We start from the raw sequence: 142,036 nt of genomic DNA, 5'->3' as shown, positions 1-142,036 counted from the left end.
GGGAAGGGTTCTCACTGCGGATATGAGAGGAAGAACAGACACAGCGAGACTAGCAAGGGCAGCTGGGTAGTTAAGAAGGGTGGGTAGCTGGTGGGACGGAAGCCGTGAGCTGGAGGGAGTTTAGGGTAGGAGAGGAGGTGACAAGAGCTAGGATGCTAGCGTGGACTTTTCAGTATGACAGGTACTAGTGAGTCTGAGGGAGCCTGAGGCCTTGCTATGCTGTTAGGCGCCATGTTCCTTCTGCCAGAGGTGAGGGAAACAATGCCTTTTGGTGTATGGGAATTGGCTTCACCCGTTCCCAAGTTTTCATCAAACCACCAGAAATCCCCCTACAGCCCAGGTTGAGCTCATCTCTGGACGTTTGGACCGCCGTCTGCAGTTCGGGGAAACTAGTTTCCTTTGGACCTGACGTAATCGGCTTCTGCAACCTGAAACAGTGCATAGCTGGAACCTTAAATTACGCGCTCTCCCACGGCGCGGACCCAGATAGTGCATGAGGACCATCCGCAGAAAATAGCAGACGCAGAAGTTGAAAGCATCTTTCTAAGATCTACAGTAAAGGTTAAAAGCAACCACATAGGGGTACCGGTTGATTAACAGTGATGTTGGCTGACTGGGTCGGTTGGGATGCCTCGGAGCCACGGACTTAATTCCTTGTCAAACCCTGTCCAGGATTGCGGTGAAGTATCTCACTCCTTCCCGGTGGGATGCTTTCAGGGCAGTTCAGTAATCACGGACAGCATCCCCCGATGAAAGACACGCAGTCACACACAAGTCAGTGCTATGACGAATGCAGTAAAGCCATGTCACGTGACAGATCGCTCGGGGGAGGTTTATTGGGAGGCGGTATACCGAGGCCGCCTCTGTGCAAGGGTGGAGAGAACCAGAGAGCTGGGGCGGGGAACGGCCTTTTATAAGGCGATGTAGCGCATGCATGGAGTGGGAGGGGGCGGCGCCACTTGTGTGGACAGTGGGAAAGTGTCGAACCTTGGCAGCTTGTGATGACGTCTCCTGCTGTTGCTGGGTCCCTGAAACAGGCGGGAAAGACGCGTGATTGCGAACGGTCAGAAAGGCATGTGCAGCTCTTACAACAGGCAGGCACATATAGGGACTGACACAGGGACACAGGGACAGATTCGCCAGGTAGCACAGAGTCAGACTCACGTAGCAGACAGACAGACAGACGACAGAGGACACAGGGAGCATGAAGTAGAGCATTTTAAATCTGGGCTCAATGACGCCAAGGGGAAGTGCGTTTCTTTCCTTAACGTGACACGGATGCATTATTGGTACCTTAGACTTCTTCACTAACGTATTATAACCTCCGAATTGTGGATTTGTCCTTCAGAGAGTGGTTCCCCCGTGCTCACGCTCCTGTTCCCTTGCTTCTGGTTCCTCTCCCACCATGAGCTGAAGCAGCACAAGGCCGCTCAACTCGCCGGCCTGCAGAAACAGGGGCCAAAAATAAGGCTCTGTTCTTTATAAATTACCCACTCTGGTACAGTAGAGAAAATGGAGTAAGGCGCATAGTTTTTTTTGAGTCGTTAGTTTTGTTTTTTTTTCTTCTCCAAATTCCAGAGTGGGATCGCCAACAAAGCGGAAGACCCAGGAAGAACTAGACTTTAAGACTATAGTTAGCGTCTCAAAATTAACGCTGCCTTTTTCTGCCTGTGGGCCTGTAGCTGAGGTCAGAGTTCCACAGAGGAACACGGTAAAGAAGGCCAATAAACTCATTGTTCTCCCGGAGTCAGCTTTGGTGGAATGACACTTTTTGGTTTATCATTTGGACCTTAGAAGGAGGTGTAGACTGTAAGGTCCAAGGGAAGCTGCATTTCTTCAAACTCCCAAAGGCAGTCCAAATGTCCAGAGGGGAGTCAGCCTGGACTATAGCAGGATTTCTGGCAGTTAGGAAAAAAGCCAGCTCCCATCCACTGGAAGGAGCCGATTCCCTTAACTCTGCCAAAAGGGACAAATGGCTCTCCAACTAACACACCTGCGGTGCCTGTCCGCATATCAGGGTTTCCCTGGCTCCCCTACCTGGCCCTGATTGCTGCGGCTTCCAAAGCTCCCACGGCCCCCACGGCAGTCTCCCGGCCCTCCCCTCCCCCAGCTGCTCACTCTTGTTATAACCCAGCTGTCCAGGCTGCTCTTGCTATTCCCGGCTCCTGTCCCTGCTCTCCTCACCAGGCTCTCTTCCCTCTTCTTCCCCTCCCTGCTGGTCTTCCCCGGGGCCCTGGCCGTGTCTTGGAGGTATTTCTCTTACTACAAAACACAAGAGGAAATGAATGAAAAACAGGAAACAGAAGACTTGGAAAGAGGACGCAGGCCTCTTTGGCCATTTTCGGATGCCTCTGGGTGTTCTTCCCCTCATATCTACAATAAAGCTTTCCCCTTAACCATACCGTGGAGAGGGCATGTTGTCAGTCTATACACAGTTGTCCCTTGTGTCTCCCCTAAGGGAGAATTTTAACTAAATTTGGCAAAGTTGGCGAAACAGACAAAACAAGATGAGTTTAGGGAGAACAGTACTGTTGTCCCTGATGTGGGGAATGAGACAAACAACTGAAGCCAATTGTGTGTGTGTGTGAGAGAGAGAGTGTGTATGTGTGAGTGTGTGACTGTGTGTGTGAGGAGTGTGTGTGTGTGTGTGTGAGAATGTGGGAGTGTGTGTGTTTTGTCTATGTGGTGATTTGTTCCTATAGGGCTTGTGGGGGTGGTGACAAGCGTGGACCTCGCAGAGTAATAGGACATGTAACGAAGGTGAGCTCGCCTAGGCGGGGGATTTCCCTGAATAAAATGATCTGGCTGCATCACCGTGATGCACTCTCACGGGGCTCTGTGCACGCCCCCTCCCGTGCTGTGCTGACTCAGTGGGGCTGGCTGGAGCTGTGAGTCACGGGCTGCAATCATAGCTGGTGCTGAGGCCTGCGTCCTCTTTCCAAGTCTTCTGTTTCCTGTTTTTCATTCATTTCCTCTTGTGTTTTGTAGTAAGAGAAATACCTCCAAGACTTGTCAGTGTCCCCAAGGAACGATGAAAAGGTGTGAGGGTTCAGTACTTTGCTGGAACTTAAGATATCTGTGGAAACAAAGATATTTGCTGGAAAGAGATCTCCCTGTTGCCCCCCTCCAAGGCTCAGGGGCCCCTTGCTGAAGAGGGTTTGATAAAGTGTAAGACCTGTGGCCCCGTGCGAACAATCACTCCAGCTGGGCTCCTTGACTGTTCACATCCCCTTTAAAAGGGCTGGGCGGGGCATGGGACTCCCTTCTGAGCCTCCATCCACGCCATACCACCTGTTGTGTGCAGTGCTGCTCTAATTGCGCATGGCCTAGAGGAGGTGTGTGCGGGTGTTTGTGTGGGTGAGTCCACGCGGGGATACTAGTGCACTTGTGCATGTGTGTGCGCATGTGTGTGGACAACCTTCACTCCTGCTTTTCAGAAGCCATCCCAGTCTTTGTCAGTGTGGAGACAGTCTCTCACCAGCCTGGAGCTCACTAAGTAGCCTAGGCTAGCTGGCCAAGGGAGTCCCCCTGAGGATCTGCCTGACTCTGCCTCCCTGGTGCTGGGACTTGGCTCAGCCATGCTCAGAAAACAGTGGGGAAGCCCATGGTGTCAGGGAAGTATGCTCACAACAGAAAGAAAAGGAAGAGTCCTTTCTTTTCTCCTGAGCAATTCAGAAAAACAACTGCGCTGTCGGCTGGCTTTTGAAGAGACTCGGCTATAGCCCTTTGCGTTACTGTGATGCGGGCTGGAATTCTGGGAAGGAAGAGTCTGCTAGTTCATTAACTATTGAAGGTAACTATTTTGCCTATCTCTACAGGCTGGCGAAAGGCGAGGCTGTCTTCCTGGAGGTGGTCCACCTTCCTGTGGTCCTTTGGCTAGGTGATTGACCAACCCAACCGGAATGTTAGGTCTCCAGGCCCAACAGAGATTTCATCTGCTTAACCAGAAGGAACTGGTTTTCTGTTAATGGCCTTTACTGTTAAGTGTCATCATCCCTTCTGAAGAGGCAACCCCCAAATCGTTTAGGAGGTGGGCTGAAACTGGAGAGTAGATATAATTCATTTTTGCCAGAATCTGGAGACTCAGTCCCAGTGCTGTTCACCAGAAGGGATCGATGTCTGGGCTGGAGATCTAGTTCCACCTTCATGTGTAGCCTCCAAGCAGGGTGCTCATTTAGGGGAGGGGAGAAGCCGGTCTCCTCTCCAGCACTCCTGGCTAAGGATGTCCAAAGGATGCTACTTTGAGTGCTGTCTCGAACAGCCTGTCCTTCTCCTGTTCTCACCAAACACGGTATATCTAAGGGCAGGAAGTTTTACCAGCTACTGTTTGTGCAAATACCCAGAGAACAAAAGAGATGATGTACATATATCATTGTGGAGATCATTTTAATCTCAGGAACCTTATAAAGGCCTCGGGGGTGTCTGTGTTGCCTCTATGGTGGGTTGAGAACCCACAGGTGCAAGCACCTCAGCCCATAGTGGTGTGTCTGCTCCATCTTTCCCTAGGAAGGCTCCTGAGTTTCCACGGGCTGGGTGTCTACTGGCTGAGTGGCTGGCATCTCTGCAATGGAGGTGCTTGTCACAAAGACCTTAGTGGCAAGAGTTGGGGGGGCCTTTGTCTGGAGACTGATTAGTTTGAAGCAGTGGCCAGTATACATATAAATGTGTGTGTGTGTGTGTGTGTGGTGTAGGCCAGAGGATTAGAGTCTCTCACAGAACCTGGAGCTTGTGGACTGGCTGGCCAGAAAGCCACAGGATTCCCGTTTCCACCCTCACCCCGCCACTGAGGTTGTGGTGTGGCCACCACACGTGACCTTTCACATAGGTTCTGGAGATACGAACTCAGACGCTCACACTCGTACAGTGGCACTTTACTGAGCCATCCCCCTAGTCCTGCTTTTTAATATTTTAAAGATTTTTAAAATTCTGCCTCAGGGTGTTGCCTGATATGGGATGAAGGGTTGCTAAGAGGAGAAAGGCAGCCCACCTAAAAGAGACCCACAGCAGTCCATTTCTTCTCCCTGGTTTTTGCTTAAAGTTATGATACAGCCCTTTGGCTTGGACTGTAGGCCCAACATTACATTGGCTGGCAGCTTCCAGGGTCCTCCTGCAGGATAGGCTGGGAAAGACTCAAAAGAGGTGACTGTTAGGGGTCCTGGAAAGCCCTGAGTGCTTTTGGAGCCTTGGATCTACAAGGGGGCTCTCTTCCTAACTAGAAGGGACTGTGGTCTTGGGAGGGAGAACTTCAGAATTTTAACATTCCACAGGGCAACATGCCGGTGAATGCAGCCTTCCAGAATGCAGCTGCTTTTCAGTTGTGTGGTGAGGTTGTATGTAGCCTTTCCTGGGGAGAAGCGGCACACATCTGTTCACCCCAGGAAGGAAACAGAAGGAAGGCCAGAGTAACAGTTGCACCAAAGTCCGGCTTGGTGAGCCAATGAATATATAGAGGTTAATTACAGGAATATAGGTAAGGGGTTACTAATAGGAGCAGGGATGGCTCAAAAGCAGCTCCATCTCTGAAAGGTCCACCCCAAAAGGGTGATCACGCAGGAAGGCTGCAGCCTGGGAGCTTTCTGTGTGACATGCAGATGGCTCAACAGGTCAGCAAGTGTCAGTCTCCTGTAGCTCAGCTGATTAGAGTCTCTCCGTCCCCATCAAGTAACCTTGGGGGAGGGGCCCAGTACGTCTTATAAGTTTCCTTTTCCTAGGATGGAGAAGCATGTGTAGTTCCCGAGTCTCATGAGATAGGTATGTTTCATTTGGTGGGAAATTGCTGCTCTACAAGGTGGGTCTCCTAAGTTCCCCAGAGCCTTCCATCTTGGTCTGTTTTGTGTTACTGTAACAAAATACTAGGAGCTGGATATTTTATAAAGAAAGATTCGTTTGTATCAGAGTTGTAGTGGCTGCTCATGACCACACATCTGGTGAGGTCATCTGCTTCATCCTAGGGAGGTAGAAGAGGAAATGGCTTCCTGCGGACAGAATGGAGCAGCATGATGTCATCCTGCTGCCTGAGTGTTCAACCTTTTGACTCTGAGGCATGCTATTGTCATCCACAAACGTCTTGGTCTGCATTCACAGCCAGCAAGCTACCAACTGAGCTGCATTCCACTCTCAGTGATCCAGTCACATTCGACATAGCCCATTCCTACGAGACAGCACAGATCTCTTCTCGAAGAGCCGTGGAGGTGTCACCGCCCCCTTGAGATCCCACCGCTAGAGTCTCAGCCATCTTCATAGCACCACACTGCTGTCCAAGCTCGCTGCATGAGAGCCCTTTCAGGAACAACTTAGACTCAGCCACGCCTCGGCACCAGCACCCTTTCCTTGGTCTCACTTCTCTTAGCAAGTGGCCACTGCTTCCCTAAAGGTGACTCTAATCTATGCCTGTGTCCTACTCCTCAACGGACCAGCCCTGCCCTGAGACTCTGCCCTCCAATGCCAGGTGGGCTCTCTGTCTGGGTCCTGTGTAGAGAGCCTGGAGCCTACAGGCTTTGATCTGTCACTGAGTCTCTCTCCTGGTGTGCTGCTGTGGCTCTGAGGAAAACGGGAGCATTTCAGATGTGCTTGTGTTTATATGTGCATGTATTTGTGTGTATGTGTGGTGTGGTTGTTGTTGTGTGTGTGCTCTGTGTGGTATTGTGGTTTGTGTGTGTGTGTGTGTGTGTGTGGAGGCCTGGTGATGTCAGGTGTCTTCCTCAGCTGCTCTCCACCTTCTCTTTTGAGGCAGGGTCTCTCACTGAACATGAAGCTCACCACTAAGTCCCGGGGATGCTCCTGTCTCTACCCCCCGGCTCTGAGACTGCAAGCACACTTCACTCTGCCTGCCTTTTTACACAAGCCCTCATGCTTGAATGGCAAGCACGTTACTGACAGCCATCTCCCTACCCATGAAGCTTCATTAGGTTTGCTTAGTACTAACTGTCCCCTGCCCCACAGGGTGAGGACCCAGGTCATTCTAACAAATTTCTAGTGTAAAACCACTGTTGATATTTTGTTTACTCCTTAAATTGACTATTCGGTAGGAATATCAATAATAACATTTGTTAATTATACTATTTTCATTTATTCTTGCAATTTTTAAGGGATGGGTACAGCATATTTTACTCATATCTACCACTTCTAACTCCTCTGCGACTCCCCAACATGTCCCCATATTTCTGCCTTTTTTTTTTTCTTAACTCAAGGATCATATTTTTTTAGCTAGATAGAAATCAGAGGCTACTTGTTCCTACACCCAGGGCAGATATAATCTGGCAGATGAGACAACACATAATTAGAACATTGAAGAGAGCTGTGCCTCTTGGGAGTGGTGGGTGTGAACTCCCAGAATAAACTCAGCCCATCTTTCTAGAGAGCTGATTTTATTCCAAATAATGTAAACCAAGTTGGTTTATATTAGAGCATTTGTATTAGTTACTTTCTTTGTTGTACAAAACAAAACAAAAACAAAAGCAACAACAACAACAAAAACCAGACAAAAGCACCTTGAGGAAGGAAGAGTTTACCCTAGCTCCCAGTTTGAAAGGACAGCCCATCATGGTAGGGATGGCATGACCATGGGGATATCAAACAGCTTGAATCTCCTTCTCAGGAAGCCGAATAAAAGTTGCTGTAGTCTGAGAGTGGTTGAAGAGAGGGAACATGACAGGAGCCTACCATAGATGTCCTCTGAAAGACTCCACCCAGGAAGGGATTAAAGCAGATACTGAGACTCACAGCCAAACTTTGGGCAGAGCGCAGGGAGTTTTGTGGATGAAGGGGGAATAGAAGGACCTGGAGGGGACAGGATCTCCACAAGGAGACCAACAGAGCCAACAAATCTGGGTCCAGGGGGAACTGCAGAGATTGATGCACCTACCACAAGGACCATGGATGGGAAGGACTCAGACCACCTGCTCAGACATATCCAATGGGCAACTCAGTCTCTAAGTGGGTCTCCTAGTATGGGCAGCAGGGGCTGTCTCTGACATGGACTCTGTTGCCTACTCTTTGACCACTTCCCCCCTGGCAGGATGACCTTGCCAGGCCACAGAGGAAGATGATGCAAGCAATCCTGATGAGACTTGATAGACTGGGGTCAGATGGTAGGGGAAGAGGGCTCCTCCTTTCTGCAGACTAGGGGAGGGTGATAGAGGGGAGGAGGGAGGAAGGGGCTACAATTGGGATATAAAGTGAATAAATTATAAAAAATAAATTACAAAAAAGAGTTGCCGTGGTCATGGTATCTCTTCACAGTAATAAAGCCCTAACTGAGACAACCAGTACTCTCAAAATATTAGTTCATAAAAATACTTTTGAAAATTCAAGAATGTAAGAACTAGGACTAGAGAGATGGTCCAATAGTTAGGAACGCTTGCTCTACAACCATGAGTACCTGAGTTTGGATCCTAATATCCACATAACAAGTTGGGTATCTCTGAATATGCCTGTAACCCCTGCTCTGAGGGGAGCCGACAAAGGAAGATTGGTGCTCATCTCACCTTCTCTTTGTTCAGTCCAGGATTCCAATTCATGGGAGGGAAGCACCCACATTTAGTGAGTTTCACCACCTCAACTAGCCTAATCTAGAAACTCCCCCACTGATATATCCAGAGACTTGTTTCCATGGTGAGTCTAAATGCCAACAAGTTGACAGTCAAGACTATTGATTACATTTGGATACATTTTAAGTAGAATGCCAGATGTAAAAGAGACGTGGGTGGAAATGGCAGAGTGAGGACTCTGAGAATTATCTCTATAAAAGCTGTTAGAAAAGGGTGTTGTGCAAGCTTCCAAGATAGGAAGGCAATCAATAGTCCTGGCCCGCTGTGACATCTATGAACCACAACAGTGACCAGCATGGCAAGATATGCTGAAATGTGCTAGAGTGACTCCTAACTTGACACTCATAAATTAAGGTCTGCTCAACAGGAGGGAAATCCTGCCTTATACTAGAAACCTAGCCAAATACCCAGGACTAATGAGGTCATGAATCTTAGAGGAGAATCTACTCCCACCACTTTACTAGACCAGCCAAATTCCTAACTGCATTATAAAGCTTATCTTTATACCTGCAGATAAGTGTAGCTCTCAGCCCTCATCTCAGAAGCTTCTCTTTGCAGCAGATGCAGACCATTATAGAAAACCATAACTGGTCAAAGTGCAGGGAACAGCTGAGTGTGGGGAGCCCAGGCCCATTCAGCTACATCTCTATAACACAACTCCTGTACTTAAGGTGCAGGGAACACCAAGAAAGAGGGGGCAGAAAGACTGTAAGAGCCAGAGGACCAGGAAATCTGTTGTGAGATTGTGTCTCCTAGAAATGACAGAGAAGCTACACCCACAGTACCCCAACAATATAGCTGCCTACACTACACTGAACAATAACACCAATAGACAGGTTGACACAGAAGATGTGTTAATCTCATGGGGTCTTACCTCTAAATAAAGAACTACAGGCAACAAATAACTGCTCACACAGAAAGAAAATTAGTCCCTCCCAGGAATTCACTTCCTAGATTATACGATACAAAGAGGTCAGCCATGAAACCATATATTCACACATAAGCAACACCAAACAGACCCTGAAGGTTGCATTTTATTTCTGACTATAACTTTAGTAAAGAAATGGAAGGAAGGCAATCTTTACCCTCCCTCTCTCATCCAAATCCTGCTGCAGCCTCCCCTTTCTCACTTCCCCAGTTTCAGCAGATCATGTATATCTTCTAAGGCTCCCTCATCCCCAAGCCCGTCCCTTTGTCTCAGCGCCACAGGCATACCCTGGGAATCCACCAGCCATTTTGGGACCAGGAAACTAAGAAGGTAATCTTCAGATCTTCACTGTACCTCCTCTGTAGAAGCTTACCTGCTGTAGCCTCCACTTCCTCTCTGCCCCCATTCCCAGGGAGCTAAGCAGGTCCTGATGACACACCCTCCTTTCCCCCATTTCCATTTTAGGCTAGTTCCATATCTAAGTGTCAGCTCCTAAGATGAAACCTTCTAACTAGAACCTCCAGTGGTTCCACCAGCTAGGCTCTCAGGAGCATTTCATACCAGACAATAACAACCTCAGAACCAGAGAGGGCAAGGAACAGACACTCACCCAACACAGATGGAATCACAGGCATTGAAGACAAGATAGAAGAAACGGATAACTCAGTAAAGGAAAATGTCGAATCTAAGATAAATAAATAAATAAATAAATAAGGCACAAAACATTGTTGAAATCTGGGGCACTATGAAAAGACAAAATCTACAAATATTAGGAATAGAGGAGGGAGAAGAAACCCTGAGAAAAGCACAGAAAATATTTTAACAAGCTCATAGAAGTTTCCCAAACTTAAAGGAGATGTCTATCAAGGTACGAGAAGCATGAGGAACACTGATAGACTGGAGCAGAAAAGAAAGTCTCCTCAACCCATAAAAGTAAAAACTCTACATGTAGAGAACAAACAAAGAATATTAAAAGTTGGTAGGGAAAACGACCAAGTGACATATAAAAACAGACCTATTAGAAAAAAACACTTGAATTTTCAATAGAGACTCTAAAAGCAAAGAAGGGCCTGGACAGATGTTCTACAATCTCTGAGGGACCACTAATCTGCCCAGACTACTATACCCAGCAAAACTTTCAATCACAATAGATAGAGGAAGAAAGACATTCCAATATACAACCAAATTTAATCAGTATCTACTTACAAATCCAGCCCTATAGAAGGCACTAGATGGAAGAATTAAATCTGAAGAGCCTAACCACACCCAAGAAAATACAAGAAATAATGATGTCAGACCAGCAAATAAAAGGAAAATAATGGGAATCAAAAAACAATGCTCATTGATGACTCTCAACATCAATGATCTTAATTCCTCAATAAAAGCACACAGACTAACAGAATAGATTAAAACAAAACAAAACAAAACAAAACCAAGATCAACCCTCCTACTACATCCAAGAAGCACACCTCAACATCAAGGATAGATACCATCTCAGGATAAAAGGGTGGGAAAAGATATTCCTATCAAGCAGACCTAAGAAGCTAGCTGGCATACCCATTTTAATATCTGACAAAATAGACAACTAAAACTAATTAAGAGGCACAGGGAAAGCCACTGTCTACTCATCAAAGGAAAAAAAAATCTACCAAGAGGATATTGCAGTCCTACACACCTGAACACCAAATACAAGGGCTTGCAAGTTCATAAGGAGACCCTACTACAGCTCAAATCACATGCTGACCCTCACACAATGATGGTGGGTGACTTCGGTATCCCAATCTCCCCAGTAGACAGTCATCCAGACAAAAACTAAACAGAGAAATTCTGGAGCTAACTGACATCATAGACCAAGTGGACATAATAGATATTTATAGAACACTATACACCAATACAAAAGAATGTACTTTCTTCTCAGTAGCTCATGGAATTTTTCTCCAAAACTGACCACATACTCAGATGCAAGGCAAGTCTCGACAGATACAAGAAGACTGAGACAACACCCTGCATCCTCTCTGACCACTGTGGATTAAAGCTGGATATTGATAACAACACAACACTCAGAAACTCATGGAAAATGAACAACTCACTACTGAATGAAAAATGGGTCAAGGCAGAAATTAGAAAGAAAATATAAAAACTTTTTAGAACTGAATGAAAATGAAAACACAACATACCCAAACACACACACACACACACACACACACACACACATATATATGGGGTATGGATATAAATAGAATTTTCATACAGGAAATGCTAATGGCCAAGAAGAACTTAAAGAAATATTCAACATCCGTAGTCACCAGAGAAATGCAAATTAAAACTACAGGTGTGAGATTCCGTCTTACACCTGTCACAATGGTTAGGACCAATGGCACAAACGACAGTGCGTGCTGGTGTAGAGTAAACAGACCACACATCCATTGCTGGTGGGAGCGCAAACTTGTACCGAACCTGATGGAAACCAATGTGACGCCTCCTCAAAAAGCTTGAAACAGAGCTAATTCAAGATCAAGCTATTCCGCTCTTGAGCATATGCCCAAAGATGCTTCATCCTACTACAGAGACACTCATTCAACCATGTTCATTGCTGCTCTATTCTTAATAGCTGGAAGTGGGAAACAACTTAAATGACTGTCAATGGATAAATGTGTAAAGAAAATATGGTATATTTACACAATAGACTGTCACTCGGCTATTTAAAAAATAAAATCGTAAAATTCACAGGATTTCATGGATGGAATAATCAGAAAAAAAAATCATTCCATGTGAGGCAAGTCAGTTCTAGAAAGGCAAATATGGTAGGTACTCCTTTGTTATGCCAGGTTCACGGGATCCTCAGAGACCACCAGGAGATGACTTGATGCAATTGCAAGAGAGCTTTATTACGAGAGCGATCGAACTCGGGACCCAAGTCTCACTGGTGCAGCAGTAGAGAAGTGGGACCCCGAGCTGTGAGTGAACAGGATTTTTAAAGGGAAAGTCTGTGAGCAGGGGGTTTCCATGGCAGCAAGCAGGGGGGCACAAGCCTTGGCGTTACAGAATTGGGTGAAGTTTAGCAGGGCGGGGTGACCTTTTCTGAGGCACATAATCACAATGGCTAAGGCATATAATCACAATGGCTATTTTTCTAAACCATATCTGAAACATTGGGGAGAATTTTCCCACCCGATTCTCAACCGATTCCCATTGATTATTGCCAGGGAGTTTGTCTCTATTTTCTATGAAGCATTTATTCTGTTATATTTCCTGGAGGCTGTTGCTAGGAGAGTTAACTTTGTTTTCTGCCAGGTGTACATTCTGTGATATTTCCTGGTACTTGAATTCAGTTCCCAGTCAAAATCTTTATTTCAAAATGGAGTTATATTCTGGCTAAATTAAACTCTTCACCTTATATGTGCATGATAGCTGTTAAGTCATTGACAAGCAAGCTACAATCTGTATAAACATAATGGTTATATAGAGAGCAAGGGATGATGGGAAAGGGGTGGATCTCCCTATGAAGGGGATATAGAATATATAGCAATAAATGGAAATGGCAGGAACTGAAATGGGAGGATCAAACAGGGAGGGACAGGAAGAAGTGGGTGAGGGATAGAATATGGAGAGCTAAGATTAAGTGCCATTTGAGGGGTTGTATGAAAACTGAATAAGTAGAAGCTTCCTAAATATATATGCCTATATGAAGGCTATCTAAATGAAATTGTCAAATAATGGGGAATGCAGAACATGAACTTGACATCTCTCATCACTAAATGAAGCTTCCGGTACTAAGAATGGGCTATCCGATCAAGTTCTTGGCCAAAGGGGTCCTATGGAAACCTCCAAACAAGACAGGCTATTGCTAAGACTATTGATTCTCCACAAATAGAAAGGCCCTAGTGCTGTAGACAACACCTACACAACTCATGGAACACAGAGAGGTCAAGCTGGTGCCTGCCTAGAGCCTTCACCTACAATGGTGACCTGCCTGCAAGATACACTCCTGCAGTAGTGGCCAAAGCTTTGGGACTAACCAACCAATATCTGATTTGAGTTAAGGCCCACTCCATGAGATCGAACGCATACCCGACCTTACTGGGTTGGCCAAGAACATGAGAAAAGATAGTCCAGGGACCAGGATATTACCCAAATACGACTGTTTTGCTAAAGAAATGTAGCAATAAAATGACTTCTAACAACCTTCTGCTGTACTCACAGATCTATGCCTTGATCAGCCATGGTCAGAAAAGCTTCCTCCTACAGCAAATGGGAACAAATGCAGAGACCTGTAGCTAGACAAAACAGACAGAAAGTGAGAGACCTTGGAACACTCAGCTGTAAATGGAATGTTGCCATTGGATCCCTTCCCCCAGGGCTCAGGAAACAGCAGAGGAGGAGACAGAAAGAGTATAAGAGACAGAGGGGTGGAGCACAATAGGGAATCAAGCCCTTTTAGACAACATGGCTGGCACGCATGTGAGCGCACAGAGACTAGGCCTGCACAGGTCCACAGTGGAATGGGGTCCTGGAGCTGAGAGAAATGCACCTATGCTCCCATCTCTAACTCAGAATTCATCTCCAACTGAAAGCCACTTTTAAATGAAAAAGTAATTTTCTCCAAGGAAGTCTCCCTGGGGAAATAGACCACTCTTAAGGGAAGGCAGCCTGGCCAGCAGTAGACGGCCAACAGAAAATGGACTCAACAGCATCTGGTTGTTCTTTGTCTTATAAGATTAATTAATGGCTTAAAAAAAATCTTATCGGTCCTTAGAATGTGTATACAAACATATGTGACTATGTATACATGCATTTCTTGTTCTTTTTTTTTTTGGCTCTTTCTCTTGTTTGGGTGTTTTGCCATACTCCAATTTGTTTTTGTTTTTGTTTACTTGTCTTACTGTATTTTGTCTTATGTTATTATTCCTTAAATGCCTGTTTTATAGCATGAGACAGAAAGGGTGTGGATCTGGATGGGAGGAGAAGTGGAGAGGAAGTGGGAGGCATAGGGGGAAGGGAAACCATAATCAGAATATATTAATTAAAAAAATCTGCTTTCAGTAAAAGGGGATAAAAGGAATGGAGGCCATCAGTTTGAGAGAGAACAAAGAGAAACAGAAGATAGAGGAGCGGCACAGGAAGGGTTGGGAAGATGATAGTGAAGGGGGATGTGATGTGATTATGTTTTAATTAAAACACTTTAAAAGCCTTTAAAATGGGTTAAAGCCATCAAAATCCTTTTTCCCCTTCCAAATATTAGAAATGAACTGAGTTTCACAAGCCTGGGAAGTATATAGTCAAGAAAAGTGGCTGGCTTTTGATTAGAATTGTAAGCCTTAGTTACATCTCCCGAAGTAACCTTTAAAAGTCACAGCCCACACTCACAGTAACATTACCATCTTAGCAACCGCCTAAGGAAGTAGACATGCTCACAAGATATTCAAAGCCCCTTGACCAAATGTCTACCATTATATGCCTGTCAAGCAGTCTACAGAAAACCCTCTCATAAGGATGTCTACCCGTGAACTGTTTCTGTGCTCACACAGAGTGAAAGGCATTTTTGTCACAAGGCATCTGTTGGAAATAGTTACAGGCAACTGAGTAACTTCATAGATGTTTGGGACAGACTAACACACAGCAGGCTGACCAAAATCTTTGAGAGGAAAATCTGGGGAAATGAGATACCATTGGCCATTGGACATCTTGGAAATAACCCTGGTAATTAAGGAGATTTCAGGCTATTCAGAAAAAATAGATTTTATAACCAGCTTTGTAAAGTACAATAAAACAAAAGAGCAAAACCAAAACACTCTGGGGATACAGAGAATTTGGTTTTCAGAGTAGTCGACAATGTATAGTATGAATCATCCCATTTTTAACAAAACAGTATGAACACTGAAAGACAGAAAGTCATGTCTCATTGACAGGAAAATGAAAGTAACCAGTGAATACTGTTTGCAAGAAAGTATAATTGTTAAAATTACTAGACAAGGGCTTTAGAGCAGCTGTTTAAATCCAGTTTGGTTCTCAGAAAGCTGAGGCAGAGGATCTCTTGAACCCAGGAACTTTGAGCTAGCCTGGGCAACACAGTGAGACCATGTCTCTTAAAATTTAAGTATATTTAAATGAAAAAAAAAAACAAACAAAAAACAAAACAGACAAACCAAGAAAATTAGGCTGTACTAACGGAAAGAGCAATATCAGAACAAACAGAAAACATCCATAAAAATATAAAAATGGTCTTTTTCTATGTCCATACAGATAATTTGAAGTGGGCTTGGTAACATATTTGCCATCCCAGCACTGGGGAGCTCAAGCTGGAGGAATGCTAGTTCTGGGCCAGCCTGGGCTATGGAGTGAGACCCAGTCTCTCATTCCTTGATGAAAAAAAATATTTTGGAATTAAAAATATAACAACCAAGATGAAAAATTCATCAGTGCAACTTGACAACAGATGTGAGCAGGCAGAAGACAAAGAAAACCAATGACTTCGAATGGAGGGCCATTGAGACATCACATCTCAGTAACAGAGTGAAAATAAAGATGAGCTGAGCCACAGGCCAGAGTCCAATGGGCACCATCAAGCATGCCAAACTATGCCTAAGTGGGTTTCAAATAGGGGTACTGATAATATAATAGATGAAGGCTTACAGATGAAGGCCTATACTTTCAACTACTCTACACACTTCAAGGAGGGTCAATTCAGAGTGACCCACAACAATGACATCATAACAAAATGTCTAAAGGCAAAGATAACAGACTCTGTTGGTGCAAAGGCGTACCATACAGCGAGGCCTCTGGCTTCTTAGGACCAGTACCAGAAAGTATCAGACGCCTAGGCCTCCAGCCTCTGCAGAATCAGAGATGGACTGGCTCGTTTCATGTCAACTGGACAAAAGCTAGAGTCTTTGGAGAAGAGGGAACCTCATTTGAGAAAATGCCCCCTTCGGATTAGCCTGTGGAAAAGTTCTGTGGGGCATTGCCCTGTTTGATGTTGGATATGGGAGGGCCGGGCTCTCTTTGGATGGAACCACTTCAGTGCTTGTGGTCTCGGGTTCATCTGTTAGAAAGGAGGCTGAGCAAGCCATGAGGAACAAGCCAGTAAACAGCACCCCTCCATGGCCTCCGCATCAGCTCCTCCCTCTAGGTTCCTGCCCTGACTTCCCTCAGTGATAGGCTGTTATCTGGAAGTGTGAGCTGAAGTAAACCCTTTCCTCCCGCCTTGCTTTGGTCATGGTATTTTATAACAGCAATAGAAGCCTGACTAAGATAGAAATTGGTGCCAGACACTGGACTATTGCTACAGACAGATTTGACTATGTTTTGGGGGAAGACTGTGGGAGAACTTTCAACCTTTGGGCTAGAAAAGCCTTTGAGTGTTCACAGCTTAATGAGTCATTGTGGAAACTTGGAAGACAATGCTGAGTACAGTGTGGATGGTGGAAGCCTGGTTTGTGACGTTTCAAAGGAAAGTTTGACAGTCCCTCAAAGACTTAGGGCCACTTTGAATTAAAAATCACAAAAGTGAAACCTTTGCTTTGTGGGGACACATAAAACTGGGGCTGAAAGATCAACTGTGACTAAGGAGAGACCAGCATCACTGAGATGAAATTTCCTGGCAAGTACTTCCTCACTGTCAACACAGAAGCTGTGGTTTAGAAATGACCAACGTGTCACCCAGTGGTGGCAGAAGAACTGGGTTGTAAGTGTTTCCCAGGTGATACTGGTTTTGAGAGTATGATGAAGTCATAGACAAAAGCAGAGGTTGGCTCTGAGAGAAGTCAAGAGAAGCCTTTGGTGAAGGAACAGCCTCAGTTGTAGTAAAAGCCCCAGGTTTGAAGGGGAAATGGAGAGAATCTGAGGCCTGGCACCATGTGGTAGGGTCAGAGTCTCTGAAGAGAGCCCTGGAGGGGACACTGGTGAAGGTATAGCCTCATTGCAGTGGAGACACCAACAGTTTAGAGATGCCGGGACCCTGGGTCAACCCCCAAGGCTAGCATCAGCCCGAGCCTAGGGACTAGCTGTGCTGTGGATGACAGGCATGGAATTGCTGCTTCGGACCCTCTGTCGCCTAGGTGACCATGAGTGAGTCCCAGACGCCAAACACTGAGCTGTTTACACCGTTCAGCTTTGGTTTTGCTTTGATTTGATTGTGACTGTGCCCTGGTTCTTCCATCATGGAGTGAAAAAGCGCTTAACTTGCTTGTGCTACTGGAGCCCACAGAACTTTAAGAGAGACTTTGTAGTTTTAAGGAGATGTCAGAATTAGAGATAAACAGTGTGCCATTACGACGGAGTGCAGTGAAATACAAAACATTACTAGCAAACACTTTGTAACCTTACCCAAGGAAAACCTAGATGAAATAGAAGAGTTCTTAAATGTGTGTCATCTCTCTAAAGCCAGAAGATGGGAATAACTTAAATACACTCGCTGCAACCAGTAAGATTGAAAACATAATCAAAAGTCTTTCATGAAGAAAAGCACAGGATGAGACATATTCACTGCTAAATTCTATTAAATTTATAAGGAAGATTTCAGACCAGTTCTGACTAACCTGTTCCTCAAAATACAATGTGAGATTTCTAGATGAAAACATAGGGCTTACTCTTCAGGACGCTGGAGTAGGCAAGGACATCGACAGCACAGGAACTAGTCCCAACTATCAACAGAAGTGACTACATGAAAATAAAAAGTTTCTATGCAGCAACAAAAACACAGGAGAACGCACACACACAGAATGGTGGACCCTTTCCCAGCTACGCCTCAAACAAAGGGCTAAAGTTTAGAATTTACAAAGAACTGCGGAAATTAAATAACGAGGGGATAAAACTGCCAATCAACAAATGGACGAAGGAACTGAATAGACAGTTTCCAAACAAAAGGTTATAAATGGCCAATAACTACTTTAGAAAGTTTTCAGCATTCCTAGACATCAAGGAAATTAAAACTGCTTTGAGATGCTGCCCCACCTGTCAGAATGGTTGTCCTCGGAGAATCTCCAAGTGTTGGAGGGGACATGCAGGGACAGGAGCTCATATTCACTGTTGTGGTGCAAATTAATACATCTGTTGTGGAAATCAGTCTGGAGGTTTTAAACAATTAAAACCAGAAATACTATATGACCCAGCTATTTCACTCTGGGCATATACCCAGAGAACCCCACAACACAGATATTTGTACCCCATGTTTATTGCTGTTCTAATAGGACCAACCTCGTCCAACAGTAGAGGAGTAGATAATACAAATCTGGTAAGACGTAATATGACTCAGCTCTGAAGAAAAATGAAATCACAACATTTTGGGGAAAATTAATGGACCTAGAATGTATAATATTAATTAAGATCATTCAATCTCAGAAAGAAAAACCACTATGTTCTTTCCCCACGTTGATCCAAGCCTACGGTGTATATAAGTTATATATATATATATATATATATATATATATATATATATGCAAACAAGTGTATGTTTGTAACATTTAGAAGGGAGAACAAGAAAGGGTAATAAAAAAGACAAAATGTTCACTAATAAATTCACATAAATAGTACACCTTATGTAAGTCCTTTGCAGGCTCTCTCAATGTCCTATGTATTTCCAAAACAAAATAGTTTTTAAATGGCAGAGTCTACATATGATTCCATGAAGGGCTGTTACCTTACCATGAGACCTAAATTTTACATTATGTTCTTATTGACTATTTCTATAGGATTTAGTCTTTGAAAGTACTACTAAACCTAGGGTACTTTATTCTTTAAAACAAAAATTTTAGATATTCAAATTATAACATGTGAAGATTGCTAGAAGAATATTTTTTTTTTCAATGCAGTTTATTCAGGAACCTTGAACAATCCTCGGACCCTGGGGAAAGCCAGCCCACAGCTTAAATAGCCTCTGGGTAGCCAACCCCAGCGTGCCACGTGGGCAATGCAGATAGATCCACATACATGGAAGCAAGCCAGATCCTCAGCCTTAGTCAAATGTGGAGTTGTTCGTGGCAGAGAGCACTCACCATCGGGAAGGTGGAAGGTGGAAACCAGCTCCATCTTTAAGTCGCGGCATTACGCAGCTCTCTACAGTTCCCCCTTTTTGTTTTAGACGCATCAGGTAAGAGTAGAGGTCTGATCTCTGATATTAGAAATAAACTGGGACTTTGTACTGATGTTCATTTAGGTGTCATCCACCCAAGGAGCATCAGACTCGTCCGATACCTTTTTCTCAGAGTCAGGACCTGGGGCATCAACCTGCATGCAATCAGACTTGCTCTTCTCTGGGTCAAAAGCAGCTGACCCTGAGTGCAGTGCTTAGCCTCGCATCCTGAGCGTAACATTTTAGCTTTTTATGGTAGCCAACCATGCTTGGGGAGACTGTCCTGCTTCAATGGCTGTAAAGGCCTGAATGGTCATGGCTGCATTACGCTGTTGTGAGACTCTAATCTTGCATATATACCACAGGCAAACCAAGGAGACCAACACCAGAAGGCCTGCTAACGCTCCCATGCCCGCCCATTTCTTCAGATGATTCATGGCTGCAGCAATCCATGGTGATAATCCTGTGGCTAGTCCTGCGTCCACTCTGGTAGAATTTACCGTGATAATGGCCACTCTCAGCTGCTCCATCGTAGTATCAAATTCTCCAGTCCAATTACCTAAAATATAGCTAGACAATTGTTTAGACAGATTTGCAGCACAGGGAAAATTCTCATGTTGTATGCTAGTGACTCAAAGTCCAGCATACTTTCATTGACAGCCAAGTTGAGCAATTTGCCATAGGGTATCAATTTGCTCCTGCACGAGGTCAATCCTCTGATTGAACACCATCAAGCCTCCTTTTAGTTGAGCATTAATTCCTTTTTGTACATCTAAGGCATGAGCTACATTGACTAAAAGGTTATTCAGGGTCTGAGCAGTCTGCCCAGTATGACTCATGGCTAATGCCATGGTGGTAGCTCCAACAGCCGCCAATGAGATGGCAGTAACAATGGCGGCTGTAATTCCAAGATCCCTTTTCTGTCTGAAGAGAGTCATAGCGTGAGGGGCATCAACGGGCACAGGCACCCAGTGAGGCATGCAAGTAACCAGCTAGTAAATTTACTAGCATTCCAGCATTGGGCAAAAAAGCAAGTATCATTACCACAATTACTTGGCTCTATCTGGCTAATAATGAATAAAAATGGGGGATATAGACAAACAGGTGTGGGCTTATAGGAAATATTATGAGAAGCCTTAACCCCCTCGTTGGAACATCCTGCATCAGTTGCTAGAAGAATATTTAACATAAAAATTTGAAAAACACTGAGAATACTTGGGAGTATTGATTTATCACATCAGGAATGTGAGACTACTGAGGAATTCTTTTCCCATCGCTTTGTTTCAATTCTAAATTATGTTACTGTTGGTGAGTCAGCATACTTTTTTAATTGAAAAAAAAAAAAGAAGACAAAACAAAGAGAGAGTCTTGAAGCCTGTGAAGAAAAACGAGTCATGTGTGAGGTGTCTCCAGTGAGTTTAATGGTAGACTTCTCAGCAGAAACAGTAGGAGCCAGGAAGCAAGGGGTGATATATTCAAAATGTTGAAAGGGGAAAAGAGAGAGAGATAATGAGATGACTCAGCAGGGGCTTAGCCCATGGCCTGGTGGCCTGAGCTTGATCTGTGGGACCCATGTGGTGGAAGGAGAGAACCAAGCTTCACAAGTTGACCTCTGACCTCCATATCATACAAGACACACACACACACACACACACACACACACATTCACACACTCACACATACACACATTCACATGCACACACAGGCACACACAGAGCAATTTTAACATCTCTCAAAAATGTAAATCAAAGCACTCAGGTAAATGAACTTTATTGCTAGAAGATCACCCAGAGAGAAAGATACTGAGAGGGATCCATCGGGAAGAAGAAGAAGAAGAAGGAGGAGGAGGAGGAGGAGGAGGAGGAGGAGTAGGTGGAGGAAGAGGAGGAGGAGGAGGAGGAAGAGGAGGAGGAGGAGGAGGAGGAGGAGGAGGAGGAGGAGGAGGAGGAGAAGAAGAAGAAGAAGAAGAAGAAGAAGAAGAAGAAGAAGAAGAAGAAGCAGAAGAAGAAGAAGAAGAAGAAGAAGAAGAAGAAGAAGAAGAAGAAGAAGAAGAAGAAGAAGAAGAAGCAGAAGAAGAAGAAGAAGAAGAAGAAGAAGAAGAAGAAGAAGAAGAAGAAGAAGAAGAAGAAGAAGAAGAAGAAGAAGAAGAAGAAGAAGAAGAAGAAGCCAGAGGCAGTGAGAAGGAAAGTTCTGGAAAAAAGCTGTGTGCAGGGCTCACGGGCTGATCGAGACCTGTGAGTGTGGAGCTTGGAATGGCGCAGTCTCAGAGCCTGATTTACAGTTTATCTTGGGGTCTTTGGTTGATGAAAGAGCCATTCGTCACTTGCTTATCAGATCTAACATTCCAATAAGCAGATAAAAACTTTTGTGATGTATTAAGAAAACGAGTTTATACCAGGTGGAAAGGCCAGGGATGTTGTCAGGGGTGCTGTGTGCAGGGCTGTGGCCTGTTTCTCCAGGGTACCCACCAATATATTCTAAAACTTGATTCGTGGCTTCCTGTTCTCTGCCATATAAGGCCTCCTGAAACTGCTTCTTTGTGGCAACATGGAACTGGGGAAACATAGATCCATGTTTGTTGAACTGTGGTCCCTCAACTTGCACTCCATAATAAACTCTCTTACTTCCCTTTGAGGCAAACGCCAGGTTTTATTTATTTATTTATTTATTTATTTGCTTTACAGGAGTGACTGGAATGTGGGTAAGGAATAAAGAACAATGGCAAGATGAGAACCACAAAAGCAAGCATGGGAGACAGGATGAGTGAATAAAGTTGCAGTCCTTCCCTCCTCTGCTCTGAAAGAGAGCTGCACGGGCATCTGTTCGCAGCCTGAAGTATAGCCACACGAATAAAACTTAGTGTCTATGAAAATAACCCCACAAAGAGAAGGGAGCGGAGCTTCATAACAACAAAGAGCTGTGAACTAATGAAACCAAGAAAGAATTAATAAAAGATAGATTGATGTAAATTTAAGGAGTAAGTGTAAAAATCACAGCAGACACCAAGAAAAAAATCTTGAGAACAGCAGTAAGGACCGTTCTCCACTAAAAACATCTGCTTAGTGCAAAAGAAGACAGTGACTGATGAACAAAAAAGTAAAAATAAGAAATACAGAAAACGAAAAGCAAAACGATAGACACAATCCTAATCATATCTGTGATAATATTTAATATATCTAGGCTAAACAAGTGAAGCAAAAGTCAGAAATTGTCAGACTGGCTTAAAAGCTAAAACTAAAACAACTCCCCCAATTTGCACGTATGAAGCCCTGTAGGACTTACAAGAAAGTGAAACTGTAAGTCAGTAACAAAAATAAATTTGAAAATGCATAAATGTATAAATAGCAAAAGGAGTCACAAGAGAAATACTTGCACAATACTTTGAAGTAAATTAAAAAAAAAAAAAAAGAAGGAACACCCCAAGCCAACATCATCCTGAATGGAGATTAAAATCAAGAAGAGACAAGGCTGCCCAGTGTGACGACTCTTTTTCAGCATAGTGCTGGAAACACTAGCCTAAGCAACAAGCCAAGGGGAAGAAATGAAAGAACTACAAACAGGAAAAGAAGTCACACTACCCCTGCTGGTAGAAGGCATGGTATTATCCATGAAAGGTTCACACGGCAGACAACGGCTCAGCCGTAAGAACACACCGACCAATGAGGGTGACTCTTGAGGACACTGCGCAGGTGTTACATAAAAGTAGCGAACCAAGGGAGGTCACACGGCGCATGACCCCATCTGCAGAGACGGAGAAGAGACGCAGGGTTTGAAGGGATGGGGTCACTGGGCGGTGGCTGAAGGTTCCGGGTTTCTTCTTAGGGTGATGAGCATGTCCTGTCAGGGACTGTGGCAATGGCTGTACGAACATGAGAATGCCCTCAAACCGTGGACTTGTGCACTCTAAGTGACAGAACTGTGTGATGTAGGAACCCTGCCTTAAAAAAGCGCCAGGCACTGAGAGATGGCTCAGTTAGCAAAGACCTTGTCTTGCAAGCGTGAGGACCCAAGTTCAAACCCGAGGGAACACGCTTAAAACAATAACGGTTGTGGTGACATGTACTTGTCAACCGCCACTGAGAAGGTGAGGACAGGTGTGTCACTGGGGCTCGCTAGGTCAGCCAGCCTAGCCTATTTGGTGACGAAAGGTCCCGTCTGGAAATAAGGTGAACAGCACCCGAGGAAGAGCACCCGAGGCTGTCCTTCAGCAGCCACACACAGATGCACACACGTGCACATGTATTCCTTCCACATACACATATTTACACACACAAAATAAAGGTGCTGCAAAGCACCTATGACATATGAATATTTTCAGGAGAAAATCTGGACTTCAAGAAACCTGGATGATGGGCTGGAGAGATGGCTCAGTGGTTAAAAGCACTTAATGCTCTTTCCAAGCATTGAGGTTCAGACCTCAGTACCCACATGGTTTACCTTCCAGCCTGTGCATGGGTACATACATACAGGCAGGCAAAACACATTACAAAGTAAATCTTGGTGTGGGGGGACAAAAATATGGATGCTCTCAGACAATTCAGAACAAAAAATTCGGAACAAAAAATATGGATGCTCTCAGACAATTCAGCAGAGACATCTAGTGTCTTTGCATAGTCTGTGAGGGGAAGGGTGTGTCCCAGAACCCTGGCATCTGACAGAACTTTTGTTGCAGGGCAGTTGCCATGATGAGAGGGGATCTGCACAGCGGGAGGGGGGGGGCTGGGAAGCCTTTTAAAGCCATCTGGAAGCATACACTGGGACCACAGGGCTTTTAAGTGCGTGTTGGCTGGACATACTTCCAACTTGGGCATTGTTGGGACAGGATTCTTGGAGCCCATTCGAGACTTAATCCTCAGCTGCAATGCGAGCTAGGCTCAGATGTTAAGCAGGGCAGCACAGCTGAGGGCCCAGCTCATCTTTCCCTCAAGACGTGTAGCCACAGGGATCCTCAGCCCTTTCCGAGCTCAGCATGCTGCTAAGAATAGGCAGAGTACTGTATGTGTGCTCCAGAGAAGTCACGAGTATTTATAGCTACCCCGAATACAGAGATCTATAGACATGCGGGGCTACTTTGAGAGTGCTCTATGGTGCAGGCCGGCCTTGTGCTCACAATCTTCCTGCCTCATCTTCCTGAGCGCTGGCTGGGGTCACAGGTGCACACCTACCACACCTGGAAGGTATACCATTTGGGTTGCTGATGACAAAGAACAAGAACCGAGCTTGGGCAGTAGTCATGGTGATGAGAGTCGACACTTGGCATCACCAGGGCGTCTTTCCCCTGTGGGCGCTTCCATGTCACTCTGCCTGCTGCACGAGGGGCAGCACAAGGCCACAGGACACTTGCGATTTACCTCATCTGTATTTGACACCTGACCACCTTCCTCCTGGCCTCCTCTCTGATTGGCTCATCCTGGGTCAGACGCTTACTTCTGAGCCTATTACCAAGACCAGAGAGGCTGGGCCAGCCACCTGGTGAGAAAGAGCAAGAGAGCAAGAGAGGAGAAAATCCTCAAGTCCTCTGTAGATGGGGCTACCTCTGTAGATGAGTGAGACAGAAATGAGAATGCCTGATGCCATATACTCCCTGCTGCTTGCTAGATGTTCTGCTGCAGCACCTGCTCAGGATTATAAACTCCTGGCCCAGCAGACCCGGGACAGGGCTCATTATTTGTCATTTGTCCGACATTCCTTTGGTCACAATAATGCTTGCTTCATTTGGGAGACATACTGGTCTTTCAGCCCACGTCTTTGGTTGCCCCACACTCCTAGGCATGGAACAAGATCCGGAGACACTATTCAGAAAAGCCAATGCCTTGCCATCCCAGCAGTGGCTCCTGGCTGACTCAGAGGCTCTCAGGGCAAGGGCTGAGTGTCCCTTGACTCTATATCCTCCATAGCTGTGGTGCCCAGTACTCAAAGACCGACAAAAGACTAGAGGCACTTGGTTAGATGCACTGAGTCAGTTTGTCTGGGCTAGTTCTAGTCGTTTGGTGTGTGTGTGTGTGTGTGTGTGTGTGTGTGTGTGTGTGTTATGTTCAGAGGTAGGTGTTCATATGTAGGCAGGTATATGAGCACATGCTTATGTGTGAGTGGAGGCTTGAAGATGGGACTGGGTGTTATTCTTTAGGCACTGTTCACTTTGTTTTGCTTGTTTGTTTCTTGAGACAGGGTTTATCACTGGCCTGAACTCAGTGATTGGACTAGGAGGCTGGGTTCCAGGATCTGGGTCTCCCTGCTGTGACGGTACCAGCCTTATAAGTTCTTGACATCACACCTGTACTGTTGTTTTGTTTTATTTTCTGAGACAGGGCTTCTCTGTGTAGCCCTGTCTGTCCTGGAACCAACTCTGGAGACCAGGCTGGCCTTGAACACACAATGATCCACCTGCCCCTGCCTCCTGAGTGCTGGGATTAAAGGCTTGCACCACCACCACCACCTGGTGCATACTTTTAAAGATGTGGGGTCCGAAGCTGGGCACAGTGGCACATGCCTTTAATCCCAGCACTCAGGGAGGCAGAGGCAGGTGGATCTCAGTAGCCTGGTCTACAAAGTGAGTCCAGAACAGCCAGGGCTACACAGAAAAACTCTACCTCAAAAACAAAAACAAACAAACAAAAAAGTGGGTTTCAGGAGAATATAACTCAAGACCTTGTCCTTACAAAACAAGTATTTTAACTTAACTACCATCCTAATGCCATATCTGCATTTAATTAAAAAAAATCCTGTGTGAGGAGGCGGGGTGGGGGTGGGATAGACAGGATTACACATGGGACATGGTGTGCATACAGAGGTCAGAGGACAACTTGTGGATATCAGTTTTCTCCTTACACCACGTGAGCCCTGGAGATCCAACTCAGGCCATTAGGCTGGGTGGCAAGCACTTTCACTCACCGGACCATCTCCCTGGTTTAGCATTTGTATTTTTAGTTATTTGTTGAAGGTGGGTGATCAGGTTTGAGACTCTTTTGCAGCACTCTTTACCTACAGTAGGTGGTTCACATTGCTGCCGAATTAGAAAAGCCTGGGGTGGGCGGGCTTTCTGCACCGGTGGTGTTAAGTGACGACATGCACAAAGCTGCTTTAAGGTGGCTTTGCCACTTTGGATGGTAACTGGGGCCCCTCCTGGTAGCCAGATGGTACAGACTAATAGGAACAAGGCCTGGCAATTTCAGGAGCTGGCAGAACCCCAGAGGGCAGGGCACTAGAGAAGACAGTGTTGAAACGGACCTGTGCGGTTAGTTCCAATCAGGCCATATCAGAATGACTCAGAGAGAATGTCAGGGTCTTCTAAAATTAAAGGCAGCGCCCAGCTCACAGGCTTTGGGCCCTTGTGGGGGGAGGAGTGGGGTGGATTGTCTCTGTCTTTCAGCTCTTAGACATCTGTCAGCCTTTAGATCCATTAGCAAGCAGTTTCCCTTCTTCTTCTTCTTTTTTTTTCCTCTGTGACATTCTCTCTGTCTAACTTCAAGCAAAGGCTATTTTTATGAGACCAGGGTTTCATCTCTGAAAAGAAGGATGCAGGAGGTAGGTATTTTAGTACAGTGTCTTGAGATTATTAATAAAACTTGAGGCCAAACTTTATCCCAACTATTTAAGGCTTTCTCCCCCAACCAGATGAGTGTTTAAGCCTTTGATAGGCATGCTACAGCCTGTATAACCATAAACGCTGGGTATAGAGTGAGGAAATGAGGAGGGGAGAGTCTTCAAGGAAGAGAGAACTGAATGTGTATTTGTAGAGAGACAGGGAGGAGATTGGAACAGGAGGATTAAATGGAGAGGGGGAGGGAAAAGGAAGGAGATGTGGGGAGGGACAGCTAACAATATCAGCAATTTGAGGGTCACATGGAAACCTACTACAGTAGAAGCTTCTTAAAATATATGCACAGTAGAACAGAATCTAAATGGAACAGCCAAGTAATTGTGGAGACAAAGACCCAACAAGACGTCTCTTGCCACGAAGTGAAATTTTTAGTGCCAGGAATGGGTTAATTCTAATTAAGTTGTTGGCTAAGGGGGCCCCATGGAAACCCCCTAAACAACTCAGGTGATTGCTAAGGCTATTGGCTCCTATCCACAGATTAATGGTAAAGCCCCATGGCTGAAAACAACATCACACATTTACTGAACGAGGAGAAATTGTGCTGGTGCCAACCTGGAGTCTTCACTCTAATGGCTGGTGGTCATGGTACTCAGAGTTACTCTGCACATCCCTGGAGGAGAAAGGTAAGTGCCAACCCAGCCACAAACCGTATCTACAATGGTGACTTAACTATAAGATGTGCCAGTGCTCCACTCCATGGAACCCATGCCTGACACTGCTCAGGCGGCCAGGAACCCGAGACTAGATGGGCCATTGACACGAGGGAAAGCCAAATACTCTTGTTCTGCTAGAGGAACGTAGCAATAAAATGACTTCTAACAACATTTTGCTATATTCATAGATCAACGTCTTTCTCAGCCATCATCAGAAAAAGTCCTCCTGAAGGAGATGGGACGCTTATACAGAGACCCACAACTGGACAGAGACGGAGAGACCTTGGAACACTCAGTCCTAGATGGAATGTCTTCATCAAACTCCTCCCCTCAGCAGGCCTCAGGACACACTGCAGAAAAGAAGGCAGAAAGATTGTAAGAGGCAGTGGGAGGAAGCAAGGAAGACAGCAAGGAAGCCATGCCCTCTAGACATAAATGCACGTATGAACTCACAAACACGATGGCAGCATGCATAGGGCGTGGACAGGTCCTAGTCAGGTGGGAAGTGAACAGGAGCCCCCATCCCCATCCCTTGCTCAGAAGCCAGCTGTCCACAGGTCAAAAGGAAAAATAGTTTTCTCCAATGGAGTGTCATCGAGTATACAAACTACATACACATAAGGGGAGGTCTCATACCCAATAGATGGCAAACATAGAAATTAACTCAATGGCAATTTTGGAAATATTCTTGTTTCGTGATGCTTTGTTTAGGCATTCTTACCTTAAAGGTCTTTTGTGTATATATTATTGTTTCAGATTTTGTGTTTTTACAGGTTTTGGGTATGCCTGTATATATATATATATATATATATGTGTGTGTGTGTGTGTGTGTGTGTGTGTGTGTGTGTGCATGTCTCTGTATGTGTTTATCCTGCCTTTTCTTTGATTTTTTTTCTTAATCTGTTTGTCTTGTTCTGGTTTGTATTTTAATTGCCTATCTGTTTTCTAAAGGGAGAGAAGAAATTTCACAGAGTTGGATGGGTGGAGTGGTGGGGAAGATCTGGGAGGAGATGAAGGAAGGGAAATGGTTATCAGAATATAGTGTACAAAAAAAATAAATTTATGTTTAATAAAAATGCTCAGTAGTTGGGGTTGAGGGGAGATGGGATAGATCCGTGAGGAGTTAAGGAGAGGTGACTGTGACCAAAAATACATGATATGAAATTCTCAAGTAATTAATAAAAATACTATATTAAAAAATAATGGGGCAGGAAAAGTGGGTCAGTTGGAAGAGTGATTGCTTGGTCAAACATGAGGCCTCCAGTTTGACCCTTAGCACCCACGATGGTGTTTTTGTAATCCCAGCACTAGGAATGTGGAAACAGGTGGACCAAGTCTTGCTGACCAGCTGGTAGCTAAGTCAGCAGGGCCAAGGACAGTGAAAGATCCTGTTTCAAAAATTAAAGTAGATGGTTCCTGAGGGATGGCAGCTGAGGTTGACCTTTGGCCTTCACATGCACGCACACGTAAGTGCATGCAGGCAGATCCCCCTGCAGACACACCCATAGACCTGTGCATGCAATCGTGTGCACACACCTGTGTACAGACACACAAACACACACACACACATTCAGATAATACAGGGAGCTATAGAGAAAAGAGCAGTTTCTGGGAGACCCTCATGCAGAGTGAACAATTACTATCATGTTGATGTGTTTCTTCTCAAGGTTTAAACGACAAACACCCACCATCCTACAGATAGAAAAGAACTCAGCATAATTTGCATATATGGAGATAAATATGAATCCCAGGAAAGTTCTTGGTTTCTTTGCGATAAGGAAGCCATGAAGGGAAGGTCTGGAGAGGTGGCTTGGTGGTAAACTGTTTGTGCAAGGGTGAGGACTAGAGTATGGACTACAGGATCTCACATAAATGCCAGTGGGTGTAGGGGCCTGCCTGAAGTCGCCTCAGCATCCTGAAGGTAGAAACAGAGATTCCCTGAGCAGGTTGGATGAGCTCTGTGTTCATTGAGGGACCCTGCCTCGATATACAACATGGAAAGCCATCAAACAAGATACCTGACGTCTTCCCCTAGCCTCCATCCATCCTCATACATGTCAAAGACACCCCTTTCTGGGCACATAAATGAGTCACCTGTATACACACTGCACAAAAACATTCCCCCAACATACACACATGCACACACACACACACACACACACACACACACACGATAAGCAATTCAAAAAGTGAAAAAAAAAATCAGTTGCTTGTAGCCTCTTTGTCAATGTATTACATTTCTATTGTCTTTCATTCTCATAATCTGGTGGTTATATTATAGATGTTAATCTGGGCAGAGATTTGGACTTAGATATAGGAAAAAAAAAATCAAGCCCATCTTCCCTTTTCCAGAGAAAATGAGGTATCTACCCGAGATCAGTTTTCCACACTGGCGCTGTAACTATTGGTTGTGCAGGACTAGCCTCTGGCTACATCTCCAGGAATTCAGCTGGGTCTCTAACCCACTGCACTGTCAGTAAGCTTAATTAACTCACAGATTCCCCCAGAGTGAACTTTGGTGGCGTCATACTTGGGTCTATCATTGGAACCATAGAAGGACGAGGTAGATATTGTCTATATATCAGCCAGGAAAAGCGTCTTAGCAACACTTGGCATAGTTGGCAGGAGAGACAAAACGGCGAGTTTGGGAAGAGCGATGATGGTGGTGTCTGGTTTTTGGAGAGCAAGACAAACAACTGAAGAAAAATTTTGTGTGTGTGTGTGTGTGTGTGTGTGTGGCAGAGGGTGTTTGCAGAGTAACTTTAGACATGGCAGTTTATCCCTGTAGCACTTGTGAGAGTCGAGACAGAGGCATGGACAGTGCAGAGGTATAAGTAAGGTGAGGCCGCCTGGGTGGGAGTTGTCTGTAGAGGAAATTCCAAGATGGCCGTCTTCTAGGTGATACAGAGTGAACCTGCCTGCCTTATGGGTGGGGCCTACCTGGGAATATGGAGAGGCTCTGAGACAATCTGGAGGTCTAAAGCAGACATTCTGAGCCCTAGGGGTGGTGCATCGGGGCGGAGGTATCAGCGAGCAGCTGCAGAGGCGGCCTGGCCTCCACCATGAGTAAGTAATAAGAGACCTCTCAGAGGCTGAGGCGGCAGCCCAGAGGGAGACTGCAGGGTGCAAGGGTGGAATTGCAGCAGGATAGAGATATGAAGCTGTCAACTTCTGTATCGACTTCCAACCTAGCAGATAGATCGGATAAAAGAGAAGCAGAAACGAAAGTGTTGGCCTGCCATTTCTTCTTATGGCCAGGGGCTAAAAGGGAAGAGGGTCTAAGTTATATGGTAACAAAGAGCCCTTCCTGAGATCCTAAAACCTGGGATCCATGAGAGGATTGTAAAAGAGGAAGATGGTGAAATAGAGGCATCAGAAAGTAGGCCTGGGTCTGCCTCTGATATTGAGAGAGGAAAAATCCATGATTCAGTGACATGGATCTTACAGTCTGGGGTGAGGAATTGCTGGAGATGATGTAAAGACTCTCTCACAGCCGGGCTTGTGAGGCTATGGGATGCAGGGACAGGTACAAATCAGTCTGAGTGCTGCAGACGGTCTGAGGAATATAACCATATAGCCATCCCTGAGACCTGAGCTGCATAGCCTGAGGCAGTGCTCAGGGACTCTGTCCCTGACCGACTGGCTAGTATGAGCTAATTGAGACCCTTGGCTATTGCCAGTGGAGGGCTGGCACACTGAGGGAAGCATGTGATGCTCAGTTCACAGGGCCCGATAGGACAGTGTTCACCATAGACTCAAGGTAGAACTGTTTTCAGCAAGGACCTCAAGACTGGAGATTTAGTAGCTTTGCTGAACCTTTGGTGAGGTAGGAAAGGGTTTGAAGGAGCTAAGTGACTTAGGCCAGCATGGAAAGAGTGCTCATAAACTGCAAGAACAACTTCAGAGAGAAAACGAAGGAGCAGGCATGGGAAAGTACTTCACGACTCGTCCAAGGGGACGCGCACAGCTGTGCACTTCTTGGGAACTTTTTGGTTGGATAAGGCACAGATGTGACCCACCAAGGTGTCAGGGAGAAGTCTGCCGGAGCCTGGGTGTGTAAATGTTAAGAGTAAATGAGGATAGTGTGTGAGGAGAAGGATCAGATATTCCCAGGAGACGCAGGTTATCGAGCGAGATTCAGCAGTGCTAGGGGTGGGTTACTTCTCTAGAGACCGTTGGCTAACGAGGCCCTAGATGTCCCCAAGGACACAGGTTGTTGGCTTTGCTGGTTGTTGCATTCAGCCTTTGGCTGAAGGTATCACAAGCTTTGCTTGCAGGACCTGGAGAAACAAGGCTAGGACTAAGCCAGAGGTGTCACCTCCCTTCCGTCTAGCTCCTGCCATGCCGGAAGTGGCTACTAAAGTTGCTGAGGAGGATTAACACCAAAAGTCTTAGCTCAGCTGTGGATCCCGGTTGCTTCACTGTGGAAGCGCCAGGCACGCCGCACCAGCTAGTGCAATCGTGGTATAAATGGTTACGGACAGAATCAACGTCTTGATTGGATTTAAGGCCCACCTCACAGGGGGAAATTCACATTCGGTTTTGGGAATGTCAGCAAAAGCCCTGGGATGCGGGAACTCAGGCTGCGGTGGAGAAACAGCTGCTGTCGCTCTGTTAAATGATATGCTGGCTAAGGCGCTTCCCCGCATCTGTGTTTATAATCATAGCTTATTTCCATAGTCTGTGTCCGTTTGGTTATTTTTTCATTTCCATTGTTTGTCTTTTCCTCTCTTGTGTTAGGAGAAATATCACTCATAGCGGCCATGAACTGGCCATGGCCAAGGTTTGGTACTTTGCTGAAGCTGGAGAACAATTAGACATGGACTTGGGGACTCATGGACTCCCTGACAAGGCTCAGGGAGCCTTGCTGAAGAGGAAGCCAGAAATAATGTAAGAGCCGAAGGAAGGGCCGGCATGCCGTACAGGACGACCCACGAGTCAGATTCCTCTCCTCTTTGGAGTTTGGCTGGGCCTGCTTGCAAAAGATCTCCAGAGCTAGACTTGCTTTGACCGTTGATGTTCCCTCACAGAAGGATGGGATGCAGAGTATCCGGAACCCTCATCTGGTACCCAGCCACCCCACTCCACATCCTTTCCTGATTGCAAATGTCTAGGGTGTCGAGGTGAGGAAGGCCTGGGGCTCCAGCTACACAGCAATGGGGAGCTGTCATCCGCTCTGGGTGCAGACCTTCCAGAGTAGGCGCTTTAAGGCCGCCCATTCTTACCCATAACCCCTCCCCCATTGCCAAATAAACTCACTGGTTCTCCAGGCTGAGCCGTGGAACCGTGCCTCAGTTACCTGGGAACCTTGAAGGAGACATAGATACTACTTATGTCTCCCCCAGGAAAGGACTTTTAGCAACACACTGAAAGGTGTGTTTCAGAGTACTTTGTAAGCTGAAAGAAACAACGAATAGTTCCATTTTCAAAGTAGCTACGTATGAAAAATAACATCTTTTCCTCCGAGTAAATTAATCATTAGAAAAAAATTCTTTTTCTTTTCTTTCTTTTTTATTTTTTTGGCAGATCAATGAGAACTTTATTTTCTTTTAAAAATTTTTTAAATTTATTACAGTTTATTCACTTTGTATCCCAACTGTAGCTCTCTCCCTCATCCCCTCCCAATCCCGCTCTCTCTCCCTCTTCTCCCAAAACCCTACCCAAGTCCACTGATAGGGGAGGGCCTCCTCCCCTTCCATCTGACCCTAGCCTATCAGGTCTCATCAGGACTGTCTGCATTGTCTTTCTCTGTGGCCTGGTAAGGCTGCTCCCCATCAGGGGGAGGTGATCAAAGAGCCAACCACTGAGTTCATGTCAGAGACAGCCCCTGTTCCCATTACTAGGGAACCCACTTGGACACTGAGGTGCCATGGGCTACATCTGTGCAGGGGTTCTAGGTTATCTCCATGAATGGTACTTGGTTGGAATATCAGTCTCAGAAGAGACCCCTGGATCCAGATTTTTTGGTTCTATTGCTCTCCTTGTGGAGCTCCCATCCCTTCCAGGTCTTTCTATCTCCCCCTTCTTTCATAAGATTCCCTGCACTCTGCCCAAAGTTTGGCTGTGAGTCTCAGCAACTGCTTTAATATCCTGCTGGGTAGAGTCTTTCAGAGGCCCTCTGTGGTAGGCTCCTGTCTTGTTCCTTGTTTTCACTCTCTTCCCATATCTGTCCCATTTGCCTTTCTGAATGAGGATTGATCATCTTACCCAGGGTCCTCCTTCTTACTTAGCTTCTTTAGGTATACAGATTTTAGTATGTTTATCCTATATTATATGTCTAATATCCACTTATAAGTGAGGATATACTGCTTTCTGCTTCTGGGATAGCTCACGCAGAATGATCTTTTCTAGTTCCCACTGTTTGCCTGCAAATTTCATGATTTCCTTGTTTTTAATTCCCGAGTAGTATTCCATTGTGCAAATGTACCATAATTTTTGTATCCCTACCGCAAGATCCAGCTATACCACTCCTAGGCATATATCCAAAATATGCTCAAGTATACAACAAGGATATTTGCTCAAGTATGTTCATAGCAGCTTTATTCGTAATAGACAGAATCTATTAAATAACCCAGATGTCCCTCAAATGAGGAACTGATACAAAAAATTATTTTCAAATCGCATGATTTGAAAATGTCTTTCTTCTTTTGGGGGTGGGGCAATGGTTTAGGCTACTAAGTGCTTTCTTTGTAACTGTGCTTTCTTTGTAACTATGCAAATTTGAGTTTACGCTTTAGAACCCACTACAAAGTCACATCATGGTGATATGAGCTTGTAATCAGTGATGGGGAGGTGGACCCCTAATTCACTGGCCAGCCAGCTTACTCACTGTCCCAGGACAATGAGAGACCCTGTCTCAAAAACCAAGAAGGATGGCTCCAGCAGAATGACAGTTGAGGTTGACTTCTGGCCTCTACATAAACACAGGTACCATTGTGAACATGTACCTGTTCACACACAAGCATCCACCTACTCCATAGCGCACACACACATACACACACACACACGTGTACATACAGGAATAAATTGCTCTCTGTGGCACTGTCATCCAACCCAAGACCTCACCCGTAACTAAGCACACATTATCACTGACAGCGTCTCCCTGGGTTCTTTTTAAAGTTTGCAGTTGAGTGACACTGGGCAGCAGCGTTGGCCACCAGCAGGTGTTGGAATGACGTCTTCACTGTTCTGGAGGATGGCAGCTTGCAGCCTGGAAGACCATTCACTGAAAGTCTGTGTGTGTTGGGCTGGCCATAGTGGCACATGCCTTCAATCCCAGCACTTGACCTCAGAGGCAGGCAGATCTCTGTGAGTTTGAAGCCAGCCTGGTCTACACAGTGAGTTCCAGGACAGCCAGGGTTGTGTAGAACGATCTTGTCTCAAAAAAAAAAAAAAAAAAGTATGTGTGTAATTGTGACTCAGGTCCATGTTTTCAGCACCAATCCTGAGTCTGAATCAGTGTCTCTAGTCAGTGAGGCTGTGCTGGACAGATAAACAAATTAAGGCACTGGAAAACCTGCTATGCTTTGCAAGTGGTTTTTCCTTCAAGTTCTCAGAGAGCGTGGTGATTAGTTTAGATGTGGAATCTTAGGATGATCTGTGGGCATCAGAGGTCGGGAAGATCTGGAGACAACAGCCTGGGGTGCCCATCTGTGAGGTGCAGAGAGAGGGCAGTCTCAGGCAATAAACAGATCTTTGTCTTCAAAGCCTACTTTGGTAAAAAGCTTGATTCAGGCCAGGTGTTGTGGTAGATGCCTTGAATTCTTGCACTAGGGAGGCCAGTCTGGTCTATATGAGTTTGAGGCATCCTGGTCTATATGGTGAGTTCCAAGCCATCTAGGGATACATAGTGAGACACCACCTCAAAACAAAACAAACCAAATCCCTGTGGCTTAACCAGCAAAGAGAGGGGATGTCATAGATCCACTTGTATCTGCCTCCCCGGCACTAGGATTCCGCTTGTCTGTCTCAGAAAGTTATGAGCAAGAAGAACTGAAACAGTGTCTGTAACTTGGGGAGAAAATGAGTCTGACAGCAAACTGCTACGCCATTAATACTCCGTATTAATTACTAGCTATTAACATTAATGTTTAGTCTTTCAAGACTACCCTTGCCCTCTAAGATTTATCTCTGTGTGTGCACATGGGTGTGCATCTTTATATGTGCAAGTGCATTTGTGTTGGCAGGTGCATGTGTGTGTGAGTGTGTGTGTGTATGTGTGTGTAGTGTGTCTGTGGGTTTATGTCTACGTTCATGCATGTGTGGAGGCCAGAATATGATCTGAGTTGCCCTATTCAGGCACCATCTACCTTCTCTTTTTTGAAATTATAATATGATTGCATTATTTTCCCCCTCTCCTCCCTTCATGCCCTCCCACCCATATGTCTCTAATCTCATTCTAAAATTCATGGGTTCTTTTTCTTTAATTATTGCTTTACCTAGTTTTCCTTTTTTTTAAATTTTATTTTTTTCTTATCAGTTACATTTTATTAACTCTGTATCCCAGCCGTGCCTAGTTTTCCTAAATACATAAATGCCACCTGCTCATTCCTTATGATGTTACTTATATGTTTATGAAGACTGTTTGGTATTGGATTACCAACTGCTGGGGAGCGCTTGGGGAGACCATTTCTCCTGCTCTCAGTGTTCTCCAGTTGCCCGTAGTTCTTTGTCTAGGACTCAAGTCCTGTGAGCTTTCTTCCTTCCATGTAAGCTTTCTTCCTTCCACTGGGGTTATTGTTATTTAGGTCTTGTTTAGACAACCATGCTAATGAGACTCCATCGGTGTAGCCTCTCTGACATTTCTAGGTGTTATTTCACAACAGACTTCCTGTTCCTCCGTCTCTTACAATCTTCCCCCTCCCTCTTCTGCTGTGATCTCTGAGCCTTGGGTGCAGGAATTGGGTTGTGGGTATGCCCATTGAGAGCAGGCACTGCATGGTCATTTGCTTCTTGTATTTTGAAAGGTTGTGGTTTTCTATAATGGTCTCAGTCTGCTGCAAAGAAAGAGTTTTTTTTTTTTTTTCTTTGATGAGGGGTGTGGGATACACTTACTTGTGGGTATAATTATGGACAATGTTTAGATGGTAGTTAGGAATGAAGCTGATTTAATAAAGTGATGGTTGTAGGTGTTCCTTCAAGGTCAATGACTTCAGCAGTCTCGGGTTGTTAGCTAGGTTTTCAGCACCAGGCATAGTTTCCACCTTTTTGAGCAGGCCTTAAGACCAATTAGGAAGCTATTTGTTCCCACCAAGTTATGTGTGACATTGTTGCACCTTTATGGATTTTGCGCTGTGCTGGTCATTGTCTTAGCTGATAGGCATCATAGCTGGGTAGGGTGTTTGCTACTTCCTGTCTTGGTTGGGGTCACTGTTGCTGAGATGAAACGCCATGACCAAAGCCACCTTGGGGAGGAGAGGGTTTCCGAAGCCCTGTTCACCATCAAAGGAAGTCAGAGCAGGAACTCAAGCAGGGCAGGAACCTGGTGGCAGCAGCTGATGCAGAGGCCATGGAGGGGTGCTGCTTACATACTTGCTCCTCATGGCTTGCTCAGCCTGCTTTCTTATAGAATCCAGGGATGACAGTACCCACAATGAGCCAGGCCCTTTTCCCATAAGTCACTAATTAAGAAAACGCCCTACAGGTTTGCCTACAGCTAGATCTAAAAGTGCCACTTTCTCCGTTGAGGCTCCCTCCTCTCTGATGACTCTAGCTTGTTTCCAGTCGACATAAAACCAGCCAATACACTTCCCTCCCTTGGAAGCTTGCACGGCACTTTTTATTTTCCTTCTTCTTTTTTGGAAATAGAATCTCTTTACTGGCCTGGAACTCGCTGGTTCAGCTAGGCTGGTATCCAGCAACTCTAGGAAGCTACCTGCCTGTTCCTCCCTGGTACTGTGATTAAAAGCATGTGTGATCATGCCTAGATTTTTTTTTTTTTCTTTTTCAGTGTCTATTCTGGGGATTGAACTCTGGTCCTTGCAAAGGCAAGCACTTAACTAACTGAACTATCTTCTTATCACCAGGTCAAAGATTCCTAATGACACTGAACTCTCAGCTTGGAGTTACACTAGTTAGACATAGAGATGCTCATTGCCCAGAGCCCCTGCTGTCTGCTCTAGCCTCCGTTCATAACTGGGCGACTCGACACAGGTCTTATCTTTTAGTGTCTGTCTCCCCCATCACTTTCTCTCCTGCTATCCTGCTTTCACAGCAAAGAGGAACAGGAAGTCAAAGCTTTAACTGCAGAGAATTTGTTTCTTACAATTCTGAAGAAAGATGAGGGCTGAGGCAAGGGGCTTCCTGCTGATAGGGCAACACAGAACCCAAGGTAGCCCAGGGTAGCATATGGAGTGGGGCTCATAAGAGTGGCTAATCTAAGTATTTTTTAAGTATATGTGTGTGAGTATTTTCCCTGTACGTTTGTCTGTGCACCTTGTGTGTGCCTGCAAAGGCCAGAGAGAAGATGTTGTTGGATTCCCTGGGACTAGAATTATAGGTGGGTGTGAGCCACCAGCATGGGTGCTGGGAATTGAGTCCAGGTCTTTAAGAAGAGTAGCCATTGTTCTTTATAGCTGAACCATCTCTTCAACTCCCTTTTATTTTGCTTTTGAGAACAGTTTTTGTTGTTGTTGTTGTTGAGACCAGTTTTCATGTAGCCCAGGTAGTCCTCAAATTTACTGTGTAGCTGAAGTTGACCTTGAACTTCTGATCCTCCTGCCTCCGCCTCAGGAGCACTGGAACTGTAGGCATGCACCACCATGCCCTGTGTTGAACAGACTTTTATAACAGACCTGCTTCCTTGCTAACTCATTAGTTCACTGATCCATTAATGGTTCATTTCATTCTTGATGACAGACCCATGACTCAACACCTGCCAAATATATCACTCCCGAGTTTCATTGACATGTGACTTTAGGGATTATGTTCCAACATGAGTGCGTTGGTCAATTTTTGTCAACTTGACACAAACCTAGACATATGATGTCTTCCTAGATATGACTGTAGGTAGCATGTGACTCTCAGTTGAGGACTTGCTTTCATCAGATTGACTTGTATATCTGGGATGTTTTCTTGATTTCTAATTGAGGTGACAGGGCCCAGCCCACTGTGGGCAGTCCCATCTCTAACAGATGGTCCTAGGAGGTATCAGAAAGGTAGCTGAATGTGTGCCTGCCAGCAATTGGGTGAGGAGTGTTCTTCCATGGCCTCTGCTTCAGTTCCTGCCTCCGGGTGCTTCCTAAATTTTCCTATCTTGACTTCCCTCTAAGTCAGTAACAGACAGACAGTAACCTCTAAGATAAAATAAACTCATTCCTCCCCATACTGGTTTAGAGAACAGTTTGTCACAGCACGATTTAGGAAGGGATAAACACCCACAGCACTGAAGGCCTTTTCATTTAAATTAGGGTGTCTCCTGTTCTGTTCCCTAAAGGATATCACATGGTCTTAGATTAGGGTTCTTTGAGGGTTTCAACAGGCTTTCCTGAGAGTCCTGTGTAGAATTACCTGGATAGTAAAGCATGGGATGGGAGAACTGACCCTCACAAGACATTGGTGCTGGCTACCCTAAAGTCAGAAGCCACCAAAGGTTGCCATGCTTGCAGACGAGCAACAAATGCTCATGCTTGTAAATTCCACCAGTACCTTCGGTATTCATTACCTTCCTCATGGACTTGACAAAATACCTGACTCTAAAGAGTTTATCTTGGCTCACAGTTTGAAGGTGCAGTCTGTGGTGCCAGGGAAGGCATGGTGATGGGAGTGGCAGGCAGCTGGTCACATCACACCTGCAGTTGGAGATAGAGTGCCTGCCAGTGTCCTAGGTAGTAGAGGCTAGCCCCCAGACCAGCACTCTGGGAAGGTGGTAGAACCTGTGAGAAGTGGGACCTCGTCGGGAGTTATTCAGGCAATTGGGGATGTGTGATATTGTGGCCCCTCTCTCCCTCTTTCTCTCCATTTCATATGAGCTTCATACACACCTCATGCTCAGCCTCACCACAATCCTGAATCAATGGGACCACCAACTGACTGAAGACTGAAACAGTGGACTCAAACAAATCGTTCTTCTTTTTAATTTAATTTACTCAGGTGTTTTGATACTGCGATGGAAAAGAAATAAACACCCTGTCTTAGTTTGCTTTCTATTGCTGTGGCGGGGGAGGCATTTGACTTACATATCTTGGGTTGTAGTCCATGAAGGAAAACAGAACAGGATCTTGAAGCAGGAACTGAAGTGGAGGTCATGGAGGAACACTGCTTACTGGCTTGCTCCCCATGGCTTACCCAGCCTTATTTCTATACGATCTAGAAATGCCTGGCCAGAAGCGCTGCTGCCCACAGTGAGCTGGGCCTTCCCACCTCAATCTTATCTTCTCAGATATGTCTACGTTTGTGTCAAGCTGGGCCACCCAGCACACCACTGAATTATGCAATGACAGATCAGTATGTAACATCCAGCACACGGTATATTTTATTTTGCAGGCAAGGACACTGTCTTCACAGTCCATCCAGTCATGCAAGGCAGATCTGTGGCAGAGCTCACCTTGGCCACAGTTCATCTTAGCTGAAGAGTGTTGTGCAATGTGAGCATAGTAATTCAGAGACTTATTTGCAGTTGTGAAAATTGGAAATCAGTTTTGATTTTCAAAAATAGGGTATTGATTAGACGATATAGTACAATGTAAGGCTCACAACAGGGTCCTTGAAGAATGGTGCTGTGGGCAGATGAGATGACTCAGCAGGTGAAAGTATTTACCATCACACCTGACCACAGGGGTTCAATCTGCTGGCCCCACACCATAGAAGGAGAGAACTTGCTCCTGTAAGTTGTACAAGCACAATAAATAAACATAAATGTAAGAAGAAGGAGGAGGAGAAGAATGTATTTCCTGACATGGAAGTACTTATAGAGCGTACTTTTCTCAAAAAGACAGATACACATTTGTCAACAATATGAGTAGCCAGGAGAGGTAGTGCATACCTGAATTCCAGCACTCTGGATGCTGAGGCAGGAGGAGCGTGAACTTGAAGCCACTCTCGGCTACCTAGTATGTTCAAACCAGCTTGGGGCATACAATGAGACTTTAAAAAAAATATGTATATGCAAAGGTGCCTAATGGAAAGTAGGGGTACGTTCATGATTGATTTCGTAAACCATGTAGGTTGGGTTTTGTTTGCTTTTGAGTGCTAGGGACTGAAGCCAAAGCAGGTGCACATTTGGCACACATCCCTGTGGCTTTTAAAGCTTTGTTTTTATTGGTAATTAGGTACGTATATCAGTGTACCTATGTAGATATGTGTATACAAGTGCTGGTGCCCTTTGAGGCTGGAGGCATCGGACCCCTTTTGCACTGGAGTTACAGGGGTGTGAGTCAACATGGCTTTTCATCAGGCCCTCTTCAAGAACTGTATGCATTTTTAGCCACTGAGTCATCTCTCTAGACTTTCATGTAGTTTTTAATCTATAGAAAATATCCAGTTCCTGGTCCAACCAGCAAAGGCCACATGTATGTGCCGTTTACTTTCTTTTTGTTAAAATGTTGACTTGCATGTAGTTTAAATTCATAATGTTTTTTTTTTTTTCAGAATTTGCTTTTTATTTCATTTTTGTGTTTTAGTTTTTCAAGACAGGGTCTCTCACCCTGTGGACAAGATTTGTGCTGGGATCAAAGGTGTGGGCCGCCACCACCTAGAGAAATTCATAAAGTTTCCATCTGAATCATTTAATGAAAAAAAAGTTACAGAAGACAGAATCTATATGTATGAAAGGAAAATTATAGATGTAGTGCAGCTTAACTCAAGCAGGATTTTCCTGCTTGAGCATCAAGGTTGCAATAACTGAAGTATGTCACATGTTCAGCTTCCAACGCATCCTAAGGAGGAATAACATGTAAAATTCGATTTCAGCTTTTTATATAAAAAACAAATGTTCCAAGGCCTACAAAGGAGAAATAGATATAGTGTGTAATCTAGTGTTCCAGCGATATCTACATATTATTGATTTTCAAAAGGCAAGGAATATTAGGTACCAGTTGTAAAAGGAGGAGAGCCGGCCAGGGCTGGGTGAGACCATGTGCTCTCGCAGGAGTGAGGGTCAATGCCACAGGACAACTCAGGTGTCACTCCCCAGGCAGCAGCTACTTAAGTTTTTTGAGATAGGGTCTGGGGTTGCCCAGAGAGTCCAGGGAGACCTCACTGTCCCTGTCTCCTTAGTACTCAGGTTTCAAGTGTACATGGACACAGCCAGCTCTCTGTCCCTTTAACACGTGAGTTCTGGGGCTCAGCTACACTGGCCTTCCAGCCCCTCTCACCGTGTGAGCTCGGGAAGTGTTTTCCCTTCTAAAGGTGTTAGGAAAAAACACCTGCGCACCGTAAATTTATGTCATAGAGAACAAGGTGTGGCCTCAATGGATCTGAACTTGTTCGGACACTGTGTGTTGTGTGTGGAGGGCACAGGTCAATGCTGAGTGTTATTCCCCAGCTGTTGCACTTCTTGTTTTGTTTTTGTCTTTGTTTGAGACAGAGTCTTGCTATGTAGCCTTGGCTAGCCTGGAATTTGCTATGCAGATCAGGCTGGCCTCTAACTCAGAAATACCTGCTTGCCTCTGCTTCCCAAGTGCTGCTTGGCATGTCTTTTTTTTTTTTTTTTTTTTTTTATGTTTTTTGTTTTTTCTCATTGGCCTGGAACTTGCCAAGTAGGCTGAGCTGGCTAACCAACAAGCTCTAAATCTGTTTCTGCCTCTGCCTCCCAGTGTTGGGACTGAAATTGTACCACCATGCCCAGCTTTTTTTTTTTTTTGTCTAGGTGTTTCGCCTGCACCTATATTTGTCTGCCTGGTGCCATAGAGACCAGAAGAAAATGTTGGGTCCTCTGGAACTGGAGTTATAGTTAGCTGCCACATGGGTACTAGAAACTCAAGCTGAGCACTCTAAAAGAGCAACAAGTGCTCTTAACCCTGGAGCCATCTTTCCAGATGCCATGAGCAGCTTTTTATGTGGGTGCTGGGGATTAAATTCTGGCTCTCATGTTTGCACAGCGGGCACTTTAGCAATCGAGATAGTGCCCCAGTCCAGAAGCTTTGGGGAATCTTTTGTTGTAAAGAGAGGTTGGTGCTGTTGGGGGGAAGAACTTGCAATGTGAGCAGAGAAGGCAAGCTGAACCTGGAGAATGTGGCTTTGCGGGTGAAGATGATTGATGGTCAGTGGCGGGAACTGACAGGGTAGTGTGCCGACTCAGGAATGGCAGAGCCAACCAGCTGCTTGCCCCATCCCCCACTTCCTCATTCAGCCAAACAGTGTGCAGCAGCGAGATGTGTGAGCTCCCCCACTTACAAAGGCCAAGCAGCAGTCCTTCCCCACGCTGGGCTGACATTACGCCGCTGCTCTGACAGACTGCTGAATAAGGGCGAGTCACACCACAGCACTCGGGGACTCAGGGCCTGAGCTTCAGGGGCAGTGGATGGGCAGCCAGGGTGACTCAGGATGTAGGCACTTAGGACATGTGCTCAGAGGTTGATGCTGTTTCACGGCCCTGGCCCAGGCCTCAGTGTATCTAAGTTTGGCCTACCAGGGCAGAAGCAGTCCCCAGCCAGCCTGTGGTCAAGGGGCCAGACGTGCATGGAGACTTCACCTGTTCCCTTCATCTGAGCCTTGCAGCCTCTCTAATTGTCCCTCACTGTTTCTGCTGAAAGGAAAAGGGGGAAAAGAAACTTGAAAAGCAGAACAGGAATGTATGCTTAGAAACAGATCCTATTTAAAGTTAGAGCTTTCAGAGAAGTTGGCGCAGGGAAAGACTGTTTAAGTAGGGATCAGAGCCCATGGCCCTTACACACCTTCCCATCCTGTCTGCTGTGAACGCTTTGGGGCTGGCCTAGGATGACTGTAATCCCTGGGCTGGCGGCAGGATGTGCTGTGCCTCAGCTTCCCCCTGTGTCTGCACATCCACTCCTTCATTCTCCACAACTCTGACTCTCAGCCAGAACACACAAGAGTAACCACAGGAACAGCACCGGCACTGCTGTGAAGCAGGAAAGCTGGTGAGGCCCGATTTTGCTTGTCACCTTGATGAGGTGTAGGATCACTTGAGACTTTGGCCTTTGTCAGGAGGGCAGTAATCTTGAATAGGTTTTCTGTGGGTGGCGCTGTTCCCTGGGCTGAGACCCTGGACTGTATTAAAACAAAAACAAAAACAAGGAAGCGAACTGAGTACAAGCATCCATCACTCTCTTTTTCTGATTGTGGATCTGATGTTCCATTACCAGCTGCTTCTAGCTCCTGCTGAGTTGACCTCATTGCCATGATGGACCGTCCCTTTGAATTCGGCATAATAGACGTAACAGTACTTTTCTTCTTAAAGTGCTTCCATCAGGATATTTTATCACAGCAACAAGAAAAAAAAAATAGACAGAAGGCACACAGAACAGACAAACAAGTCCGACCTCAATTGTTACTTATGTTTAGTAAAAGATTTTCATCCGACACATTAATTTGGGGGTGGGGAGCACAAACATGCAGTCTGTAGCAATGAGCTGGAGGTTATTGCTGGGGGAAAAAAGAAGTTATTTGTGCTTGTTGGTTTTATATATCGGTATGGTTGGACCCTGCTTTGTTAAACACTGGTAGAGCTGCTGCAGGAGGAGGAAATTTTGTAGCTATGATTGGCATACGTAGTCAGGTAATGTCAGTCACAACGGCAGCCCTTTGTAATGTGGGTGAATCTTGTGCTGTCAGATAAAGGCAGGGCTAGCCAAAACTGCAGTCTTCTGGAATTGAAAGCATTAGCTGGAGTGTGACCAGAAATCAAAGGAGTTTCCAGTCTGCTGGCCTGCTGTGTAGATTTCAGACCTGGCCAAACCTAGGATAATAAAAAAGATAAAAAACTAAATTGATCAAAAACTTCAACTATATAAAGACTCATGAGTTAGGCTAGGTGTGCTGGTGCAGGCCTGTAATCCCAGCACTCCTGAGGCTAAGTAGGAGGGTCACCTGTTCCAAATCAGTCTGGGCTATAACTAGTGCTAAGATAGCCTGGGCTATGTTGGGAGAAACTATCTAAAAAATTTTTAAAAAACAAACAAAAAGCCCAAAGCAAACCTAACCAGCCAAACAAACAAACAAAACAAATGAACAAACAAAAACCCAAATAATACATCTGCAGGAAAATAAATGAAACTGGAAAATACATTAAGTGTGGTAACCCAGGCTGGGAAGACAGGTGTGGCATATTTTCTCTAATTGCAGGTTCCTCCTGGCTTCTAAATCTTCTATGTATGTGTATTTGTGAGGCATAAGTGTGTAGAGGCAGGAAAGCTAAAGGGGAGCTCGATAGAGTGGGCAAGAGGCTTTAAGGGAGAGAGGTAGGGAGGAGGCTATCATACATTCAATATGGACATGGGAGAGGGAATGTTGGGGCGCAAGGCTCTAGCAGGAATGAGGGGGCAGAGAGATTGTAGCAAGGATCAATTGAAACTAAATATGTGTGAAAATGTCCTAAAGAAACCAGCTACTTTGTAAGCTAATTAAAGTAATAATAATAATAATAATGATGATGATAATAAAAACATCAGTGTGCTCACAGCAATGTTTAAGAAGAAAGTGAAAGGGGGAAAAAAACCACTTCATCTGTCACTACTGATGACTGTTCTACTACTTCCTCATTCTAGAAACAAGGATGTAGGATCATGCATTAGTACTTTTCTGAACACAGGAAAGGTAGAAAATTGTTAGAGTGAGAAAAAAAAAATCTCTGCTTGTGGCCCCCAGCGAGAAGTCAGGTCAAGGAACAGGATTAGCCTGGACACTGAAAGTTCCTGTCAGAGAGCCGCTGGGGGCAAGATTCTGTATAATGACAAGTGACCACCCTGCAACCCCGCTGCCCACTGAGAGGTGAAAACAGCCTGTCACAATGGAGACAGGAAGCATCGTCACCTTAGCAACGTGTCCAGCCAGCATCAGGCACTTTCCATGGTGACACGGGTCAAGCATGCCTGCTCAAAGTGTGGAGATCCATTTTCTTTTAATTAGAAAGTCGAGCATTAGTTTTCTATATTTGGTGTGTTGCGGAGGCAGGTCTGTGCTGTGCTTGTGTGTGGAGGTCAGAGGGCAAACTGGCAAGTATCTGTTCTCTCTTTCTACTACTTTGGTCCCAGGGATTGAGCTCACGTTGTCAGGCTTGGGGACAAGTGTCTTTACCCAGATGGACCAAACACAGCCAAGCACAGAGGTGTGTCTGAGAGGTGGAGGCAGCCTTATCCCTGGGGCTTGCAGACCAGGCAGCCTAGGTAAATTGGGGTTTTCCAGGCCAGCGAAAGACCCTGTCTTAGAAACAAGGTATATGGCTCTCAAGAATGACAACTAAGATAGTCCTCTGGCCTCCATATGTACACACACACACACACACACACACACACACACACAGCAACTTAAGAGAAAAGAAAAGCAAAAAGACAAAACAAAAAGCCAAGCATTTCTTGTGCAGGCAGGATTGTGGGGTGAGCCACACATCTGATAACATTGCTGTGACCAAGGGCTGAGCCCGCTGAATTGGACATTGTCAGATGTTTACTCAGAGTGAACAAAAACCATGATTATGTTGTGTCCTCTTCTGTAAAATGCAGAATGCAAAGCCCATGATTTCATTGCTGGAGTAATGCTGGCCACCTGCACTTGGGTGAATGTGCGTCTGTCTGTCCCAGCGAGCCCGTCCTCAGGGTCCAGCCAGCTGTGTCCCCGGGGCTTCCAGCAGCTCCTGGAATTGGGTAGCCGGGCGGAGTTAGTAGGTGTTCACTTCAGAAGCGAGACAGAGAGCGTCAGGAAAAAAACATGAGTGAAATATGACTTAAAATGCTTGAGTCCTGTCCAGACCCTAGCCAGAGTGCGTAGAGAATGGTTGGGCAGATGGCTTAGCTGCACGCCTTGCAAGCTGAGAACCTGCATTTACCCCCTAGAACCACTATGAAAGAAGGGCTGGGCCCAGTGCTCATGTTTGTGATCGTAGAGTTAGGGAGGCAGAGATGGGCCAATCCTTGGGGTGTAGCCGATTAGTTAAGACCAATGAGAGACCCTACCTCTAAAACCAAAATAGACAGTACTGGAAGAACGACACTTGTGGCTTTCCTCTCAAACGCACATGAACCCACCCCCACGGGAACAGGCACCCACAGGAGAGAAAGTGACAAGAGTAGGCATAAGTGAGAAGATGGACAGGCGGACAAGGTTAGACAGATACACTTGCCATGGATGGGATCGGGCTCTAGGGGGCCAGGACCTTTCCATTCTCTTCCCAGTGCTGAGCGCCATATCTGAGGTTGGACGAATGGTTCCTACAGCCCTTCCATGGCACATTTTCTGAATGCTTGGTCTGTGCCCAGACCCAAGGATGATACTGGGTACCACTGTTAACTGTGTGTCTATCTCCCTAAGTCAGAGCTGAAGGCTCTGGCTCTCTAATGGAGTCTCCTGTACTCAGGGGAAAAGCAATATTTTGCAAAGTGTGTTACAAGTCTTCAATGTGGTGCCTGAGCAGGAAGTGATTCTTTTCCTACAAGAGTGATTTCCTCCACAACTTTAATCACCATTTGGAGAAGAAGAACACACATCCTCGTTCACCATTGGGTTACCAATTGGGGCTAGAAGCTGGGAAACAGATCAGTCACTAAGGTGCCTGCTGCTCAGACACAAGGACCTGAGTCTGGATCCTTAGTCTCCAAGGTGTGGATGCTGGTGGGGAGAAGCTGGGTCTGGGTGGAGACGTGTGTGTGTGTGTGTGTGTGCATGTATGTGTGTACCTATGTACACCTGTTTTTAGAAAAAGGTAAATTTAGAGTCCCGTCTGGATATAGCCTGTCTGGGCAAAGCTGTGATGCCTGAGCACTGGAGTTGGGGACCACCTCTATCCACCCAGTTGTGTCCTGACACACAGTCACCAAGGACGTAAACACTGAAATGGCTTCATAGCTGGATTTTGCATATGTATTATGGATTTGGGTAGTAGAACAGACAGGAGTAAAAGACAAAAATATGGAAAGACCCACGCAGGAGTTTGCATCTTAAGTGGTCCTAGATCTCGTCAAGTTGACAATCAGTATTAACCATTGTACTGTGCTGATTGGCAGCTGTGGATTTTCTTTGGGGAAGGGTTCCTTTGAATTATTTGCCTGCTTGTTTTTAGCAATCTATTTCTTCTTATTAGGGAATTAGAGCAAGTCCTTGTGTATTCTGTATACAAGTCTTTTGTCAGATCTGCACATCACAGGCAGGTGTATCTGTGGGGATCACTTCCTCATTTTCACAACAGTGCCTTGGGGAGAGAAAGCTTTCAGGATTTTCAACTTCCATTTAGCAATATTTTGTGACCTCGAACTTCTTTTAAAACATTTATTTATTTATGATGTGTGTGTGAGTTTAGATGTGGATATGGCATGTGAAAGTCAGGGAAAAACTTTCCAGACTCAGTTTTCTTCTTTCAGCTTGTTTTGAGGCAGGGTCTCTCTCTTTTTTCTCTTTGTCAGCGGGCTCTCGAGATTCAGTTCTCCTGGGCCAGTCTGTCATCCACTGTAGGGGTGCTGAAAGAGAGGAACACCAACACATTGGGTGTTTTACATGGGTTCCAGAGATTAAACTCATGTCATCAGGCTTGCCTGGAAAGTGCTTTTACCCAATGAGCCATTTTTCCAGGCACGTTTAGCTATTTTTAATGGTAGATTCATATTCAATTTGTAAGTCAACCAAACTTGGACACAGCCGACTGCAACTTAGACATTTATTTGGGCATCAGTTTTCAGCACCTTACTCACACTGTGCTCTGACATAGCACCTCAGGGTGCATACATTTGTTGTGTACCCTGACACTGCCTTTCTAAGAGGCACCTGGTGCCCTGTAAGTGTGATTCCAGGAAGTGAGCAGCCGTCTTAGATACCCTTTAGCTTACCGATTTGTTTATAGATTAGTGAAATTTCAGCAATGCTTTAAAAAAGCTTAGGAAACCCCATTCTGATTGTTTGATATTTAATAACAAGGATAATTATAGTAAGCTTCCAAAGAGCATCTCCCAGGCTGGGTCTTCGCTCTACAGGATCTCCGCAGTGATTTGTTGCAGGAGTGCTGGGCAAAGGGCTGTTTGCTTTTCTGCACTTCTGTTTGCACACTGGTAAAGCTGGCAAAGGTCAGCCTCAGCCTCACCTGCGATATGGACCACACACTGCACTGATTGGGTATCACAGTAATAGTCACCATTAAGTAGTCCCCTCAGTGAAGGGGACTCTGGATGACTTCCATCTCCTAACAACAGCCTGGCCAGACAAGTGTGATTGCTTTCTTTGAAAAGAGCAAGTAGTAATCAGCCCGGGACCACGTGACCAATGGTGGATAGAAGAGCCATTCACTGGAGCACCAAGCACCATTGTTGTGTGGTCTTCTCAATCCACCACCTCTTAGAGTCAGCACAGACGGAGAGGTCAACAGAGACACAGAGGAGAAGCAAGGAAACTGTCTTGAAAAGTTTCCTTTTTTTTGGTTTGTGTGTGTGCGCACATGTGCATGCACTTGGGATTGTGTGCCTGAGGTTGAGTTCATCAGTCTTCTTCCATCTTATTCATTGAGACAGTCTTTCTCAATCCAACTCAGAGCTCACCGATCCAGCTAGTCTGACTAAATGAGCTTGCTCTGGGGGTTTCTCTACTCTGCCGGTTTCATAAATTCTGGGGAGCTGAATTCCTTGGGCTTACATAGGGAGTACTTTAGCCACCAAGCAAGATATTCAGCCCAGGCAGCTCCCCTGACATTCCCCCACCCTTCGAAGGACTTCATTTTTGGCAGGGGGTGGGGCTAACGGAAAGAACTGGGTTATATATTGTCAGGAGCCTTGTCGCTATCCTGGAGCTAGCTGGTGGCTAAGTAACTGACCCACTGCTGGACCCCTATAAACATCTATGTCAGTAGGTTTGGAAGCTGGGGTGCCAGGACAGAGGTTCTTCTGGAGACCTCTTTGGATATATATCTTCTGCACAGATGACCACAAAGAAGCTGGCCAGGCCCAGGGAATGGTGTGCGGACGTAAGGGCTCAGCACAGACAATGAAGGGCTTGTCCTGAGCCCCTCTTCCCACTCTTCTTAAATCTGTCCCTAGCCTGGGTGTGCAGGCAGGAATACGACCCAGTATGTTCATTACTTTTCTCCTTTGTGCAACAAGACACTAAAGAAAAGCAACTTAAGGGCAAAAGGGTTAACTCTGCTCACAGTTTGAAGGGGTAGTCCATCTTGGCAGGGAAGGCACAAAGGTAGAAACTTGAGGCGGCTGGTGACAGCCCGCAGAAGAAAGCTGAGAGCAATGAATGGTGGGGCTCAGCTCGCTGTCTCCATTTTATTCAGTCTGGGACCCAGCCTGGCGGAAGGGTGCCACTCACATGCAGTCTGTGTGGTTCCAGATCAGTCAGCCCTGTCTAGGAACTCTCTCATAGACATATCCAGAGGTCTGCCTTCTGAGGTGATCCCTGGAGCCTGTCAGGCTGACAATACACCCTATTTGCTTAGCATAACCATGGTTTATGCTTATTTCTCCGGTATAGTTAATTTTCTTCCTACTACTAAAAACTGTCCCATGTGTGACACTCCCACCAAACAGGCTGAGGTAGAGGCATACAAGAGAGAGTAGCTTGGAGTTAACTGTAAGACTAGAGATGTCCTGGAGTTGTCTCACAAAGGGACAGGTCACACACTAATGTCATATGATCAGGTCTCTTTTCATGACAAGTGATCTCTGAATTTATTTATCTATCCATTTCTTTTATTGAGACTGGGTCTCATTCATCGAAGGCTGGACTAGAAGTTAGTATGTAGCTAAGGATGACCTTAAACTTCTGATCTTCCTGTCCTCATCTCCAGAATGCTCTCTCTCTCTCTCTCTCTCTCTCTCTCTCTCTCTCTCTCTCTCTGTGTGTGTGTGTGTGTGTATGTTTGTGTGTGTGTGTGTGTGTGTGTAGGGCAGGGGTCAACTTTGGATATCTTCCTCAATCATCCGCCATCTAAGATTTTGTGGCAGTGTCTCTCAGTGAACCCAGAACTCATTTTATTGAGCTAGGCTGGCTGGCCAGCAAGTCCTGAAGATTGACCTGTTTCCACTTAGCTGTAGCAGCACTAGAGTTACGGGTACATATTTTTATGTGGATGCTGGGATCGAAGTCAGGTCCCCAAGCTCATGAGTGGAGCACTCTATTGACTGAGCCATCTCCCCAGTCTCCCAGGAAAGATTCTTAAATTCTCTGGATCCCATACACATGCCTTGAAGCATACTATCTTAATCCATGTTATGTTGCTGTAATAGAATGTCTGATGCTGGTGTGTGTGTGTGTGTGTGTGTGTGTGTGTGTGTATGAGAGAGAGAGAGAGAGAGAGAGAGAGAGAGAGAGAGAGAGAGAACTACACTACTCATGAGAGTGCTACACAAATGCTTTCTGAGAACAGTGCTCCATGAGTTAGCCACTAGGTCCTGTCCCTTAACAAGCCACACCTATTTCTTAATATAGTTGCATTAAGCATGCTTCCAGCACAAAGGAGTTCAAAAGAAGCGGCACTATTAAAAGGGAGGAGTGACTTGAAAATGCCTGGCATGTACTAAGTCACCATTTCCTTGTTTCCCATAATAAGCTAGAAAGGACGTTACTCCTACGTTACAAACAGGATTTGAACAATTTAACTGAGATGCCTATGAATGGAAAAGTGATTGATTCCCAGGGAGCTGATTTCTGACCCCATGTCTACCTATCCCTTCCACAATACCTTTAGACTGTTGGTATTTTACAAACAAGAGGAAATGAGAGTCATTTGAGGCCATGAGTTCTTGGATATCTTCTCACACTTTTGATTCCCTGAAACAATTGGTTCTACCTGTAGATTATTCTAGACCCTGGGCAAGATAGTTTTTCCCCTGTTTTAAGAGGTGAAGCCTGCCCTTCCAGTGTGCATGCGTGAAGCTGGTCTATTTCAGAGATGGCGGGTGCTGACTAAACTCACACAGGATCTACTAGCCAAGTATCGCCATTAAAGTCATTTCTGAGTTTCCATCTATAAAAGGATAGTAATAGAGTCATAAAAAGATACAAAGGGTTATTTTTTGAAATTAAAATATAATTACATAATTTCCCTTTCCCCCCTCCAATCCTTTCCATGTACTCCTCCTGCCCTTGTTCTCTCTCAAAGTCATGATCTTCATTTTTCTGATTTGATATAAATAACATATTATATGTGATAATGAATAATATATAATTATAATAATATTTGTTACATGTTTATTATATATTTATTATATAATATTTATTATATGTTATATAATATATAAATATACCTTCTTTTAATCCATATGTTACTAGTATGTATATGATTTTAGGGCTAGCCACTTGTTATTAGATAACCAGTTGCGGGGGAGGGCTCTTACCTGGAGAAGACTTATTTCTCTAGCTCTCAGCACTCCTCAGTTGCCTGTAGTTCTTCGTCTCTGGGTGAGGCCCGGTAGATGACCACCTTCCATATTAGCATGTCTATTGGTGTATCCCTTGTTCAGTTCTGTTTAGGCAGCCATGTTGATGAGACTGTAGGTGCAGCTTCTCTGACATTTCTAGGAGCTGAGCTCTCACAGTACACTCTCTGTGTTTCTGATTGTTACAGTCTTTCCTCTCCCTCTTCCTCCCTAGCCCTTGACCTTTGATGCTGGAGTTGTGTTAATAGATGTATCAGTTGGGGCTAGGCACCATAAGATAACTTGTTCTTTGCATTTTAATCAATTCTGATTTTCTGTAATGGTCTCTGCCTGTTGCAAAGAGACATTTCTTTGTTGGGGATGAAAACTATACTTACATGTGGGCATGGGGACAAATAATTAGAACGTAAGTAGACATTATGCTGGTTTTAATAAATGACAGTTGCAGGCTCTCTTTCAAGATCCATGAATTCACCAGCCCCAGGTAGCTGGCTAGGTTTCCAGTACCATGCATGACTTCCCTCTTGGTGACTGGGTTTTAAGTCCATTTAGAGAGATGCTGATGGTACTCGTACCTTTATTAAACCCTTAGGGATTTTGTGCCGTGGTGGACTCATTGTTTTAGTTCATAGGCATCATAGCTGGGCAGGTTGCTTCTTTTCCTTGAAAACTTTCATGGCACCTTCTGATACCACAACAAAAGATTCTTAAATGCATATTACTAAGTGAAAGAGGCTAGTCTGAAAAGGCTCCGCACTGGTTATGGTTAGCATCTGATAATCAAGAGTATAGGTGACCCAGGTTCGATTCCAATAATGCACATGGTGTCTCATAACCACCTATAACTCAGGGAATCTGTTGTCCTTTTTGGCCTCCAGCATTAGGTGTGCATGAATTGCAAAACACTTGCACACGTAAAACAAAATAATACTTTTTAATAAAAATATAAGCGATAACAATGAGATAGTTAAATAATATTCTTCTGTTCTTGAATTATGAAATAAATTCATAATTCAGCCATTAAAGATTTACAACCTAAAGCATAAAAGAAACATGGGGAAATCCTGTTTCTCTGCAAGGAAAAAATTACCATCATTAGCACGGCTATAAAATGGACATCACTACATCTATGAGAACCACTAAATCCAGAACACTGACAGTACCAAAATGCTGATGGGGTGTGGACAGAGTGCTAAGAATCAACTTTTGCTGGTAGGAATGCAAAATCATCCAGATACTCTAGCTTGGGAAATCCTTTCAACACTGAGTTTATTCTTGTCATTTGGTCCAGCAATAGTAAGTACTTCTTAATACTAATCCAAGGGAGTCTATTTCTGTTTATGAATACCAAGTATGGCTGTTTTCAGCTGCTTTGCTTAAAATTTTCCAAAATTAGAAACAAAAAATATGTCCCGTAATAGGTGAGTGTGACAGCTGTGGTGTTTTAGACAATGGGATGTTATATAGGGCTGAAGGAAAGGAGCTATCAGGCCACGGGAAGATACAGGGATCTCAGCCCTCCCCCCCCTTTATGTTCTATCTATATACAAATGCATGGGTTTGCATGTGGAGGGCTAAGGTTGATGTCATACATCATTCTTGATTGTTCTACCTTAGTCACTGATATCTCTCGGTCAAACCCAGATCTGGCTGACAGGGCTAGTCCCACTAGCTGACCGGCTCCGGTGACCCTATCTCTGCTTTTTAAGGCTGGAATTACAGGCGGACTATCACACCCAGCTAGCATTTATGTGGATTCCGCAATCCAGAATTTTGTCCTCAGTCTTGTGTGATGAGCACTTTAACCACTGAGCTGTCTCCCTACACCTGTGACGGAAGTGAACTAGGACTCTCAAATCCATAAGGGTAATGTGTTGTTATAAAGAATGAAAATCCCAACTGTTGGATTTTACCAATGAAGACTCAGGAGCCAGATGCTGGGGTGAAAACCTGCTAGCTCAGAGAGGCAGTGGAAGCACCCAGCTGGTCTTCCTACCCAGCTCATGTCCCAGATGGAAAACACACAAACAAACAAACAAAACAAACAAACAAAAAACCCCACAACCCAAAAAGCTCAGTAGCTCAGCTGACAGCCCAGAAGGTAAAGACTGAAAAACTCAAAGCAAAAGCTTGCTAGCTCAAAGCTCAAAAAGCCCCAAAGGCCAGAAAGCTAATGCTCAAGAGCTATAGAGCTAAAGCTCCTTCCACTTCAGCATGCTGTCTTAAACACCCATCAACGTACTCAAAATTCCTCCTACTCTTTAATCCCAGTCAGTTGGTTTCTTGCTCCATCTCTTGACCTAGGGTTAACTTTATCAAATCCCATGTACAGAGAGCTCTTGGACTAAAGGTGTGTGCTAGGGATGGCTGAACCACACCATAACCACCCGTTTACAATAAACAGAAAGATCTTGGATGAAAGGTGTGTGATAGGGCTCAACCACACCAAACATGAAACAGGGTTTTACAGTTCACAATCTCGGGGTTCACAATGGGATCAAATATCCTTGAAACAGTAATGTGCTGTGTGGTTCCAACTATATGACATTTTGGAAGAGGTGCACGAGTGGGGGTGTGATCAGATCATGGGTTGATAGGAGTTGGGGATGGAGGGGTGAATAACTGGAACACAGGAGACAGTTAAGTGCCCCATATATGGTGTTTATGATGCTATAGTTATTGTACGCTTGTCTAAATCCATGGAATGCATACCACCAAAAATGAACCTCAATGGAAATACACAGTTTGGGGGATCCTGAGATTATCAGGTTCATCAACTATAATAAAGGGGCCGCTCTGATGCAGATGTTGGTGGTGGGGAAGGCTACACGTTAGGGTTGGTTTTAACTGTCAACCTGATACAATTTAGAATCAGCTGGAAAGAGAACCTCTGTGCGAGTCTGTCTAGCTCAAGCTGGCCTGTGTGCATGTCTGTGTGTGTGTGGGGAGGGTTGTCTTGCTCAAGCGGGCCTGTGGGCATGTCTGTGTGTGTACGTGTCTAGATCAAGTGGGCTGTGCACATGTCCGCATGTCTGTGGGGGATTGCCTAGATTAAGAGGGTTGTGCGCACGTCTGTAGGGGATTATTTTGATGGCCTTAGGTGATGGGAAAAAGAGTTCATGTGAAAATGGGTGGCACCATTTCCTATTGTTGGGCCCTGGGTTGTAAAAGAGTGTCGAAAGCTAGCTGAGCATTAAGTAGATATTCTCTCAGCTTTTGATGAAACTAAGTCCCTTAAGCATTTGCGACTGTGCTGTTCTCATTATGAGGGACTAAAACCTGGAATTTCAGGGTAAAGCAAATCCCTCTCCCCTACATTGCTTTTTGTCAGGCATTTTATCACAACAACAGAAACGAAGCTAGTGCATGGCTGTGAGGGGCAGATACACGGGGAATTGCTGTGTCTTTGGCTCAGTTTTGTTGTAAACCTACAACCGTTCTAAAGGGAGCTGGAAAGATGGCTCAGCAGTTAAGCGTGTTCTGCTCCTGCAGAGGACCCGTGTTTGTTTCCATGGTCCTGTGTTGGGTGGATCAAAACTGCCGGTAACTCTGGCTCCATGGGATCTGAAACCCTCTTCTGGCCTCTCTGGGCAACAGCAGTCACATGCACATACACACAAGTTAGAACAAATTAATCTTGAAAAAGAAAAAAAAAAAGCTGTTCTGAAACATAAAGTCTATTAGAAACATGCAAACATTGTTTCTCGGCCTCTCTAAACTCAGGTGCACATACTCTGTTCCCTGTTAAGCATTTGATTTCTCTCTTACCACATTTTTGCTTCCCAAATACTGTTCTCAAAAACAGTTTCCTCATAACATTCATGTTTGGAATTTCCGTATGTGTGTATCTGTGTGTATGGGTGCACACGGAGACCAGACAACAATCTCGGACATCATTCCTCAATATACTCGTTTTTAGAGACAGGGTTACCCGCCTTTACCTGGGATGTGCTAACTAGTCTGGCTGCCCCCACCCCGGGTGTGTTTGTATGTGTGTGTGGGGGTGGGGTGGGGTGGGAGACTAAGCTTGGCTATGGTTCCTCAGGGGCTTGGTTTTTGGGACAGGGTCTCTCACTGGCTGGCTGGCGTGGCTTTTTTATTTGAGTTCTGGAGATGGAGTTAGGACCTCAGTCTTCTTTCTTGATGTTTAGTTGTTCTGAGTCTTTGATCCTAGGCATCTGATTAATTCCTACATAGATTTAAGGAAAACACATGCATATCTCTGGCTGTCTTTTCATTTATAATTATGCCAAGGGCATCACTTTCCTATTGTGTCCTGATTGCGAAAGGTTCCCCTCATGGCTTCTCTTACTGCTGGGCTGGCGAGGCTGACCCTTTTCCACCGAGGAACATCTCTGCTGCTTTGTATTTTTCTGTCATATTTTGAAAGACCAAAAGCCCGATGAAGCAGAATCTTCTCTTCCCGGGGGCTGACCGTAATAGAATTTGACTTCTGCTCATTTCTTTCCGCAAGGAGTGTTGGAAGAAATTGCTTTGACAGGCCTGGGGATGTGGCTCAGTTGGCTAGAGCACTTGCCTAGCATGCATGAGGCTCTGGGACCTACACATAGCACTTCATCAATTGGGCCCCACAGCACATACTTGTAACCTCAGAGTCTAGGGGGTAGATGCAGGAGGATCAGAAGTTCAGTCATCCTCAGCTACATAGCAAGTCAAGGGATATACGAGATTTGGGAGAGAGAGAGGGAAGGGATCGAGGGGGAGGAGGAAAGGAAAGGTGGGAGGGAGAAGAAAGTAAATACTTTGAGAGGATGGTAGACAATTGTAAAATTAGGAAAAAGACCATGAGGCAAAAACACATTTCAGAAGAATGCTGTTTTAGAAGCCCCGGCTGTTTAGATTTTGTTTTTTTTCGGCTCATAAATGGGGCATAAGTTTATAAAGATAAATTGCATGTTTGTGTATATATTTAAGTGTGTGGTGTACATACGTGTACATGTGTTTGTGTGTGCATGCTCTTGTTTGCCCACGGACATCAAAGGTCAATCTTGGACACCTTCCATGATTGCTCACCATTTTGTTTACTTATATATTTAAACAGTGTCTCTTCCTGGTCTGGGGCTCATAGACTGCCTTAGTCAGGCTGGCTAGCCAGCCAGCTCCAGGGATTGAGCCTCCTATTGGTGCTTCTCAAGCACTGGAACCATTAGTGTGCTTCAGTGCCTGGCTTTTATATGCATCCTGGGGAGCTAACATAGGTCCTGTATTGATATTGTCAATATACTACTTTCCATCCACAGTGTCTGGGGCTTGTGAGGCCTGGTTCTTTGCTTGTCAGTTGCTATCTGTGAGACTTTTGTCAGTGATCAGCTTCTGAGCCCTTCTTTTTGCCACAACAGGAAGACAAATGGGTCAGGAAAGAGTTCAGGATGGAAGAGCTAGAACTACATCCAGGAGAGTTCCTGGAAGCAAGACAGGCCGTCAGGAGTCTTGATTTTAGGCCCCAGTTTCTCCATTTGTACGAGGACTGGGTGCCCAGCCTGCAAGAGCACTTGCTGTTTCTGTTGGGAATCTCTCCCTGTGAGAATCTGTCCCCAGCTACCTGTTCCTGTCTAGTTGAGCTTTCCATAGCTCTCACACCCTGGTTCCTGTCCATATGTTGGACACATCTAGGCTCCCAGGAGCACTCTTTTCTGTTCAGCTCTAACTACAGCTCCCGAGGAAGGAACAGGGTAGCAATGTGGCCTGGAACTGGCCACAGGCCCTGGTAGGGCTTTGGGTAGAGGCTGTGGATACCAGCATACCACACAAATACATACAGCTGGTCCTTCTTATTCACATTCCTGCATTCTAGGACGGATAACGTGCGCTGAATTTTTTGCCTTGTCCTTATTCCCCAAACCATACAGTATAACAGCGAGTCACACACTATTTGCATGCATCAGACAGCGTGAATCATCAGAAATGATGTAAAGAATGTGAGGGAGTAGGTGTCAGTTAAATGCAAATACCCTGACACGTGCATGTGTGCACAATCGTGTTTGTATGTGTGTCCGTTCATGTGAGGCCAGAGTACTACCTAGGCCGTCATTTTGACACAGGGCCTCTGGCCTGGAACTCCCCAAGTACAGTAGGCTGGCTAGACACCAAGCTTCTGGTAACTGCCTGGTTCTGGTTTCCCAGGGGTCTTTTGCAAAAAAGGCTTGAGTATCCTACATTTTGGTGTTCGTAGGGGTCGTAGCAAGCCCCTCCCCCTGAGGTATGTGTCATGGGATAAACCCATCTTCAGAAAAACTGAGTGACCCTTAATCGGTTCTCTTCTACAGGAGCAAGTAATCCCCCCTCCCCCACACACTGGTGGAAAGCCTAGCACGCAGTTAGCTTCTTGGCTGTTTTCACTTGTAGAATGGTAAGACACTGCAGCCTCTTCTTCATTGGAACCCTGGACACTAGGTGAAATAATGCTCACCAAATTACTCAGCACAATGCCTGGCACACATTAAGCGCGCAGTTAAGGCTTAGGTGATCGTTAGAATGATAGTTAAAGGCAAACTGGAAAAACAGAGGACTTAGTTGGCTAAGGAAAAGAGGAAAAGAGAAAGGGACAGAGAGACAGCGCCCTAGGGTGCAGGAGGAGGCAGACGCTAGGCTGCCAGCGGGAGGGAAATCCCTGGGAGGGCACCTCGCAACCCGCGCGGACACCGGGATTCCAGGGCCACGTAGGCATCTATCCCCTCGTGTTGTCTTTGATTTTTATAAAGCACCCAAGTCGTTCACCTGGTTACCTTTCCAGGGTTGCAGGCGGTATCTGCTTGGGAGGAGGACTTTAAGCCGCAGGATCGCAGTGGCGCTGAACTGGGGACAGCGTAGGTAGTTCCCGGCCCTAGGCGAAGTCGCTAGCACGCCGTGGGGGGTGTCCCCGTCCCTCAGCCCCACGGCGCCCGCCCCCAGGCTCCCTCCTCCCGGGCGGTGAGGCTCGGGATCCAGGAATGGCCCTTTAAAAGGCAGCGTCGTGTCCGGAGGGGGCGGGCTGGGGGCGCTGACCCGCCCGCGGCTGGTCCCTTCTCCCCGCCCCCTCCCTCCTGCCGTGGGTCCCTCCCTCCCTGGATCCCCGCGCCGCTCACTCGCTCTCCCCGCGCAGGCTCCGTCTCCGTCAGTCCCCCGAGCTGTTCGAGTGCGCGGCGTGGAGCCAGAGCTCGGGCTGGTGGAGCGGCCGGGGCTGGAGGCTGGGAGCGCGGCGCGCACGGCCTCCCCGCGCCATTATCCGCGCTCGCCACGGGCGAGGCCGGCGCCGCGATGGCCGAGATGGGGAGCAAGGGGGTGACGGCGGGGAAGATCGCCAGCAACGTACAGAAGAAGCTGACCCGGGCGCAGGAGAAGGTGAGCGAGCGGTAAACCCGCCACACCTCTCACCCCTACCCCGGGGATCGAGCCGGTCACTTCCGGATGATCGCGGCCGAGGAGTCCCCCGGCTCGGTCTCCTTGCCATGAAGGTGTCCCCCCCGCCCCCACCCCCTTCTCCTTACCTGGGCGCCAGCCGGGGAGGGCGCAGCTGTCCACCTTGTCACCCCGCTTCCCCCACCGTTTTCTATCTCCACGGCTCCTCTGCAGGGAAGTGGAGGCCCCGCGCTCCAGTGTGATCCTCGAACGCGGGGTCCGCTCTCTACTGTGGAGTCCAAGGGTCGGGAGGCTTGGGGGGGGAGGTGACCCCCCAGCCCCACCAGACTCACGCGGGCAATCCAGGCGGGGCTTGCGTGGGGGTGGGGTGGGGGAGGCTGTCTCGCCGCCCCAGGGGCCGCGGGAGCCCCAGACTTCTAAGGCTATACTTTCCCAGCTGCCTAGTGCGGACGCTCACTGCCCGCTAACTGCCCTCTCCTTCCTACCCCATCTCTACCTTAGGCCCTGAAGGAGGGATCACTCTCTTCCTTCCAAGAGGTGCCTGAGGCCTAGAAGGTCCCGCCCAGACCCGCCGGGTAGTGGAGGGTTCTGCACCCCTCGCCCCTTCAGGGCTTTAGCGGTTCCAGCAGCTGGAGAGAGGGGTGGTGGGGAGCTCACGGCTCTCCGGCTCTCCGGGTGGCCCAGAGAGGGGTGTGGAGGGCGCCACGGGGAAACTCTGGTTTGTTTGTTTGTTTTTTTCTGCAGGGGATGGGATCAGGGCTTCCTGGGACACCCTGACTGTGCAGGAAATGCAGGGATTGGGGGCGGGGGTCCTTCCATGGCCTGCCTCTTACCCCAAGCCGTCCCTGGCTTATTGAATTGGATCACGCCAGCTGCTGACGCCACTTCCCCTGCCAGTTCTGACTCTGAAATCTGAGATTGTACAATCTGTGCTTCTGCCAGGCAAAGCCCCCCATGGCTCTATCTGGGCCGGGGCCTGGTGGGGACAGGGACAGGCTTGCCTTCCTCTGCCAGACTTGGGGCTGATTATAAACAATGACTTTTGCAGCTGAGAGCTGCAAGCTCCCCAAGGATGCAGCCACGTGATGGGGGGGGCGGGTAGAGCTTCCTTAGAGCTCTACTCCTCATCCTTGTGGTTACTAGCTAAGGAGGGGGTGACTGTGTGTGTGTTTGTGGGGAGGCTCTTGCTAATCTCCAGATCTGGCCAGAGCTCCTTACCTCAAGGAAGAGGGATGGATCAGAGCTCCTCCAGTAGTCTGTTGGTGACTAAGGAGCGGGAGGCAGATAGAGCCGCCCTGGCTTCCAGTGACCTAGTAATTCATCTAAGGTGCCTGGAGCCTGTTTCCCACTCCTGGAGGAAATGAACGGAAATACTGGGAGTAAGCTGAGACAAGTTCCCTGCCCTCGCCATGTGAAGACCGACTTCTTTAGGACTCCTCACGGTTGCCAGTGTGCACCTCTGTCCAGATGCATTGGGGGCTGGGGGGGGCAGTAGCCTTCTTGATGCAGTCCTGGGGGCCATTAAGTCCATGTTCTTTTCTTGTAGATAGCCACTGATCTGCCATCTCTCTTTTCAGTGTCTGCTTGGAGGTTTTGGGCAGTTGGCTGACAGCTGGTTGGCTATGGACCATGGCTAATAGCCAGCAGCTGGCCTTGCTGAGCCTGGGCTTCATGGGCCTGCACTTGTCTCTTGCCACGGCTGCTCACTGTCCCATGGGCATTAGTTAGGGACCATTTGCCCAGGGGAAGCCAAGACAGTCTGACAGGCATCCTGAGACAGTAGCTTGCTCCCCATCCTCTCCCTCCTTGGCCAGCTTCAGGCCCTGCTTTCAGGAAGCCCTGTGCCTCGCCTAGATACTGTCCTCTTCTGCTTGTCATCCCGCCACCTGGAATCTGCATTTGCCATAGCCTGGGTATAGTGATTGGGCTGACACCCCAACATCTTCACGAGGTGGTCCATAGCCTATTCAATGCTCACTGCTAATGGGGGGTCTCAGTCCCATTGTCTTACCAGCAGTCTTGATCCTGGGCCTACCTTCCTTGGTCAAATAAACTAGCCACAGGGCAATTTTATCTTATAATTGTCATAGAAGGGCACTTTCTGAGCAAGGATAGCAGCTGTTGTGGTGGGAAGCGTAGAGAAAGCCGGGGAGATGGCTCAGTTGGAAAAGCGTTTGCCACACTAGCATGAGGATCCGAGTTCCATCCCCCAGAACTCGCGTGTAAAACCGGAAACAGGAGTCCCCAGAACTCGCGTGTAAAACCGGAAACAGGAGTGTTGTGAGCCTAGCATTCCAGTGCTGGAAAGTTGGAGACAGGAGCTTCTCTGGGACTGGGTGGCCAGCAACATAGCTGCATCAGCAAGTCCTAGGCTCAGTGAGAGACTCTATCTCAAAAAATAAGGTGGGGCAATGGAGGAAGAGACCTGATGTTGAGCCCTGGCCTTTTACACAGATATGTATGCACAGAAGAAAAAAAAAAAAGCAAGCCTACAGTGTATTTGCATAGAAGGAGGTCCTATACCTCTGGTTTATTCTTCCCAACTTTCCAGCCCTAATATCCATGGAGACTCAGAGAGTGACAATAAAGGCCAGGGTAACCTCTGGTGTCATGGGGTCCTGTATGGGTCACGGAACCAGCTCTCCTCTGTGGGTCTTCATCTTTGCTTCATCTGCCTCTTTCACTGCTCTGGGCAGATCTGTGTTTGTGCCCCTCCTGTGTCTATCTGGCTTTGGTGGGCATTTAGTGAATGTTTAAGAGTGAATGTGCGTACTTGGGTACTTGATCTTGGCCCAGCCCTGGGAGTGAACTGGTTGTGTTCTCTTCGACTTTCCTGCCTGCACACATACCAGGCACCTCGTCCTAGGCTGAGTCCCTGCATGCTGCTTCAGGCAGGAAGCATATGGTTCAGGCCGACATGGTGGTTATTCCTGTACTGCTGCCGTGTAGCTGTGGTGAGCGTGTGTGCCTGGAGCCCAAGCCCGTGGGCTTCATGAGGTCATCTTCCCATTGCATTTGGCTTAGCTGACCCTCTATAAATGACTGTGTCCATTTTTGGGCCTCAGAAGGGTGGCTGGGCAAAGCCAATTTAGGGTGGAGGCTGGGTCAGATGACAAGAGGATTAGAGGCTGGCGAGCTGGGCCCTTTGGGGGATGGGAATGGTTGGGGAAGAGGACAGCTGGGGCCTGGGGGGGGGGGTGTTGATGTGTGGAATCTTGCCTGCCCAAATCCATGGCCTAGGAGTCCTCAGAGAAGGGTGTGTGAGGGAGGCTGGGCCTTGTTCTGACAGTATTGGGCCAGTGGTTGAGCACAGATAGAAGGTCCCAGGTATGGTGGGGATGTTTCCTTGATGGCTGTGGCTGTCCATGAGTGTGCTTGGAGAGATACAAGCCAGAGTGTGGGGAACACCAGTAAGAGTGGAGAGTCTGGGGCCGTCAGTGCATGGCACTTCTCTGGCATGTGGAGCAGATGCTCGGCAAAGGAAGGGGCAGTCGTGGCTATTTATAGGACCTTGACACATGGTGGACTGCGCCATGTTGTTCTGTTACGCCACCTTGACACACGGCAGTGAACTGCGCTGTGTTCCAGCGCACAGTCAAGTTCTTCCCCGCGTGGTAGGCACGTCAGCTTCCTTAGTATGAGCTGGGTTTGAACAACAGGCTTCTGACGGTGACCCAAACAAAGGGAGGGAAGGCTAGCTGGAGGGGCAGGCCTGTATGTCTTCCTTAACAGAGTAGGCTTTTGCTGCATAGCCCAGACAGCCTGCTGGGATCACATAGCCCTTGCAACGGAGATCAATCCGGGCCACTGATTTTCCTTACAGTGGCTTTTCTCCTCCTGAGGACCCAGCTGCTGTCCTCCATGCAAGGCATATTCTACATCCCCTTTCCTATCTGCTTCCCTCTGCCCTGGAGAGTCTAAGGCCCTCTTTTAGTCTCCTCTCCTCTTTTCTTTTCTTTTCTTTTCTTTTCTTTTCTTTTCTTTTCTTTTCTTTTCTTTTCTTTTCTTTTCTTCTCTCTCTCTTTCTGCCTTCCTTCCTTCCTTTCTTTCTTTTTCTTTTTTCTGTAACTCTATGTACTAGGTCTATCTCTGCCTGAGCTTGGACAGGCTCTGTTGAACCTTCCCACCTAGATCAGATTTCCTGAAAATTCTTTATGTAAATGATTTATCTTCCCTTCAAGAGCCTCCATTCTGGATGGGGTGTTGGGTGCCTGGGAGTGGGGCCAGGGGCCATGCTTTAGAGACATTGGGCTCAGGAAGATGTGGGAAAGCTGAAAACATGCCCCCTCAGGCCTGGTGGCTTCAGTGGTATACTTGCTGCAGCCGGTGGAAGCCAGGCAGTTGCTATTGTATTGGGGGGTGGTAGACAAGGGGGGGGTGGCTGCTGTGATGCCTAGGGTACAGGTATGGGCCAAGGTGTTCAGGGCCAGTGAGGATGGTGAGAATTTCAGTTCCATGGGTGAGAGACTCAGGCCAGATTTAATTAAGTGTTGCATGCTGAGATATATCCCTGGGGTCACAGAGATCCCCACAGCAGTTGTGGGCAGAGCCACTTTTGACCACTTCCTCACAGATCATCCTTTGAGGTTCCCTTGTCACCTTCCTTCTCTGGCTCCTGCACTGGGGGGGTTGGGTAAGTTTTTTTCCCAAGTGGTGAGGCTGGGACCTTGCTGAGAATGCTTCATTCCCCTGCTGCTGCCTCATACAGCATTTTCCCTGAGGTAGATCTAGCCTCCACATCTCCGTGGGTGGAGAGCTTAGTCCGGCCCTGACTGGTTGCAGGACCTTAGTCAGGTGGCAGGTCCTTCCAGACTACCTCCCTTCTTCCAATGGATCCAATGGGTCGGTTAGAGGTAATGATGGCTCCTTTTCACAGGCGTGTTTGTGAAGGACAGAAAGCCTTTGAGAGACACGTGTTCCATAGTTGACGCTCATGACATATCAGCTAGGTAGGTAAACTGACACTACAGAACCTCCTTCGGAGCCCTGTTTCCTTGCAAGGTCCACTACTCAGATCCCTCCCTGGGCGTGTCCTTTACAGGCCTCTGTAGACAGCTAATCCCTGCTGAGCTGTTAGCGGGTCAGGGCTTAGGATAACAGCCTCTGTGTGTGTGTGTGTGTGTGTGCACGCGCGCATGTGTGTGCACACGTGTGCATGTATAATGTATACCACGAGTAAGTGGTGTGTGCAGGGGCCGTCTTACAGGCAGAAGGCTTGGACTTCAGCAGAATATTTTAGAGGTAACTCAGCTCCTACGGATAAATTCTAACCTGGACCGCCTTCTCTGGTCTTTTGTTTCTTGACACTGTTAGGGTGGCGATGGATTTCATTCTTCATGAGTGAATTCTTTTATTCATTCTTCCTGTAGCACCTGCTGTGTGCTATCCACTGAGGACCTAGGGCTGGAGCCTTAGCGGGAGATGTGGTCATCACACAAGCGGCCACAAGTAGGGGTGTGCTCCGCGTGTGGAGGCCTAAGCCTGAGCTTAGGATTTAGGTACGACTACAGATGTGGGTGGCTTGCTGGATGGGAAGGCGAGGGGAAGCTGCTAGTCTCCAGGTGGGAGGCCACCTCTCTTGGTGGGGACTTCCTGTTGAATGCCTGGTATGTTGAGCTTTTCCTAAAAGCTGCCTCTTTGGCAAGATTCCACCAGGTCTTAAAAATGCAAGGAAAAGGATGCTAATCCTAAAATTTTATACCGGAGAGAGACAGGTTGGGGTAAATGTGTATCTTGAGGTGGGTGTTGGTGCGGGGCCAAATGTGAACCTTGTGTGGGCGGGGGTGCCTGTTCGGAGTGCGCTTTGGGGAGAGGCGCCTCAAGTATGTTCCCGAAGGTGTCAAAGATGGCCTGGACTGCAGGGCACCGCTTGCAAGATCCCCATGTTGCAGTGGAAGATCCTAGGCCTGGAGAACCGGGGCTGAGTCATCTCTCCATATCCACGCCATGTTCCTTTCCATGGGCAAGCCTGCCAGTCTCTCTGACCTCAGTCTTCCCTTCTGAAACAGGGGTAATAAAACCTGCTTCCCCGGGCGCTTGGAAAATTGCAATGCAAATTTGCACAGATACTGCTAGGCCTGGCCAGGCCGGAGAGCCACTGGTAGGATCGATTTACTCTCTCATTGTTCTCATGCCACAGAAGGGGATTCCTTGAGGGAAAACTTGGCACCCAGGCTTCTAAAGTCCTCTGTAAGAAGCTGCCACCTCCTCACAAGGCTGCTGGATTCTGCATATGCCATTAAGCCATTAAGGGCTCAGGGCTGGGGAATGGAGAGGAGCAAGGCTGCCCAAGAGAAGCTTCATCAAATACCAGGTTAATAAAAATAGCCGCTAATAATCGAGGTCCTGCCATCATTGCTGCAGTCTTGTGAGTCTCACTCAGTGAAGAAACGGAGGGGCCGGCGAGGTGGCTTGGGAAATAAAAAGGCTCTTGTCATCCAGCCTGACCACCTGAGTTCTCTCCCAGATCCCTGGGGTTTCCATGTGATGAAAGAAGAGAGCTGTCTTCCACCTGCATGCTGTGCTACATATGTGCACATACACATGCAGGTACACATAGATAGATGATAGATAGATAGATAGATAGATGTAATAAAATTTATTTAAAAAAGAAAGAAATGCAAGTTTAGTGCTTGATGCTTCAGACTCTTTGGTCCAACCAGACTTATGGGTTAGTACCTCCCCTGCAGTCAGAAGGTAGGAAGTCATACACAGGTGAGGTAGACTTTGGCCCCTGAAACACCTGACCCTTAAATAAGATGTACCCCACTTGGGGTAATCCCACCTGGGGGTGGGGGGGGCTTCTACTGTGCATGGTAGACTACTGATGGAAGGCCTGGGTTCCCAGAGCAAGGCTGAATCTCACAATTGAGGATGGAGGCCAGAGGACCGTGTGTGTGTGTGTGTGTGTGTGTGTGTGTGTGTGTGTGTGTGGTGGAGGGACGGACAAGGCGTCTCATTGAACCTGGAGCATACTGTCAGTGAGACCAGGCATCTCCCTCCTCCAGTGCCGGAGTTGTGGGTGCACACTGCTGTGCCTGGGATTTACATGGGATCTAGGGATCTGAACTCTGGTCCTTATGCTTGCATTTATCCATGGAGTTGTTTCCCTGGCTCAGAAACACTTTTTATTCTGAATTATATATTGCACACTTTAGTTTCCACCATTGCTATAAATTACTTTTATAAAATGGCTGAGATGCTAGGTGCTAAAAAGTGTTCCGGGGAGGAGATAGCTGTGCTGTTGACCTGTTAACACAAGCTAGGAGATCTTTTCTCCGGGCCTGGCCCTGCACCCCCTGTGGCCTGGATCCAAGCTGGAGAATAAATCTGTTCTCTCTGCTCTCAAGGGCCAGGTACTCCTGCCTCGGTGGTGTCCAGACCTCAGCTCAGGACACAGCAGGTGTTCTAAACATGAGGTCATCCCTAAAGGTCCTTAGAAAAACTTACTTAGGATACCCACTTGCAGATGCCCACATCTTCCAGCGGTTAGTCTGTTACATAAATTAATGTAGTATTTGCATGGAAACTATGCACATCTTCCTATATGCTGCCAGCTCTCTCTAGATGGTTTATAGTGCTCAATATTGTTCAGGATACAACAGCAAAGGGAAACCATCTGTGCCTGTTCAGACAACATTTTGTCTTCTGAAATGGTTTTGATATTCGGTTTGTTAAATCTGTGGCTGTAGAATCGGAGGACCAGTGTACTTATTGCCGAAGGAGGCAGGGCTTCCATCATCAGGAGCCAGTGCTGGTACCTGACAGGCCTGGAGGCTGTGTTTCACAGTGGAGAGAGGGCAGAGTAAGCTGCAGGCCTGGGTTATTTAGATTGGAGGATGCTATCCCATCTGCTTTGCCACCTTAGGGTAATCTAGGGCTCCCTTCCTCCATGGTCAGACGGAGGAGTAAATAGCTCAGGCATGTGGGGGAGTCAAATCTCATCAGGTGGCTGTAGATTTGCTGCCTGGTGAAATGGTTCTTGTGGCTGGTCAGGGTCCTGGTGTGTGTGTGTGTGTGTGTGTGTGTGTGTGTGTGGTGGGGCTGTCTGCTTTTAGGTCAGATGACAAACAGGACCTTGGCCCTCAGCAGAGGAATGCCCTATACGAGCAAACTTGCAAGTGACAGAGGGCTGGGGCAGTGTGGTTTGCTGGGCCTGTGACCTCACAGCTACATCAATTGAGTTTCCAGCCATAGACACGGTTCTTAGGCTTTCTGTTTTTGCTTCTTCTTCTTCCAGACCCTGCACTTTTGTCCCACTCTCTGCTCTAGATCCCCCAAGTGTCAGAACAGATGGAATGGGGTCATAACATGGAGTTTGAAGAGAGCCTCAGGCTATCTCCGGGTATCCCCGAGAAAGGGCATTTGTATCTCTAGTGTCCTCTGGAAGGGTGCCTGGCTGCGTCATCTTCCCACTGCAGCGTGAGGGCGGGCCCTGCACTAAGCTGAGCCCCAGGTCATCACGGGAGTGAGTGGGTGGCCACAGACAGCAGCCACTACGAGACTAGCTAGGGAGGTATTCCCTCTGTCAGAGCTGCTGCAGATCGTAGACCTTCCAAACCGCCACAGAGGCTGCTCCTTACAGAGCCACCCCGGCACATGCAGGGCAACCCCTGTGGACTCGCGTTTTTGTAGGCCTCACAGCCGAACTGAATTAGACTCCAGAGCACCTGCAACTCACTTGGACTGAGGTTGTGTCTCCCACTGAGCACCTGGCCATTATGGGTCCAGAGGCTGAGAGGGAGGTAGGGAGGGCTTTCCCACCTCTCACCCAGTGCACCCACAGGCCTGGATGATCAGGGAAGACTGCTGAGAGGAGGTAGACCTGAGCTGAGTGCCGGGGCAAGGTGGCAGGTTCCCGGCAGTTGTGGAAGTAGAATTTTAAAAGCCGGTTTGAGATGGAAACAATGCAGTTGGGAGGATAAGGCCCGAGGCTGAGAAAAGATACATGGATGCCAGGTTGGGGAAGGTGACTGTGGCTTTGCCTCAGATGAGGGCTGGCTTGTGCTTGCAGGCGTGTGTGCGTGTGTGTGTGTGTGTGTGTGTGTGTGTGTGTGTTCGCACATGTGTGGAGGTCAGAGGTCAACTTCAGGACTCAGTCCATCTTATTTTTTTCAATTAATTTTTAAGTTTAACGGATCTACAACGTGTATGTGTGTGAGCACAGATTTGTGTCCCTGTGTGTGTATGTGTGTGTGTGTGTGTGTGTGTGTATAGGTTTGAAGACAACTTTTGGGAGTTGGTTTTTGCCTTCTGCTTTGTTGAGGATGGGCCCTTGTTTGTGATGCTGCTCTGTGTACTCCAGGTAGCTGACCCATGAGCTTCCAGACAATTCTCTGTCTTTTGTTTTTTCCCTCTCTCACTGTAGGTGTGCTGGGATTACAAATACACATTATTAAATCAGGCTCACATCAAGTTCACATGGCTATTGCCTTTAACCACTGACCCTTCTTCCTGGCTTGCTCTCACCTTGGTTTTTTTGAGATAGGGTTTCTCGTGGTTTGGAACTTGCCGAGAAAGCCATGCTGCCTAGCTGATGAGCCCCAGGGACCTGCCAGTCTGCACCTCCCGGAACTGGAATTGCAAGTGTGTGTCACCACATCTTGGCCTTTTTATGTGGGCTTTTGGGGGTCACACTTGGGTTCTTTTGCCCCTGTGGGAAACACCTCACCTGTTGACCTGTCATCCTGGCTTCCTGGGTCAAGCAAGCCCTTTAGCTTTCTTCCGTAGGTGTAGCCAGAACCATTCTGTCTCCCCAGCCTGTGCTCAGCCAAACGGCTTCCTGACTCCAGGCGTGGAGATCTCAGGACAGCTGGGGAGAGGAAGTTGGAGCTCTGCATTCCCACGGGGAATAACTTTGGCCAGAGTAGAAACCAACTATTTCCAAGAAGCCTAAGGGCCTAAGGCAGGTGGGCTCAGTAGAAAGCCTCTCGCATTGGTTCAGTAGTGTTTGGTCCTGCTTATGTCTTCTTCAGAGGCTGCCCACTCATCCTCCTTAGCCATTGACCTAGAAGGGCATGGGACTGTCCCTCACTTGGGTCCTGCCAGCCGTGGGCATGCCTGGCTGTAGGTGCAGGTTGTAGGGTGGAAGATGATGATAATGAATTGTGTTGAATGGAAGAAGATGGGGTGGTTGTTGGCTGGTGAGGAGGTGGAGATTTCCATGGCTGTCTGTGGTTGGAGGACCTTTGCTGGGGCTTCAGGGCCGGAAGGGGGATAGGGTGACAGGACAGCCTCAACTAGTTCAGCCCCCTTCCAACAGCTGCAGCTTCTTTCTTTGGACCTTTTTTCTAAGTTCACCCTCTCCCTGGGCCTTTAGCCAAGATGCCTGAGATCTGGCAGGCCTGCGCCCCACCACTGAGTCCTAGGCAGTAGCCTGATACCCAGAGGTCTCCAGTGGACCCCCATTATATCATCCCTATTTTTTTTTAATTCTTTTTTTTTAATTTTTTTTTATTTTATGTGCATTAGTGTGAAGGTGTCAGATCCCCTGGAACTGGCTTTACAGACAGTTGTGAGCTGCCATGTGGGTGCTGGGAATTGAACCTGGGTCCTTTGAAAGAGCAGACGGTGCTCTTAACCACTGAGCCATCTTCCCCCGCCCCATCATCCCTATTTTTTAGGTCCAAGATGGCACGGGCTATTGTCTTCAGTGTTGCACAAACCACAAGACTGGCTCAGTGATCAGACATGCATGATGGGATAGGTAGGGAGTTCTGACTTTGATGGGACCACTGGCAGGTAGACAAGGGTAGGATTGAAGCTGGATGGAATCAAAGGGAAGAGGAAAATTTAGCGACATCTTAGGGATAGTTAAGAAGATTTAACTTTCAGAAAGGGGAGGGAATTTGTGCTGTGGCCCTAGGATTTGCTTGCTCTCTAAAAGTGAGAAGGGAGAGAACCTATTCCCCCAACCTTCCAACCATGTCCTCCTTCTGACAGGACTAATCTGCTCTGCCTCAGAGAGATCCTGGGAAGAGTCCTGGTGGTCTGCTGGTAGCCACCACTGTGGCCTTCTGAGATTGAACTTCAGTGTGGTATGAGCTAGCAGGAGTCAGACAGGGCCTCTGAGTATATTTCTTCCTTCTTCCCTTATCTGCTTAGGGAAGCCCTGGGGTGTCCTCCTTCCTGAGTTCATTTTGGGGGCCCAGGTTGATTTTGCACAGAGAGAGAGAGAGAGAGAGAGAGAGAGAGAATTGGGGTGGAGTGCATACAGGGAGAGCAGAAGGTCATTGAGTGACCTGATTTTCTCTCTTAGCTTTACTCCTTTCAGGTCTCAGAACCTGAGGCTCGGCTGGAGTCCAAGCATCCCTGCTACCCACCCAGTGTTGGACTTAGGGACTGGAACCCAGGTCCTTATGCAGTCTCCTGCCGAGCCATCCCCTCAGTCCTGGCTCTGCCCACCTTGTGTGGTCCTCCTCTTGAATCCAGGGAGTGAGAGGATGGGTGAGGGGAAGTGTCTACCCTAGAGCGCATGGCAGAGCCTCTGTGTTTATAAGATGGAACCCCTGCATGGGCTGCCTTCATTCCTGAGGCCCTGGCATGCGTTTGGCATGTGGGCAGGGACTTGCTACCTTGAAGTGCTCCAGAGAAAGTGAACGGGGCCCTTCACTGTGTCAGGGATTTCTCCACAACCTGGGATCTCCGATGGACTCCAGAGATGTGTCAAGGTGAATAAAAGCTGGGAGTTCTTATGAATAAAGGTCTTCAGGGGTTCAGGGATGGTATGAACACAGTTGGCCTGATGTCGTGGTAGCACCCAGGTCAAGAAATACCCACCATGTCCCGTGAAGGACATTGGGAACTCTAGGGGTCATTAGTGGCTAGCAGGAGACTTATGGATCTGTTTCAGCAGTACAGGCAGAATCTTTTCCCCTGTATGAGGGGCAGGCCCTCCCCCCAACCCCTTTGACATTGGGAAAGTTGCTTGTGGAGGACCGTATCCTCCCTCCATGGTGTAGCTGAGCTGTCACTATTTGTCAGTGGAGTACGCTGGAGGTCAGTGTCGTAACCTTTCACAGGGTGTGTGGTGGTACTGTAGATCATTATGGGCGTGTGAGGCCGCTCTGTGGCCTCCACTGGAGCTCTTGGCCGTTATGCTCAATCCAGGCCCAGCTGCAATCCAGATGGTGGAGCCTGAGGCTCAGCGGGGAAGGAAGAAGTAAGTCACTTCTTGCAGGGGGCCAGCCCCTAGCCACGCTGCTCTTGGCCAGCTCTTGGCCAAGGGCAGCCCGGAGGATTTGTGGGGTCGCCATCTGCTCCCAGCCTCACCTTTTTCTCCTGGGCCCTGCTTGGGCTCATCCTTGGGATTGGCAACTGTGGCGTTTAAGCGGCAGCCCTGTGGGCAGGAGCAGCTAGGTGTGAGTGGAGTGGTCTAATCAGAGGGTGTATGAGGATTGGGTTTGGGTTCTGGGACCTCTGCCCTCTCTCCTGCTGGGGAGCCCATGCCGTCCTCTCTGGGCTCACCACCTCAGCCCTGCCACCACAGGAGGCAGAGAGTAACAGATGGTGGGACCCCGCTCTTGGCAAATGCTCTGTGAGAGTCCTGAAGTATGGAAGTGTCTGCCCCAGTGGACAGGAGGCCGGGGTGGCTTGCCCAAGGCTGCAGTGTAGTGACTGTCCTCTGGCTTCCGTCTTCACTTCATGTTGTCTTTCTGAGCTGGTGGTCCTCTTAAATTTGAGCTCAGGGGTGCTCATAGACCCAGGCAGACATGCAAGATATTCATTTTGTAGTACTCTCTATGCTGGGCAACAGGCAAGACAATGATCAACCTCTCTGAACCTCTTCACATTCTCTTGCTGTGGTCATTAGTACTTGGAGCGTGGAGCCTTGTGTTGGCCTTGATAGAACCACACGCGCTGTCAGAGCCCTTTCCTTCCAAACCTCCCTTGACTTGCATCTAGAGGTAGGAGGACAGTGGCTTCTCTGGCCTCTTCTCCTTCTCTCCAGTCTGCTCTTTTTGCCTGCCATACTGTCTAAGCCACCTTCTTTGGCAGGACAGGAAAGGAAGGAGTCTCACTATGCAGCCCAGGCTTGCCTTGAACCTACATTCCTCCTGTCTGGGCCCCCCAAGTGCTGGGACTACAGAGTACGCATCCCCACACCAGTGGTTATCCCTTATAGGAAGGGAAGTTGTAGGTGAGACAGCAATGCCCATGATTTACTCTTTCCTGTGTATTTGTGTATGTTCACGTGTGTGCTCATTCATGTATAGGTCAAAAGTCAACCTCAGGCGTTATTTCTCAGGTACCCTGTTTCTTTGAGACAGAGGTTCTTACTGACCTGGAACTCCCTGACCCAACCAGGCTGGCTAATTAGTGAGCTCCACAGAGCTCCCTGTTCTGACTGGGATTACTGGCACATACTACCGTGCCATTTAGTTTTGGGGGAAAGCGTTGAACTCGTGTTGGTAAGGCAAGCACTTTACTGACTGAACTATCTCCCCAAGCCCTGTGATTCATTCTTCTTGTTGTTTGGAGAGGTGGTAGAAATAACAAAACAAGACAAACACAAACAGTCTGTTTTCATGGAATAACATTTTCCAGTGCTTTTGCTTTTGTTTTGTGGTGCTGGGAGTGGAACCCAGGGCTTCATTCCTGCTAAGGCAGCTGGTACACTGGGCCCCTGTATTCTCCCCCAGCCCAGGCAGCAGGTGTTGAGGGGGTGGGAGATGGTGGCTTTGGAGGCAGTCCACCCCCTACCCCCAGGCTGGGCTGGGAATAACACCACACCCGTGTTGGGGCAAGGAGGGGCGGCTCTGATGACATATCTGTACAGAACTACACCGAGGTGTAGGGCATGTGCCTGTTGGGACAGTGCCCCTCTCAACATGACAGGCCCCCGGGGTCACCCTGTACCATTCACATTCCACTAGCCCTGCCCGGTTGCCAGCCTTTTGGCCTATCTCTGGGGTCAGGCTATTGAGGCCCACTCAGGGCTCCCCATAGCGGCCAGTGCTGGTTCTGTGGAACTGTCCCTACAGGGACACAACTTTGAGTTTCCCTTTTGCTGGTTTCTGAGGGACTTGTACTGCCTTACCCTTGTGTCTGTGGCATGTGCGTGGAGGCTCAAAGTTGGGGTTGGTCTGTCTTCCTTATTCTTCTGGAGCAGGCTCTCAATCAAACCCAGGGCTCACCCATCTAACTAGCCAACTTGCTGTGGGGAATTCCCTGGGTCTGCCTTCTAAGGCTGGGGTCATGTTAGCTGCCATGCTCATTTACAGGATCCTTGCCCCTTGAGGACTTCCAGCGCTCTTGCTTTCATACTAGCCTTTTAAGCACTGTCCCATCATCTCCACCAATGAGAGAGAGGCTGTCATTGTTCTGATAGGCTAGGTTGACTGGGGTCCTCCAGTGCTAGGATTTCAAGCGATTCACCATGCCTGTCTTCTTATGTTTTGAACATAGGTTCTCATGTTTACAAGGCAACCATTTTACCAACTGAGCTACTTCTCCAACCTTTTCACCTTTTAAACCAAGGGCAATGGGCTGCAGTTCTTGTAGGACCAAGGAACTGTAGCTAAGCAGACTGCTGGACAGAGCTTGGCTGTGAGTTGTGGGCTTAGCTGCTGTCTATCCCTGAGGAAGGCTAAGTGTGAGCTCAAGAGAGCTATAGAGGTGTGTGGGGTACATGTGGCGGGGCTGGGTAGCGTGGAGACTAGGTGGAGTGGGCTGGCTTGGGTAGAAGCAATCCTACCTAGGTTAGTATAGAGGAGAGGGACAGGAATGGAACCAGCCACGACTCTGAGGGTGAGGTCTGTGTTCCTCACCCTTATACCTCCACTTCTTGGCATCTCTAAGCCCCTCACTCACTGGTATATCGCTATCGTGGGGAATGACATCCTTTCTCTGATTTCCCAAACCTGGATCCCTCCAGCCCCAGGTTTTCATATCACATTTGGTTATTCTCACCATTTCCTGTCCCTGTCTGGCCACTGCAGTCTCACCTGAATGGGATTCCCTGAGCTACCCTTTTGAAGGATGTCCCCAGACAGCAAGAACTGATACAGTGGAAGTCAGTCTAAATCAGGCTGGATGGGTGGGAAGATGGCTTGGTCAGTACGGTGCCTACTTACAGACACACGGACCGGGGTTCCATCCTCCAGAACTCGGTGCTCACTGACTAACTAGCCTGCTGGCCAGCAGGCCCCTTGGTCACCTCCCAGTTATTCTCCCTTTCCTCTGTGAGACTCAGTAAGAACAGAAAGTTACTTTGGAGGGTTGGGGATGTGGGCACAAGGCCCTGGGTTTTCTCCCCAGCATCACATGAACCAGGGCTGGTGACACATACCTGTAATCCCAGTACCACAGTGGAGACACAGGATCAAGGATGCAGGTTCATGGTTAAAGAGATGCAGGAGCTGGACTGAGAGCAGGACTCAGGTCCATCCCTTAGTGGGTTGGGGAGACCCTTCAACCTCAGGTACAAAGCTGTGAGCTGTACTCTGTGGGTTTCCATTACTTTGGGTCCCATGTCTCTTGGGGCCTGGCTCCCTAGCTTCTTCCTGAGTCTTGTTATCTAACATAGGTGACTGGAGGGCATGGACAGGGGTCCTTGCTGAGAGGGACTGTATAAGCACTCACGTCATCTCATATCTGGGTGTATGTCCTGAGTGCTTGGCATGAAATTGTGCTACCTTGGGGGCAGGCTGTCTGAGGACTGGGGAATGTTCTAGTCTTCTATGGATGGAAGTCTGCCTCTGGCTTCTTCCCAAGACCAGCACCACAGACACTTGTGTTACTGTAGAAGGGGGAAGGCAGAGCTGGTGGTGGCTGGCCAGCTGGTGGTGCCCTGCAGCAAGCATCAAGGGTTGTTCCAGGGTCTTCTCCATCTTGGATTTGCTTTCAGAGACTGAGCCCCTGCGAGAGAACTTGGGCTACTTTTCTCTACGAGGACCACGGCTGGGGCAGGTGCAGGGCTTTAGGCCCAGCGCCTACAGTCCTCCCAAGAGACTAGCCCCAGTTCTAGCCTTTCTCTCTTTGGTTGCTCTCTCTTACTTCTTGGGGTGAGGGTCAGGCACAGCACAGCTTTGGATTGGCTCCTCAGGCCTAACCTGTCAGTAGCAGGGTCGGGTGCTTTTGCTGGGGCCACTCTGAAGGGATGGAGCATGCATTAGTTAAATTCCCACAAAAGCAACCTAAGGGAGGAAGGAGGGGCTTATATAACCTATTGTGGTGGGAAAGGCCTTGGTAACACGAGGCAGGTGGTCACACAGCATCCGCAGTCGGGAAGCAGAGAGAGATGAATGCTGGAGCTCAGCCCACCAGCTCCTTCTCAGTCACTCCAGGACCCCCACTTACAGAACGGTGCTTCCTGCACTCATGCTGGATCCTCCCAGTCTACACACAGCCCTTCACAGACACACCCAGAAGCTTGTTTCTGCTGATTCTAGATCCCGCCAACTTGACAGTCAATATGAATCAGCAGAGTCCTGAGACCTCAGTGTCTGAGCCCAGGCTCTGAGGAGAGGTTGGCAGAGCCCACCTGGGCCCCGTGAGATAGAAGCTGCCCCTGGAGCACCAGTGCACATGGCAAGAGCCACCTCCAGGGCCCACCTGGTGACAAGGCTGTAGTCCTGTGTCATCATACTTGGTGGGCCTCTGTCTCCTCTCTTGAAAAATGGCTACCCTAAGCCTGCTTGTTCCAGAAAACAAGAAGAGTGAAGGCTGTGGTTAGGCCCAGATGACAGCGTAGACCAAAAAAAAAGGGTCTGGCTAGGCCTGTGTGCATCCCTGAGCCAGGGAATCCTGTTGGAGGAAGGTGATCTCTATGGAGCTCACCATTCTTAGCACTGGCTAGAGCAGCCTCAGCTGCTGCAGCTTGGTCCCAGCTCCAATAGGTGATGGTCTTGGTGGCTGCTGCTCCCTGTCTGTCTCTCTTCCCACGTTGACAGATCTGAGCTGCACTGACTCATGACTAGTTCAAGACCACAGAATCCTGGCCCTGGTCTGCTTAGCAATGTGACCAATTGTGTCTTTGCTTCCCTTTTCTTACTTAAGAAATTATTATCATTATTATTTTGTTGTTGTTGTTGTTGTTGGTGGTGGTGGTGGTGGTGGTGGTGTGTGTGTGTGTGTGTGTCAGCGTCTGCTCTCTCTTTCTACCATGGGTTCTAGGGATCAGATTCCGGTCTTCAGTCAAATGCTACAAGATGCTTTCCCATCAATCCATCTGGTCCACCCTGACTTGCTTTTGTTATCTGTGAAGGGGAGGGTGCTTTAGTTCCTTCCTTCATTGCTATGATCAAATAGCTGACACCTAGCAGTGATACCTAACAGGAAAAAAGGGGAAGTTCCTTCCTTCATTGCTGTGATCAAATAGCTGACACCTCACAGTGATACCTAACAGGAAAAAAGGGCTGATTCTAGGGTAGAGGCAGGACAGGAGGGGCCTGGAGCATTTTGCAATACTAGGAAAGAAGGGCAGGAAGATAAATGGGGATATGTCAGGAGGCTCCCACTGGCCATATTTGGGACTTTTGAGCGTCAACAAGAATAATGATGGGAACAGATTTGTGACATAGTGAATGAAAAATGAAAGCATGGGTTCTTGGAGCTATTCTTCCCACTGTCCTTTCAGAGGTAAGCAGGGAAGCTCTTCGTAGAAGGCCAGGGCTCACGGAGGGGGCTAGGCCGCAGGGAAGTGTTTCTCAGGCTTCCAGGCCTGTGCAGAACTCATGAACGCATGGGGGAGGGGCCAGCAGGATGGGATGGGGCCTGGAATTCCTTTTCTTCATCAGGCTCTTGGCTAAGAGCTATGCAGCTGGCTCATAGACCTCCTGTGCTGACTCGTTTTATTCAGTTTGACACAATCTAGAGCCATTTGGAAAGAGGGAACCTCAAGTGAGGAAATGCTCTTACCAGATTGGCCTTTCGGCAAGTGTGCGGGCAATTTTCTGATTGCTGATTGGTGTGGGAGATCCCAGCTCACTGTGGGTGGTGTCACCCCAGAGCAGGCAGGCCCTGATACTCTAAGCAGGCTGACCTAGCCATGAAGAACGAGCCAGCAAGCAGCATTTCTCCATGGCTTCTGTTTTCATTCCTGCCTTGGCTTCCTGCTTAGATTTTCTTCAGTGATGGACTGTGATATGGAGCTGTAATCGAAATCAGTCCTTCTAACCCTACGCTGCTTTTGGCTATGGTATTTTCTTACAGCAATAAGAACTCTGAGACACCTCACTTTGAGTACCAAACGTGTGTGCATGTGCGTGAGTGTGCACGAACATGTATGTTTATATATGTGTTCAGGTGAATGCACATGTGTGTAGGCCAACATCAATGTTTTTCTCAGTTCCTTTCCACCTTATTTTGTGAGTCAGGGTCACTCGCTGAACCTGGGGCTACTGATTCTGCTATTCCGGCTATTCCAGGCATCCATCTATCTCTTCCTCCCTGGGCTGGAATCAGAGACGTGTCCTCCCACGCCTTACTTTTCTGTGTGGGTGCTGTGGATCTGGATTTGAGTCCTCATGCATCTGTCTGACCTTATAAAACTGATCGTGGTAGCCACATCTCTAATCCTAGCCCATGGGAGGCAGAGCGCATAGGAGGATCGGAAGTTCAAAGTTATCCTTGGTTGTATAGTGAGTTTGAGGCTAACCTGGGCTACATGAGACACAAAAAGAAACAAAAAAGACACTTAAAAGAAACAAAAGCAACCTTCCCCCCCAAAAAAAAAAAAAAAAAAAAAAACTACGAGAAAAAAGGTAAATGTGGCAGTGGCAGGAGCCGGCTCATGAGTATGGAGGAGTGTGGGTGTGTGGGAGTGTCACGGTATCTATCTGTTCAGCTTTCTACAAGGTCTATAAGACCTGTCCTCTCAAGATGAGAGTTTGAAAGGGGCCTGTGGTGGCTGCTCACACCTTCTCCTGGCCCTTAGGAGAGCCATCCCGGGTCACTCCAGGGTCCTAGCTGACACAGGCCTTCGGGGCCGAGCCGGGCCAGCGTGGGTGGGAGAGGTAGGCTGGGAGGGGCTTTGGAGGCTGTGGGTGCCTGTAGTAGAGAACTGGGGGTTCACCTTTGCCGTTGCTACTCCAGTCTGTGCGCCTGGCGTGAGAGAGCCATCTGGGACAGAAGCGGGGAGGTGGGAGGGGAGGATCTTGCAACCCTTTTCTGCCTGGGTACCCGCCTCTGGCCACTCCCACACCACTGGTTTATCTTTTCATATCTCCCGTAATTTCCCTATAAGGCTTACAGTTGGCCACTCTGCCTCTGCCGACCTGGGAGGCCCTTTAAGTTTGGGTCAGGGGGAAGGTCAGGGGAAAGAGGCTATGCTCTGAACCAAAGCTCCTAGCTTGGCTGATTCCAGCTGCGTGTGTGTGTGTGAGTGTGTGTGTGTGTGTGCACATACACACGTTTGCATGTTTGTGCATGCTAGAGGGATACAGGAGTGAGGAGGGACAGGAGAATACCCTAGAGTGTCAGAGAATCAGTCTAAAATGCAGGAATACCTGGGCAGATGGACAAACTCTTGGCCTGATTCTGGGGTCCCTTCCTCATTTTGCCTCCCACAGGGGAAAACCTGCCTGGTTTCTCACAGGGCCTATTTTGCCTGCCTTCCTGTCAGCCCCAGTGTGAGTTTGTGAGAGCGTTAGAGTGTACATCCTGTCTGTTTGGTCCCCAACCACAGCCTGTGCTGGGAAGAAGTTCAGTGGGGAGGGTGGTGGAGACGCCCTACTGGGGGGGTGACGCTCACTCGGAGACAGCTTCTTGCTGAGGTGACAGCTCAGACTCGACAGGAGGAGATGATGAGGAAGGTGAAGATCTGGTGACTTTTTGAGGGTCTCAGCAATGGAGTGGTGGGTCCTGGAAGGGAGGTGTGTGGGCACACGCTCTCATGGCTGTGTGTAGGCATGCCAGTGTGTTAGGGTGCTGGCAAAACGGGGTGAGTGGTGGATGGAGCTCAGCCTCTGGTTCCTACAGTTTCCCTGCTTCCCTTGATTTCTTTCTCCCGCGCTCCTGGATTTGGCCAGGAGTTCTGGGTTCTGAGAGTGGTTATTCATGCCTATCCCCAACCATTCAGACTCTGTGGTGTGTGTGTGTGTGTGTGTGCGCGCGCGGGCACACATGTGTGTGGTGGGGGTTGTTGTAGAACTATTGGAGGGTTTGCTGGGGTGTCTCATGTAGTCAAGAAGAATGCTGAGCCCAGAGCCTCTGTTCTTTCTCTAGGCTATGAGGAAGGCCATGTTGGGCATTGGAGGGTTTAGAGAGACTTCGTCCCTTCCCAGAGGCACTGCCCTAGGCTCAGCCCCTCACCCCAGCCCTCCCAGGGAAAGCAGGCCATCTCATTTTGCCACCACAGAGGGCCTATGCAGATGGATGTTTGCGGAAGGAGGCCTGGAGCCTTGCACTGAGCCATTCAGGCAGCCGTTGACAGACACTTCAGCTGCACTCACATCTGGCCAAAGGCTGAGGATGTGAGGAGAGGAAACTGTGATAGGAGGTGACTTTGAGTGGTGCTGATAAGGCTTCCTGGACTGCCGGCCGTGGGCCTGTTTAGTGACCTCCTGTGCTGGCAAGCACAGGCACACGGAGGTGTGGCCAGTCTGAGCCTTACCCTTTGTCCCACATGAAAGCTCCTCTTTGTTCCTGATGAAGCGAGACATGCAGGGTGAGTGCGTGACGCTGAAAGTGACACTGAAGGTCTGGGGCTTCCTTTTGTTACGTGTGTGAATTCAAATCTAGATGACACCCACTGGGATTTGCAGGCGTGCCGTACAACAGAGAGTTGAACCAGGAACACGTAGTGATAGAGATAGACAGCTCATGAGAGAAAAGAAGGGTGGGGCTTTCTTTTCGGTGGCCAAGTGCCCACCACTCAACCGTGATGACCTGAGCTCGGTTCGCCGGAAGCCATGGAAAGCCCATGTCTGGGATGCCAGCCGTCTACGGTTAGATGGGAGATGGAGAGAGGAACGTTCCTGGAAGCTTGTGGGGGAAGCTTGCCTTTACATGGTGTAAAGTCGTGTCCTTACGGCTTTCAGGGCAAGCAGCTTACCCTCTGAGCCACTTCTCCGGCCTCTCCTATGTCAGTCTTAGGCTTCTGGAACCTCCTTCTCAGCCTTGGTCTCCTGCTTCCCCTGTGCTCTGTCTGTGAGCTCAGCTCAGGAGACTATCGGTGGGTAGAGGAGCGTGTGTGTGTGTGTGTGTGTGTGTGTGTGTGTGTGTGTGTATTAGTGAAAGCAGTGGTAGACCTAAAGAGAGTACCTTGTCTCCTTACTTCAGAACAGGGACAGCTCCTATCATGGCTGAGCAACATTCATGTTAGGGAGCGGATTTGGCGCTAGCTGGTCAGGAAGGCTTGCCTCAGTGGGCAGGGTATGGTGGGATGCCCAGTGTGGATGGGATAGATAGGAATCTGCTGTGAGTTTGTCTCTCCTCCTGCTGTGAATCTCTTCAGAGCTTATGTGCAAGAACCAACCATGCAGACAGATTACAAAAAAAAAAAAAAAAAAAAAAAAAAAAGAAAGAAAAAAAAAGGTAATGTCTGCCATTTTGTGTTAGGCTGTGTTCATAGCCATACTCTACAGCCAAGAGCCAAAAGCTCTCATTGGCTCAGGTCTTTCTGCAGTGGGGTACTTGGGTGACATGGGACCTGAAGGGGACCACTTCCTTGCCTCTTGGCCACACCTTAGTGTCTGTCATTATTACTTACCACTGCAGAGGCAAAAGTTTACAAAGTTATTCTCTACCTCTGTCATTCTTACCTTCCTTCCCATCCAGTGACCTTTAGTGGCCTGGAGCCATATCCCAGGCCCCTGCAATATGACTGATCCCTTTCCTCTTCTCTGCCTGAGCAACCTCCTCCCTCAAGCCTTTCCTTTCCTGACTGCCCCAACCTCTTGCTCCGACATCTGAGTCACCTATGTAATTTTAGCAGAGATGCAGGACATAACATAGATGGAGTAAATGTGAAAGAAAGTATTTTAGTCAGTTTGCTGTTACTATAACAAATAGGAGACAATCTTTTTTTTTTTTTTTTAAAGAAAGATTTACTTGACTCCCATAGGTGAGAGATTTTAGTCCTTGGTTTATCTGTTGGTTTTGAGTACATCTTGACAAGAAATGTCTGTCAGGGGCTGGGCTTACTGTAACTCCTAGGGTACAGAGTGCTGGAAAAGGAGCAGATGAAAGCATAGATCCATGGGGGCTAGTGGGATGGGGAAGCTGAGGCCCTGAGTAGGCCAAGCGTACTTTCCAGGTTGTGTGGCCCAGCTCAGGGTCATCAAAAGGAGGTGTTTATCAGAACATACTGGTGTTAGGCGGATGTTACTGGGCCCCATGATCACTGGACTGTCTGTCTGTCTGACTGTTTCCTCCCTGGACAGCTGTAGGGTTAGAAAGAGCAGGGCCCAGGGAGAGACTGGAGAGGCCTTTTGGGCAGGCCTTCTGGTCAAGGCTTCCTTTTAGCCCTTTGACCTAGCTTCTGTCTTAGCCTTGGGTCTACTTCTCTGCCCTTGCCTACCCAATATAGGAATTTTTATATAGGAATTTTGCCTACCCAATATAGGAATTTTACCCTACACCTCATTTTCCCAACACTGATGAGGAAGGCCAGCAGTCATTAGAGGCAGGCTACCTTGGAGGCTTCCAGTTGGGAGTGAACTGTTTTGTGTGTGTGTGTGTGTGTGTGCGCGTGTGTGTGACTGCAAGGGACGGTATGGTTGGGTCCAGTGTTGCCTGCTGGCTATGGAGAAAGAAACAGAGCAGCTATGCCCGTGTCACCTCTAATAGTCTCAAGTAGGAAGCTGATTGAAAGGGACTGCAGCCAGGCTCAGCAGCCCTTGCTACCCTCTGTGGTCTGCGGTGTGTTCTGTCCCACTCTGGGTCTTCCCTGCAGTGTCATAAGCCTTGGTGGAGGCAGCAGCGCCGTCTGGGTATACGAGGACACCCTGTTTGTCCCTTTTCCTGCTTGGCCCACTTTGAGTGGGAGGGGCTCCCGGCAGTACAGTGAGATCAGTAGGGCGTTCAGTCTCTTACGCTGTCTCTGAAGCTTTCTTTTGGGTGATGTCATGACAGCCTGTCTGGGACTCCCCGTCTTGGCCGTTGGTAGAACTTTGGGTTGGAGTGCTTCAGTCTCACATTGACTATTCCTTGCTGATATAAAACAGGCAGAGCAGGTTATAAGAAAAATGTTTTGGGGTTGGGGCGATGGCTGACTTGGTGAAGTGCATGCTGGGTAACCCTGAGGACGTGAGTTCAGTTCCTCAGCACCCACATAAAAGAAGGAAGAAGCAAGAAAAGTATTTTAGTCAGGGGACTATTACTGCAACAAATACTTTAGACAATCGCCCCAAAAAAGAGGAAGAGTGAGTCTCTGCCCCATGGCAGCCTGCTTGCAAGAGCCCCTACTCTGCCCTAGCTCCATTTGCTGGGCCTTCTGCCTCTTGGTTAGCTTTTTCCCCCTAGACCCTCTCAGCCTTCCCTTCTAGCACACTTACATTCCTTTGTGTCAGTCACTGATACCCCGAAATGCTACCCTGAGCCCACAGTGGCCTCAGGTACTGAGCACCTGGATAGGGACTTTCCACCATCCTTCTGTCCTTCCTTTGTGTTCTGTCCAGACTTACTCTGACAGAGTCAGACTTGACTCTGCTTTCCTGTAGCAGCCTGCTTGCTGGAGCCTCTCCTCCCACCCCCACTCTGTGCACTGGGAATGCCATCTGTTGCTACAGACCTAGAATCCCCGTCTCATCCCTGCCTCTCCAGACTTATTCTTTGTTCTTCTGTAGCCTTCTTGCAGGAGCCCCTCCTCTCACCACGGCTCTACTTCCTGGGGACTCCACCTCTTGGTGTGGACCGAAGCTCTCTAGGTCTTTTCCACAGCCCCTCTTAGTCTTCCCTCCTAGCCCACCCCCATTCCTTCTGCCACCCACGGACCCGGCAAAGCATTCTCTACCAAGGTCTCCACAGCCCCCACATTTGCCTCAGATCCAGAGAGGGCAACAGAAACTGAAGAGCAAAACACCCACCCAACAAAGATAAGACTGGACGTCAACACCTAGAAACAGCCAGATGCTTAGATACCGGTGAAAAGACACAAGCATGAATAGCCAAGACAATATGCCTTCACCAGAACTCAATAACTCTATTACAGTAGGCCTTGAGAAATGCAGTATAGTTCAGACACAAGACAAGGACTTCAGAAAAGTAGTTATAAATATGTTCAAGGATATTAAAGAGGCAATGAATAAATCCCTTAATGAAGAACAGGAGAACACAGAGAAGTAGTTGAATGAAGTATTAAAAACAGTTCAAGAAATGAAAGTAGAAATAGAGTCACTAAAGAAAACCAAAACGGAAACAAAACAGGAAATGAAAAATTTAGAATGTCAAACACAAACCTCAGAGGTAAGCCTTACCAAGAGAATGGAAAAGAGGACCTTAGGCATTGAAGAAATGGACACCTCAGTCAAAGAAAATGTTAAATGTCAAAAACTCCAGGCACGAAACCTCCAGGAACTCTGGGACACTATGGAAAGATCAAATCTAAGAATAATAGGGATAGAGGAAGGAGAAGAAACTCAGGTCAAAGGCACAGAAAATGTTTTCAACAGATCATAGAAGAAAATTTCCCCAACCTAAAGATGAAGGTGCTTATCAAGATTTAAGAAGCATATAGAACACCAAATAGAAAGGACCAAAAAAAAATTCTTACAACTCATAATAATTAAAACACTAAATATACAGAACACAGAGAAGATATAAAAAGCTGCAAGTAAAAATGACAAACTAACATATAAAGGAAGACCCATTGGAATAACACCTGGCTTCTCAGTGGAGAAGGGCCAGGCCAGATGTTCTATAAAGTCTGAGAGACCACAGATGCTGGCCCAGACTACTATACCCAGCCAGACATCATAATTAACGGAGAAAGAAAAACATCCCATGGTGAAATATATTAAAACAATTTCTATCTACCAATCCAGCCCTACTGACGGCACTAAAGGGAAACCTCAGTCTGAAGAGGCTGACTATACCCAAGAAGACACAAGGAATAAGAAGTACCAGAGCAATCAATTAAAAAGGGGGAAAAACCCACACCATAACAACAAGATAACAGAATCAGTAAACACTGTTCATTGTGTTTGCTCAATTAGTGTACTCAATTAATATTGAGAGTTACCATCTAAATTCCCCCAATAAGACACAGACTAATGGATTGGATTAGAAAGCGAGATCCATCTTTCGGCTGCATCCAAGAAATATACCTCACCACCATCTCAGGGTAAAATCCACCAAGAAGATTTTGCCATCCTAAACATTTATACATCAAATACAAGGGCATGCAAATTCATAAAAAGAAACACTGCTACAGCTAAAATCAAATATTGGCCCTCACACAATGATAGTGACTGACTTTAGTACCCTCCCCTTGCCAATAGACAGGTCATCCAGACAAAAACTAAACAGAGAAATCCTGGAGCTAACAGACATTATAAACCAAGTGGACCTAACAGATATTTACAGAACATTTCACCCAAGCACCAAAACAAAAACACAAACAAACAAAAAACAAAACAAAAACCAGCCAAACAGAACAACAAAACATTTTTCCCTTCTCTTTCTTCTTTTAATTTTTTGAACTCTGTCCAAAATTGACCACATACTTGGGCACAAAGCAAGTCTCAACAGATATAAAAAGATTGAGATAATACCCTGCATCCTATGTGATTAAACCTGAGTATCAATAACAATAGAAACAATAGAAAGCTTACAAAGAGGCTTATGGAAAAATGAAAAAATGACTCAAGCAGAATTTACGTAGGAAATTAAAAAACTTTTTAGAATTGAATGAAAACAAAAATGCGACATACCCAAACCTATAAGACACAGTGAAAGCAGTTCTAAGAGGCAAGCAAGAAGTGCCTATATAAAAACAATGGAGAGATCCGATATTAACAACGTGATAGTACACCTGAAAGATCTAGAACGCAAAGAAGAACTTATACCCAAAAAGGAGTAGATGACAAGAAAGAATTAAACTCAGGACTGAAATCAATAAAATACAAACAAATAACATCAATATAAAGAAATGAATGATGAAATGAAGAGTTGGTTCTTTGAGAAAATCAGTAAGATTGATAAACCCTTAGCCAAATTAACTAAAAGATGGAGGGAGAGAAGATCCAAATTAACAAAATTAGAGATGAAAAGGGAACATAACAAGAGACACCAAAGACACCCAGAGAATCATAAGGACATACTTTAAAAATCTGTACCCCAAACCTAAATGAAACGGATACATTTCTTGATATATATGACCCATAATTCATCATATAAGCAATTTAAACAGACTTCATAACCCCTAGTGAAAGAGAAGATGTAATTAAAAATTTTCTGAACCAAGAAAAGCCCAGGGCAAGAATGGCTCAGCATAGAATTCTATCAGATCTTCAAAGAAGGGACTCCTTAAATTATTTTACAAAATAGAAACAGAAGGAACATTGCCTAATTCTTTTTATGAGATCACAATTATCTTCTTATCTAAACCAAAGATCCAATAAAGAAAAAAAAAAAACTACTAACAAATTTCTCTTATGAACATAGATGGAAAAATTCTCAACAAAATACTTGTAAACTGAATCTAAGAACACATGAAGAAGATTATTCATGATGGTTGGAAGCTGACTGTCAGGCCCTATTTCTGATGACAGCACTTACATATCTAGTTGAACACAGAGAAGCTGAGGTGGTGCCTAACAAGAGCCTTTACCTTTACTGACTAGTATTCACGGCACTGGAAAGAATTCTGTGCACTCCCAGGGGAGGAAGGTATCAGTCATGGGACCTACAGTGGTGACCGCCTGTGATGGATGATGGTGCAGTAGTGGCGAGAACAGTGCAGGAGTAAACCACCACTCTCTGATTAGATTGTAGCTGCATTCAGTGACCTGGAGCCCATGCCTGACACAGCTCAGGTGACCACAAATCTGAGACTGGATGAACCACGGGGCCTAGGGGAAAACCAACCCTACTATTCTAGGAATGTAGCAATAAAATGACTCCTAATGACATTCTGCAATAGTCATAAATCAGTTGCTTTGCCCGGCCCTCATCAGAGCTGAGAACTAACAACTGGACCATGTGCAGAGAACTGGACAATCTGGAGTGCTCAGTCCTAAATGGGATGTCTTTTTCAAACTCCACCGTCAGGGCTTGGGAATCTATGGGGAAGAGAAAGATCGCAAGAGCCAGAGGTGGTGAGTGACTCCACCAAAACAGTATTCTTCAGACGCCACAAAACTGATGCACACAGGAACCCTTAGATACTGTGGCACCATGCAAAGGACTTGCACAGGTTTAAACAAGAAGGGGTCTCAGTGTTGAGAGGGTGAAGTAGAAAGGGCTCCCATTCCCAGCAAGAAGCTGTCTGCAATTGGTGCTTACTTCCAAAGGAAGAATCAAGTTTTCTTCAATGGAATCTCACCAGGAATATTAACCACACTTCAGGGTAGACCCCATCCCCAGGAGTAGATGGACAACAGAAAGCAAAGTCAATAGCCTTTTTGTATACTTTTTGTTCCATATTACTTTGTTTGGACATTTTTTTTTTGGTCTTATTGGTCTTTGCTTGTATATTTAGATTACTGATTTGTATGTGTGTATACTTATTGTCTTCTCTTTGTTTTTGAAAGAGGGAAAGTGTGAAATTGGGTGGGTTGGAAGATGGGAGATTCTGGGAGGAGTTGTGGGAGGGAAACAGTCTGATCAGAATATGTTGTTTGAAGCAATTGTTTGCCAGTTTGAGAAAAAGGCAAGCAAGCAAGCAAGCAAACAAACAAACAAACAAACAAACAAAACCAGAAGAGAAGGGGCTAGGTCTGTTTGGTGCATACATTAGAAATTTAGAAGTTAAAATCCTCAGTTGGTTTGACTCATTTCTTTTGGGATGAATGCGAGCTGGTATGTCATATTTAGGTCTCCCTAAATGGTTTAAAATTTTCTCATCTTGTTGCGGATAGCAAGCAAAAGAGAGAAAGAGAAGGGGATGGGGTCCCAGTAAGCTCCTCAAAGGCATGTCCTCAATGACTAAACTCTGTCCCACTAAGTCCCACTTTGTGGTTCTACCGTATTCCAATGACACCAAGTCTTGTGACCAAGACTTTAGCACAAGGGCCTTTGGCGGAGAGTTGAAGAGATGCTTATCCAAATTAATATGTACAAGGGAGGATGTGAGCACCACTGTGGACTACTACGCAAGGAGCCAACACCCATGGAATCTGGTATCCAGTCACATGTGGATATTGAGGAACCCCACACAACTGAACCACTCGTGATAACCGACCTACTACTCCCTTGATAATGACGTCCATTATCCACCCATGAAGAAAAAGCCTCTTGGCTGGGTGACCTTCCATTGAGTCTTACCCAGCCACGCTGCCTGGTGAGGACAAACTTTCCCACAAAGGAAGTGTGGGCATACATTCTGACCACTGCACAGTGGCAGTCCTCATGTCTGCACCCCAACCTTTCATGAATGAGTACCCTTGTTCCAGCAGCTGCGCTTCTCAAACTGATGGTCTCCCTTTTCGCTGTGCTGGCAGGTCCTGCAGAAACTGGGCAAGGCGGATGAGACTAAGGATGAGCAGTTTGAACAGTGCGTCCAGAATTTCAATAAGCAGCTGGTGAGTATTTATGGAGGTGGAAGGGCGGTTGTCAGGTTGGAGATGGTGAGTAACGTATTGTGGAGTAGGAACGCCCAGATGGGAGAATGTTGTGAGTTGGTGAGGTTGTGGAGGACTTCCTGGAGGCAGATGCCCTGGTCCTGGCTGAGACCATTAGAGAGAAGAGGCCAGGTTCTTGGAAAGACTTACAGTGAGAGACAGGGAGGGGGAAGGCTGAAAGAGAGCAGGCGACTGTGGCCAGACCCTGGAAAAGCTCACATGTCAAGGCCAGTGGGCGCTAGAGTAACTTCTTGCTGGGAGAGGGGCTACTGTAGCATTTAATGTGGGGCCAAGCAGGCCGGATGTGACTTAGACATCATCTAGGCATGATGGGTGCCCAGCTGTGTGGCAGGCTCCAACTAATCCTTTACAGGTGGCTTATGGGTATCTCCAGACAGCCCTGGAGAGCAGCTGTACCAGTGCTCCCCTTTCATAGATCAAGCCGAGAGGCTCAGAGAGATAGGGTCAATTACCTAGGGCCATCCAACTTTGGAAGTAGATTCAGATAGTACTTGTCTGGTTCTGAGGCCTGGAACCACTCCCAGGGCATCTGTACTAGGACATACCCCAGGCTTAATTACATAGACAGCATGGAGGCAACAGTTAGATACAGGGGAGGGCTTCCCTACCCAAGGGAAAATCCTGAGCATCCCAAATGGAGATGGAGTTCACCATCCACTGGCTGGAGGATGGGGAAAGGCAAAAGGTAGCAGGAGGAAGGCTGAGCTGGCCATGCCTATGGCTTCTTCAGGACAGACCCATGAGAATCCGAGGCTACAAGAATGGGGGAGGTGAGGTTAGGGCTCTGCTGGAAATGGGGTGGTGTAGGCCCAGGTGGCGAGACTCTAGCCTCATGGTACTCCTAGTCTATAACATGCCTTGGATATCACTGAAGGTGCCCAGCAGAGCCTCTGCAGCTGGCCAGGGAAAGGGCCAGGGATCTGGGAATGAGTGATAGCATGCTGGGCGAGAACTGGAGCATGGTGGGAGAGGGCTGGGGAGAAGCAGGGGGAGAATGGGAAAGCATGTGAGGAGAGTACTTGAGGACAAGTTGCCATGGCCTGCCAGAGATAGCTAACGCAGGAGGTTCCTGAGGGCAGGAGTGGGAGCCACCATGACTACCTTTCCCTTAGGCCAGTAATGGGAGGTGCGTATGTCCCCTCATAGGGGTCGTCTGTCACCTTAGTTTCTTCATCTGCAAAATGTAGTCTGGAACGAGAGGTCGGAAGCCTGGCTTCTGGTTCTCTGTCTTGTAAGGCGGGGCATGTCCCCTCCTTAGCTGTTTCCCTCAGGCTGTGGGCAGCTTTGAGCTGCTTTGCAGACCATCATTACCTCTGAACTTACTGTGGCCATGTATAGCCTTGTCAGCCGCTCAGGTTTACTCTACCACACAGTTTGTAGTGCTTCGGATCGAACCCAGGGCTTTGTGCATGCTAGGCGAGCATTCCCCCAACTGAACCCTCCCCCAGATCCTGGTATTTTCTTCGTCGTCAGATGAAGCCCAGGGGTACAGCGCAGTTAAGGCCACGTGGCTAGTTTAGGGAGCTTGGAGATTGAAATTTGGACTCTGAGCCCTTACCTTTGTCTAAGTTCACCCAGCCGTGAGGCGAGCTGGATGTTGTGAGCTTGGGGTGGGGCTGCCCAGGTCACTTTAAAGCAGGCTGGGCTGGCAGGGGGGGGCCAAGGAAAGCAGACAGGAGCCGAGGTCCCTGTGGCCTGGCCCAACAGAGTGGCAGTCCTGATTGGTCCCACAGTGTTTATAGGCGTGGGTTTGGGCCCAGAGGACACCTTCTGGAACCATCAGCACATGTACAATGATAGAAGTGTGGAACTCTGCTGAGTGAGGATGTGGGCAAGAGAGCTGGGAAGGGTTAGCATTCCCATGACACTTTTGCTCGGCAGAATGGGGTCGGTCATACATAGTGCATTTTCTCTGCGCACACGTTGTTACAGGTCAGCCTAAGCGAGTTGGCTTCTGCCGGATGCTAATCTTCGATGCTTTACCCTACAGCCTCTTCAGAGTCACCCTTGCTGGGTCTGGCCCTGGGAAAGCCCTCCTTCAGTAATCCTTGGGCAGAGGCTAGGCCCAGAGACCAGGACTAAAGGAAGCCATGGAGGTTCCCCTGGACTGGGGCTCAGGCTGCCCCAGGGCTGGTGTTCTGCCTGACTGTTTAGGGTCAGGGGTAATTTAAGGTGTCCTTTGCATCTAAGTGGCCCTCACTGGGAGGTTACACAGGTCTGGAATATCCTGGTAAGTTTGTGCATGCGTGTGCGTGCGTACGGGCATGTGTGGTATGACTTGGCAAGGGGGTGTGGGTGAGGTGTGGATTGGAAAGGTTCTTGAGGGAGAGAATCCAGGAGCTGTAGAGTGCTTGGTCCTCTGCTAGCCTAGAGAACTGTGATCAGAGCTGGGGTGTGGGAAGCCAGAGCCCCACTTTCTCTGTGGCTCTGGCTGGAGCTCAGTATAACGAGCTCAACTCCAGGTTACTACAGGGCTGACAGGGTGTTCAGTGTTCAGGGTGGTGGATTGCCTATTCCTTCTTGTGTTCCCTGGAGGAGGCAAAGGTTGCCTGCTGGTACTCTTGATGACCCATCCGGATGGCTTTCTTTGGGTCCTGTTGTTGCCAGTCCCAGGTAGCGCCCTTGACTTCTGCCCTGTCCTGAACGACTGCAATGAGCAGAGCCGGTAGGCTGTGAGGCACTTGGCAATGAAGATTCAGGTTTGCCTTCCAAATACGCTTGGTTTATTCACACAAACATCCCTTATGATCCCTCGATATACAAAGATTACGGTAGCCTCATGTAAACAGACACCTCACCAAGTGGTGAATTGCTGGACAGGAAGTGCCGGCCTCTCCTGGGGAGTCCTCTCCAGGGAGGATGATTTGGGAGCACGCTTGACCCATGCTGCCGGGTCTTTCAGCTGTGGCATGCTGGGAGGAGGGTAGCGTTGGAAGTTCTGGATGGTCTTTGAGAGTGATGGTCAGCGCTGACAGGTACAGCAAAGGTGCAGGAGACTCGATGGTCACTGGAGCCGGAGTCACATGGTGGACAATCTCAAGGTCCCGTTGCCAATGGGGATCTTTGCATAGGCTTGAGATGGCATCGTGGGAGCACAGCAGTGCAATTCTGGGACCACCTCTAAAGTTCCGATTTTTCCTATTGTTCCAGTGGGCCATCTGGGCTCCCAGCTTAAGGCTGGTTCATTTACATGTAGGAGCTGCCTTAGGCTTGGCCCGGATCAGAGCTGTTTGTGGTTGGCTCCTTAACACATCTTGCAAGCATTACTTTATTCCAAGTTATACAAAATAGTTTCACTTATGTCCTAACATGGATCCTCAGGAGACTACCTGTTGCTTTCAGCTCCCAGCACTGCATATCTGATTCAGGCCCTCCTGAAGCCATCATGAGTTTCTGGGCTGGCTGAGCTCTTACTTGTAGGGCTGGTCTAGACTCACTAAGGTGCACAAGCCCTGCTCTTGGGTCTGTTTAAAGTCCTGTCCCTGTCACTGAATGCCTAGTAGCAAGACTTGGGGCTGAAGTCAAAGGTTCCCTAAAACTACTGGGAGATGGGAGCTTGAGTCTGCAGGCTTAGGGTGGGACTGAACAGAGGAAGGCCCAGCGTGGGTGTGTGGAGGCTGGCTTGGCTCAGCCTCCCCTGGCTCTGTGTCAGGCCCTTTCTAACACTCATGGGCCCAGATGAGCAATGGCCCAGAATATTCTTCCCCAGCTGGCCTCTAAAGGCATTGTGATTGGGACCCAGGAACTTCTGGAGAATTGCTGCCCAGCCATCCTGTTTAGATGCTGAGAGAGCCAGTTCGGGGCAGCTCCTTGCTCAGCTGAGTGGTACTTATCTGCTCACAGCTCAGTGTCTGGGAGCCTTGGTACAGCCTCAGTGTAGCCCACCCAAGGGGAAACCTCTTATTTGGGTACAGTGTCAGAGCATGAATTAGAAGACACAGGAAGTGGACTAAATGTGTGACTGGGATGAGGGGTGCTGGGCCTGGAAGGTTCTATGGCGTCAGGTAAACAGAATAGCATTACTTCCCTAGCACACTTTAATCCTCATCTCTAAACATAGAAGCACTTAAGGTGTTAAAGTCGGGGTGCTCTGGAGTGCTGGGACTCTTCCTGTCCAGTGCTACAAGCTCTGCATCCCATCTCGAAACACTTGTAGGTCAGGCTTTTGTTTCCCCATTTAATTTGCTCTCAGAGAGCCTTGAACTTACATCTGACCAGGGCTACATGCCAGGTGGTCAGCCCGCCTGGTCTGTCCAACGATGATCTGTGGATTTGATGAACTGTGGAGTGAAGGTGTTTCTAGAAAGAATAACAAGATTGCACAAACAAAAGTGCTGCTTATATGTCATTTGCATTATGAATAATGCAGAGATGGCGTCCGGCACACAGGAGGACACGTATGGGCCCTGTGCATAGTCTCTGTCATTTCATACGCCATCCGTGTCATTCTGTGCTTGTGCATCTGTGGTTGTGGGTGCCTGACGGTTCCAGGATAAATCTCCAATGTTTCTCAAAGTGCAGCTGTCCTGTAGGGGGACTGAAAGAGTTCTGTTCCTTTCACCCTCTCTGGTTATAATCTGGCATTTGACGTGTTTTTTTTTTTTTAAACTGCCACTGCTGGTGTCCTCAGCTGTGAAACAGGGTACAGAGTACAAAACAATAAAAGGATTCCACCCAAGGCGAGTGTAGTGAACCAGCGAGTTTACTGGAGCAAGCGTGGGTGACTCAGAGGCAGCTGTGTACTAAGAAGCCCACCCAGCGTGGGTGATGACTCACCAGAGCTGCAGCCCCTAGAGTTTCCTGGCGTGCAGACGCAGCGGGGCTGGCTGGAGAGTGTCCTCTCCCCGGCAGTTGTTACTGTTTATATAACCTTGGCAAGGGACCTTCTAGATCTGTCCATTTCAGGAGCTTCTTGGGAGCCATGTTATGGGTTACCCACCTAGCCTGAGCCTCCTTCCGGTGGGAGGTGCTCCCTGAATCTCCTTGGTTTTGTATGATGTTAAGCCTGTTGCTGACCTCAAAGCATCCTTGTCAAGTGGTGAGGCTGAGAAGATGGTACCCAGGGCTGTGGGCACCAGGGGAGAATTGCAGGTCCCAGCAGACGAGGAAGGGCCTGCTGGCGGCAGGGGAATAGAGGTTGGAGGGTGCTGGGGTGAGCCAGGAAGGTGGCCAGTCCCTGAATGCCCTTCCTGGACCAGTATGCGCAGAAATCATCTTTAGGCCAGAGTGCTGCACTCTCTAGATCTCCTGTGGCTATGTCATGGCCAGAGTGGAAGGGGCCAAGATGGTTCCTTCCTGAGACACAGCCAGCCTCAGCTGCATGGCCCCTGCCCAGTGTAAAGCCTACCCCTTGAGGCCTGACTTCACGGCTCTGGGGCCTGGTGTGTCATCTGAATTGTCCCAGCACTTGTGGTGTGCCAGGCAGGGTTGTTATTTGTTCTGTATGCCAGGCTCAGGGAGTAAAGTGACTTGTCTACTTCATGGCCCCCAAACTTGTGTGTTCTTTCCCTCCTTACGTGGCTTCTGGAACCTTCCACTTAGCACTCTGGGTAGCCTGTGGTAACCCTCCTGGTACCTTGGTCTTAGTGTTGCTGGCCCATTTCTGTATCATAGGGACTTGGTTCTGGCCCATGGTTCTACCCCCTGTGCTGCTGGCTCTGCAGCCTCAGGATCGCTGCTACTCTCCTAGCTCGGGAAGCTGACTCCTTCTCTACAGCCTTTTCTACTGTCTCTCTCGCCCGGGCTGGAGGGCCTGAGAGTACTGGGCAGCATCTCTATACTTCCGCATGCTGCTACCGTTCCATTTTGGGCTTTTCTTCTCCTTGGCGTCTGCCACCCCCTGTCCACAGGCACCATTGTCCCTGTGAAGGCTCATTGGAGCTTGCTGTCCTCTGGTACTGTGGGAGTCTCTGTTCCCAGGTGCTATCTCAGGTGCCTGATGGTCCTTGGACCTGCCTGTCCGTGTTTCTGTGCTCTTTCGTCCCTCGTTCACTGTCATCCCAGACTGGGACCGCTTCGTTCGCATACTCTGTGTGTATGGTATTCAGCAGCGCCTCAGCTGGCATCCGCTGTGCGGGGTTCTCCTCCTCTCGCCTTCCTTACACCACTAAGTGGTGGCTGACAAGAGGACTGTGGGAGTACAATGACAGTAACAACAGCTCAGGGGCCACAGCTGCTCTCCTCTGGGGTTCATCTCATAGGGAGAACATGGTTGGTTGCTATGGGCAAGAAGGAAGCCTGGCTTGCCATGAGATGGGTGATGGGAAGGAGAGAGTTGGTGACCAGTGTCCCCAGGCCCTGACCTAGTTCTTGGCTTTTCTGGCAGACAGAGGGCACCCGACTGCAGAAGGATCTCCGCACCTACCTGGCGTCTGTTAAAGGTAGGGTACATCTGTCTGCAAGTTGGGGCTGCAGAGCTGAGGCAGGCAGAGCTATGGGGCAGCTGGACCACATCTGTGGTGGTGATGGTTGCATGGGGGATGACAAGTGGAGCCCATGGATCTTCTCCCTACCGCACAGCCATGCATGAAGCCTCCAAGAAGCTGAGTGAGTGTCTCCAGGAGGTGTATGAGCCTGAGTGGCCTGGCAGGGATGAAGCTAACAAGATTGCAGAGGTGAGCATGGGAGGGTGGCCTCAGTTCTCCCCTCCCCCCCCCCGCCAGGGTCCTTTTTGGCCTCTGCTTCTGTCCCCGCAATGTCTCACCTTCTGACGCAAGCTATCCTGATTCTCTGGCGCTCACACACAATGCAGCCTTGGTCAAGTTGCCTTCCTTCTGCAGGCTGTGCTTTTGGTGCTCGCCACACTGGCATTTGAGAAAGTGCACTACGGCCGTGCCTGTGTGCTAGTGCTCATGAGTCACAGTCTCCCCTGACGACCCTGCCAGTCTTTACTGTACTTGAACCTTGCTGACATCCCAGGGGCACTGCGACCTCAGGAGAGCAAGGCCCTGAGAGTGCACAGAGCTCTGAGGCCATGGGCTCCGGGATGAATTCTGGGGACTGTGTGGCTTAATTCTCCAAAACACTCTTGTTCCTGCGTCTCAGAACAATGACCTGCTGTGGATGGACTACCACCAGAAGCTGGTGGATCAGGCTTTGCTGACCATGGACACCTACCTGGGCCAGTTCCCTGACATAAAGGTAAGAGACCCCTTGGCCCATGGTCTCGCTTCCACGGGAGTCTGGGAGAAGCCTCAGGCTGGCTCAGGTGGAAGGCGACGGCCCTGTGTCAGCTGTCTGCTTAGCCTGGCAGTTTGTCTCTTCAGGACTGGCTCCTCTGTGACCAGTCACTAGCTGGCTGTATCTCCTGTAGGAGATACAGGGCACTGAAGATCCACCAAAGAAACGACTTTGCCCAAGCCTGGCTGAGTTTCTTGGGGTCGTGCTTAGCCTAGAATGAGTGGCGACTTCCAAAGCTGCATGGCCGGAGCTCCCGCACAGCTTGCAGGCGGTGTAGCAGCCCAGAGCATCTCCTTTCCAGTAATTGTTAACACTTACATCGCCTCAGGCGGGGCCTCAGGTGTGAGGCTGTGTGTGGAAGACCCAAGCATCTGTGGACCGCAGGTCCCGGTATCTATGCTGTGTGTTTGGTAGGGCGAGTGTTGCCTGTTGACCGTGTGGATGTGTTTATGTTACCGAATGTACGGAAACCTGGAGGCTTCTGCTGGAACTGAGCATGTGCCTGGAGCCCTGTACGCTAAGGTCTCTATCAGCGCTGCTGGGTCCCCGGGTGCTGTGTCCCTCGGGCCTCAGGAGTCTGAAGCACCTAGGAGGGATGTCTCCCTGATGTGCGCCCGTGCAGATATATAGTGGTTCAGGAGATCTGGCGCCTGAGAAGTAGCTCTAAAGATCCCGGAGCCTGGCTGAGGAAGAGGTTTGACTCCCATGATACTGGCTAGAGGGTACTGGCAGATGACTTCCTGTCACCGGGAAAGTGGGTGACACAGAGAGGACAGGGCGGCCTGCGGCATCAACCTCCTGCCTCCAGAAGGCTCTGTTGCCAGACTGGGGTCTGGCCCCAGATATGCAGCTTCAGGGCTGCTGTGCTTACCTTGCCTCCTTTCTCTGGGACCAGCCTGGGCATCTCGGCATTAGGCCCCATTGAACCCTCCTGTCTCCTGCTTCTTAGTCACGCATTGCCAAGCGGGGGCGGAAGCTGGTGGACTATGACAGCGCCCGGCACCACTATGAGTCCCTTCAGACCGCCAAAAAGAAGGATGAAGCCAAAATTGCCAAGGTAAGTTCCGGGGCAGGGGCAGGGGCAGGGGCAGGGGCAGGGGCAGGGGCAGGGGCAGGGGCAGGGGCAGGGGCAGGCAGGGAATCAGAGGTTAGTTCAAGGGTCCCAGCTGTGAGTAGGGATGGTGCTAAGACCAGGGCCATCCAGTAGCAGACCCTGTGGGTGCCTGGGTAGGCGGGTAGGGCTGTTGCTGGCCTCTTTCTGCCCCTTTGCCCTGCTCTGAGGCAGTTTTCCAGAACCAGAATAGACCCAGCTTGGGTTTCCCTGGCGTGGCACTAACTTGCTCAGTGCACCGAGTGGAATTCTGTCACGGGATCCGATGTGACCCTGCCTTGCTGGAACAGGCCTGTGGGCTGGTCACAGGGCTGGCCACACAGTCCTGTGGTGGGCGGGTGGGCAGGCGGGCAGGTGGCAGAGCCCCGTGTGCTGAACCCCCTCGACGCTGCCCACTCCTCTCATTGCCGTTTTGCAGTTGCAGTTCAAACGCCCTCCCCACGCCACTTGGGTGGGACTCCCCTGATTCTCTCAGCCCTGGGGGTTGGCGGGGGGGGGGTGAGACGCTATACCCGCTGCAGGCTGGCCTCTAGATGGGGGCTGGCCTGACGGTCCCTGCGTGGGATGGTGGGCCTGCTGTTTAATTATTTATGTCTCTGTTGTTTTTTTCTTCTTCTCCCACCTCCCTCCCGTCTGTCCATTCTCCTTCGCCTTGACCTCTCCTTCCCTCCCGCCCCTGCCCCCAGCCTGTCTCGCTGCTTGAGAAGGCCGCCCCCCAGTGGTGCCAAGGCAAACTACAGGCTCATCTTGTAGCGCAAACTAACCTGCTCCGAAATCAGGTGATACTGGCTTCTAACCTTGCACGTGCTGGCGCCTTCTGGTCTGTTGTCCACTCTTGGGTGTCTGTCTGCCCAGCCCCCACAAAGCTTCCCCGGGATACGGGAGGGCTTATCTTCTTTCTGGGGTTTCGAGCCAGGTAGGGCTGAAGTCTGAGCTGGAGGCCTGTGGCCTGTGGGTGCGGTGGGTGGGGCTTTCGAGACTGTTTTAGAGGAGACACCTGACCAGGTTCCTAGCAGATTGGGGCCTAGGAGTTGTGGCTGACTTGGGCACCCAACCCGGGTCTGTGCTCTTTTCAGATGGCTGGCATCCTGTAGCGCTCCAACCAGGAACTGCCTTTACCTTTCTCTAGGAGCCCTCTCTGGGACTCCTGCCGTGTTCCTCAAGCTGTTTGAAAGATCCAAAGTTATTCCGAGGAGACGTATCTTACCCCACAGGCACTCTTAGTCCCAGGAATCCCAGCGCTGTCTGCAGCCGAGTGCGGCTCCTAACTCAAGGCCTGGGGAGGTTAACCTGGCCCTTGGTCTGGGCTCCAAGTAGGGAATCCTTGCTACAGAGGACTCATGACCTGGCCGCTGGAGGAGACTCTAGGAGGCCTCTATCTTCAGCCTGGGATGCTGAGACCCATCCGGGAGACCTGGGTCCAGAAGGGTCATTCTTTGGAGGTTACACAGAGGGCAAAGGTTTGAAGGGACTTTCTGCTGAACCCTGGTCATACCACCACCCTGCCAGTAGATCTATAGCCCTCTTGGTGTCCTGCACCTGGAACTGGCTAAGTTTGGCTGAGGTCTGCTGAAAGTGAGGCAGGTGGACCAAGAGAGGTGGGCTACATCTTTCTTTATTCTTCCAGCCTCGCCAAGACTAAGGAAACCTTACAGTGGGGGATGAGGCAGGTAGCTGAGACATGACCCAGGAAGAGGTCGGATTTCTCCTGGACAGTGCCCCATTTTTCTGGAGCCACCTCCCAATCCCGTCATCTCCAACCTCATGGTATCAAATGTACAGTATCGGGGAGGGAGGAGCGCCAACCTGACATGGCTAGATGCCTAATTTCTGACCTGACCCACTGCCTAGCTTCTCGAAGGCCGAACCTTGTAGCTAACCTTGGAGGCTCTGAGGTTAGGATCAAGGTGATTGGTTATTCAGAGCTTAGTAGGTATAGACTTACAGGTCTGGAAAACACCCAGTAGGCCTTGGGAGGTGGAGCAGGCGGACTTTGGGGAAATGTGTGGGGCTGAGGGCATAGAACCCAAGCCGGGTTTATGTTGACGCTGCTCCCTGACCAACATGGAGTACTTTGAGTTGGAGAGGCCCCTGGGGGAGGTTGTAGGGCTTGGGGTAGGGTCTGCTGGATGCCCTAGGGCTCTTGAGTTGAATGTGGGTTGGGGGATCCTGATTGGGAGGCCAGCAGGGGAGGCTGAAGCACGGGGTCACCTTTTCAGATGTTGGCTTGTTTTACCTTTCACATGGATCTCTCTCTCTCTCCTCTGCTCCTAATGCCTAGCTGGAAAACTAGAGCAACTGTAATTGCCCTTGTCACCTGTGGACAGCTAGGTAGCTAGGTGACTGTGAGTTTGAACTTGAGACCCTAATCCACCCTATGGGTAGATTTGACTTTGAAGAGACAGTGTACCCTGTTCCCGCTGTGCTTGCAGGACTGACTGGCTTCCTATTGCCCTGGCTGACCCTGGGAGCTCTCCAGACTTGCTCCAGCCTCTTGGGCTTGCCTGCCAGACAGGTCCGGATTCTAGTCAGCTCATTGACTTTAGAATGGAGAGGGGGAAGGATGGGGGCTGGAAGGCCTCCTGCATTACCCATAGTGCTCGCCTGCCTTTTGCTCTGGAGTGCTTTCTACATTCTGAGGTGTGGTATTTGTGGTATAGCGAGCATAGCTGCCTTCTGAGTGCTTCCTAGAAGGCCAGGATATGAGGCACATATCAAAGGACTCAGGCCCTTACTATGGGGAATTTAAAGTGCGCCTGCCCTTGTTCTGTGCACTGTTGCTAGGACACCGGACCTCTGCTGAGAGGCTCCGATCTGACCTTTCTGAAAGGAATCACTTATGTTTACGCCATCCAAATTTGCCTTTAAGTATGTGAGTGTTTGTCTGTCTGTCATCTTTGGGGGTGTGTGCCGTGTGTGTCTGTGTGTGTGTGTGCACATCCATCTGTCTGTCTATCTGTGTCTGCCATCTTTGGGGGTGGGGGTTCCCCTCAGAGGCTAGAAGAGGGAGTCAGATCACCTGAAACTGGAATTTAAAGGGAGTTGTGACCTTCCTGGTGTGGGAGCTAAAACTGAATTTGGGTCCTCTGGATGGGCAGGAAGCACCCTTTAACCCAGCTACTAAGCTGTCTCTCTGCTTCCTGACCCCAAATTTAGAGTGGGTTTTAGGAGTCAAACTCAAGTCCCTCCACATGCATGGTAAGCACTGACCTTCCCCAGCCATCTTACCAGCTTCACCTTTAAAGAGTTTCGGTTTTAGTTTGTTTGTTTTGCTTTCTGTTTTTCGAATTAGATTCTAAAAAGTCTGCTCAGGAGCCCATGTGTTACCTGGAGGGCAGGGTAGTCAGAAGCCAAGGCTCCAGCTTGGGGTACCCTGGGCCTGGGTGCTTAGTGGGCGGGTCCTGGTGTGCCTTAAGCTAGGCGGAGGGGTCAGCTGGGCCTGGTGGGGGGAAGTGTACTTTGGTCTTAGTGGTGTCCTGGCCAGCTGTGGGCCCAACACCAGCTTTAGAATGTGAGGCTGCGGCCTGCTGTCCATCGAGCCGGGGATGTGAGTCAGACCTGAATCCGGGTCACTCCCCTCACCCTTGTCTGTGTGACCCAGAGCTCTGCCTGGCACTGGGGTCTAGTGCCCCCTCTTGGTAGGCGTGAGCACTCTGCAGAGTAAGTAAGTGATGTAGGGTGAGCCCTGGGCACCTCAGCCCAGCTCCGTCCTCTCCAGTCCTCTCCAGTCCTCTCCACCTTTGCTCTTAGAGGTGCTGAGTCAGTGCCACTGGTCTCTGGTTGAGATGGGTTGTAGTAGAAGGATTTGTGGGGAAAACTTCCCCAGCGAAGGAATGAGAAGCTAGGTACCAAAGCCAAGCAGGCTCTCACCCCAAGGAAGAGGCAGGAACCATTAGTTGGGGTCGGAGAAAGCAGTAGTCCGCTAGTTGAATCTCGGGGCTCACGCTTGGCTCCAGGGGGTTGATGTGGAAGAAGGCAGGGCTCCACTGCGTTTGTGCTCTGCCTCTGTGCTCCATTCTCTAGGTTGTTTGCTTTCGACTCCTGCCCCCTCTGTGTATTTCTGTGTGTGTCTGGGTTAGGGGACAAGCTCCAGTATTGCCCCTGAGAAGTCAAGGGCATTCATATTTTGAGACAGGATTTCTCTCACTGGGGCCTGAGACACATTGGGACCATTCTCACATTGGGACCTGGTTCAGTTCAGCCGGCTCGCCAGTGAGCTCTAGGGATCTTCTCGTGGCCACCTCCCCGGAACTGGGGTTTCAAGTGTGCTCTACCACATCTGGCTTTTCATGTGGGTGCCTGGGATCAAACTCAGCTCCTCCTTCTTATTCTGCAGCCTCTTTACCCTCTGAACCATCTCCCAGCCCTTGCCTCCAGCCTTCTTATTGGCCTTCTCTTCATATCCTCCCTTTGTAACGGTAGCTCAGCTCTCCCATTCCTAGAGTGTCCTCTTAGGTCTAGCTGTAGGAGTCCCTAGGGCTCCAGTGGGAGGTTGTGGGTAGCCATCCACATGCAGTCTAACCTCTATCCTGCCCAGGCCCTGGGGCCTACGTCCAGGCTGGAGAGGGTGCCGGCTCTGGGGGTAGGTCTGGGTCAGTGCCAGACAGAGTCTAACACACCCCACCGCCTCTCCATCCCAGGCAGAGGAGGAGCTCATCAAAGCCCAGAAGGTGTTCGAGGAGATGAACGTGGACCTGCAGGAGGAGCTACCGTCCTTGTGGAACAGGTGAAGTCAGGAGGGGCCCACATTCCTGGCAGCCAGCCTGGCCCCGTGTCCACCTCCCCGCCTCGAGGCTCTGTGTCTCTGAGGACGCAGCATGCAGTCACATGTGGTTTTCACCATCTCACCTCCTCCCCTCCCGCAGCCGTGTCGGTTTCTACGTCAATACGTTCCAGAGCATCGCTGGTCTGGAGGAAAACTTCCATAAAGAGATGAGTAAGGTAGGCCAGGGTGACCCTCAGTGCAGAGGATCAGTCATGGGCAGAAATGGGGAGCTTGGGTGCTCTGGTCACCACGCTAACTTTTCTACCTGGGGCAGCGGTGGATGGTCCAGTCCAGCCCCAGCCTTCCATGCCCAATCCTGTTCCTCTTACCTGGACCATGTTTCTGGAATGTGATCAGCCCCTTCTCAAACTATGACCTGGCAGCTCCGAGAGCTCAGGGCTATAAATGGTGATGGATAGTTTCCCTCATCTGTGGGAAAATAGTAGATGTTACCAGAATTTTTGTAATAATAATAAAAAAAAGTCTCAGCTGGGTGCGGTGGCACACACCTGTGATCCCAGCACTCAGGGAGGCAGAGGCAGGAGGATCTCTGTGAGTGTGAGGACTACCTGGTCTACAAACTGAGTTCAGGACAGCCAAGGCTACACAGGGAAACCCTGTCTCAAGAAACAACCACCACAAAAAGTCTCCTGTGTTTCCTAAGGCAGTGAATGGGAGGCTTCTCTTCCCGAGTCTGGCATGGGAGGCGTGATCAGCTCACACGTTCATGTTGTATTAGAATAGAGGCTGGGTAACTGGCCGTTGGGGTGACAGCTCCCCCAGTCCAGATGGTGGCTGTTTTGCTTTTGTTTCTTAGACCCAGGGGGATGAAGTAATGGCAGCTTATGGGCTTGGGGGCTGAAGAGAAAGAGCTGGTTTGGGGCCTTTTCCTGACCACAACCCTGCTGTTTAAGGCCTCTCTTTTCTCCCTGTTCTTCCCCCTTCTTGAAGATCTGAGGCAAACCATACAACAGGGCGGGCAAGATGGCTCAGCGGCTCTTGTCACATAAGCCTGATTAGTGACTTGAGTTTACCTCCTGAAACTTAAGTAATGGTAGGAGAGAATCGGCTCTCTATAACTGTCCCCCAATCAATACACAGATTGAAGAAAAATAAAAATCAAACAGGTATTTTAGGGAAGGAAACCTTCATGAGTAGTTAGTGCAAGGCACAAAAGGCGGAGTTATGTCTAAGGGGGAGAAAAAGTCATCTCTGCACTTCCTAGTGGCTCATCATTCTCAGCGATGAGACCCAGAGCCTGTGTGCACGGAACCTCGTTTTCTCTTACTCTGTGTTTTTGGAGGAATTTCTGGTAGTTGTGGGAAGGCTCGGAAGCTTCCTGGCAAAGTGACCTTAATCATGGGGATTAACATGAAAGCTGCAATCTGCGAACACGAGGTTTCAGAAATAAAATGTTGAAGTGCTTTATTATGCTTGAAATCCAGCAAGCAGGAAGACTAAGGGGAGAAAGAGAGTTGCAAGTCTGAGGCCTGGGCAGCTTACCCTCCAACTAAAATAGACAGAAAGCTGGGGGTGTGGTCCAGCAGTGGACAGCCATGGATTCAGCCCGAGGCTTCGCATGTGCTGCACAAGCGCTCCGAGGGCCCCTCCAACAATATTAAGATATTCCCTTAAACAGCAATAGAGAAAAGATGGCTCCCAGAAACAGTAGCTGTTGGCGGTACAGCCCATGTCCCCTGGTTTCCATGGCACTGGCTTTGTGGGGCTCCTTGTGCCGGTATCCTCTTTCATTGATGGGGTCAGGGGAGCTTGCTCCTGTTGGAGGTAGGGTAAGGAGTGAGGAGGCACGCCTGCAGAAGGGGTCCTTGTCCAAGCCTGCTTCTGTTCACTTCCTCCCGCAGCTCAATCAGAACCTCAATGATGTCCTGGTCAGCCTAGAGAAGCAACACGGGAGCAACACCTTCACGGTCAAGGCCCAACCCAGGTAGGTTAAAGTGGGGAGGAAGAGGCCAATGGGGCCCTGCGACTTGATGGTCAGCACCTGAAACCCTTCCTTGTCCTGTGGGCTCCGCGGGTTTGGCCCTGGGCCTCTGGGAACCTTCCAGGCTCTGCCTCCTGCCATCAGGGAAGCAGCCCTGCAGGGAAAGGAGTGTAGCTAGGGAGCCTGCAGCTCCGAGCCTTTGTGGAGTAGAGGGCAGGGTGGAGACGGAGCTCCTTGTTGACACAGGGCTGTGGTTCCTGGCTTCCGTGCAGGCCTTCCTGCCTCCTGCTCAAGGTAAGGTCCAAGGATAGTGGCAGTGCCCCGGCGCTTTGTCCTTGGGTGCCTTTCCTGGGCAGCTGCCAGGAGATCCTGTCTCCCGAGGAAGACCAAGAGGGGGAGGAGCAGAAACAACCTACAGTCTGGGATTGTGCCCTTTCTTGGTGTGTGTGTGTGTGTGTGTGTGTGTGTGTGTGTGAAGAGTGGGGGTGTGGGGCGTTGACCACATACATTCGTATAAGTTTGAGTGGGTGCACGCTCTGCTCGCGTGTAGACAGCGCCGTTAACATCATTCCATTGTTCTGCAAAATCTCTATTTGGGTAACTGGTCTGCTGCGGAACTTTGGAGGGTTTCAGTGATAGCCTCATTCCTTTTTCTCCTCTGCAAATAAAGCATGCAATTGACAGAGAGGAGCCTACAGGTGTTCTGGGGACCATGGGGGAGGGGAGGGGAGGGGAAAATGAGGACAGATAGGAGTCTGTGGTCACTTTAGAAAGACCTTGCCCACTTGGAAAGATTGTGGGGCCCAGACTGGATGAGCAGGCTCTTGGCCATTCTCTCCACTAAGGTGCCCATTGGTGCCTTACCCTGGCCTCCTGTAGCCTTCCTGGATCTGTCAGCAACTGCACTTGGCCAGCAGGGATACAGGGCAGACAGGGGAATGGGGTGCAGATTAAGGGCAGAGGACAAGTCCTGGGAGGGCAGGGGAGGAGAGAGAGAGGTGAAGAAAGTGGGCATCAAGGGCAGGTTGAGGAGAGGAGGAAAGTCCTGGGGGAGGGGCAGAAGGAGGAAGGCTGAAGACAGGCTGAGGGCAGGGCAGGCTGAGGGCAGAGTGGGGAGGTCCATAACAGGCTGGGTGTAAAGGTAAGGCTGAAGGACAGGTAGAGGACAGGCCATTTCTTAGAGGCCCCTGAGCAGACAGGAAGGAGAAGGTGGCGGAGGAAGGCCTATTTCCCCGGGCTCCTCCTCCAAATGAAGCATCCACACCCCCACCATCCCCACAGAAAGAAAACTAAACTGTTCTCACGGCTGCGCAGAAAGAAGAACAGGTACCGCTGGGAGTGCAGTGCCATGGGCCTTCAGGCCCCGCCCTGACTGCGCATGCGCCTTGTGTCCTGTGCCCTGATGAAGGGTCCACTAACCCCTAACCTGCCCGTGTGTCCTGCTGCTTGGGGACATGTGTAAGAAGGGGATGGAGGACCTGGGATACCAGGGAGGTAGGAGGTATAGGGCAGGTGGTTTATGGTTAGTGTAGCCCTGTTCTGTATACACCCGAAAGTCTGACCGCAGCACACGGGTGGAAGAGGAACAGAGCGGGAACGAGGAGCCGCATCGCCTGTATTTTACATTGCTTTGTACTCTTTAAGGAGGCAAGTGCACCCCCATAAAACATGACCGCCCCAGGCCAGGCACCTGGGGTCCCAGTTGTAGTGTCCTAGAATGTAGTAGATCTTCACATGCCGCCACTGTAGCTGGTTGCTTCCTGTGGCTCGTGAGCAGATGAGCTGCATCCACTGTGCGGCTGGTCGCTGCGCTGGTGTTACTAATTTATTTAAATTAAGTAGACCCTTGGTGACTGGTGGCTACCATCTTTTGCAAGCACGGATGATCCCTTGCCCCTGTATGCCCGGTGGCTGGCTACAGGGCGCATCCCTGACCCTGCGTGTCACCAAGTCCTGCTGCTCAGGACTTCGCACTCGCTCAGCTGTCAACTTGCGGTGAACCCACCAGTCTTTATTCCAGCCAGCTCTGCCTGGCCATGTTTCTGCAGGGTGCGGGCTAAGTTGCGGAACCCTGGGAAGGAAAGCTTAGAGGTAGTGAGGGCTCCCGAAAGTCTGTGCGGTTGGGAAGAGGCGGCGGGAGGCGGCACAGGCGTCTGTGGATCAGGTTGGGGAGCAGGCTGGGTGAACAGGCTGCTGTCTGATGAGAGAGAGACTCACTTTGCCTCTAGGGTGTTTGGCTTTGCTTGTGCTGTGAACATTGGGCATTGCGGCACAGGCGGGGAGGAGACTGGTCCTCGCTCGGATACCCCTGCCTCCAAGACAAGCCCCTTACGAGCCACACGGGAGCATGGCCTGTCCTTTTATTTCCACTGTATACATGCGCAGGGTTCCATAAAGGGATTCACATCCACACTTAGGTTTCACATATGGGGCCATGGGGCACACAGCTTCCCGTGTGGACCCATGGAGCTCAAACATATATACACAGCTCTACATGTGGATCCATGGAGCTCATGCATACACACATGTAATTCCCCGTCTGCACCCACCAGGTGCTCACAGGTTACTCCGGGTCCTCTAGCTCTTTGTCCTACTGACGTCACTCCCCCTTTGTCCTTCTTCTACAGTGACAGCGCCCCCGAAAAAGGGAACAAGAGCCCTTCACCTCCTCCAGATGGCTCCCCCGCTGCTACCCCTGAGATCAGAGTGAACCATGAGCCAGAGCCGGCCAGCGGGGCCTCACCCGGGGCCGCCATCCCCAAGTCCCCGTCTCAGGTAGGCACGTTGTTTGTCTCTAGGTGCATTTCTCTTCTTCTCTTCCTCTTACTTTGCTTTTATCTTCTTCCCTTTCCCCATCATCCCTGCCTGGGCCGGAACAGGTTTTGAGCCTAAGGCTCTGCTCCATGGAGGACGGGATCCGACCTGAGTCTGCATGGCCTACACAGAACCTCAGCTTTCTCAGGGGCCCTGGTCTGTTTCCCAACCGTGGAAGTACAGAACCTCCCTTTCCTGTCTCCCTGTTTCCCTGACTCTTCACCTTTTTTTCCTCCCTAGATAGCTGCTCTGGGTTTTCGGCCCCTGCGTATCCAGTTTCTCTCGAGATCCGGGAGGTCTTGCCCTTTCTCTGGCAGGGTCTGAGGAAAGAGTCCTCTCAGATGGCCTCACAAGGCCATCAAAGGAAAAGAAAGAGAATGGGCTCAATGAAGAAAGGTGGGGGTCGGAGGGACCATGGCCTCAGTCATCTTTATCCTGTCTCATTCTGGCAAGCCCTCTGGGCTTCTGCAGAGGTCCCTAAACTGGCAGCTGGGTGGGGTTGAAAGGAATGAGCCCTCTCACTTCCCTTCGTGGGGAAATGGACAGTGATGCCAAGAGATAGTAAGAACCTGCACCTGGACAATGTACTGCCCATTGGTCAGGTTGGCTCCCAGGCCAGTGCTGGCCACACTTCCATTCATGGGTCTTTTTCTCTGTCCCTGGGAAGTGGCTAGAAAGCAAGATGAGGGTCTCCTTCACCTGGTCTGCATACATGAGGTCCTTGCGGGGACCTAGTTCAGGCTGGCTTGCCTAAGGACAGCCTGAGCTGGGGTTCCTTTTGGGTAGTCACAGCCTAGGCGGGTGGAGGGAAGGTCTGTGGGAGGGCAGGAGAGGCACTATTTAACTCCAAGTTCCTGCCTAGGTAGGCGGGGTAGATCTTCCCCCAGTCGGCTACGGGAGCACATCAGGGCTACCCCTTGACTTCTGTCTCCTCCCTCTTTCTGCTTTCTTTTTGCTCAGTGATTTTGGACCTCCTGTCTTGGCCTGTTCTCTTGGGGTGTCCTATCTTGGTGTCTGTTTAGGGGAGCAGTGACTCATTTGTTCTCCCCAGTGGCCTGGGTGGGGCTGTGGCCTGGGAGTGACTGACTAAGTTAACCATGGCTTTGTCTCTGTCTCCCTGTGCCGTGCTCTGCCATGCCTCCCACGCTCCCCCCTTGCTGGCCCACAGCTCCGGAAAGGCCCACCCGTCCCTCCGCCTCCCAAACACACCCCATCCAAGGAGATCAAGCGGGAGCAGATTCTCAGCCTTTTTGATGACGCATTTGTCCCCGAGATCAGCGTGACCACCCCCTCCCAGGTCAGCCGTGTCCACCGCGGCCCAGTCTTCTCCCCTCATCTCACTCTTTCTCTTGGAGCATGCGTGGCCTTCCATCCTTCACCCCGAAACTCTGAGCTTCTTCTCAAGAGCCAAGAATTTGGCTGGAGAGATGGGCTTGGGACCTTCATCTTTGACCCATCCATTTTCGTTCTTCCATCATTCTTCTGTTATCATCCATCCCATCCATCAGAGCATGCACCATGTCTGGATAAGGGGACGTGACAGGTCTTCCCTGTTTCTCAGCGGTATGGTCAGCTTCGCAGACATCTCACAGTGATAACGGGGACATGGAGTGGTTGGGCAGTCGTGGGATGTTTCCTTGTGCAGGTGACATTTGGAGTCACAGAGTCACTGCTTTAGCTAGAGACAGCAGAAGTAGGCCAGAAGGATTAAGAGACAGGCTCAACTAAGTGATGCAGGTGGCTTACAAAGGCAAGAACCAGGCAGAGCCCTGTTGGATACTATAATGACCAAGATGCAGAAAGCCACCTGTCAGGGCTGCTGTTTTGTGTCAGGAAATGCCCACCCTCGGATGGAGGTGCCTTTTTTGGTGAAAAAAAACAAAACAAAAACAAAAACAAAACAAAACAAAACATCGTAAGACTGGAGGATGCTGACACAGAGTCAGACCAGCCTGGGGTGGTCAGTTCCTTGCTTCAAGCTGGCCTTAAGCCTCCCAGCCTTCCCTTTTGTGGAGGGGTTTCTAGAAAGCTTCCCAGGTGTCTCTAGCCTCTGCCTTCCGTATAACGTACCACCCTGATACCTGGAGGAGGGGGACAGGGTCTGAGGGCGGAGTGCGAAGAGACAACTTGGAATGGAGAATGGAATGGAGAATGGGACCTAGAGAGGGTGTGCCCTTGGCTCCCGTGGAAGGGCAGCACGGTGGCACCGAAGCCCCTCTCTGCAGGAAGGTGTTGCCGAGGCAGGTGGGTTGGGCAGTGTGGGAATGGGGCTGAGAATCTTCAGGCTAGTTTGTTGCTGGGACCCTTCCCTTCCTGAGGGACCTGCCCGCACCTTGAGGTTCCCCGGGCAACTGACCAGCACGTGTTTAGATGAGAGAGAAGGGCTAGCCCAGGAGATAGCAGATGCCGGGCGGAGATGGTATAGCTACTTACTGTGACATCTCGTTTGCTTTTCAAATGCCCCCCGTGAGGGCACATACCCCCCTTTCCTGGTGAGGGACCCAGTCTACAGCTTACTGCATGGCATGTGTCGGAGGGAGCCCGTCATGCTGCATGTATGTCTGTCCTCCGTCCCCCATGTCATTGCATGCCTTGCCTGCTGCTGCTATGTCCGTCTTCAGGGACCCGGGGCTACCAGGCTGTCATGGGGTGGAACAGCATTTTGGGTGGTATTGCATGGGTCAGGGTGGGGGTGGGGGCTCACATCATCCACGGTGCCTGGTGCCAGCAGGTGTAATGTGGTGAGCAGCCTGCCCCCATTCGTTCTGTTGGTCTTGCGTGGGAAGGAGTCATTTGCCACAGGCAGGACTGAGAGATGAGTGAAGCCACTGAGTGCAGGCCTCCCCGTATAGCATTTCGGGAATATTGCTATCTGGGCTTGTTGTCTGACAAGTGTGGAAGGGGCAAGGATGGTGGCTGTAGGACAGGGTTTCGGCCTCAGACGGGTGGGAGGCACCTCACAGTCCTGAGGCTGTGACATCCCCGGCCCCACTTTCAGACAAGGCTGGACTGGGAGAAAAGAAGGGAAACTCCTAAGGGTCAGTCTGAGTCCGCTCATTCTGGGAGTGGCTGCCCTTGGCTTGGCCCAATTGGAAGGGATCACATGTTCTCCTGCTGCGGGTCGTCCGGCCCTTATGTCCCCAGGACTGTAGAGGCTCCTCTGAAGAGTCACAGGCCACATCACAAAGTTTCCAGCCTTTCTTGGGATGGACACAGGCCCGGGGCACCTTCTCTCAGAGTTGGGCTCCCGCGGAAAGCAATCGGAAGTAAGAAGTTGCTGACCCCAGCTTGTAGGGTCACAGTCCTCCTGCCATCCCCTAAGGGCTGGGGTTGGGGCACCCTGAGCCATGTCCGTGCTTAGGCTGGGGTGGAGTTTTCCGAGGCTCTGAGGAGAAAGCCCGTAAGCCAAACAAGACTGCAGCTTCGCTGAGTCAGCTTGTCCTCTCCCGGGCACTAGCCGTACCCTCCCAGCCTCTTACCCTGCTTAGCTGCTACTGAGTTGTTTGAGGGGTCTCCCTTGCAGGGCAGGGGAGAGACACCTTCCACGATGTGCCAGCCTGGGGTACATCGGAGCTTTTTATATTGTTGGTGGAGGATTAGCTTCATGTATCTTGCTTGGCTGCAGCTGGGTTCCCTCAAAGGGAATCTGGAGGTAGCGGGGCCTGTCGTCTGTAGCTAACGCAGGTATTCCAGGGCATCCATGGGATGCCATGCTGAAGACGCCCTCGGCACACGTATGCTGCCAAGTCTTTCCACATCCCTGGAGCTGAGTGGCAGTCCCAGAGGGTGACTCGGTGGGTGTCAGTGTGAGGCCCTTGAGACTGAGGTGGGCATGTCCAGCCCGGGCCACAGCCTCGTGCTGCTTTTAATACACAGGGGTAAGATCAGATGAGCTTGTTGAGGGCAAAGGGCAGAGGAGATGGGTGTAATCCCATCCTGGCTGCTGGAAAAAAAAAAGCCCGGCCAGTTGTTGGATGTCCTAGTTGGGATCAGGTATCTTAACATAGGTGGGAGAGCCTATCTATACTACTTTGTGTAGCTGTGGACAGTACTTAATCGTGTGTGTGTGTGTGTGTGTGAGTGTGTGTGTGTGTGAACTTGTTTTCCTCTGTGTGCACAAGGCATAGGCCCTACCTGTTACTAACTGCTTCCTTCCTTTGCTGCTGCCGCCACCAAGTTTGAGGCCCCTGGGCCTCTCTCAGAGCAGGCCAGTCTACTAGACCTGGACTTCGACCCCCTTCCGCCCGTGGCCAGCCCCGTGAAGGCACCCACACCCTCTGGTCAGGTTGGTTGTGCCCACCAATGCGTGGCCCGTCTGCCTCAGGACCAGGCCTTGTGCTTGTATGAGCCGCATAGGCTCAAGTCTTTGGGGATGAGGCCTTTTGCCCCGTGTCCTGTCCCTCAGCCCTCTTCACCTCCTTTGGATGTGGGGCAGGTGTGGGCTAGCTGGGGAACTCTCACTCAGGACACATCTCGCAGCCTGTGGTCATTCCAGCATCCTGCCCCTGCATTAGCCACCCTGAGCTGGGGTCTGAAGCCCTCAGGGCCTAGCTTGGAGCCTCCTGGGTTGGGGTGTTGGATTGTGAATGGGGCACCTGGGTGAGCTTGCTACCCTGTCTCTAACCTGTGAACTAACTCTGTCCTTTTCCTGTTACTGCTGCACTCAGCCAATCCCATGGGACCTCTGGGAGGTAAGCCACACACTTCCTCTGCACCAGAGCCCTCTCCGCTAGGGGCTGCTTCTCTGTACGCAGGCCCAATCTACCCAGTCTGCGTATGGCACACTCCCTTATCCATGCTCATCTGCACGGGGGGGCCTGTGAGACACGGCCCCTTATCAGGACCGTAAGAATGGGCCCCTTGTTAGCTCAAGACCGGGTGCTCCATTGGTTAGGTTTCAGGTCTTGCTGGTGCTTACCTTGACAAGCAGCCAGACGGTCATCTAGACTAGTCAAACAGTCCTGACGACAGGGACAGGGAGGTATTGGAGGGCTGTTTTTCTGGGGACTCTGCCCCTGGGATCCCTAGACATGGAGATTCGGAGAGACACAGAGACTCACACTTGGAATGCGCCCAGCAATTGGTGATAATAAAACCTGGGTCCCAGGACACAATCCAGGAAGGTGGAGGGGTGTCAGTGTGGCAAACAGGCGCTGCTGCGCAGCACAGTAGCCAGGACTCTGGAGCCTCAAAGTTTTTATAAAGGCGCTTCATTCTCTAGAGTGCTAGCTGAGTTTGATTCTCAGTACTCAGGTAAAAATCCCAGGCATTGGGCTGGAGAGGTCGCTCAATGGTTAAGAGCACTTCCTGCTCTTTCAGAGGACTGGGTTCCTCGCTACAGACATCAGATGGTGTGCGACCGCCTGTAATTTCAGTTCCAAGGGGTCTGAGGCCTTCTAGGCTCTGCCCGCCTCTGCACACATGTGGCAATACACACTTAGATAGGCACACCTACACATACATGAGGAGGGAAAAATAGCAAATCTTATAAAAAAGGTACCAGGTGTGGTGCTACCCTCTTGTAATCTCAGTCCTGGAAGGCAGAGCTGGGGTGTGGGGGAGGGGAGGGTCTCTGGATCTTGCTGGCCAACCAGCCTAGCCGAAACCTACCCAGTCTGTACACCAGGTTCAGGAGAGACCCTGTCTCAAAAAAGCGAAGTAGGCAGTGACTGAAGAAGACACTCTAGATGGGTGGGCCAGCAGCTCTGGCCTCCACACACAATATCTCACATGTAGTGGCAGGCAGGACTGGAAGAATGGGAGGCGGTTGACCCTACACAGCTCTGATCAGGCCGATACCCCAGGTACATCCCTTGTTGATGCGGGCACTCAAGACCACCCTCTCTCTGTCTCCCGCCCTTGTCCAATATGCCTTTCCCACCTGGCCTTCTTACCCCTCCCCCATCTTGGTGGCTTGTCACTAGCCCACAGAGAGTCAAGCTGGCATCCTGCCTTCCGGGGAGCCCACTTCTGCTGAGGGCACCTTTGCTGTGGCTTGGCCCAGCCAGACGGCTGAGCCAGGGCCTGCCCAAGTAAGTGCCTCCCTGTTCCCTTCTGGCTTCTTCCCATCTCTGGGGTCTAGCGAGGACAGAGAGCCAGAGGAAATGCGCAGTACGGAAAAGGCCTGGCAGTCCCCGGGTGGCGTCGCTAGGGGGAGCCAAGGGTGGATTCTCATGGCTCAAGTTACATCTACCCTCCCCTACCTCTCTTACCGCAGAGAACTCCCCCAACCCAAAGAGTGGGGGGGAGGGGCATTTTCAAGCACCCAACAGGTTATTTAGGCATTTCCTAGAATCTTCTTGGCCTATCTTCATTTTAACCGTGTTGAACAGATAGTTCTCTTCGTGGCTGCCTTTGAGGAGGTGGAGGGCAGGAGGGTTGAGGAACTAGGGTCCAGCGCTCAGCAATGGCCGAGTCTGAGCATTGACAGAGGTTAGCCCGTGGTGGAGCCTTTGCTGTGGTCTACTGTAGAGTGCTGGCACTGACGCCGTATCTGTGCATACATGGTGGGTCCAGGCCATCCATCAGGCTCCAGTGAGGGGCCAGCGTGGCTGGCAGAGTGGCAGGACAGAGTGGGGTATTTAGAGGCAGAGGTAAGGCAGAGGTGGGGGCAGCATTCATGGTAGTGTGCCCCTCACGAAGGTGCAGACCATTCTCTCTACACACTCTGACTCGCTCGCCGCTGCGTTGTCAGCCAGCGTTTTCTCTCTAGCTGCCTCCTGTGCAGGGATGGCCTGGCCTGCGGGGTGCTCCTGGATTGTGAGAGGCACGTTTCCAGGCCAGCCAGGCCAATACCTGTGGCCCTCCCACCTGCACGCTGCCCTCCTGCAGTGCGTCCTGGACATGGCTGGCACCCTGCTCTGAGTCTGACCCCTTGCTGGCATTTTATGTTGCAGCCAGCAGAGGCCTCCGAGGTGGTGGGTGGAGCCCAGGAGCCAGGGGAGACAGCGGCCAGTGAAGCAGCCTCCGTAAGATGGCAGGGACCATGCCCTGTTTTTTCTTCCCCCTGCTGTCTGTCTGTCCAGTGCTGTCTGTCTCTGCCTGCCTGCAGCCTCCCTGTGTTCCTCACCCATCCTGGCACTATCCTGGAAGAGCACAGGGCAGGGTAGTTTGGCACTGGACGTGAACACGTCTCCTTCCCTCCCGTGGCCCTGGCTTTCCCCGAGCTGCCATTGCTGCAGCTGACTCATCCCCTGTCTCCAGAGCTCTCTTCCGGCTGTGGTGGTGGAAACCTTCTCAGCAACGGTGAACGGTGCCGTGGAAGGCAGCGGTGGGACTGGGCGCTTGGACCTGCCCCCCGGCTTTATGTTCAAGGTGAGCTTAGGCTAGCTAACCCTGCAGCCTTTGTCCCAGGTGCCTTGGGAGCCAGGGTCACCCTTGTTGACTAAGACATTCAGCCCGGGAGACTGTGGCTCACTCAGAGTGTAGCCCTGAGTCATGGGGACACAGCCCCCTGACACGCTCTCCCAATTCTTGCAGGTGCAAGCCCAGCACGACTACACAGCCACTGACACTGATGAGCTGCAACTCAAAGCTGGCGACGTGGTACTGGTGATCCCTTTTCAGAACCCAGAGGAGCAGGTGAGTCTAGCAGGGTGTTGAGAATCCTTAGGCTGACGCAGTGGTGGATGTGGCCAGCAGGGGGCGACAGAGCCCCACAGGAGCAGGGCGTGTCTAGCTTGTCAGTCGCTTGTGGCTCCCTTCCCTTCATCCTATTTCTATTCCTCTCCCTGCCCCACTTCCGTCTTTCCCGCTCATTGATCCCCTCTGTCCCTGCCTCTCTTGTCTGTTGTATTTTCTTCCTTTCTTCCACGTGCCCTGCCAACTTTCTGCATCTAAGTTTCTTTCTTGTCTTTGCCATGGTCTTGGCCGCGAGGCTGCCTGCCTACAGTGACAGAGCACCAGGCTCACATTGGCCTTCTGGGCTGGCTCCACTCTGTATGGCTGACCTCTCACCCTAAGTAGGTGTGGGCTGAGCTGTAGGGAGTCCCACTGTAGTGTGTGTGTGTATGTGTGTAGTTTTTGTTTGTTAGGAGGTATCTACCTAATATTTTTGGGAGAGGGTCGGCCTGTCTCCACTTCTTCAGTGCTGGGGTTCAATATATGCCCCTACTTCTGGCTTTTTTATATCGGTTCTGGGGTGGAACTCAGACCCCCTGAACTTTGCTGAGGAAAGATCGGAATTCCAAAACCATTCTCAGCGGCACGGTAAGTTGCCGGCCAGCCCCAAATACGTGAGACCTTGTCAGAGTCTCTAATGTTTCAAATACATTTTAAAGGACCTGCTAACAGAGCCAGTTCTCTAGCCCCATCTCCTGACCACCTCAGTAGGTCTTTTTAGGGGGTAGGATTTTGAGAAGCGTAAACCCTGGCCTCCATCCAACAAGGAGGTTGTATATGGGTCCTGGAGGGGTTGAGTGAGGATATATACAAGGCCGGTAAAACCGCAGCAATCTATAACAGCGCAGATAATGATAGGATGGAATTGCAAAGACCCAGGCGGTTGCCAGGCAGGGTCCAGCTTTGGGACAGCCACCCTAACTCCAGCTGGGAGGGCCTGCAGAGAAAACCCTTGTGGGGGCTAGTGCTGAAGGAAAACAGCAAGTTGGAATTGGAGGGTGTGAAAGAATGGATTCGGGACCTGCTAGCAGCATGACCTGTGGCTCGAATGTGTTCCGGGATAGCTTTGGCTGCAACCGAACAGAAGATGGTAAACTTTTTTAAAACACCGTGAGACTCTGACTTGCGCTAAGACAGGGTCTCGTGTATCTGGGGCTGGCCTGGAACTTAGCACGCAGCTGAGAATGGTCTTGGAATTCTGACCTTCCTGCCTCTACCTCCAGGGTACGGGTTTATTTTTCTTTTTAATTTTTTTTTACTTTTTCAACTTGAACGGTTCTTCGGCATGTAGGCGATGAGCAGCTCCCCCAGTGTCTAAACGTTCAACACAGCTGCTGGAGGTTTTACTTTTATCACTTATTTGTGTGTGCGCTTGCCTGCATATGTGTGTGTGTTTGTGCCTGTGTGCGTGCGATCATGCTTGCGTGCCTGTGACAAAGCCCGTGGGTGGAGGTCAAGGAGCACCTTACACAAGTCCTTTCTCTCCCTCCACCATGTAGACCCAGGGCTGTAATGCAGGCTATTAGGCTAGACAGCAGATGGTGGAGCCGCCTCACATGGAACCACTTCCCTCTTGGTTTTTGTCTTTTTCCAATGCTGAGTGTTGTATTAAATCCAGGGCCACCCACATGCTCTACCGCCACATTGTATTTTTGATTTGGGGTCAGGATCTCGCTTAATTGTCCCCAGGTAACCTGGAACTCACTGTAGTTCGGTCTGGCCTTGAACTTGTGATCATCCTGTCCCATCCCCCACCTCCAGAATAGGTAGGCGTGCAGGCCTGTGTTAACAGGTCTGACTAGAAGCTCTTGACTGCTAGCACTTCCGGAACCGTCTGGCTGGTCATAGAAGTCTGAGGACTTGGGAGGACAGTTGGGGTCCTCTTGGAAGTTGTTAGGGTTTCAGAATCCCCGTTCCAGGGAGACACACAGGACTCAGAAGACCCTCCAGGTTTCTTAGAGTTGACAGAGCACTTGGCTGAAGGAAGTTTCAGCCTGTGGGGAGGAAGGGAGGTACAGAGAGGGGGAAAGTAGGGACAAGAAGAGAGGAGAGGAGATGGTCTGTTGGGACAAGGGAATGTGTCCGTGATCCCCTGACATCGGCCTGGACCATCAGACACCATGTCAGCTTATATTTATGGCTGAGGCAGGTGTTGTAAGTCCCCAGGACTGCCGGGAGGAACAGTGGTGTAGTTAACCCGTGACAGCTGTCATCCGTCACTGCCTATAGCCTGGCTTCACTTAGGACCCCATCCCAGAACAGGGAGAGGCTCGGCTCCTGTAAGGGCTGTGAGAGGAGACAGGGGCAGCTGGGTGTGGCCGGTCCTGGCCCTTTACTGTCTCGAGGGTCTGGGTTCTAGGAGGGATGCATCTGCGGATGGAGGTGGACCGGGACGGAGAGCGTGGTTCAGGCCTAGATCAGCGCAGCGCCCAGGCACAGAGGGTTCAGCGCAGCAGGCGGGCTGGCTCCTCCCAGGTCTGCAGGGGTCTTAGCGCACGGGGGGGTGTTGTGGGGTGTCACTCATGCTCTGTTGGTCTCAGGATGAAGGCTGGCTCATGGGTGTGAAGGAGAGCGATTGGAACGAGCACAAGGAGCTGGAGAAATGCCGGGGCGTCTTCCCGGAGAATTTCACAGAGCGGGTGCAGTGACGGCCGAGCCCCGCAGCCTCCGGTGTGCGAAGAACACCTTCCCCCGAAGATGTGTGCTTTTCTTTTCTTTGTTTTTCTTCCTCTCTTTTCCGTTTGTGTTTTGAAACTCTCGAAGAGTGTCGGGAAGTTGGGGAGCGGAGACCTAAGCCAAGGGGTGTACCCTCAAAGATGAGGTGGTTTTCCAAAGAGCCGTCCGACCCCTTTTCAAGTGGACTTCTCCAGTGTTCCCGAAGCTGCTGTGTCCCCCCTAGCTGAGTTCCCGGTGCCCGCATGTTCAGGGCGGGCCGGGGGCGCAGAGCCACCGCCGCTCTTGCCTGACGCTTGGCCGCGCCACCGGGCAGGGCTTGGGTCCTCTTCTGGCAGCTGCCGTGGGCGGGACCTTCACACCGGCCCAGCCTGGTCCCGCTCTGCAGACCATCCGTGTGCTGTTTGAAAAAAAAAGCCCTAGTGTTCAAAATGCAGCGAAACAAACAAACAAAAAGAAAGAAAAACCTGACAAAACCACCCGGGACAGTGCACGTGTCTTTCTTCGCCTCTGTTGTGTGAGTGGGACCCGGGCCTACTGAGACCTCTTCTATTGCTGGTGTCCCCGAGGTGCTGGGGGCGGAGGACTCTGCGTGGACGCCACCTCCCCTAGACTCACGGCACATGCTCCCCGGGGCTTTCCACTGGTGGTGGGTGAGAGGGCCAGTGATGGACGCTCTCTGCGCACTGACCTTATGTAGCACACGTCAGCGCTTTGGGGGGGTGGCGATCGATGCCCGGGCAGCATTCAGTGGATGTGAGCACCAAAGCTTAAGAAATCGAGGGAACCTGCAAGGGGTGGTGGCCTGTGATGCCGGCCTCAGACCCCACGGGGAGCCTGAGTCCAGCTGGGGAGGAGCCAGGGTAGAAGGTGGGCCAGCTCTGGGGTTGCTCCTCTCCGCCCTCTCCCCGTGGCCCCTCTGGACATGAGCAGCTGGAGAAGCGCAGGGCCCAGAAACAGCCTAGCCTCCAGTGAAGGCCAACTGGGCATCTCCAGGACTTGGGTTTAGAATGAAGTCCCTGTGCCTTGCCACGGGTGACTGGACTGCTTTGCCGTTAGCTCCAGCTTGAGCCTTCTTTAGGTGACAGGTAGAGCCGGGTACCTCAGAATAACACTGTTGGCAGGGGTGTCCAGCCTGTGAGCTCCTAACAGCCCAGGAGAGCTGCGAAGGTGGCTCAAGGCAAAATGATAGTGTGAGATTTCTTTTGTGAACTCCGGTAATTCAGTCCCTGGTTCTCAGGTCTGAACTTCATAGATGACATCTCTCTTGCCCTGACGTCAGGAGACTGGGCACTCCTGTAGAACACATTCTTTTCTAGTCACCCACACAGGAAGCTCTAGATTTACCCTCCTTCCTTTCCCCGTGTCTTTTCCCTTGGGGTCTTGGTTTTGGAGCCCAGACCTGAGTTCAGGATGCCAGCTGTATGGGGAAATATAGCCAGTGTCCTCAGTGTGGAAGATTTCCAGTCGTTTTCATTAGAAACTAATACAATCAGAAAGTATTTGCATTAGGTTTTACTATACTCCAAGATTCAATGACATGGCATTAGGGTTTCTTGTCGCCTAACCACCATACCCATTCTCCGCCCCGCCCCCCAAGATTTATTTATATAGCCCAGGCTGACTGTGACCCACCTGCCTCAGCTTCCTGGTCCTGGAATTATAAGCTTGTCCCACCATACGTGATGGTGGCGTGTACCTAGGAGCTGGGTATAGCTAGGTGCCTGTCATCAGGGGACTCCGAGCCAGGCAGTGTGTATTAGTTACTTGTCTCATTTCTGCAACAAACTACCTGGTAAAAAAAATCACTTAGAGAAGGTTTACTCTAGCTCACAGTTCCAGGGACTGCAGTCTGTCACGTGGGGAAGGCGTGGTGGTTGGTAGGGGCAGGACGTGTCTGGTCACTTACATCCAGAGTCAGGAAGGCCAGCAGGAGGGATGCTGGTGCTAAGCTTACATTCGTTGGGACTTCAGCTCGTGAAACGCAGACACTGAAGAGAGCAAGTCTGGTAATGGATTAGTTAAAAGTGGACCAGGCTTTAACTAAGACTTGCAGTGCTGAAACTGCAAGAGGGGAATATGGGAACTACTTCAAGATAGCACGGAAGCAAGAAATGGGACTGTTGAAGTGGGAACTTCTCGGCTTGTGGGGCTGGTGGGATGGCCCAGTGGTGTCAGAGGATCTGAGTTCAGTTCCTAGCACACGTAAAGGAGTTCAAACTGCCTATACGGCCAGCCTCTGTCTGCACTTACACACACACACACACACACACACACACACACACAGGAAAATTAGAATTAATTTTTTTAAAGTTTCTGTTCATCAAGGGGATTATCCCCAGAGTAAATAGTCTATAAAACCAGAGAAAGTCTCTAATAGCAAAACCTCAGGTAGGAGATTGATATCTAGAGTATGTGAAGAACTGTAGAAATTAAATACCAAACCCATGAAACCAAAAGTGAACAAACAAACAACAAACACAAAACAAGCAGCTGAGGGGAAAAAAGGGGGTGTATGTACTAATGACAGTTCCTAAAAGAACACAAATGGCCAATAAATACTTATAAAAAGTACTAAACATCCTTACCCATCATGAAAATACAAATGGAAAGTTCCTTAAGATTCCATCCCTGTGCCTGTGAATTGGATGGCTCAGTGGTTAGGGCACTTGCCACAAAGCCTGATTGATGACTTATGTTTGATCCTTAGGACACTCACGTGATAGAAGGAGAACCAGTCCCTGCTCACTGACCTCTGACCTCCGAGTACACACTGGGGCACGTGTTCCTCCGCCTTCATTTCATTTCCTCCTAGTCGGGGTGGTTGAGGTTGAGAAAGCAAATGCTAGTGAGGATGTGTGGGCAGAGCAGTGCGTGCGGCCATTATGGAGAGCAGCGGGGAGCTTTCTCAAAACAAACAAAGAAAAACCAGAATCATGCAACCCATGTGCCTCCTGGGTGTAACTGCACGCCCATGTCTAATGTTGGATTATTCACAGTGGTCAGGAAGTAGCAGCAGCCTGGATGTCCATCAACAGAAGAACAGATAATCAAACTATGCTATACATACCACAGTGAAATTTAATTCGACTGTAATATATATATATATATATATATATATATATATATATATATAGGGTGGATCTGCAAAGTCTATTAAGTGAGCTAACCCAGACTCGGGAAACAAGAAGAAAGCACACCAGGCTTTGAAAGGAGATGTAGGTGCGCTGTGAGCTGAGGTTGCCCGAAGCCTGCGTGGTGAGGAGATGTGACCATCCCCCCCTGCAGCATCAGGGCTTCTTGTTTCATAGTTTCTGACCGTGAGCAACCTGAGGCAAACCCCCCTGGGTTTTTTGGACAGCGTGAACAGTTGGTTAAGGGATGGAGCACAGGAGGCAGGTCTGTACAATACCCAGCAATAATAAATAATAAACAAACAAACAAACAAACAGATGAGGAGGCCCCTACCTCTGGGGTTTGGGCAGGTGTTAGACACTCCTACCGTCTGTTAGCTGTTGGGTGGCGTCGCTCAGCACCTCCTGTGCAGTAATCAGGATCTGGGTTCAGAAGACGAACAAGAAACGATCCGGGGTGGTGTACACCTCTATTCCCAGACCAGGAAAGTGAGGACAGGGGTTCATTCCTGGGGCTTGCTGGCTAGCCAGTTTAGTCCAGTTGGCAAACTCCAGGTAAAAACGGAAGATCCTGTCTTAGGAGAACTAGTTGGCTCGCTCCTCAGGGACAACTTTGAGGGTGAATTATGGCCTCCACGTGCACACGTGCACACTTGAATGCGCACCTGTGCACACACAAACACGTATGCAACACATACACGTAAGCAAAAGAAGTAAGTGTGCCGGATTGCTTGAGTTGTAGGTTAAGCATACCTGATGATCATTTTCCTGTAAACAAGCAAAGATGCTAAGGGATAGGATAATTCCATTCCTGAATAGCAGCCATTGGACCCTCTCAGTTTGCTTGCTCTCCAGAGTAAAAGAATTGCTAAACAGCTAGCACCAGTCATTGAGTCCTACGAGCACTGGCTCAGGAAGGTTTGGACCAGATCTTTCCTCGTCCAGAAGCTTTGAGGAACTCTAGCTTGCACCCCCTTGTGGTCTAGCTGAGGAACTGCTACAACTGGGACTTTGTGGTTAAGACTGATCAAACCTAAGTCGCTGAGGCTGTGACTGATTTGTGGAAGAGGAAAAACTGTGGTTAATCCAAAACAGCGCTTCTCAGCGGCTGAGGCTCTTGGAGTGAGTGGGTTCCCTGGGAGAAGACCTCCGGTGCCGCCTTCCCTGAGGTCACAACAGGAGGCCGGATAAAAGTCTGTCTTAGGTAGCCTTTCCTCTCCCGCTTCTTAGTAGTGAGCTGAGTGGGAAACAGGAAGGAAAAGAACAGAAGAGAGCAGACACTTCGTGGTCAGCGAAAGTGGAGCCATTGGCAGGTCCAGCTGTGAACACCAAGGCAGCTGTCTGCTGACAGCTGAGTAGAGCTAGTTGAATAAAACTACCAAAAAAAAAAATTAAGATATGAAAATAGATTGAATAAAGAGAATAAAAAGCCAAAATGAAACAAAACTGGTAATGACAGAAACATACAAGTCAAAGGCACAGAAAATAATTTTCAACAAAATTATAGAAGAAAATTTTTCTAATCTAAAGGAAGAGTTGCCTGTCAAGAAATCCAAGTAGCATACAGATAGATCATCAAATAAAGAGGATCAGAAAAGAAGCTCCCCATGTTACATTAGTCAAAAGAGTAAGTGTGGAGAACAAAAAAAGTACATTGAAATCAGCAAGAGAGAAGGATCAAGTCAAATACAAAGGAAGATCTAATTAACCTAGAACACAATGCTGGGCAATAGTTACTCCATCCTAAACCACGAAGCCTTCATAATTTCCTAACATTTAGATTTCCCACATTATACTTGCTTTTAAGGAAATCCTAGGTCCAATCCATCTCTCCAAGTCATTCCAAGATCTCTGCTCCTCAGCTCTGCATTCCCAGCTCTCTTCTCACCCTTTCTCCTCCCACTCATTTCCTGCCTTCTGGCTCCTCCCCTCTTTCCTGTCCTCTGGCTCCTCCCATTGCTCAACATTGTGGCTAGGTGCTTTATTTTGGCCTGTTTACACAAAGTTGAGACAGGATGCTTAGAATAAGTATCACAATGCAATATCCAGATTAAAACCAGAGAGTGGGGAGGAGATATCAGTATTTGAATCAACAAGGGTAAGGTGCATACATTTCAAAAGAACATTATACCAACATTTCCCCCTTTAAGTTCAATAAAAGGCTCCTTTTCTTTCAATACAATAATAATTATGAAATTATGAAAACTGTTAGGTAAAATCTACATGTGTAATGTCCAGTCAATGTGTATTTAGCAACTTAGGGGAAAGTATCTGATTATCCTATCTATCTTGACAAGTTTTAATTTCTATACCTAAATTAACTTTTATCCTTATTGGTATTATCTATATGAAAGGATTTCTTAACTTCTAAACAACTCAAGCTTAATTGTGACACTATAACTATTTGGTCTTCAACCCCATCAGAGACTTAAGAAGGAATACAATTAGTTATTAGAGTAAATAAGAAGTGCATGTTAGCAGCTTCCAAAAAAATAAAAATTTGACAGAGGCAGTTTGGTGCCTGAACAGTCACCCACAACTCTTTATAACGTTGTAGCATCATCTTCAGTCTTCTGGCTCAGAATATTTGACAGACATAATGTGAAGCAGGAACTATTTAGGACCTGCTTACCCTGTCTTGGCAGAGTTCAGCAGTTGGCTTGTTCTGCATTTAAGCTTGCCCATTTTTGGCAGAATTCTGTCTGTCATGATGTGAGGGTATTTTCTTTACCCAAGTGGCTTGTTTGCCACATTTGAAGCCATCTCCATCTGGAGGTTCTTTGATGCTCATCATCTTCTTTGAGGTAGGTAGGGTGCTGCAAGGAGATGACCTGTCTCATTCTCAAAGAATATTTAAAATAATAAAAACATTTTTAAATGCCATATTCTGTAGGTCTCTGAAGTTTTTGAAGACTACCTATCTTTATGTAATCGATCTGTCTACAAAATCATATCTATTAAACCTAGGATGCATACTCCTGTGATAAATTAGACTAGTGTCTAACATGACTATGAGTTCAATAAGTAGCAAATAACTTGCATTACCTAAAACCTTAACCCATTTTTAATATCTGTTTAAAAGTATTGGAATTTGTATCAATATCCTAAAGCTTATACCAATGTATCAAAAATACTTATTTTTGCATCCATGTGCAAAATCCTATACCATAATTAAAATTAACCTTATTTGGGAATAACAAATAAAACCCTAAGTTGAGTAGATTAAAAAATCTGCCTTTTTTCTTATTCCTATGATATCCCTGTATATTCCTATCTTTTTAAACCCTTTTCTCCTTAGCTAAGAAAGACAGAAAAAAGGAAAAGAGAGAAATTCCTGAATATAATATTTTTTTACTCTAAACACGACCATTAATAATTATATACATCTCCCAATGACAATAAAATTTCATAGCTATAGAAAACAACCAAAAACATACCCAGCCCCCTTTAAATTGGACATCGTTCTCATGGATTTCTTCTAGCTGACATTCTGGACATGCAGAAATCCTATTAGGGAGCCCAAAGAAAATTGGGGAAAATTGGTTAATTAAGCAAGCAATAACATTTGTGGTCCAGTCTTTGAATGTTGAGAAATTTCAGGCTTAATAAAAGTCCTCCTTGGAACAGTCTAAAATGCTGGACCAATTAAGATTAGTAGCTTTCTTCAAAGTTCTTTTGGGAGCAGGCTTTGATGAGAAACAGCAATTAAAGCAGTTGAGGCAGGAATAAGCAGAATGCTGGAACATGCAAGGTGCTGGAGCAGATGTGTCAATGTCTCAGCAAGCTGAAAGATGAATCCTGTCAGGTTTGATCCAGCATCCCTGGTGTCCAGTTCTTTTGTTCTGCAAACATATAACTTCTCAAAGCATTATACAGTTCTAAAATTATGAATGTATGAGATGTACAGGATGAAACTAAACTGTAAGCCAATTTTATCTATGCAATTAAAAGATTAACATAATATATTTTGAGGATATTATAGCCAAGGATTTATTGGCCAAGTATTGTTGAGGTTGGCTGGAGACATTTTTTTTTTAATCTCTCAGTTAGTTTTAGAGTTGTTTCAATGTAAAGGGTTCAGCAATATAAGTTACCATTATTATTGAACATACAATCATTATCATGTTGAAATCAAAACAAGGTTGGATAGATTAAAATATCTTTTTGGGCTCTAGTGTGCCTGTTGTATTAGGCCAAGCTGCTACCTATTTCCCTAGAGAAGCCTCCCATTAGAGAGACAAGCTGGTTGCCTTGAGCAATAGAAAATGCATGTTTTAAGTAAACTTTATATAAACTCCTTTTTAATTTAGAATATAAGCATACCATAGGTATCTTGTACCTGTTTTGAGGTTTAGTCCTAGATTTTTATATATGTTGTGGCTATTTGTCTTATCCCCATTTATATACAGAATGGGCAGTTATGCCTTTATAGCCAAACTTTATTTAAACTCCCTTTTACCTTTAGCATTTAAGCATACCCTTGGCATCTTGTACCTGGGGTTTACATTGATAGTGGCTATTTTTTTGGATTGCCCCCTTTTTATATGAGAAGGACAGTTTTGTTTTTTAAACATATGAATATAATTTTTGAATTTTTAGGACTAAACTAGGTTGGTATGTATGTTGCCATCTTTAAGCCTCTTGTGTCTTTTTTACATAGGCATGACTAACATTTTTCCCCTGTGAAAATGTCTCACGTTTAAAAGGATAAGGCAGTTTCCAGAGCAGTGTGACATTATCTCTCTTTACATAAACCTAAAATGATGTGAATCCAACCTTTAGAGCAATAAGGACATAACATCTATTATTAAGAAAAAAGAATTTACATGGTAACCTTAAGGAAAATTTTGACATTTTAAATCTTAGACTATCTCTGCAAATGGCTAAACAGCAAGAGTTAACATCCTGGCTTTTATTATGTAAATAAACTTGATCCAGAACTCAGAAACTTGCCTGTTTCTTTTTACTTTGTGTTGGGAAGAAAGGCAATGTGCCTTTACCAACTTGTTCAAATACATATATATATTCAAATCAGTATCATTGTAACTCAAAGCCTTTAAATGAAAATCAAGCAGAGAGACAAGAAAATTTTAAGTTTGGGGTCAGTTGTGCTAATTTACGCTGTAACAAACAAATCCCAGTTGGTTATTTTAGTTGATGTTTCAGTGAATTGGAGGACCCTTACCAGAAAGAGCTGACAAGTATCTTGCAACCAGATAGCTTTGAATTTTAGCTGTTATTAATCTAATTATTAGGAAGAGTGTTCCTTTTTCTTGTCTGTAACTTAGTATCCCAATCCTTAGCTTTCCCCCCATTTTCTCCTTGAACTTTCTTGGAGAAGGCATGGAGAAGAACCATCACCATTAAACATATTGCAACCAGATCCATGATTATGACAGCCAAAATGAAGCCAAAAGGGATTAAAACACCCTCTGCCATGGCAATTTTTTATTTTAGATGCAGTTTTAGAACAAACCCTGTCTAGAGGTTTGTCTGCCTCCAGTTCCTTTCCTTCCCACCATGGCTGTTGAGCTGAGCCAAGCTGAGCCAGCTACAGTAAAAAGGAGCCATGCGTGTTTACCCCTCAGTTAAACTGCAGCAGCAGCCAGTCTCAGGTCTGCCCACAGGAGGCTGTCTTTTGCTCCTGGGCAGGTTTAAGAGTCTCTCTTAAGGAAACAGTAATTGACCTGGGAGTTTTTAGGTTTTAAGTTTTATCATTGGGAGCTTATTCCCCCCCACCAAATTATGATAAAATATGACTTAAAGGGTGTGGGTACTTAGATTAGTTGGGTGACATTTGTTGTATTTAGGATTTACTATTAATATATCTTCTGGTAAAGCTGCTGTTAATCCTAAAGAGCTGTATAACCAAATCACCACACAGACACTGGGGTTTATTTAGTTAACCTAGAACACAATGCTGGGCAATAGTTACTCCCTCCTAAACCTCCAAGCCCTCATAGTTTCCTAACATTTAGATTTTACCCATTATACTTGTTTTTTGTGAGATCTTAGGTCTGGTTCATTCTCCACGTAGTTCCAAGATCTCCTCCTAGCTCAGCTCTCTTCCTCTCCTCACCCTTTTTCCTCCCATTCATTTCCTGCCTCTGGCTCCTCCCCTCTTTTCTGTCCTCTGGCTCCTCCCATTGCTCAACATTGTGGCTAGTTGCTTTATTTTGGCCTGTTTACACAAAGTTGAGGCAGGATGCTTAGAATAAGTATCACAATGCAATATCCGGATTGAAATCAGAGAGTGGGGGGAGAAGTCAGCATTTGAATGAACAAGGGTAAGGTTATACATTTCAAAAGAACATTATCCCAACAATTAATGGTTAATAATTCCACAATAAAGAGATCTTTGTCTAATAAATTGGATCAGAAAACAGGATCTATCATTGTGCTGCCTTCAAGAAACATAACTCTAAGCTGAGAGTCGCCATATAAGGTAAATGGATAGAAAAGGGAGAAATCTACCAAAAGGCTATCCAATCCTAAAGGTATGAATGTACTGAATACATTAACAAGCAGCTTCATAAAAGACACACTATTAGACTTAAAACCACACTAACACATGTAAACATGTCTTAAGCTTTGTTGTACACACTGGATTGAATTAATCATAATTATGAACCTTTTATTTCCCCCAAATTGTGCTGTGCTTAAATGTAGCTAAAATAAACTTCCTGTGTCAGACTCTAGAAGTTTGAACTGACACCAGCTACTGAGTATTGTTGAACTGGGTTTCCTTCTTGCCTCATATGGATTGTTATTCTGCCAGCCCTGGTGTTCACCGAGAGCCTCACAGAAATCAAGGAAGCAATATGATTCCCATTTTTTTCTTTCAATGTATCTCACCAAGAAGGTGAAAGACTTATTCAATGAAAATCTTAAGACACTGAAAAAAAAAAAAAAAAAAGAGGACAGCAGGCACTATAGAGACCCTCCATGCTCATGGATTGGCAAGATTAAGACTGTGAAAATGGCTATCCTACCAAAATCCATCTACAGATTCAACATCACCCTGCCAGTATTCCAACACAATTCTTCACAGACATGGAAAAAAGCAAGCCCTAAATTTCATATGGCTATAGATGAAACAAATTTCATATAGAAACACAAAAGATCCTGGATAGCCAGAACAACCCTGAACAACAACAAAAACTGCTGGAGGTGTGACCATTCCAGATTTCAAGTTTTACTACACAGTTATACTGATGAAAATAGCAGGACACTGGCATAAAAGCAGACTCGGTGATTAATGGAATAGAATTGCAAACCCACGCATGTCAATACATGGTGCCAGGCAAACTGCATTGCTTCATGCAAGAGAATGAAAATTGATCTTTATCTCTCACCCTGCATAGAACTCAACTTCAAATGAATCAAAGATATCAACATAACGTTTGACACCATAAAACTTGGTAGAGAAGAAATAAAGGAATAGCTGAACTCATTGGCATATGAAAATGTTTCCAAAACGGGATCCCTTTAGTGCTGGCATTAAGACTAACAATTAATAATGATACCTCATGAAACTAAAAGTTTCTGTGCAGCAAATGACACCATCACTTGAGAAAAGGATCAGCTCACAGGATGGAAAAAAAATCAGACAGAAGGTTGCTCTCTAGAATGTATAAAAAACTAAATAAATAACAAACATCATGAAAACAATGTAATTAAAAACAATGCATAGAACTAACAAACTAATTTAAAATGGTGCTTAGAACTAGATAGTCTTTCTGACATGAACTCAATGGCAGGCTCTTTGACCTTCCCACCCCCCAAGGGAGGAGCAGCCCTGCCTTATAAGCCACAGAGGAGGACTTTGCAGCCAGTCCTGAATATACATGATAAAACAGGGTCAGATGAAAGGGGAGGAGGTCCTTCCCTATCAATGGACTTGGAAAGGAGCGGGGAGAATATGAAAGAGGGAGGGTGGGATTGGGAGGGAATGAGGGAGCAGGATACAGCTGGGATACAGAGTTAACAAAATGTAACTAATAATAAAAATAAAAAATAAAGAAAAAAGAGAACTAGATAGTCTTCTCAAAAGACAAATAGAAATGGTTGAGAAACACTTTCTTAGCCATCAGCGGAATGCGTATTAAAATGCTTTGAAGTTTCATTTTACCCTAGTCATAATGGCTAAGACTGAAAAACAAATGACAAATGCTGGTGTGGGTGTGGGGAAAGGGAAATACTTATTAACCATTGGTGGGACTGTCATCGGGTGAAAGCGCTGTGGAAATTAGCGTAGAGGTTCCTCCAAACGGTAAAAACATCTATTACATGACCCAACTACATCCATCTTGGTCATATACACAAGGGCTCTATATCCTACTATGGAGCTACTTACTCATCCATGTTCACTGCTTCTGTACCCACAATATCCAGGAAACGGAAAGAGTCGAGATGCCCATCAACTGGTGAATGGTGAAACCTAATAAAGTATTATTGAAGCATGAGATTACAAAACCCACAGATCAGTGGATGGAACTGAAAACGATTATTCTGAGGGACAACACTCACATGTTTTCCTCATGTGTGGCTGTCAGCTTTGAGCCTGCAGATGTGTGCTTCATTTGGGATACCGGTAGAGGTCAGGGGATTACTAAAGGATCATCTCAGTGGAGCGACACTGTAATTATATTAGTCAAGGTTCAAGCACAGTAAATTGATTTATAATATTAGTGGTTGTATGAAGTATTTGTGTGTGTGTGTGTGTGTGTGTGTGTGTTCTGTGACCAAAGACCTAAAAAAAAAAAAAGGTGATTTAAAACGAAGAAGACCTATTGTATTTTGGCTTACACCTAGACAGAATCATTCCAGCATAACAGGGAAGACGTGCTGGTTAGTTACCGGCAGGAAGCTGAGCCTGGACTGGAAGTGGGCCGGGCTGGAAAGCCTCAAGTCCTGCTGCCAATGACCCTCCAGGGATCCTCCAGCTCCCCAAAGTTCTACAACCTTTCCAGACGGTGCCACCAGCTGGGAGCCAGGTGCTTAAACTCACAGGCCTGTGAGGGACGCTGCACACTCCAACCACAAAGAGCGGTGCACCGCTCGTCAACTCTCCATGGAGGCAGTGATAGGCTACAACACAGCTTCCGTAAGCTCATCTTACTTGGTGACGCGGCACCGTCCCAGACTGGGCTGTTCTTTGTGTTGTGCAGCAGTAGTGAGCCAACCCATCATGCGTTTCTCAGAACCCGTTTCCTCCAAATATGGCGTTGGCCGTATTTGCAGATGCGCGACGGTCCTCCGAACTTCCTCAGTTCTTTTGGAGCTGGAAGCCAGGGTCTAAGTGCTGAGCGGCTCCGGCAAGCTTTCCAGGTGCCTGGATCTGGTCGTCCAGAGAGGACGCAGTGTAAGAAGAGGGAAGGCCATGCTAAATAAGAGGGTGTTAAACAACACTGTGGAGAGATGCTGTTTTATGTCCCGCTCCTGTATTAAGCCCAGTCGTCTGGCCCAAAGCAGATTGGAGCAGATTGGAGTGACTTGTGCCAGGTACCAGGTTAGTAAGATTTAGTTTTGAGTTCATTTTTATGCTTTTCAAAAACACAAGAAATTCAAAACAAAAAAATAGAAACTGAAGTCAATGCAAGTTGATGACGTCTCTTAGGCTTCTCTTGGTGTGATGATACACCGTTACCAAAAGCAATTCGAGAAGGAAAAGGTTTATTTTATCTTGCACACCTCAGCCCATCGCTGAAGCAAGGCAGGGTAGGAACTCCAGGCGAGAACCTGGAGGCAGGAACTGAAGCAGACGCCATGGAAAATCAGGGCTTACTGCTTTGCTCTCCCGGATTCTTCTTATAGTACCCGAGACCCTCAAGCCCCGGGCGGTGCTGCGGCACAGTGAGATGTGGCCTCCCACACCATCAGTCAGGAAAAGGCACCACAGGCTTGCCCCACTGGGAAATCTAGTCATGATATTTTCTTCTAAAGGGTTCGGGCTTGTTGTAAGTTGACATAAAAACTAGCCAGCACAACACGATTAAAAAAAAAATCACCACCCTGCCTTCACCCACACAAAGAAAGTGATTTCTAGGCCTAGAGCTGTAGCTGTTGGCAAAGTGTTCCTAAGTGATTTTAAGTCCAGCCAAGTTGATGAAGATTGACTATTGCATCCAGTTAAAGCAAGTCTCCAGAAAAAAAAAAAAAAAACAAAAAACAAAAAACAAAAAAACAAGAAGAAATGTTTTTAATAAAAGAACTATTTACAGGGAAGTATGTGTTGGAAGGGAGGAGAGAGGGAAGGAAGGAGGGAGGGAGGGAGAAAGGGAAAAAGGGAGGGAGGGAGGGAGGGAGGGAGAGAGAGAGAGAGAGAGAGAGACTTGTCTGTAGAACTGCAGAACCTTAGAGCTCTCCTGGCTTCAGGGAGGAATGTTTTGTGTGAGGGACAGTCACCAGAGTCACAGAGGAAGCAGTTTTCAAAAACCACCTATTCTGGCTGCTGCTCTGGTTTATGCTCTGGAAGCTGCTCTGGTTTATGCTCTGGCTGCTGCTCTGGTTGCTGTACTCTTCGGGAAAGAGGTAGCTGGCTGCCTCTTCCCTGCAAAGAGGAAAGAAACGGGACCTTCCAATGTAATGCCAGCCCCTCTGACTTACCCTCCCACCAGCCAAAGCCACCCGGGAGTATGATGACAAAGCTATTATTACCGTGTGGCCCTGTTTGCGTCAGTGTGCTGGGCAGAGAGGGAAGGAATCTCTTCAGGGACACCCTGCTGAGAACAAGAGGCTTGAGAAACTTTGCTTATCTGTGTGTCCTTGGTCCCAGCTTCAAATGTCTCTGCATACAGCAGACCCAGAAGGCAAGAGCCAGGCCTCAAAGCCTTACTAACCCCAGACAGGAGTGCATTTCCTAGTACCTCATCAAGCTTCTCCTTCTTCTTCTTCTTCTTCTTCCTCTTCTTCTTCCTCTCCTTCTTCCTCTTTTGCAGCCAGAAACAGTAAGCACTGAGCAAGAAAAAGGTGAGAGATAGGTCAGGTGAAGAGTGGGCGAGTTCCTGTGGGGACGCTGAAGCTGAGAGGGGTCACTCACCAAATGGCAGCTACAGCCAGGGCCAGCAGGATGCTGACAAGAATCACGGCCCACTTGTAGGTCCCAACAGACTTGTCTGGAGAGGAAGAGGAGGAACCACGTGTTTGGAGGCTCAGTTGGGACACCTGATTTGCAACAGGGTGTTTCCTGGGCAGTTCTGTCCTGCTGCAAAGTGTTTTCAGTACTTGGGGCTGCTAAGACCTGAGGAGTAGGAAGCAGCGAGGAAAGGCTGCTGCAGATGAAAGACATGAGGCATGCCTGAGGAAGCGTGGAGTAGGCTTGAGGCATAGGCAGCAGAGGGCTTGCCTTGCAGGCACAAGGACCTGAGTTGCATCCCACCTGTAATCCTGGAGCTTGGGAGGATTGGGGGCAGCTTCCTGAATCTCACTGGCCAGCTAGCCTAGTGTATCTGATGAATGTTAGGCCAATGAGAGACTCCCAAAAAGAACATGGGCCACTAGAGATGAGATTCCTGGAAAAAAAATGCTTGCCACACAAGCCTAATGGCTGGAGTTGGGGTGCCTGGCACCTAGGTAAAAGTCAGATGCAGTAATATCTCTCTCTCACTCGTGTGTGTGTGTGTGTGTGTGTGTGTGAGCTCTTCATTCCTATGGGGGAAGATGAGAAGCAGTAGACACAAGAGGACCCCTAAAGGCCTGGCTGTGCAGTGAGCAAGAGAGCCTGAGAAGCTGGAGAGCAAAGGCAGATGCTGGATACTGTGAGACATCTCTCTTCCTCCCTTCCTCCTCTGTCCGTCTACACACACACTCACACACACACACACACACACACACACACACACACACACACACTTGGCAGAAGCTGGAGTCAAATGCAGCAAGATAGTGAGGAGTCATTTAACTTGGGCTTTGCTGAGGGGGAGGGAGAAGGTAGAGGGAGGCTTCCGGTTTAGGCTCTGGGGTCTGAGTGAGGCCAGTTGCTAGGAAGTGCACTGAAGGTGGACTAGAGCCAGGAGTAGAGATGGGATGGGAATGTTCCAGATGTGCCCAATCAGAGGACCCAGAAGGAGGGGCTCCCGGGCTCTGAAGCCAGGCACAAGGACATCAAGGGACCTCAAAGATTGTGCTGTCCTTCACCCAACACAAAAAGAAAATCCAGAAACACTCCAGGCTGGATAGAAACGAGAGATGGACAAAGATGGCAAAACCCAGAGGTGGAGGCCCTGGGGAAGGGCAGATGAGTGGAGTGAAGTCCAGTGAGTGGGGCAGAGGCCACCGACCTGTGCAGACGGTCGGGTCATTGCAGGACAGGCTGTGCATTTGGCAGTCGGCACATGCGGTGACTTCCATTGGGGAGAGGAGGTCTGGGAGAGCAATGGGCAGGAGCCTCAGGCATGGCAGGGCCTCTCATCCCTCCCTCCACCTCAGCCCTGGGCATACTCACCACAGGACTCATTGCAGGCTGCCCAGGAAAGTGAGACAATGGAGAAACTGAGGAACTAGAGAGGCAGGCAGAGCTGGGAGCCTGAGCAGGACATGGGCCTAGGGGACTCATGGAAGGAACCTAAGAAGTGGGCAGGCCAGTCCTGGAGAGAGCTTAGGAGGAATTGCCAACTGGGTTCTACAGGCCATGGTCTCAGAGGTGATGGGTGGGGTAGTGGACAGGGACAGGCCCATCTCCTACCCTTCTGTGTCAGCTCCTGCGACCTCTCCATCAGCCTCTCAGCCAGGAGACCCATCTGAACATGAACATCGTCCAGCAGTGCTGGCTTATCTGGGGGTAGCAGAAGGGAATAAAACTCACTGATATAAAATTAGCCTTTGCGTGAGCGCACGCACAATGTCTGTACAGGCGTGTGTGCACGTACATGTGTGGAACTTGGAGGTCAACCTAGGGTGTTGTTCCTCAAGAATCACACACCTTGTGTTTGAGACGGGGTCTCTTACCGGCCTGGGGACCATTCTGGCTGGCCAGCAAGCCCTAGCAGTCCTCCTGCCTCTGCCTCCTCAGCACAGGGCCCACAGGCACAACCGCTAGGCACTTTTAATGTGGGTCCTGGGGACTGAACTCAGGTCTTCGCGTTTAAAGGGCAAATCTTTCAATGACTGAGCCTTCTCCCTAGATTTTCTTAGCTTAAAAAGAAAACTCTGTGTGTGTGAGAGAGAGAGAGCGAGAAAGAGAGCGCACATGGGTATGTATCTGTCTCTGTGTTTCTCTGCTTGAGTGCAGGCATGCCCATGTCCCAGCATGCATATGGATGTCAGAGGAAAACCTTGGACAACAGTTCTTGCCTTCCATCTTGTTTCTTGAGGCGGGGTTTTGTGTTGTTTGCTGCTGTGTGTATGCAGCTAGCTGACCTGGGAGCTTCTGGGGAAATCCATCTCTGCCTCCTATCTCCCTTTAGGAGCCTGGGATTACAGACGTGTGCTCCTGAGCCCCACTTTACTTGGCTGGAATCTGGGGATCCGAATCAGCTCCTCATGCCTGTGCAGTCATTGCTTTGTCTCCTGGACCAGCCTCCCAGCCTCTCCAGACCCCCAAACTTGGTCTCGTGCATCCCACACTGATGATGTTGAAATTGTGATCTGTTGGGGGTCGGTCTGATGCTAACTACTGAGATGTGCCAATCCCGAGCTGTGGTTGCCGCCCGGACAAGCACGTTCTCATGCGCATCTGTCCTTGTGCAAGCCTTGCCAAAGAAACAATTCCTGTTTGGACTGAGAAGAAGCCTGCACCTGGACAGGGCCAAAGGAAGACAGGTGTGGCTAAGCTCTGAGGGGTTTGGGCACAGAAGGATCCCGGGAGAGGAGGAGAGATACCAGAGGAGGAAGGAAGCAGGGAGCCGCAATGGGTTAGTGTGGGGAGGAGCACATGGCCAGATCAGCATAGATGGAGGAAATTGGCCAAGATGAAGAACATTAGCAATCATTTTGGGATTATAGATGAGAGGTAGCCCAAAGAGAAATTATTAGAGCAGATGGTGTGGGATGGGGTCTTGGGGGGGGGTAAGAACAGCTTAGGAGGTAAATCTGCCATGCCCGAGGTGGTATGAGGCTATTCTAAAATTTATCAGGTGCCTGTGTCTTTATTGATTGTGATAGCGAGTTAGACAATACTGCTAAAATAATTATAGGGTTAATAATAGACATCATCCGACCCTACTTTTTTATTAACCGCAACAATGATCCCCTTACCTTCACCTCATTTGTGCTGTACCACCATGGGATGGACAATGATACAATGATACCCTGTGCTCCTCGAGGAAGCCTCCCTGCCCACCACCAAAGTGACCTCCCGGGGATGCTGTGTAGGATGGGAATCGGTAATCCAACTCAGCCCCTGGGGGCTGGACACTTGTCTTCCTTACCGTCCCTCAGCTTTTTAATGGAGTGATCTAGATGGGTGAAGAATGCAGCCGTTTCCTCTTCCAAGTGGTCTCGAGCTGGGGATGGGACAGGGGACAGGGATGCTGGGGACAGGATCCAGTCAGGTGAAAGGGTGCTCCCATCCCTGCCCGGCTGTGCCTCACCAAGATACCCGGGCACTGGTAAGGTGTTATCGTCCAGGAATAAAGAGCGGAGCCTCTGTGAGAGTTCTGTGGGTGGCCCGGGGCTGCCCCAGAGCACTTGCAGGTCATACTCCAGCAAGGCGGGCAGCTCTGGCCAGCACCTGAAGCAGCTATTCCCCTTGGTCACTGGCAGGAGGCAGAGCAGCAAGACAAGAAACATTTTCTGAGGTCCTTTCCATGTACTCACAGTCTCATATGGAACATGGTTGCCCTGGGAACAACATTCTCGTGGTAGAACAAAGGTAAATTCCGTGGGGCACAGCAAGGGTCAGCTGAGGTCAATCCAGGTTTAGGGGTCACAGCCAACATGGAGGAGAAGAGAGACTGGAGAACGTGGCAACATTAACAGAAGAAAGAAGCCAATTAGTGGCGAAAGTTCTGGGGTTCAGTCAGAGGTGAGGGGTCGAGACACAGAGTTGGATTGTCTATTTGGGTAAAAACTTTACTAAAAGAGTTATTGATGTCACTGACATACATACAGGCAGACAAGCAGTGGCATGGCCAGGATCAGGCCCAGGAGATGGAGTGCCTTAGAGGAAGCAGAAAGGTTTCACAGCATGAGGGGTAGAAATCCTGGCTTAGGGATGTAGGACTGTGCAAAGGCAAGGGAGATGAAGAGGAGGGTCATGTCTAGGTGAAGTGTAGTCATTATACTGGTAGGAGGCATGGCCTCCGTTATCCCACACCGTCTGCACTGGTATTCTGGAGTCTGGAAACCTGGTGTGTAAACTCTCTTGGGCAGGTGAGAAGAGCTCCCATCACTGCGGAATCTGGACACTAGAGGAGTTTCTTCATGTACACTCATGGGCAGGCTTGCCGTCTGCTCCACAGCGGCTGTAAGAAAGAGGCTGCTCCTGGCGAGCATTGCATCCACTGACCAGCCTGTACCCTCCAGTGTTCCAGGGAGAGAAAGACTAGAGAGCCTTCCTTACCTGAGCTACAGGAAACACGCTTGAGAAAAACTCTCGATATAGAATTGGGAGAAGGAGGCTATCAGTAACCTAAAGGTCACTGATAAAGCCCTCCAGGGCTTTTTGAGGGCATGCCTTTTTCCCAGCTCGCTAGCTCACTCACATTTACATGCATGCTTTCCTTTTCTTAATTAATTGCCTCTAATTCATATATATATATATAATGTGTTCCTGGAGCAGTTCTTTGCCTCAGGACATGAGAACCCAGACTTCAGCGGATGGTCCCGAAACTAAGATCCATGCCTTTACCACCAAGTGAGCCTTAGAGTGATCTCTTGCCTCAGAAAGGGCCACAGGTGTTTGGCAGGGAGGACTCTCTGATGATTCATGTGTTAACACGAATGTGAGGATCATGTTTCCAACATATGAAATCTGAGAAGCACATTCAAAACAGAGATTCTCAACTTTCAGTTCTGTCTACGTGCCTCTCTCACACATTCTGAGTCCTGTCTCCTAGAACTGTTCTCTGCTAAAGCAAGTCCGATTTCCCGCTGTCTCACCCTTTTAGGCTGGCCTTCGAAATCCTCTTATTTCCCTGGTTGCTTGTCTCATTGTGGAAACAAAACACCTTACAAAAGGAGCTTATGAAAGGAAGGGTTTATCTTGGCTCACAGTTTGAGAGGACACAGTCCCTCCTGGTGGCAGGAGCTTGAAGCAGCTGTCCCATTGCATCTGCCTTCAGGAAGCAGAATGCGGGCGCTCGGCTCCTTTCTTTGTTAAATCAGTCCAGGGTCCCAGCTAACTGAATGGCACTGACGGCATTCAGGGTAGGTCTTCCTACCTATCCCAATGATCCTGATACAGAGAGCCTTTCACAGACATGCTTAGAGGTTTGTTTCCCTGGTAACTCTAAATCCCACCAGATGGACAATCCAGATTAATCATCATGCCCTCCAAGTACAGATTCATGTGTGTCTTCATGTGTGAGTCCTCATGTGCGAGTCCCCAGTTCTCAAGCAACATTTGCTAGAACTTTGTGGTTCACATTTATTTATTATGCTTTCCTCGTGTCTGAAAGTTTGGGTCTGACTGAACTAGGTTCCCTGCTCAAAGGCTCTCTCATAGGGCTAAATTTGCCATGACATCTTCGAGATCCAAGATTATGTCAGATAATCCCTTTTTGACCTAATCAGTCAAAGCCCATTATTCTGGGAAAGTGTCTAACTGTACAAACCTTCCTTGCTGGTCTTTGTCGTCCTGTTTCTGGCTAACTGTTCTTGTTAACTGAGTCAGTCCTCGGCTGGGTAATAACAGACTTCATGTTGACTTACACCGATGTCCACGTAGTCAGTCTTCTCTTGTGGCCACAACACAGGGAGATCACATTCTAGTTAAGCCTGAAATGGCCTCAGCGAGAATACAAGATGCACTGTGTTGCCCTGTCACACTCTGGATGGAAAAACGGGGGGCGGGGGGGGGTTGGAAAGTGCTTGCCAAGCAAACGAGGACCCGAACTCAGATCTCCAGTTTCCAGGCAAAAAGCTGGGTGTGTCAGTGTGTCAGTAATCCCTGAGCTGGGGGAAGTGGGGAAACGGAGATGGCTCGATCCGGCCAACTGGCCTAGCCAAATTGTGAGTTTCCATTACAATGAGAAAGCTTTCCTCCAAAATAAGGTGGAGCCCAACTGAGGAAGAAAGGCATTAATGACCTTTAGCCACCACACACACACACACACACACACACACACACACACGCACGCACGCACGCACACACACACACACACACACACACGAGACAAAACAAAGAGTGTCTAGGCACCAGAAACTGGAAGGACTTAGAATTCTAGGCTCTCAAGATGATCTTTGGCCTGATTCTTTGATAACAAATGAGTCAATTGAAAATAGTGTTTCTCCCCCTCCCCCCAAGACCCTGGACTCCTTTCTGTATCGTTCTTGCACTCTGCGCTTGCGTTCTTTTCAGTGGCGGTTCATTCATGTGTTAACACACTCAGTATACTTACATATCATTGCTTCGTTCTGAAGCTCACTATCCAGTCCTTTTCCTACTGATTCTGACTATCAGCTCCCGGAAGTGACAATTTGCAGACAATTTCCCTTCTCCCTTCTCAGCCCAGACCAGAAGACTGTGCAAAGACAGTAAATGGACACTAGAGGGCGCGTGCCGCTCGCTCATCCAGACCAGCAGGTCCTTGAATCTGGTGCAGTGATGAAGAAGAAAAATTCCTTGCTAAGAGTGTCTAGCCATCTCAGCCCGTGGGTTTCTAGCAGCCTAGGTTGGGGAGTGGAGAGGCCAGGATACAGGGAGTGGCTGATGCAGGGTCACGGGAGAGAGAGGCGCTGGACAGGAACAGAAAACATGCTAAGGGGAGTGTGTACATTGGGGATGCAAGGGGGGGCGTGGCCTGGTATGCCAGCAGGTGCAAACCAATCCCTCTGGAAATGAGGGTGGAGGGAAGCTTGAGCACAGTCAAACCTCACTGCAGACCATCTCTGGGGGAAATGGGCTGATCCTGTGGGAGAACTCTGGGCTACTGCCCACCCACATAACTGCAGATTCTAGCGGCAGGTCCAAGGCTGCTTGGTAGGAAAAGGGCAAACTTCTGAACTTTCTGGACCTCCCCAGCCGTGTCTACAGAGTTTCTGAGGGGCAGCTGGAAATGGGCACCTGTTCAGAGTAAGGGTCCCGGCAGTGTCTCCAGGAGGGCGGCTATCTTGGACTCCCTTGCCTATGAATGCCTGTCCCTCCTGGGAATACCCAAGGTTGAGGATAGAGCTGGGAGGATTGAGGGAGTGCCTGGTTCCTCAGGAGGGCAGGAGTGGGTGTGGGTGTGGGTACAGGGTGGATGGTATCCTGCCATCTCCACTGCATGCCCTCGTTGAAAAGCTCCAAGATGCTCCCCTCCCCTAAGCCACTTTGCCTAGAGTCCAGTGTCTTAACAGGGTGAGCAGACTTGTGAATTCAAGGCAGTGTCTCGGGAAGTCAAGGATGGAACCTATCAAGGGTGGTGTTGAATGCAGGTGGGCTCTGGACCTGGCTTAGAATTCCCCAACCTTCCTCTTGGATGGCCTTCATCAATTAAAAAAGGTATTTGTATATTGAGAACTTCATGCGTGTATATGCTGTATTTGGTCTTATTCCCCCACTCTGTCCGCCTTTATTAGGGGACCTTGCTCTTTCCCTTGCCTTCTGTCTCATATGCTGGTTTCCCTCGGCCTCTTAGCTCTGTCTCCATACTTGCTGATGTTCTTTAGGGAAGAGGTTTCCCCCTGTCTTCACACTGCTGAGACCAGGCTGAGTCCTGCCCCAGATGATACAGCCAGATTGAAGGGTGTGCGAACATTAAGTGCCATCTTGACAGCATCTGGAGTCACTTAGGACAAGCCTAAGGGATGTGAGGGAGAAACTTTCTAAGCTGGATCTATTACTATGGGATGAGCCACCCTAACTGTGGTTGGCACCATCCCATGGGCTGAAGTCCTGGACTGAGTGGAGGAAAACGTGAGCTGAGCACTCGCGTTTACCTTTCTTTGCTTCCTGACCTTGGATGCATCATGATCAGCTGTCTCAGGTTCCTGCCACCGCAGGACTGTGAACCCTCAGACTGTGAGCCAAAATTAAATTGTTTTTTGCCAGGTTATTTTCATCACAGACAGGAGAAAAGTAATACAGAGGGTTCATAAGTAGGGAATTGCCCTGGTTTCATTTGGGATTAGAGTTTTCTGCTCCTGCCTTCTTAGTTTCATCCCTGCTTCCTCTCATCCCTGTGGCTACTCCAGTTATCCTAAAAGCTCTCTGTTTGCCTTGTCTCAGAGGGTTTCCTCCACTTAGGGAAGCCTGGTTAATATTCCTCTTTTGAAGGCAGAGGCATTATTGGAAGAACTAAGTGTAATCCCTAGAGCTACGAACACCCCTCACACTAGGATTGACTTCCAGCTTTTGCTGTGTGCTCAGGATTCCCCAGTGTCTTTCGGCTCCCAACAAGGCTCTGTGTCATTCTGTGTTTCCCCTCTTTTAAATCCCAGGGAAATTACCAAGAAGGTAGTGCTGAGGAAGATTTGGCTTCGAAACAGAGCTGTGCAGTTGCTTGGTTCTGATGTCCTCCACACAGATTTACCTTCTTGGAGTTGCATCAGGGCTAGAAAAGGTACAGATAAATGTACCAAAGGCATCCCTGGGCTTGGGAGAAGAACCAAAATGAAACAGAACCAGCTACCCAAACAACCACACGCTCACAGCTCAGCAGGAAGTGTTCTCCTGGCCCTGTGATGGGTGACTTTTATTTTATTTTAAGTTCTTTCTTTAAAGAAAGAGTCTCTTACCTACCTGAACCTGGCCACGTAGGCTAGGCTGGCCAGCCAGTGAGTCCCAGCTCTGCTTCTCTGCGTCTTCCTAGCATTGGGCTTGTGGACAAGAGCACCAGGAAAGAGGCTGTGTCTGCAGATGCTGGTTGCCTGGTTAAGGCTGCAGTGCTGTCGAGAGCCTGGGTGGCTGCAGGGCCAGTCTCATGACCATCTGTGGCTCCCGAGAATAGTCAGTCCTTGCCCACCTTCCTGCTGGAACTAGCGTCTTGTAATCAACAGATAAATCTATTAGCTTAGCAGACCACTTGCCTCCATCAACCCAAAAGCTAAGATTATATATAATTAGACAATTTTTTGGGCCTTTAGTAAAGTTTTTTTTTTTAAAAAAAGCAAAAAAAAAAAAAAATTCTTGACTTATGTTTTTTTTTTTTTTTTTTTTCTTCTGTAAAACTATAAATAAAGACTTTGTGAAACTGCTTCAGTGTTGGAACATGGAATTTGGGGTAACCTCCATCGATGTTTCTGGGAAATGGTCACTCAAAATAGCTCCAGAATAAACTGTATCTTATTCCCTTTAAGAGTTGTGTCTTTTGCAACTCTTTTTGTTACAAGTATGCTCTAAATGGACAAGTTACAAGCTACAGGTGAAATTTGGACGTGGTGGCACACACCTTTAATCTCAGCACTCGGGAGGCAGAGGCAGATGTCAGTTCGAGGGCAGCCTGGTCTTCAAAGTGAGTCCAGGACAGCCAGGGCAACACAGAGAAACCCTGTCTCACACACTTACACAAATGTTCCAGGTGCATTCCTCCACATGGGCAGGCAGGTTACAAGGGCACTCTCCCATGCCTGTTTTATTTTCTACAGGATTCAGGAGACTGGACTCAGGTTCTTACCCTTGCAAGAAAAGCACTTTTCTAGCTGAGTTCTCACTCCAGCCCCCGAGTGAAAATCAGTTTTGTTGTTGTTGTTTTGAGTTACTGTGATGGCTGTTTGACTACATCTGGGAGTAATTTAATCCTAAGAAGCTGGGCATGCCTGCGAGGGATTTTTCTTGATTAAATCATTTGAGTTTGGAAAACACACCCTAAAATCCAGATCATCTGAGGTCAGAATATCCACCCTAACTCTGAACCACAGCTTCTGGCGGCCGACTAGTTAAAAGATGCGGTGGAAGAAAGCTTTCTCTCGCTCGCTTGCTTGCCCTCACTCTTACTAGCATGTTCATTCCTTCCCTGGTATCAGAGCTTACTTCTTCAGGATTCCACCATGTGTTGAAGACCAGCTAGGACATCCAGCCTTGTGGGCAGAACAACTATTGGAAGTTTTGTCCAGAGTCAGCCATTGTTTGAATAGAGGGACCACAACCTGTAACACACACACACACACACACACATCACACACGATTCAGTCTGTCAGTTCTGTTTCTCCAGAGAACCCTGACTTAATACAAGTACACTGTAAGAGAGCAGCAGTGTGAACTCTCCCTAGAATGCCACTCGTCACTCACAGCTCCTGGAGCAGTTTTTAGACCCCACAGAGGAGCCATCTGCTTAGCCTAACAGAACAGCGCCCGGGAGGCGTGGCAGGGAGGTTGTGGTTACAAGTGTGTTTAGGCTCTGGGCTAAATCTGCACTTTCTAATCATGCACACGCGGTCAGCTTTCTTGTCTTGCTACTTGCATTGTAAGAGGGAGGAAAAGAGTGTCCCTCGCTCCCAGTTATTATGTGGATGAACAGTTAGCATCAGTAAAGGGCTCAGAGCAGTGCTGGCGAGCAAGCAGTGAGCGCGCATGCTAAACAAACATCTGCTCTGCTCAGACCTTCGCTTCAGCTCTGCTTCTTGCTGTTTCTCAGGTGCACTTAGATCTGTAGCACAGTGGGTTTGTTAGCCATCCGCTTCCGTAGTCCCATGATCTGTTTTCACTTCCGTTTGCTTTGTAGCTCTCTTACCACGAACAATTCACTCTTGTTACGCTCATTTTCAAAGTGGCGGCAGAACATTTCTCCCCTCTCCTTGAGTCACATTTCCTTCTAGGTTGGTTTTTTGTTGTGTCATGTTGAGTTTGTTTTTCTCAGTGTGTGTGTGTGTGTGTAATGTGTGTGAGTGTCACTCTCATGTGTGAAGTATGCACATTGGCTGTTTGTCCATTTGAACCTTTTCATCTCGGCTCCCGCTCAAACATTGTCCACCGGTTTTGCCCAACCTACAGGTGACTTTTTCTAGTCCCTTTTCCCTTTGGAGTCTCAGCTCTTTGCAGCTCTGGGGGGTGATGGAGGGATGGAAGGAGTACAGTTGATCAGAGACTGCAGCGCTTCGCTTTTTCCTCTTTTAATAAGGTATTCCCTAGCGGTTCCACACATGAGTAAGTGTATTCACATCATCTCCACCCTCTTTACTCCCGCCTCCTCCCGTGCAGTCTCCTGGCCTGTTGCAGTCTGGTTTTGAGGGCTGACATAGAGACCCTGGAGCCCAAGGCGTGCTCGTGTCACGAGGGGCCTCGGATCTTAGCTCACTCCCCAACAGCCTACAAACACTTTAGCCTTGGTGTGCCCCAGTGTAGATTCAGACACCGGTGGGAGTCCTCTGGACAGTGCACATTTCCCACAAGTCTTTGGGCTGTGTCGGGTTAGGTGGTTTTCCTTTCGGGGGATGGGGGGTGCTAACCCGTGTCTCATT

General features: G+C 48.4%; 2 protein-coding genes and 1 long non-coding RNA gene across 17 annotated transcripts; 1 reads left to right on the top strand and 2 right to left on the bottom strand.

Annotated features, from left to right (window-relative positions):
- Positions 1-44,260: 44,260 nt before the first annotated feature.
- Positions 44,261-60,644, bottom strand: LOC132652351 (uncharacterized). Of its 3 annotated transcripts, XR_009589854.1 has the most exons (7): positions 60,465-60,644; positions 59,760-59,899; positions 59,358-59,648; positions 59,019-59,228; positions 52,231-56,933; positions 46,460-48,363; positions 44,261-44,654 (listed from the first exon to the last, which is right to left on the bottom strand). It is a non-coding gene; the product is annotated as an uncharacterized LOC132652351 (long non-coding RNA). The 3 variants fall into 3 exon arrangements; XR_009589853.1 differs by having other exon boundaries at positions 59,760-60,644; XR_009589855.1 differs by lacking the exon at positions 59,019-59,228 and having other exon boundaries at positions 59,760-60,644.
- Positions 59,480-116,899, top strand: Bin1 (bridging integrator 1). 13 transcript variants are annotated; one of them, XM_021662747.2, is made up of 19 exons: positions 59,480-59,613; positions 88,176-88,256; positions 94,642-94,696; positions 94,836-94,930; positions 95,361-95,456; positions 96,445-96,552; positions 97,293-97,385; positions 101,247-101,332; positions 101,472-101,547; positions 103,234-103,316; positions 105,941-106,088; positions 107,296-107,424; positions 110,305-110,412; positions 110,795-110,818; positions 112,052-112,159; positions 113,024-113,095; positions 113,331-113,441; positions 113,607-113,708; positions 116,288-116,899. In XM_021662747.2, the coding sequence occupies exons 1-19, from the start codon at positions 59,530-59,532 to the stop codon at positions 116,393-116,395; spliced, it is 1,767 nt and encodes a 588-aa protein (XP_021518422.1). In that variant the 5' UTR covers positions 59,480-59,529; the 3' UTR covers positions 116,396-116,899. The 13 variants fall into 13 exon arrangements, with proteins under 13 accessions (XP_021518422.1, XP_021518423.1, XP_021518424.1 ...); XM_060377504.1 differs by lacking the exon at positions 59,480-59,613 and adding an exon at positions 79,325-79,385; XM_021662748.2 differs by lacking the exon at positions 97,293-97,385.
- Positions 116,900-129,910: 13,011 nt separating this feature from the next.
- Tex51 (testis expressed 51) lies at positions 129,911-134,284 on the bottom strand. Its single transcript, XM_060378602.1, has 7 exons — positions 134,086-134,284; positions 133,924-133,998; positions 132,240-132,329; positions 132,000-132,017; positions 131,836-131,919; positions 130,596-130,671; positions 129,911-130,106 (listed from the first exon to the last, which is right to left on the bottom strand). The coding sequence occupies exons 1-7, from the start codon at positions 134,282-134,284 to the stop codon at positions 129,911-129,913; spliced, it is 738 nt and encodes a 245-aa protein (XP_060234585.1).
- Between the last annotated feature and the right edge of the window lie 7,752 nt (positions 134,285-142,036).

The sequence above is a fragment of the Meriones unguiculatus genome, chromosome 2, assembly GCF_030254825.1.
Source record: "Meriones unguiculatus strain TT.TT164.6M chromosome 2, Bangor_MerUng_6.1, whole genome shotgun sequence".
In the NCBI taxonomy this organism is placed as follows: Eukaryota; Metazoa; Chordata; class Mammalia; order Rodentia; family Muridae; genus Meriones; species Meriones unguiculatus.
The sequence above is the reverse complement of the archived record's forward strand: the minus strand, read 5'-3'. Positions and strand labels throughout refer to the sequence as shown.

What these genes read in the sequence shown, in the direction of transcription:
- Bin1 (XM_021662747.2), top strand. Translation starts at nt 59,530, where the DNA reads ATGGCCGAGATGGGGAGCAAGGGGGTGACGGCGGGGAAGATCGCCAGC. An exon ending in AGAATTTCAATAAGCAGCTG is followed by an intron (nt 88,257 to 94,641) that starts GTGAGTATTTAT and finishes CTTTTCTGGCAG; the next exon opens with ACAGAGGGCACCCGACTGCA. An exon ending in TTCAGAACCCAGAGGAGCAG is followed by an intron (nt 113,709 to 116,287) that starts GTGAGTCTAGCA and finishes TGTTGGTCTCAG; the next exon opens with GATGAAGGCTGGCTCATGGG.
- Tex51 (XM_060378602.1), bottom strand. Translation starts at nt 134,284, where the DNA reads ATGTTTCTTGTCTTGCTGCTCTGCCTCCTGCCAGTGACCAAGGGGAAT. An exon ending in TGACCCGACCGTCTGCACAG is followed by an intron (nt 130,672 to 131,835) that starts GTCGGTGGCCTC and finishes CTTCCTCTCCAG; the next exon opens with ACAAGTCTGTTGGGACCTAC. An exon ending in CTGGCTGTAGCTGCCATTTG is followed by an intron (nt 130,107 to 130,595) that starts GTGAGTGACCCC and finishes TCCTCTTTGCAG; the next exon opens with GGAAGAGGCAGCCAGCTACC.